This window comes from Coregonus lavaretus (assembly GCF_964263955.1).
Source record: "Coregonus lavaretus genome assembly, contig: HAP1_SCAFFOLD_694, whole genome shotgun sequence".
Taxonomy (NCBI): Eukaryota; Metazoa; Chordata; class Actinopteri; order Salmoniformes; family Salmonidae; genus Coregonus; species Coregonus lavaretus.
In genome coordinates, this window is record NW_028160776.1 from 42501 (window position 1) to 161716 (window position 119216).

Consider the following 119216-nt stretch of genomic DNA (forward strand, 5'->3'; position numbering starts at 1 on the left):
GGAACAAAACATCAACATTTTGGGTCCATGGCCAGGAAACTCCCCAGACCTTAATCCCATTGAGAACTTGTGGTCAATCCTCAAAAGGCGGGTGGACAAACAAAAACCCACAAATTCTGAAAACTCCAAGCATTGATTATGCAAGAATGGGCTGCCATCAGTCAGGATGTGGCCCAGAAGTTAATTGACAGCATGCCAGGGCGGATTGCAGAGGTCTTGAAAAAGAAGGGTCAACACTGCAAAATATTGACTCTTTGCATAAACTAAATGTAATTGTCAATAAAAGCCTTTGACACTTATGGAATGCTTGTAATTATACTTCAGTATACCATAGTAACATCTGACAAAAATATCTAAAAACACTGAAGCAGCAAACTTTGTAAAGACCAATACTTGTGTCATTCACAAAACTTTTGACCACGACTGTCACCCTTTTATGGTATTCTGAATTTAATATTTTTCCAGATTATGGTTGGGGGCCATCTAAAGAGCAACTTATTCAAAGAGCATCTTTCTCTGACATTGTCGGGGCAAGATATTGACATCCAGAGAGGTCCTAGGACAAGGCCCAAAATGAAGCCTGACCTAAATTTAAGGTGCTTTTGGGTGACAGCGGCAGAACCGTTGAAGCTAGAACCACAATCCAACCACAGGAACGTTCCTATGGTCCTCCCGATCTGTGCAAGCCTACCCTTGACCATGTGGAATTAACCATTTACAGTGAAAACAGGGTGTAATTCTTCTAACAGTTGACCTTGACCTCTCTCCCCATAGGAATACATTGCCTGTTGCCCTAAATTCAACCTAATGCCAATGTGGGTTGTGATTGGCATATCAAACTGTCTTCAATGACAACCCATCAGGCCACTACAAGGACTACCTGTGTTGATTTTAAGCTTCCTGGAGCAACCGGAAGTGGTTAAATTGACCCTAAACGTGGTTTTGATTTCACTCCCTGCAGTTAGTGAAAAACACTGCATTCAACACTTTGTATATCAGTCAGTTCTTAACGTAAAGACTTGAAACTCAGGATTCTGTAAAAGCGTGTCCCAAGGAGGATATATGTTTACTTTCAGCTTCCTGTAATAACAGGAAGTGCCTTCAATTGGGGTCATAGTGGCTGTTACGAAGGGTTAAAAATGTCACATCTTTCCATAATTTCATATATGTGATTAGGCAACCCTCATGAACCGGTACACATTAGAAAACCAGGTTTTTCTGAGGTTCAAGCTAAGTACAGTGGCTTGCGAAAGTATTCACCCCCCTTGGCATTTTTCCTATTTTGTTGCCTTACAACCTGGAATTAATATGGATTTTTGGGGGGTTTGTATTATTTGATTTACACAACATGCCTACCACTTTGAAGATGCAGAATATTTTTTGTGTGAGCCACCTTTTGCAGCAATTACAGCTGTAAGTCTCTTGGGGTATGTCTCTATAAGCTTGGCACATCTAGCCACTGGGATTTTTGCCCATTCTTCAAGGCAAAACTGCTCCAGCTCCTTCAAGTTGGATGGTGTACAGCAATCTTTCAGTCATACCACAGATTCTCAATTGGATTGAGGTCTGGGCTTTGACTAGGCCATTCCAAGACATTTAAATGTTTCCCCTTAAACCACTCAAGTGTTCCTTTAGCAGTATGCTTAGGGTCATTGTCCTATTTGAAGGTGAACCTCCGTCCCAGTCTCAAATCTCTGGAAGACTGAAACAGGTTTCCCTAAAAAATTTCCCTCTATTTAGCGCCATCCATCATGCCTTCAATTCTGACCAGTTTCCCAGTCCCTACCGATGAAAAACATCCTCACAGCATGATGCTGCCACCACCATGCTTAACTGTGGGGATGGTGTTCTCGGGGTGGTGAGAGGTGTTGGGTTTGCACCAGACATAGCGTTTTCCTTGATGGCCAAAAAGCTCAATTTTAGTCTCATCTGACCAGAGTACCTTCTTCCATTTGTTTGGGGAGTCTCCCACATGCCTTTTGGCAAACACCAAACATGTTTGCTTATTTTTTTCTTTAAGCAATGGATTTTTTTCTGGCCAGTCTTCCGTAAAGCCCAGCTCTGTGGAGTGTACGGCTTAAAGTGGTCCTATGGACAGATACTCCAATCTCCGCTGTGGAGCTTTGCAGCTCCTTCAGGGTTATATTTGGTCTCTTTGTTGCCTCTCTGATTAATGCCCTCCTTGCCTGGTCCGTGAGTTTTGGCTTGTCAGGTTTGTTGTGGTGCCAGATTCTTTCAATTTAAAAAAAATGGATTTAATGGTGCTCCGTGGGATGTTCAAAGTTTGAGATATTTTTTTATAGCCCAACCCTGATCTGTACTTCTCCACAACTTTGTCTCTGACCTGTTTGGAGAGCTCCTTGGTCTTCATGGTGCCGCTTGCATGGTGGTGCCACTTGCTTAGTGGTGTTGCAGACTCTGGGGCCTTTCAGAACAGGTGTATATATACTGAGATCATGTGACAGATCATGTGACACTTAGATTGCATACAGGTGGACTTTATTTAACTAATTATGTGACTCCTGACGGTAATTGGTTGCACCAGATCTTATTTAGGGGCTTCATAGCAAAGGGGGTGAATAGATATGCACGCACCACTTTTTTTTTTCACCAATTTGGACAATTTAGTGTTTTTTGTTTTAGATTCCGTCTCTCACAGTTGAAGTGTACCTATGATAAAAATTACAGACCTCTACATGCTTTGTAAGTAGGAAAACCTGCAAAATCGGCAGTGTATCAAATACTTGTTCTCCCCACTGTATTTATACTGAGATCATGTGACAGATCATGTGATACTTAGATTTCACACAGGTGGACTTTATTTAACTAATTATGTGACTTCTGAAGGTAATTGGTTGCACCAGATCTTATTTAGGGGCTTCATAGCAAAGGGGGTGAATACATATGCACACACCACTTTTCCATTATTTATTTTTTAGAATTCTTTGAAACAAGTAATTTTTTTCATTTCACTTCACCAATTTGGACTATTTTGTGTATGTCCATTCCATGCAATCCAAATAAAAATCTATTTAAATGACAGGTTGTAATGCAACAAAATAGGAAAAACGCCAAGGGCGATGAATACTTTTGCAAGGCACTGCAAGGATATTCATCAATTTCTAGTCTTTCAAGCTATTGAGGGGATTTGTCTAGCTTAAACATGTCTATGACGATGAGGGGAGATGCATATGTGAGTCTCGAGCTAATCGGACCATGGATATAAGAAGGCTTGCCCCTGAACACTTGTAACTTAACTGCACTCCTGACATCATACTTGAGTATTGAGCCAATAGCAGCATCTATATACACTGCTCAAAAAAATAAAGGGAACACTAAAATAACACATCCTAGATCTGAATGAATGAAATAATCTTATTAAATACTTTTTTCTTTATAGTTGAATGTGCTGACAACAAAATCACACAAAAAGTATCAATGGAAATCAAATGTATCAACCAATGGAGGTCTAGATTTGGAGTCACACTCAAAATTAAAGTGGAAAACCACACTACAGGCTGATCCAACTTTGATGTAATGTCCTTAAAACAAGTCAAAATGAGGCTCAGTAGTGTGTGTGGCCTCCACATGCCTGTATGACCTCCCTACAACGCCTGGGCATGATCCTGATGAAGTGGCGGATGGTCTCCTGAGGGATCTCCTCCCAGACCTGGACTAAAGCATCCGCCAACTCCTGGACAGTCTGTGGTGCAACGTGGCGTTGGTGGATGGAGCAAGACATGATTTCCCAGATGTGCTCAATTGGATTCAGGTCTGGGGAACGGGCGGGCCAGTCCATAGCATCAATGCCTTCCTCTTGCAGGAACTGCTGACATACTCCAGCCACATGAGGTCTAGCATTGTCTTGCATTAGGAGGAACCCAGGGCCAACCGCACCAGCATATGGTCTCACAAGGGGTCTGAGGATCTCATCTCTGTACCTAATGGCAGTCAGGCTACCTCTGGCGAGCACATGGAGGGCTGTGCGGCCCCCCAAAGAAATGCCACCCCACACCATGACTGACCCACCGCCAAACCGGTCATGCTGGAGGATGTTGCAGGCAGCAGAACGTTCTCCACGGCGTCTCCAGACTCTGTCACGTCTGTCACATGTGCTCAGTGTGAACCTGCTTTCATCTGTGAAGAGCACAGGGCGCCAGTGGCGAATTTGCCAATCTTGGTGTTCTCTGGCAAATGCCAAACGTCCTGCACGGTGTTGGGCTGTAAGCACAACCCCCACCTGTGGACGTCGGGCCCTCATACCACCCTCATGGAGTCTGTTTCTGACCGTTTGAGCAGACACATGCACATTTGTGGCCTGCTGGAGGTCATTTTGTAGGGCTCTGGCAGTGCTCCTCCTGCTCCTCCTTGCACAAAGGCGGAGGTAGCGGTCCTGCTGCTGGGTTGTTGCCCTCCTACGGCCTCCTCCACGTCTCCTGATGTACTGGCCTGTCTCCTGGTAGCGCCTCCATGCTCTGGACACTACGCTGACAGACACAGCAAACCTTCTTGCCACAGCTCGCATTGATGTGCCATCCTGGATGAGCTGCACTACCTGAGCCACTTGTATGGGTTGTAGACTCCGTCTCATGCTACCACTAGAGTGAAAGCACCGCCAGCATTCAAAAGTGACCAAAACATCAGCCAGGAAGCATAGGAACTGAGAAGTGGTCTGTGGTCACCACCTGCAAAACCAGTCCTTTATTGGGGGTGTCTTGCTAATTGCCTATCATTTCCACCTGTTGTCTATTCCATTTGCACAACAGCATGTGATATTTATTGTCAATCAGTGTTGCTTCCTAAGTGGACAGTTTGATTTCACAGAAGTGTGATTGACTTGGAGTTACATTGTGTTGTTTAAGTGTTCCCTTTATTTTTTTGAGCAGTGTATATACAGTGAGGGAAAAAAGTATTTGATCCCCTGCTGATTTTGTACGTTTGCCCACTGACAAAGACATGATCAGTCTATAATTTATTTTAATGGTAGGTTTATTTGAACAGTGAGAGACAGATTAACAACAAAAAAATCCAGAAAAGCATGTCAAAAATGTTATAAATTGATTTTCATTTTAATGAGGGAAATAAGTATTTGACCCCTCTGCAAAACATGACTTAGTACTTGGTGGCAAAACCCTTGTTGGCAATCACAGAGGTCAGACGTTTCTTGTAGTTGGCCACCAGGTTTTCACACATCTCAGGAGGGATTTTGTCCCACTCCTCTTTGCAGATCTTCTCCATGTCATTAAGGTTTCGAGCCTGACGTTTGGCAACTCGATCCTTCAGCTCCCTCCACAGATTTTCTATGGGATTAAGGTCTGGAGACTGGCTAGGCCAATCCAGGACCTTAATGTGCTTCTTCTTGAGCCACTCCTTTGTTGCGTTGGCCGTGTGTTTTGGGTCATTGTCATAGTGAAATACACGACCCATTTTCAATGCCCTGGCTGAGGGAAGGAGGTTCTCACCCAAGATTTGACGGTACATGGCGCCGTCCATCGTCCCTTTGATGCGGTGAAGTTGTCCTGTCCCCTTAGCAGAAAAACACCCCCAAAGCATAATGTTTCGACCTCCATGTTTGACGGTGGGGATGGTGTTCTTGGGGTCATAGGCAGCATTCCTCCTCCTCCAAACACGGCGAGTTGAGTTGATGCCAAATAACTCGATTTTGGTCTCATCTGACCACAACACTTTCACCCAGTTCTCCTCTGAATCATTCAGATGTTCATTGGCAAACTTCAGATGGGCCTGTATATGTGCTTTCTTGAGCAGGGGGACCTTGCGGGCGCTGCAGGATTTCAGTCCTTCATGGCGTATTTTGTTACCAATTGTTTTCTTGGTAACTATGGTCCCAGCTGCCTTGAGATCATTGACAAGATCCTCCCGTGTAGTTCTGTGCAGATTCCTCACCGTTCTCATGATTATTTCAACTCCACGTGGTGAGATCTTGCATGGAGCCCCAGGCCGAGGGAGGTTGACAGTTATTTTGTGTTTCTTCCATTTGCGAATAATCGCACCAACTGTTGTCATCTTCTCACCAAGCTGCTTGGCGATGGTCTTGTAGCCCATTTCAGCCTTGTGTAGGTCTACAATCTTGTCCCTGACATCCTTGGAGAGCTCTTTGGTCTTGGCCATGGTGGAGAGTTTGGAATCTGATTGATTGATTGCTTCTGTGGACAGGTGTCTTTTATACAGGTAACAAACTGAGATTAGGAGCACTCCCTTTAAGAGTGTGCTCCTAATCTCAATTTGTTACCTGTATAAAAGACACCTGGGAGCCAGAAATCTTTCTGATTGAGAGGGGGTCAAATACTTATTTCCCTAATTAAAATGCAAATAAATTTATAACATTTTTGACATGCGTTTTTCTGGATTATTTTGTTGTTATTCTGTCTCTCACTGTTCAAATAAACCTACCATTAAAATTATAGACTGAGCATTTCTTTGTCAGTGGGCAAACGTACAAAATCAGCAGGGGATCAACTACTTTTTCCCCTCACTGTATATTTTCCTTTATTATTTTCCCCTAACCCTACCACCCCTCCCCTAATTGGAGTAAACTAATGGACAACAACACTTAGGCCTCTACTTCCAGCTTATACATACTATATACATTTTACGGACACAATCTATTTTACAATAATTATATTTTATATTTTTTTGTTTTTAGTCCTGTCCTTCCTCTACTCTCAACCTCTCCCCTCTATTTCTGATGTCCATCCATTCTATTTGCCATATGTTTTTAACTGTGCTGTTTCACAAATGTTCTGAACCTATATACATTTTATGGACACAGTATATTTTACATTAGTTATATATATTTTTTTGCTAAAAGTATTATTATATTATTAATCGATTGACTATGACTTTTCAGATCACCCAGTAATGCTATCTGCAGGGTTAGCTCCAGGTAAATGTTGCAATTCTTCAGCCATTCCTGCCATTCCTGGACCTATGACCAAAAACAAGCTACATATGGACAGTACCAAAATAAATGATCTAATGACTCTGTCTCTTCGCAGCAAAATCTGCAGAGCTGGGAAGGTTGTATCCCCCATATATATATATAATATGCCATTTCGCAGACGCTTTTATCCAAAGCGACTTACAGTCACATGTGCATACATTTTTATGTATGGGTGGTCCCGGGGATCGAACCCACTACCCTGGCGTCACAAGCGCCATGCTCTACCAATTGAGCTACAGAAGACCACTATATAACATTCTATTGGTTGCAAAAATGTTGTATAACAATTGAAATTGAAAACATTTCAAGTTTTGAATCCGGCTTCGTTTTGCGTATCAGTTCATAAACCATGTGCCATGGAATTGAAAATCTCTTCCCAACTATTTTGCAATATATATGGCACAGCTGTCCATTTGTTGGTCCTTAAATGAAACTGATATACTTTTTTATCTATCACAATTTTCTTTAACCAATTATATGGTCTTTAATGCAAGGCCGACAGACAAGTTCCTTACTTTTTCCCCCTTCCACTTTCCTCTTCCATTTTTTGCTGTAATGTTCCAGAACATTCTAGTAATGACTGACATGTTCATGCGCTATGTATGGTCTGGCCCTGCAAGCTTTGTATGTTATGAATGATGCTTGGCTTAGTTCAATACTCAATTCCAGATAACCAACAGCACTGCAGCTGATTTTGTGCATAATAATAGTGTAAAACATAAGCGTCATTGTAGCGATTATTGTGACCAACATGTCTGCTGCCGTAGAAGAGGCCGTAAGTTCAGAGTTAGATATTGGGTACATGTGTGTAAATGCATGAAGACACCATATTCAAAAACACTGATGTTATTTTCGTCAAAGTGTATTGTGAATGTAACCAACAAGTCAACCTGTATTTTGTCTGATTACGAAGAACATATTTCCTGACAGTTATCACTTTGTTATTGTATGTATGACTTTCTTCAGTCAGACATAGGCATTTAGAGTTACAATGAACTCCATTAACACTTAGCCACAATGACTTGTTTTGGAGGGGAGGAAAAAAACAGTTTTTCAACATTGTGTTGGGTGTAATTACATTGATATTATATCTAGTGAACAATGGATAAGCAACAATGGGCGTGACGGAATCAGTCACTACAGGTGTGATCAAGCCTTACATCAAAGTTGCCTGAAGCTGAATGGAACGTGCTATTCCCTGACCAGTTATTCAGAAGAAAATAATAATAATATTATTATTATTATTATTATTATTATTATTATTAAAATCCTCTGTGACTGTTTTACACTCATTTACATACCAGTTAACTTACCAGTGTGGACCCAAAACAAATACATTCTACACATTTATAAACGACCTGTTTAAAGTGTTAGTACAACCATGGTGTTATTTTGATACTGAAGCTTACAAATCAAATAACCTGACACTGATCCACATCATATGGGTGGACAAAACACAACTATCCTTTTTATTAGGATGCAAACCAGTAATATGAATCACTGTTGATCCAGCCTGTTCTGATCTAATGAGATGGATGTAGGATTTTCTACGGCCTCGAATCGAGGCCTTTCCCAGTCATGAAGGATCAAGCACGAAACTAGGCCCCTCTTGGTTCTCATTGGCAAAGACTGAACTCAAATGAGGGTTAGGGCAGCCTCTCCTATAACAGCCCAGAGGTTGTAAATAAACCATTTTTAAGCTGATATAACTTGTATCATGATTGTAGGGCAGTGAAAACCGTAGCCGAATGGCTTCAGACTGAGCATTTCTCACCATTTATTTACGGAGAGCAATTTCCTTTTTATAACACGTAGTGTCATAAAGAGACACCACAACACTACATGAAGAGAGACACCACAACACTACATAAAGAGAGACACCACAACACTACATAAAGAGAGACACCACAACACTACATAAAGAGAGAGACCACAACACTACATAAAGAGAGACGCCACAACACTACATAAAGAGAGACACCACAACACTACATAAAGAGAGACACCACAACACTACATAAAGAGACACCACAACACTACATAAAGAGAGACACCACAACACTACATAAAGAGAGACACCACAACACTACATAAAGAGAGACGCCACAACACTACATAAAGAGAGACACCACAACACTACATAAAGAGAGACACCACAACACTACATAAAGAGAGACACCACAACACTACATAAAGAGAGACACCACAACACTACATAAAGAGAGACACCACAACACTACATAAAGAGACACCACAACACTACATAAAGAGAGACGCCACAACACTACATAACGAGAGACACCACAACACTACATAAAGAGAGACACCACAACACTACATAAAGAGACACCACAACACTACATAAAGAGAGACACCACAACACTACACAAAGAGAGACACCACAACACTACATAAAGAGAGACACCACAACACTACATAAAGAGAGACACCACAACACTACATAAAGAGAGACACCACAACACTACATAAAGAGAGACACCACAACACTACATAAAGAGAGACACCACAACACTACATAAAGAGAGACACCACAACACTACATAAAGAGAGACACCACAACACTACATAAAGAGACACCACAACACTACATAAAGAGAGACGCCACAACACTACATAAAGAGAGACACCACAACACTACATAAAGAGACACCACAACACTACATAAAGAGACACCACAACACTACATAAAGAGAGACACCACAACACTACATAAAGAGAGACGCCACAACACTACATAAAGAGAGACACCACAACACTACATACCAGAGAGACACCACAACACTACATAAAGAGGGACACCACAACACTACATAAAGAGAGACACCACAACACTACATAAAGAGAGACGCCACAACACTACATAGAGACACCACAACACTACATAAAGAGAGACACCACAACACTACATAAAGAGACACCACAACACTACATAAAGAGAGACGCCACAACACTACATAAAGAGAGACACCACAACACTACATAAAGAGACACCACAACACTACATAAAGAGACACCACAACACTACATAAAGAGAGACACCACAACACTACATAAAGAGAGACGCCACAACACTACATAAAGAGAGACACCACAACACTACATACCAGAGAGACACCACAACACTACATAAAGAGGGACACCACAACACTACATAAAGAGAGACACCACAACACTACATAAAGAGAGACGCCACAACACTACATAAAGAGAGACACCACAACACTACATAAAGAGAGACACCACAACACTACATAAAGAGAGACACCACAACACTACATAAAGAGACACCACAACACTACATAAAGAGAGACGCCACAACACTACATAAAGAGAGACACCACAACACTACATAAAGAGAGACACCACAACACTACATAAAGAGACACCACAACACTACATAAAGAGAGACACCACAACACTACATAAAGAGAGACGCCACAACACTACATAAAGAGAGACACCACAACACTACATAAAGAGAGACGCCACAACACTACATAAAGAGAGACACCACAACACTACATAAAGAGAGACGCCACAACACTACATAAAGAGACACCACAACACTACATAAAGAGAGACACCACAACACTACATAAAGAGAGACACCACAACACTACATAAAGAGAGACACCACAACACTACATAAAGAGACACCACAACACTACATAAAGAGAGACACCACAACACTACATAAAGAGAGAGAGACACCACAACACTACATAAAGAGAGACACCACAACACTACATAAAGAGAGACGCCACAACACTACATAAAGAGAGACGCCACAACACTACATAAAGAGAGACACCACAACACTACATAAAGAGAGACGCCACAACACTACATAAAGAGAGACACCACAACACTACATAAAGAGAGACGCCACAACACCTCATAAAGAGAGGCACCACACCACTACATAAAGAGAGACACCATAAACTACATACCAGAGAGAATCCTATAGACATCAAGAAAGCCAGTCAGTTGATTATTGACAAGTTTTTCCAACACTTTTGATAAACAGGGCAAAACAGAAATTGGCCTATAACAGTTAGGATCAGCTTGATCTCCCCCTTTAAATAAAGGACGCACCGTGGCTGCCTTCCAAGCAATGGGAACCTCCCCAGAGAGGAGAGACAGGTTAAAGGTCAGAGACTTGGCGATGATAGGGGCTGCAACCTTACAGAAGAAAGGGTCTAAACCTTCTGACCCAGATGGTTTTTTGGGGTCAAGTTTAAGGAGCTCCTTTAGCACCTCAGACTCAGTGACCGCCTGCAGGGAGAAACTTTGTAGCGGGGCAGGAGAAAAAGAGGGAGGAGCATCGGGGCTAGTCGCATTCGAAGGGCTGGGAGATGAGGAAATGGAGGCGTGGCTGAGTCAAATAGGAATCCTGACTTAATGAAGTGGTGATTAAAGAGCTCAGCCATGTGCTCCTTGTCAGTAACAACCACATCATCAACATTAAGGGACATGGGCAGCTGTGAGGAGGAGGGTTTATTCTCCAGGTCTTTCACCGTTTTCCAGAACTTCTTGGGGTTAGACCCACAGAGAGAGAACTGCTCCTTAAAGTAACTAACTTTGGCCTTCCGGATAGCCTGAGTGCACTTATTTCTAATTTGCCTGAACGAGAGCCAGCATATTGAATTCAGAATGGCGCCGGAGAAGATGGCTGCCGTTTTACAGCCCTCTAACCAATTGTACTACTATGTGTGTTTTTCCGCGTTATTTGTAATTTATTTTGCACATAATGTTTCTGCCATCGTCTCTTATAACCAAAAATAACTTCTGGATATCAGGACAGCGATTACTCACCTCGTATTGGACGAAGATTTTTTCTTCAACGAGGCGGCCGCGAAGGATATCCTACAGACACCCGACAAGGCCCAAATCCCCGTCATTCGCATGAGGAAGAGACAGAGATATCGTGGACGTAGGTCGGGGTGCCTTGTAAGGATCCGACTGCGAGCGAGTAAACTGCCGCTCCCATCAATCCTATTAGTCAATCTTCAATCATTGGAAAATAAATTGGATGACCTAAGATTACGGTTATCCTACCAACGGGACATTCAAAACTGTAATATCTTATGTTTCACCGAGTCGTGGCTGAACGACGACATGGATAACATACAGCTAGCGGGCTATACGCTACATCGGCAGGATAGAACGGCTGACTCCGGTAAGACAAGGGGTGGCGGTCTGTGTATATTTGTAAACAACAGCTGGTGCACAAAATCAAATACTAAGGAAGTCTCAAGGTTTTGCTCGCCTGAGGTAGAGTATCTTATGATAAGCTGTAGACCACACTATTTACCAAGAGAGTTTTCATCTATATTTTTCATAGCTGTCTATTTACCACCACAAACCAATGCTGACATTAAGATTGCACTGAATGAGCTGTATAAGGCCATAAGTCAACAGGAAAACGCTCATCCAGAGGCAGCGCTCCTAGTGGCCGGGGATTTTAATGCAGGGAAACTTAAATCCGTTCTACCTAATTTCTACCAGCATGTTTAATGTGCAACCAGAGGAAAAAAAACTCTAGACCACCTTTACTCCACACACAGAGACACGTACAAAGCTCTCCCTCGCCCTCCATTTGGCAAATCTGACCATAACTCTATCCTCCTGATTCCTGCTTATAAGCAAAAACTAAACCAGGAAGCACCAGTGACTCGGTTAATAAAAAAGTGGTCAGATGACGCAGATGCTAAGCTACAGGACTGTTTTGCTAGCACAGACTGGAACATGTTCCAGGATTCTTCAGATAGCATTGAGGAGTACACCACATCAGTCACTGGCTTCATCAATAAGTGCATCGATGATGTCATCCCCACAGTGACCGTACGTACATAACCCAACCAGAAGTCATGGATTACAGGAAACATCCGCACTGAGCAAAAGGGTAGAGCTGCCGCTTTCAAGGAGCAGGACTCTAACCCGGACGCTTATAAGAATTCCCGCTATGCCCTCCGACGAACCATCAAACAGGCAAAGAGTCAATACAGGACTAAGATTGAATCATACTACACCGGCTCTGACGCTCGTCGGATGTGGCAGGGCTTGAAAACTATTAGAGACTACAAAGGGAAGCACAGCCGCGAGCTGCCCAGTGACACAAGACTTCCAGACGAGCTAAACCACTTCTATGCTCGCTTCGAGGCAAGCAACACTGAAGCATGCACGAGAGCACCAGCTGTTCTGGATGACTATGTGATCACGCTCTCCGTAGCCGATGTGAGTAAGACTTTTAAGCAGGTCAACATTCACAAGGCCGCAGGGCCAGACGGATTACCAGGACGTGTACTCTGAGCATGTGCTGACCAACTGGCAAGTGTCTTCACTGAGATTTTCAACATGTCCCTGACTGAGTCTGTAATACCAACATGTTTCAAGCAGACCACCATAGTCCCCGTGCCCAAGGACTCTAAGATAACCTGCCTAAATGACTACCGACCCGTAGCACTGACGTCTGTAGCCATGAAGTGCTTTGAAAGGCTGGTCATGGCTCACATCAACACCATTATCCCAGAAACCCTAGACCCACTCCAATTTGCATACCGCCCCAACAGATCCACAGATGATGCAATCTCTATTGCACTACACACTGCCCTTTCCCACCTGGACAAGAGGAACATCTATGTGAGAATGCTATTCATTGACTACAGCTCAGCATTCAACACCATAGTGCCCTCAAAGCTCATCACTAAGCTAAGGATCCTGGGACTTAACACCTCCCTCTGCAACTGGATCCTGGACTTCCTGACGGGCCGCCCCCAGGTAGTAAGGGTAGGTAACAACACATCTGCCACACTGATCCTCAACACGGGGGCCCCTCAGGGGTGCGTGCTCAGTCCCCTCCTGTACTCCCTGTTCACCCATGACTGCATGGCCAGGCACGACTCCAACACCATCATTAAGTTTGCCGACGACACAACAGTGGTAGGCCTGATCAGACAGCCTATAGGGAGGAGGTCAGAGACCTGGCCGTGTGGTGCCAGGATAACAACCTCTCCCTCAACGTGTCCAAGACAAAGGAGATGATTGTGGACTACAGGAAAAAAAAGAGGACTGAGCACATCCCCTATTCTCATCGACGGGGCTGTAGTGGAACAGGTTGAGAGCTTCAAGTTCCTTGGTGTCCACATCACCAACGAACTATCATGGTCCAAACACACCAAGACAGTCGTGAAGAGGGCACGACAAAGCCTATTCCCCCTCAGGAGACTGAAAAGATTTGGCATGGGTCCTCAGATCCTCAAAAAATTCTACAGCTGCACCATCGAGAGCATCCTGACTGGTTGCATCACCGCCTGGTATGGCCCAGTACATCACTGGGGCCAAGCTTCCTGCCATCCAGGACCTCTATACCAGGCGGTGTCAGAGGAAGGCCCTCAAAATTGTCAAAGACTCCAGCCACCTTAGTCATAGACTGTTCTCTCTGCTACCGCACGGCAAGCGGTACCGGAGTGCCAAGTCTAGGTCCAAAAGACTTCTCAACAGCTTCTACCCCCAAGCCATAAGACTCCTGAATAGCTAATCATGGCTACCCGGACTATTTTCACTGCCCCCCCACCCCATATTTTTACGCTGCTGCTACTCTGTTAATTATTTATGCATAATCACTTTAACTCTACCCACATGTACATATTACTTCAACTACCTCAACTAGCCGGTGCCCCCGCACATTGACTCTGCACCGGTACCCCCCCGTATATAGCCTCCCTACTGTTATTTTATTTTACTTCTGCTCTTTTTTTCTCAACACTTTTTTTGTTGTTTTATTCTACTTTTTTATTAAAAATAAATGCACTGTTGGTTAAGGGCTGTAAGTAAGCATTTCACTGTAATAATAATAATAATATAATATGCATTTTAGCAGACGCTTTTATCCAAAGCGACTTACAGTCGTGCGTGCATACATTTTTTGTGTATGGGTGGTCCCAGGGATCGAACCCACTACCTTGGCGTTACAAGCGCCGTGCTCTACCAGCTGAGCTACAGAGGACCACAATGTCTGCACCTGTTGTATTCGGCGCATGTGGCCAATACAATTTGATTTGATTTGATATAAGTACAGTAGAGTCGGGAGGTAGAATCAGGGTTCATCTATTCAACAGTTTTATGGTTTACCCTTATGAAAAATTCCCATTAGATTCCCATAGGATTATCTTTGGAAAACTCCCATAGGATTCTCAGTGGAAATAACCCATAGGATTCTCATTGGAAATATCCCATAGGATTCTCATTGGAAATATCCCATAGGATTCTCATTGGAAATATACCATTGGATTCTCATTGGAAAAATCCCATAGGATTCTCATTGGAAAAATCCCATAGGATTCTCATTGGAAATATCCCATTGGATTCTCATTGGAAAAATCCCATTGGATTCTCATTGGAAATATCCCATTGGATTCTCATTGGAAAAATCCCATTGGATTCTCATTGGAAATATCCCATTGGATTCTCATTGGAAATATCCCATAGGATTCTCATTGGAAACATCCCATTGGATTCTCATTGGAAATATCCCATAGGATTCTCATTGGAAATATCCCATAGGATTCTCATTGGAAAAATCCCATAGGATTCTCATTGGAAATATCCCATTGGATTCTCATTGGAAAAATCCCATTGGATTCTCATTGGAAATATCCCATTGGATTCCCATAGGATTATCTTTGGAAAACTCCCATAGGATTCTCAGTGGAAATAACCCATAGGATTCTCATTGGAAATATCCCATAGGATTCTCATTGGAAATATCCCATAGGATTCTCATTGGAAATATCCCATAGGATTCTCATTGGAAATATACCATTGGATTCTCATTGGAAAAATCCCATAGGATTCTCATTGGAAAAATCCCATAGGATTCTCATTGGAAATATCCCATTGGATTCTCATTGGAAAAATCCCATTGGATTCTCATTGGAAATATCCCATTGGATTCTCATTGGAAAAATCCCATTGGATTCTCATTGGAAATATCCCATTGGATTCTCATTGGAAATATCCCATAGGATTCTCATTGGAAACATCCCATTGGATTCTCATTGGAAATATCCCATAGGATTCTCATTGGAAATATCCCATAGGATTCTCATTGGAAAAATCCCATAGGATTCTCATTGGAAATATCCCATTGGATTCTCATTGGAAAAATCCCATTGGATTCTCATTGGAAATATCCCATTGGATTCCCATAGGATTATCTTTGGAAAACTCCCATAGGATTCTCAGTGGAAATAACCCATAGGATTCTCATTGGAAATATCCCATAGGATTCTCATTGGAAATATCCCATAGGATTCTCATTGGAAATATCCCATAGGATTCTCATTGGAAATATACCATTGGATTCTCATTGGAAAAATCCCATAGGATTCTCATTGGAAAAATCCCATAGGATTCTCATTGGAAATATCCCATTGGATTCTCATTGGAAAAATCCCATTGGATTCTCATTGGAAATATCCCATTGGATTCTCATTGGAAAAATCCCATTGGATTCTCATTGGAAATATCCCATTGGATTCTCATTGGAAATATCCCATTGGATTCTCATTGGAAATATCCCATTAGATTCCCATAGGATTATCTTTGGAAAACTCCCATAGGATTCTCAGTGGAAATAACCCATAGGATTCTCATTGGAAATATCCCATAGGATTCTCATTGGAAATATCCCATAGGATTCTCATTGGAAATATCCCATAGGATTCTCATTGGAAATATACCATTGGATTCTCATTGGAAAAATCCCATAGGATTCTCATTGGAAAAATCCCATAGGATTCTCATTGGAAATATCCCATTGGATTCTCATTGGAAAAATCCCATTGGATTCTCATTGGAAATATCCCATTGGATTCTCATTGGAAAAATCCCATTGGATTCTCATTGGAAATATCCCATTGGATTCTCATTGGAAATATCCCATAGGATTCTCATTGGAAACATCCCATTGGATTCTCATTGGAAATATCCCATAGGATTCTCATTGGAAATATCCCATAGGATTCTCATTGGAAAAATCCCATAGGATTCTCATTGGAAATATCCCATTGGATTCTCATTGGAAAAATCCCATTGGATTCTCATTGGAAATATCCCATTGGATTCTCATTGGAAAAATCCCATAAGATTCTCATTGGAAATATCCCATTGGATTCTCATTGGAAAAATCCCATTGGATTCTCATTGGAAATATCCCATTGGATTCTCATTGGAAATATCCCATAGGATTCTCATTGGAAATATACCATTGGATTCTCATTGGAAAAATCCCATAGGATTCTCATTGGAAAAATCCCATAGGATTCTCATTGGAAATATCCCATTGGATTCTCATTGGAAAAATCCCATTGGATTCTCATTGGAAATATCCCATTGGATTCTCATTGGAAAAATCCCATTGGATTCTCATTGGAAATATCCCATTGGATTCTCATTGGAAATATCCCATAGGATTCTCATTGGAAACATCCCATTGGATTCTCATTGGAAATATCCCATAGGATTCTCATTGGAAATATCCCATAGGATTCTCATTGGAAAAATCCCATAGGATTCTCATTGGAAATATCCCATTGGATTCTCATTGGAAAAATCCCATTGGATTCTCATTGGAAATATCCCATTGGATTCTCATTGGAAAAATCCCATAAGATTCTCATTGGAAATATCCCATTGGATTCTCATTGGAAAAATCCCATTGGATTCTCATTGGAAATATCCCATTGGATTCTCATTGGAAATATCCCATTGGATTCTCATTGGAAATATCCCATTGGATTCTCATTGGAAATATCCCATTGGATTCTCATTGGAAATATCCCATTGGATTCTCATTGGAAATATCCCATTGGATTCTCATTGGAAATATCCCATTGGATTCTCAAAACATCTCTGGACATGACTTCAGTTGGGTGACAACGTCCTTTAGCTTGTAGGCCATAGGAGTCCTTATTGAGTTCCTTGTCCACCCCCTCAAAACATCTCTGGACGAGCTGAAAGTAAAATTAAACACTAACATTAATAATGACATCATTTGAATCTAGGGGTCTCCATCAAAACTGGAATAAAAAACGTATGTAACAATGTTAAGACATGCTAACAACAGCGAGCACTTTGTTGCTTGACAAAGCTGGCTTTGACACAGAATCTTGAACGATGTTTGATTTCCTGCCCGACGCGGAGGACACGCCATCTCCTCCCTGGTGAAGAGCGCCTCCATCAGGGCTCGAAGAGCGCCTCCATCAGGGCTCGAAGAGCGCCTCCATCAGGGCTCGTGTCATCCTTTTGAAGCTTGTTTTGTTGATCAGTGACATGTTCTCCTTGGCCACCTGAACACAGAAGCCCAGATCAACCTAGAATTGAAGGGACAGATCACAGGTTGTTATTTTCTTCCCATAAACTCATGAGCTCTATAGTGATCTGTTATGTTAGTAACAGGACAGCTCTGAAGTAGCTCTGGAAAAATGTTTGCATTGTTGCATTTAAAAAAAAATTGGGTTCAGTTAAGTTTCACATTGCCAATTTAGAAACGAGCCATACTCTCTGAACAAATGTGATCGAACAAGTGAAATGATTAGACTTACCAAGTCCTCTCTCTTTGAAACCTCTGGCACACACCAGCTGCTCTGGTTTTTTGTTTTTAACTGATGTGCTTGCTTTGATGAAAAAAATTAACAAGATAAACATTTTGATTATTAATTGGACTATCAATATGTTTAGGGATCATTAATACAGGTTGCAAAGGTTTCTAAACACACCTCTTGGTTGGTCTCCCACAAGCAGCCTTCTGTCTACACTATACTACACTATACTACACTATACTACACTATACTACACTATACTACACTATACTACACTATACTACACTATACTACACTATACTACACTATACTTGGCATCATTTAATTTCAGGCAGAATTTGCAGATACGGACCCTGATGAATACCCCATATGAAAAACCATTATTTGCCAGATCAAGCCTTTCTATTGGTGGTGCTATTGTTCTCATCATATGTTTTTTGTTTTACGATTCTATCTGTCATGGCTCTGCAAGGGCTGCTTACGTTGCTCTGTGCATTGATGCCAAACTCTAACCTGCCTACCACAAAGTACCTGTTCACAATTTTTTTCAAAGTACAGTGCATTTGGAAAGTATTCAGACCCAGAGCTAGGTGGTGAGCATCAGTCAGCTAGGTGGTGAGCAGCAGTCAGCTGAGTCAGCTAGGTTGGGAGCAGCAGTCAGCTAGGTGGTGAGCAGCAGTCAGCTAGGTGGTGAGCAGCAGGCAGCTAGGTGGCGAGCAGCAGTCAGCTAGGTGGTGAGCAGCAGGCAGCTAGGTGGCGAGCAGCAGTCAGCTAGGTGGTGAGCAGCAGGCAGCTAGGTGGCGAGCAGCAGTCAGCTAGGTGGTGAGCAGCAGGAAGCTAGGTGGCGAGCAGCAGTCAGCTAGGTGGTGAGCAGCAGTCAGCTAGGTGGTGAGCAGCAGTCAGCTAGGTGGTGAGCAGCAGTCAGCTAGGTGGCGAGCAACAGTCAGCTAGGTGGCGAGCAGCAGTCAGCTAGGTGGGGAGCAGCAGTCAGCTAGGTGGTGAGCAGCAGTCAGCTAGGTGGTGAGCAGCAGTCAGCTAGGTGGTGAGCAGCAGGCAGCTAGGTGGTTAGCAGCAGTCAGCTGAGTCAGCTAGGTGGTGAGCAGCAGTCAGCTAGGTGGGGAGCAGCAGTCAGCTAGGTGGCGAGCAGCAGGCAACTAGGTGGTGAGCAGCAGTCAGCTAGGTGGTGAGCAGCAGTCAGCTAGGTGGGGAGCAGCAGTCAGCTAGGTGGGGAGCAGCAGGCAGCTAGGTGGTGAGCAGCATTCAGCTAGGTGGTGAGCAGCAGGCAGCTAGGTGGGGAGCAGCAGGCAGCTAGGTGGTGAGCAACAGTCAGCTAGGTGGTGAGCAGCAGTCAGCTGAGTCAGCTAGGTGGGGAGCAGCAGTCAGCTAGGTGGTGAGCAGCAGTCAGCTAGGTGGTGAGCAGCAGTCAGCTAGGTGGTGAGCAGCAGTCAGCTGAGTCAGCTAGGTGGTTAGCAGCAGTCAGCTGAGTCAGCTAGGTGGGGAGCAGCAGGCAGCTAGGTGGTGAGCAGCAGTCAGCTAGGTGGTGAGCAGCAGTCAGCTGAGTCAGCTAGGTGGTTAGCAGCAGTCAGCTGAGTCAGCTAGGTGGTGAGCAGCAGGCAGCTAGGTGGTGAGCAGCAGGCAGCTAGGTGGTGAGCAGCAGGCAGCTAGGTGGCGAGCAGCAGTCAGCTGAGTCAGCTAGGTGGTTAGCAGCAGTCAGCTGAGTCAGCTAGGTGGTGAGCAGCAGGCAGCTAGGTGGTGAGCAGCAGGCAGCTAGGTGGTGAGCAGCAGGCAGCTAGGTGGTGAGCAGCAGTCAGCTAGGTGGTGAGCAGCAGTCAGCTAGGTGGGGAGCAGCAGGCAGCTAGGTGGGGAGCAGCAGTCAGCTAGGTGGGGAGAAGCAGTCAGCTAGGTGGTGAGCAGCAGTCAGCTAGGTGGTGAGCAGCAGTCAGCTAGGTGGTGAGCAGCAGGCAGCTAGGTGGCGAGCAGCAGTCAGCTAGGTGGTGAGCAGCAGGCAGCTAGGTGGCGAGCAGCAGTCAGCTAGGTGGTGAGCAGCAGGCAGCTAGGTGGCGAGCAGCAGGCAGCTAGGTGGCGAGCAGCAGGCAGCTAGGTGGTGTGCAGCAGTCAGCTTAGTCAGCTAGGTGGGGAGCAGCAGTCAGCTAGGTGGGGAGCAGCAGTCAGCTAGGTGGTGAGCAGCAGTCAGCTAGGTGGTGAGCAGCAGTCAGCTAGGTGGTGAGCAGCAGGCAGCTAGGTGGCGAGCAGCAGTCAGCTAGGTGGTGAACAGCAGGCAGCTAGGTGGCGAGCAGCAGTCAGCTAGGTGGTGAGCAGCAGGCAGCTAGGTGGCGAGCAGCAGTCAGCTAGGTGGAGAGCAGCAGGCAGCTAGGTGGCGAGCAGCAGTCAGCTAGGTGGTGAGCAGCAGGCAGCTAGGTGGCGAGCAGCAGTCAGCTAGGTGGTGAGCAGCAGGCAGCTAGGTGGCGAGCAGCAGTCAGCTAGGTGGTGAGCAGCAGTCAGCTAGGTGGCGAGCAGCAGGCAGCTAGGTGATGAGCAGCAGTCAGCTAGGTGGGGAGCAGCAGTCGGCTAGGTGGTGAGCAGCAGTCAGCTAGGTGGTGAGCAGCAGTCAGCTAGGTGGTGAGCAGCAGGCAGCTAGGTGGGGAGCAGCAGTCAGCTAGGTGGTGAGCAGCAGTCAGCTAGGTGGTGAGCAGCAGGCAGCTAGGTGGCGAGCAGCAGTCAGCTAGGTGGCGAGCAGCAGTCATCTGAGTCAGCTAGGTGGTGAGCAGCAGTCAGCTAGGTGGTGAGCAGCAGGCAGCTAGGTGGTGAGCAGCAGTCAGCTAGGTGGTGAGCAGCAGTCAGCTGAGTCAGCTAGGTGGTTAGCAGCAGTCAGCTGAGTCAGCTAGGTGGTGAGCAGCAGGCAGCTAGGTGGTGAGCAGCAGGCAGCTAGGTGGTGAGCAGCAGGTAGCTAGGTGGCGAGCAGCAGTCAGCTGAGTCAGCTAGGTGGTGAGCAGCAGGCAGCTAGGTGGTGAGCAGCAGGCAGCTAGGTGGTGAGCAGCAGGCAGCTAGGTGGTGAGCAGCAGTCAGCTAGGTGGTGAGCAGCAGTCAGCTAGGTGGGGAGCAGCAGGCAGCTAGGTGGTGTGCAGCAGTCAGCTTAGTCAGCTAGGTGGGGAGCAGCAGTCAGCTAGGTGGGGAGCAGCAGTCAGCTAGGTGGTGAGCAGCAGTCAGCTAGGTGGTGAGCAGCAGTCAGCTAGGTGGTGAGCAGCAGGCAGCTAGGTGGCGAGCAGCAGTCAGCTAGGTGGTGAACAGCAGGCAGCTAGGTGGCGAGCAGCAGTCAGCTAGGTGGTGAGCAGCAGGCAGCTAGGTGGCGAGCAGCAGTCAGCTAGGTGGAGAGCAGCAGGCAGCTAGGTGGCGAGCAGCAGTCAGCTAGGTGGTGAGCAGCAGGCAGCTAGGTGGCGAGCAGCAGTCAGCTAGGTGGTGAGCAGCAGGCAGCTAGGTGGCGAGCAGCAGTCAGCTAGGTGGTGAGCAGCAGGCAGCTAGGTGGCGAGCAGCAGTCAGCTAGGTGGTGAGCAGCAGGCAGCTAGGTGGCGAGCAGCAGTCAGCTAGGTGGTGAGCAGCAGGCAGCTAGGTGGCGAGCAGCAGTCAGCTAGGTGGTGAGCAGCAGGCAGCTAGGTGATGAGCAGCAGTCAGCTAGGTGGGGAGCAGCAGGCAGCTAGGTGGTGAGCAGCAGTCAGCTAGGTGGTGAGCAGCAGTCAGCTAGGTGGTGAGCAGCAGGCAGCTAGGTGGGGAGCAGCAGTCAGCTAGGTGGTGAGCAGCAGTCAGCTAGGTGGTGAAAAGCAGGCAGCTAGGTGGCGAGCAGCAGTCAGCTAGGTGGCGAGCAGCAGTCAGCTGAGTCAGCTAGGTGGTGAGCAGCAGTCAGCTAGGTGGTGAGCAGCAGGCAGCTAGGTGGTGAGCAGCAGTCAGCTAGGTGGTGAGCAGCAGTCAGCTGAATCAGCTAGGTGGTTAGCAGCAGTCAGCTGAGTCAGCTAGGTGGTGAGCAGCAGTCAGCTGAGTCAGCTAGGTGGTTAGCAGCAGTCAGCTGAGTCAGCTAGGTGGTGAGCATCAGGCAGCTAGGTGGTGAGCAGCAGGCAGCTAGGTGGTGAGCAGCAGGTAGCTAGGTGGCGAGCATTAGTCAGCTGAGTCAGCTAGGTGGTTAGCAGCAGTCAGCTGAGTCAGCTAGGTGGTGAGCAGCAGGCAGCTAGGTGGTGAGCAGCAGGCAGCTAGGTGGTGAGCAGCAGGCAGCTAGGTGGTGAGCAGCAGGCAGCTAGGTGGTGAGCAGCAGTCAGCTAGGTGGTGAGCAGCAGTCAGCTAGGTGGGGAGCAGCAGGCAGCTAGGTGGTGTGCAGCAGTCAGCTTAGTCAGCTAGGTGGGGAGCAGCAGGCAGCTAGGTGGCGAGCAGCAGTCAGCTAGGTGGTGAGCAGCAGGCAGCTAGGTGGCGAGCAGCAGTCAGCTAGGTGGTGAGCAGCAGGCAGCTAGGTGGCGAGCAGCAGTCAGCTAGGTGGTGAGCAGCAGGCAGCTAGGTGATGAGCAGCAGTCAGCTAGGTGGGGAGCAGCAGGCAGCTAGGTGGTGAGCAGCAGTCAGCTAGGTGGTGAGCAGCAGTCAGCTAGGTGGTGAGCAGCAGGCAGCTAGGTGGGGAGCAGCAGTCAGCTAGGTGGTGAGCAGCAGTCAGCTAGGTGGTGAGCAGCAGGCAGCTAGGTGGCGAGCAGCAGTCAGCTAGGTGGCGAGCAGCAGTCAGCTGAGTCAGCTAGGTGGTGAGCAGCAGTCAGCTAGGTGGTGAGCAGCAGGCAGCTAGGTGGTGAGCAGCAGTCAGCTAGGTGGTGAGCAGCAGTCAGCTGAGTCAGCTAGGTGGTTAGCAGCAGTCAGCTGAGTCAGCTAGGTGGTGAGCAGCAGTCAGCTGAGTCAGCTAGGTGGTTAGCAGCAGTCAGCTGAGTCAGCTAGGTGGTGAGCATCAGGCAGCTAGGTGGTGAGCAGCAGGCAGCTAGGTGGTGAGCAGCAGGTAGCTAGGTGGCGAGCAGCAGTCAGCTGAGTCAGCTAGGTGGTTAGCAGCAGTCAGCTGAGTCAGCTAGGTGGTGAGCAGCAGGCAGCTAGGTGGTGAGCAGCAGGCAGCTAGGTGGTGAGCAGCAGGCAGCTAGGTGGTGAGCAGCAGTCAGCTAGGTGGTGAGCAGCAGTCAGCTAGGTGGGGAGCAGCAGGCAGCTAGGTGGTGTGCAGCAGTCAGCTTAGTCAGCTAGGTGGGGAGCAGCAGTCAGCTAGGTGGGGAGCAGCAGTCAGCTAGGTGGTGAGCAGCAGTCAGCTAGGTGGTGAGCAGCAGTCAGCTAGGTGGTGAGCAGCAGGCAGCTAGGTGGCGAGCAGCAGTCAGCTAGGTGGTGAGCAGCAGGCAGCTAGGTGGCGAGCAGCAGTCAGCTAGGTGGTGAGCAGCAGGCAGCTAGGTGGCGAGCAGCAGTCAGCTAGGTGGCGAGCAGCAGGCAGCTAGGTGGCGAGCAGCAGTCAGCTAGGTGGTGAGCAGCAGGCAGCTAGGTGATGAGCAGCAGTCAGCTAGGTGGGGAGCAGCAGTCAGCTAGGTGGTGAGCAGCAGTCAGCTAGGTGGTGAGCAGCAGTCAGCTAGGTGGTGAGCAGCAGGCAGCTAGGTGGGGAGCAGCAGTCAGCTAGGTGGTGAGCAGCAGTCAGCTAGGTGGTGAGCAGCAGGCAGCTAGGTGGCGAGCAGCAGTCAGCTAGGTGGCGAGCAGCAGTCAGCTGAGTCAGCTAGGTGGTGAGCAGCAGTCAGCTAGGTGGTGAGCAGCAGGCAACTAGGTGGTGAGCAGCAGTCAGCTAGGTGGTGAGCAGCAGTCAGCTAGGTGTTGAGCAGCAGTCAGCTAGGTGATGAGCAGCAGTCGGCTGAGTCAGCTAGGTGGTGAGCAGCAGTCAGCTAGGTGGTGAGCAGCAGGCAGCTAGGTGGTGAGCAGCAGTCAGCTAGGTGGTGAGCAGCAGTCAGCTAGGTGGTGAACAGCAGTCAGCTAGGTGGCGAGCAGCAGTCAGCTAGGTGGGGAGCAGCAGTCAGCTAGGTGGTGAGCAGCAGTCAGCTAGGTGGGGAGCAGCAGTCCGCTAGGTGGTGATCAGCAGTCCGCTAGGTGGTGAGCAGCAGTCAGCTAGGTGGTGAGCAGCAGGCAGCTAGGTGGCGAGCAGCAGTCAGCTGAGTCAGCTAGGTGGTTAGCAGCAGTCAGCTGAGTCAGCTAGGTGGTGAGCAGCAGGCAGCTAGGTGGTGAGCAGCAGGCAGCTAAGTGGTGAGCAGCAGGCAGCTAGGTGGTGAGCAGCAGTCAGCTAGGTGGGGAGCAGCAGGCAGCTAGGTGGTGAGCAGCAGTCAGCTGAGTCAGCTAGGTTGAGAGCAGCAGTCAGCTAGGTGGGGAGAAGCAGTCAGCTAGGTGGTGAGCAGCAGTCAGCTAGGTGGTGAGCAGCAGTCAGCTAGGTGGTGAGCAGCAGGTAGCTAGGTGGCGAGCAGCAGTCAGCTAGGTGGTGAGCAGAAGGCAGCTAGGTGGCGAGCAGCAGTCAGCTAGGTGGTGAGCAGCAGGCAGCTAGGTGGCGAGCAGCAGTCAGCTAGGTGGTTAGCATTAGGCAGCTAGGTGGTGAGCAGCAGTCAGCTAGGTGGTGAGCAGCAGGCAGCTAGGTGATGAGCAGCATTCAGCTAGGTGGGGAGCAGCAGTCAGCTAGGTGGTGAGCAGCAGTCAGCTAGGTGGTGAGCAGCAGTCAGCTAGGTGGTGAGCAGCAGGCAGCTAGGTGGGGAGTAGCAGTCAGCTAGGTGGTGAGCAGCAGTCAGCTAGGTGGTGAGCAGCAGGCAGCTAGGTGGCGAGCAGCAGTCAGCTAGGTGGCGAGCAGCAGTCAGCTGAGTCAGCTAGGTGGTGAGCAGCAGTCAGCTAGGTGGTGAGCAGCAGGCAGCTAGGTGGTGAGCAGCAGTCAGTTAGGTGGTGAGCAGCAGTCAGCTAGGTGGTGAGCAGCAGTCAGCTAGGTGGTGAGCAGCAGTCAGCTGAGTCAGCTAGGTGGTTAGCAGCAGTCAGCTGAGTCAGCTAGGTGGTGAGCAGCAGGCAGCTAGGTGGTGAGCAGCAGGCAGCTAGGTGGTGAGCAGCAGGTAGCTAGGTGGCGAGCAGCAGTCAGCTGAGTCAGCTAGGTGGTGAGCAGCAGGCAGCTAGGTGGTGAGCAGCAGGCAGCTAGGTGGTGAGCAGCAGGCAGCTAGGTGGTGAGCAGCAGTCAGCTAGGTGGTGAGCAGCAGTCAGCTAGGTGGGGAGCAGCAGGCAGCTAGGTGGTGTGCAGCAGTCAGCTTAGTCAGCTAGGTGGGGAGCAGCAGTCAGCTAGGTGGGGAGCAATAGTCAGCTAGGTGGTGAGCAGCAGTCAGCTAGGTGGTGAGCAGCAGTCAGCTAGGTGGTGAGCAGCAGGCAGCTAGGTGGTGAGCAGCAGTCAGCTAGGTGGTGAGCAGCAGGCAGCTAGGTGCCGAGCAGCAGTCAGCTAGGTGGTGAGCAGCAGGCAGCTAGGTGGCGAGCAGCAGTCAGCTAGGTGGAGAGCAGCAGGCAGCTAGGTGGCGAGCAGCAGTCAGCTAGGTGGTGAGCAGCAGGCAGCTAGGTGATGAGCAGCAGTCAGCTAGGTGGGGAGTAGCAGTCAGCTAGGTGGTGAGCAGCAGTCAGCTAGTTTGTGAGCAGCAGTCAGCTAGGTGGTGAGCAGCAGGCAGCTAGGTGGGGAGCAGCAGTCAGCTAGGTGGTGAGCAGCAGTCAGCTAGGTGGTGAGCAGCAGGCAGCTAGGTGGCGAGCAGCAGTCAGCTAGGTGGCGAGCAGCAGTCAGCTGAGTCAGCTAGGTGGTGATTAGCAGTCAGCTAGGTGGTGAGCAGCAGGCAACTAGGTGGTGAGCAGCAGTCAGCTAAGTGGTGAGCAGCAGTCAGCTAGGTGGTGAGCAGCAGGCAGCTAGGTGGTTAGCAGCAGTCAGCTGAGTCAGCTAGGTGGTGATCAGCAGTCAGCTAGGTGGGGAGCAGCAGTCAGCTAGGTGGCGAGCAGCAGGCAGCTAGGTGGTGAGCAGCAGTCAGCTAGGTGGTGAGCAGCAGTCAGCTAGGTGATGAGCAGCAGTCAGCTAGGTGGTGAGCAGCAGGCAGCTAGGTGGTTAGCAGCAGTCAGCTGAGTCAGCTAGGTGGTGAGCAGCAGTCAGCTAGGTGGGGAGCAGCAGGCAGCTAGGTGGTGAGCAGCAGGCAGCTAGGTGGTGAGCAGCAGTCAGCTAGGTGGTGAGCAGCAGTCAGCTAGGTGGGGAGCAGCAGGCAGCTAGGTGGTGAGCAGCAGACAGCTGAGTCAGCTAGGTGGGTAGCAGCAGTCAGCTAGGTGGGGAGCAGCAGTCAGCTAGGTGGTGAGCAGCAGTCAGCTAGGTGGTGAGCAGCAGTCAGCTAGGTGGTGAGCAGCAGGCAGCTAGGTGGCGAGCAGCAGTCAGCTAGGTGGCGAGCAGCAGTCAGCTAGGTGGTGAGCAGCAGGCAGCTAGGTGGTGAGCAGCAGGCAGCTAGGTGGTGAGCAGCAGGCAGCTAGGTGGTGAGCAGCAGTTAGCTAGGTGGTGAGCAGCAGTCAGCTGAGTCAGCTAGGTGGGGAGCAGCAGTCAGCTAGGTGGGGAGAAGCAGTCAGCTAGGTGGTGAGCAGCAGTCAGCTAGGTGGTGAGCAGCAGTCAGCTAGGTGGTGAGCAGCAGGCAGCTAGGTGGCGAGCAGCAGTCAGCTAGGTGGTGAGCAGCAGGCAGCTAGGTGGCGAGCAGCAGTCAGCTAGGTGGTGAGCAGCAGGCAGCTAGGTGGCGAGCAGCAGGCAGCTAGGTGGCGAGCAGCAGGCAGCTAGGTGGTGTGCAGCAGTCAGCTTAGTCAGCTAGGTGGGGAGCAGCAGTCAGCTAGGTGGGGAGCAGCAGTCAGCTAGGTGGTGAGCAGCAGTCAGCTAGGTGGTGAGCAGCAGTCAGCTAGGTGGTGAGCAGCAGGCAGCTAGGTGGCGAGCAGCAGTCAGCTAGGTGGTGAACAGCAGGCAGCTAGGTGGCGAGCAGCAGTCAGCTAGGTGGTGAGCAGCAGGCAGCTAGGTGGCGAGCAGCAGTCAGCTAGGTGGAGAGCAGCAGGCAGCTAGGTGGCGAGCAGCAGTCAGCTAGGTGGTGAGCAGCAGGCAGCTAGGTGGCGAGCAGCAGTCAGCTAGGTGGTGAGCAGCAGGCAGCTAGGTGGCGAGCAGCAGTCAGCTAGGTGGTGAGCAGCAGTCAGCTAGGTGGCGAGCAGCAGGCAGCTAGGTGATGAGCAGCAGTCAGCTAGGTGGGGAGCAGCAGTCGGCTAGGTGGTGAGCAGCAGTCAGCTAGGTGGTGAGCAGCAGTCAGCTAGGTGGTGAGCAGCAGGCAGCTAGGTGGGGAGCAGCAGTCAGCTAGGTGGTGAGCAGCAGTCAGCTAGGTGGTGAGCAGCAGGCAGCTAGGTGGCGAGCAGCAGTCAGCTAGGTGGCGAGCAGCAGTCAGCTGAGTCAGCTAGGTGGTGAGCAGCAGTCAGCTAGGTGGTGAGCAGCAGGCAGCTAGGTGGTGAGCAGCAGTCAGCTAGGTGGTGAGCAGCAGTCAGCTAGGTGGTGAGCAGCAGTCAGCTAGGTGGTGAGCAGCAGTCAGCTGAGTCAGCTAGGTGGTTAGCAGCAGTCAGCTGAGTCAGCTAGGTGGTGAGCAGCAGGCAGCTAGGTGGTGAGCAGCAGGCAGCTAGGTGGTGAGCAGCAGGTAGCTAGGTGGCGAGCAGCAGTCAGCTGAGTCAGCTAGGTGGTGAGCAGCAGGCAGCTAGGTGGTGAGCAGCAGGCAGCTAGGTGGTGAGCAGCAGGCAGCTAGGTGGTGAGCAGCAGTCAGCTAGGTGGTGAGCAGCAGTCAGCTAGGTGGGGAGCAGCAGGCAGCTAGGTGGTGTGCAGCAGTCAGCTTAGTCAGCTAGGTGGGGAGCAGCAGTCAGCTAGGTGGGGAGCAGCAGTCAGCTAGGTGGTGAGCAGCAGTCAGCTAGGTGGTGAGCAGCAGTCAGCTAGGTGGTGAGCAGCAGGCAGCTAGGTGGGGAGCAGCAGTCAGCTAGGTGGTGAGCAGCAGTCAGCTAGGTGGTGAGCAGCAGGCAGCTAGGTGGCGAGCAGCAGTCAGCTAGGTGGCGAGCAGCAGTCAGCTGAGTCAGCTAGGTGGTGAGCAGCAGTCAGCTAGGTGGTGAACAGCAGGCAGCTAGGTGGTGAGCAGTAGTCAGCTAGGTGGTGAGCAGCAGTCAGCTGAGTCAGCTAGGTGGTTAGCAGCAGTCAGCTGAGTCAGCTAGGTGGTGAGCAGCAGTCAGCTGAGTCAGCTAGGTGGTTAGCAGCAGTCAGCTGAGTCAGCTAGGTGGTGAGCATCAGGCAGCTAGGTGGTGAGCAGCAGGCAGCTAGGTGGTGAGCAGCAGGTAGCTAGGTGGCGAGCAGCAGTCAGCTGAGTCAGCTAGGTGGTTAGCAGCAGTCAGCTGAGTCAGCTAGGTGGGGAGCAGCAGTCAGCTAGGTGGTGAGCAGCAGGCAGCTAGGTGGTGAGCAGCAGGCAGCTAGGTGGTGAGCAGCAGTCAGCTAGGTGGTGAGCAGCAGTCAGCTGAGTCAGCTAGGTGGTTAGCAGCAGTCAGCTGAGTCAGCTAGGTGGTGAGCAGCAGGCAGCTAGGTGGTGAGCAGCAGGCAGCTAGGTGGTGAGCAGCAGGCAGCTAGGTGGTGAGCAGCAGTCAGCTAGGTGGTGAGCAGCAGTCAGCTGAGTCAGCTAGGTGGTTAGCAGCAGTCAGCTGAGTCAGCTAGGTGGTGAGCAGCAGTCAGCTAGGTGGTGAGCAGCAGGCAGCTAGGTGGGGAGCAGCAGTCAGCTAGGTGGTGAGCAGCAGTCAGCTAGGTGGTGAGCAGCAGGCAGCTAGGTGGCGAGCAGCAGGCAGCTAGGTGGTGAGCAGCAGTCAGCTAGGTGGTGAGCAGCAGTCAGCTAGGTGGGGAGCAGCAGGCAGCTAGGTGGTGTGCAGCAGTCAGCTTAGTCAGCTAGGTGGGGAGCAGCAGTCAGCTAGGTGGGGAGCAGCAGTCAGCTAGGTGGTGAGCAGCAGTCAGCTAGGTGGTGAGCAGCAGTCAGCTAGGTGGTGAGCAGCAGGCAGCTAGGTGGGGAGCAGCAGTCAGCTAGGTGGTGAGCAGCAGTCAGCTAGGTGGTGAGCAGCAGGCAGCTAGGTGGCGAGCAGCAGTCAGCTAGGTGGCGAGCAGCAGTCAGCTGAGTCAGCTAGGTGGTGAGCAGCAGTCAGCTAGGTGGTGAACAGCAGGCAGCTAGGTGGTGAGCAGCAGTCAGCTAGGTGGTGAGCAGCAGTCAGCTGAGTCAGCTAGGTGGTTAGCAGCAGTCAGCTGAGTCAGCTAGGTGGTGAGCAGCAGTCAGCTGAGTCAGCTAGGTGGTTAGCAGCAGTCAGCTGAGTCAGCTAGGTGGTGAGCATCAGGCAGCTAGGTGGTGAGCAGCAGGCAGCTAGGTGGTGAGCAGCAGGTAGCTAGGTGGCGAGCAGCAGTCAGCTGAGTCAGCTAGGTGGTTAGCAGCAGTCAGCTGAGTCAGCTAGGTGGGGAGCAGCAGTCAGCTAGGTGGTGAGCAGCAGGCAGCTAGGTGGTGAGCAGCAGGCAGCTAGGTGGTGAGCAGCAGTCAGCTAGGTGGTGAGCAGCAGTCAGCTAGGTGGGGAGCAGCAGGCAGCTAGGTGGTGTGCAGCAGTCAGCTTAGTCAGCTAGGTGGGGAGCAGCAGTCAGCTAGGTGGGGAGCAGCAGTCAGCTAGGTGGTGAGCAGCAGTCAGCTAGGTGGTGAGCAGCAGTCAGCTAGGTGGTGAGCAGCAGGCAGCTAGGTGGCGAGCAGCAGTCAGCTAGGTGGTGAGCAGCAGGCAGCTAGGTGGCGAGCAGCAGTCAGCTAGGTGGTGAGCAGCAGGCAGCTAGGTGGCGAGCAGCAGTCAGCTAGGTGGCGAGCAGCAGGCAGCTAGGTGGCGAGCAGCAGTCAGCTAGGTGGTGAGCAGCAGGCAGCTAGGTGATGAGCAGCAGTCAGCTAGGTGGGGAGCAGCAGTCAGCTAGGTGGTGAGCAGCAGGCAGCTAGGTGGGGAGCAGCAGTCAGCTAGGTGGTGAGCAGCAGTCAGCTAGGTGGTGAGCAGCAGGCAGCTAGGAGGCGAGCAGCAGTCAGCTAGGTGGCGAGCAGCAGTCAGCTGAGTCAGCTAGGTGGTGAGCAGCAGTCAGCTAGGTGGTGAGCAGCAGGCAACTAGGTGGTGAGCAGCAGTCAGCTAGGTGGTGAGCAGCAGTCAGCTAGGTGTTGAGCAGCAGTCAGCTAGGTGGTGAGCAGCAGTCAGCTGAGTCAGCTAGGTGGTGAGCAGCAGTCAGCTAGGTGGTGAGCAGCAGGCAGCTAGGTGGTGAGCAGCAGTCAGCTAGGTGGTGAGCAGCAGTCAGCTAGGTGGTGAACAGCAGTCAGCTAGGTGGCGAGCAGCAGTCAGCTAGGTGGTGAGCAGCAGTCAGCTGAGTCAGCTAGGTGGGGAGCAGCAGTCAGCTAGGTGGTTAGCAGCAGTCAGCTGAGTCAGCTAGGTGGTGAGCAGCAGGCAGCTAGGTGGTGAGCAGCAGAGAGCTAGGTGGTGAGCAGCAGGCAGCTAGGTGGTGAGCAGCAGTCAGCTAGGTGGGGAGCAGCAGGCAGCTAGGTGGTGAGCAGCAGTCAGCTGAGTCAGCTAGGTTGAGAGCAGCAGTCAGCTAGGTGGGGAGAAGCAGTCAGCTAGGTGGTGAGCAGCAGTCAGCTAGGTGGTGAGCAGCAGTCAGCTAGGTGGTGAGCAGCAGGTAGCTAGGTGGCGAGCAGCAGTCAGCTAGGTGGTGAGCAGAAGGCAGCTAGGTGGCGAGCAGCAGTCAGCTAGGTGGTGAGCAGCAGGCAGCTAGGTGGCGAGCAGCAGTCAGCTAGGTGGTGAGCATTAGGCAGCTAGGTGGTGAGCAGCAGTCAGCTAGGTGGTGAGCAGCAGGCAGCTAGGTGATGAGCAGCATTCAGCTAGGTGGTGAGCAGCAGGCAGCTAGGTGGGGAGCAGCAGTCAGCTAGGTGGTGAGCAGCAGTCAGCTAGGTGGTGAGCAGCAGGCAGCTAGGTGGCGAGCAGCAGTCAGCTAGGTGGCGAGCAGCAGTCAGCTGAGTCAGCTAGGTGGTGAGCAGCAGTCAGCTAGGTGGTGAGCAGCAGGCAGCTAGGTGGTGAGCAGCAGTCAGTTAGGTGGTGAGCAGCAGTCAGCTAGGTGGTGAGCAGCAGTCAGCTAGGTGGTGAGCAGCAGTCAGCTGAGTCAGCTAGGTGGTTAGCAGCAGTCAGCTGAGTCAGCTAGGTGGTGAGCAGCAGGCAGCTAGGTGGTGAGCAGCAGGCAGCTGAGTCAGCTAGGTGGTTAGCAGCAGTCAGCTGAGTCAGCTAGGTGGTGAGCAGCAGGCAGCTAGGTGGTGAGCAGCAGGCAGCTAGGTGGTGAGCAGCAGGCAGCTAGGTGGTGAGCAGCAGTCAGCTAGGTGGTGAGCAGCAGTCAGCTAGGTGGTGAGCAGCAGTCAGCTAGGTGGTGTGCAGCAGTCAGCTTAGTCAGCTAGGTGGGGAGCAGCAGTCAGCTAGGTGGGGAGCAGCAGTCAGCTAGGTGGTGAGCAGCAGTCAGCTAGGTGGTGAGCAGCAGTCAGCTAGGTGGTGAGCAGCAGGCAGCTAGGTGGTGAGCAGCAGTCAGCTAGGTGGTGAGCAGCAGGCAGCTAGGTGGCGAGCAGCAGTCAGCTAGGTGGTGAGCAGCAGTCAGCTAGGTGGTGAGCAGCAGTCAGCTAGGTGGTGAGCAGCAGGCAGCTAGGTGGTGAGCAGCAGTCAGCTAGGTGGTGAGCAGCAGTCAGCTAGGTGCTGAGCAGCAGGCAGCTAGGTGGTGAGCAGCAGTCAGCTAGGTGGTGAGCAGCAGTCAGCTAGGTGGTGAGCAGCAGTCAGCTGAGTCAGCTAGGTGGTGAGAAGCAGCCAGCTAGGTGGTGAGCAGCAGGCAGCTAGGTGGTGAGCAGCAGTCAGCTAGGTGGTGAGCAGCAGTCAGCTAGGTGGTGAGCAGCAGGCAGCTAGGTGGGGAGCAGCAGTCAGCTAGGTGGTGAGCAGCAGTCAGCTAGGTGGTGAGCAGCAGGCAGCTAGGTGGCGAGCAGCAGTCAGCTAGGTGGCGAGCAGCAGTCAGCTAGGTGGCGAGCAGCAGTCAGCTGAGTCAGCTAGGTGGGGAGCAGCAGTCAGCTAGGTGGGGAGCAGCAGTCAGCTAGGTGGGGAGCAGCAGTCAGCTAGGTGGTGAGCAGCAGTGAGCTAGGTGGGGAGCAGCAGTCAGCTAGGTGGTGAGCAGCAGTCAGCTAGGTGGTGAGCAGCAGTCAGCTGAGTCAGCTAGGTGGTGAGAAGCAGCCAGCTAGGTGGTGAGCAGCAGGCAGCTAGGTGGTGAGCAGCAGTCAGCTAGGTGGTGAGCAGCAGTCAGCTAGGTGGTGAGCAGCAGGCAGCTAGGTGGGGAGCAGCAGTCAGCTAGGTGGTGAGCAGCAGTCAGCTAGGTGGTGAGCAGCAGGCAGCTAGGTGGCGAGCAGCAGTCAGCTAGGTGGCGAGCAGCAGTCAGCTAGGTGGCGAGCAGCAGTCAGCTGAGTCAGCTAGGTGGGGAGCAGCAGTCAGCTAGGTGGGGAGCAGCAGTCAGCTAGGTGGGGAGCAGCAGTCAGCTAGGTGGTGAGCAGCAGTGAGCTAGGTGGGGAGCAGCAGTCCGCTAGGTGGTGAGCAGCAGTCCGCTAGGTGGTGAGCAGCAGTCAGCTAGGTGGGGAGCAGCAGTCAGCTAGGTGGGGAGCAGCAGTCAGCTAGGTGGTGAGCAGCAGTCAGCTAGGTGGGGAGCAGCAGTCCGCTAGGTGGTGAGCAGCAGTCCGCTAGTTGGTGAGCAGCAGTCAGCTAGGTGGGGAGCAGCAGTCCGCTAGGTGGTGAGCAGCAGTCCGCTAGGTGGTGAGCAGCAGTCAGCTAGGTGGTGAGCAGCAGTCAGCTAGGTGGCGAGCAGCAGTCAGCTAGGTGGTGAGCAGCAGGCAGCTAGGTGGCGAGCAGCAGTCAGCTAGGTGCTGAGCAGCAGGCAGCTAGGTGGCGAGCAGCAGTCAGCTAGGTGGTGAGCAGCAGGCAGCTAGGTGGCGAGCAGCAGTCAGCTAGGTGGTGAGCAGCAGGCAGCTAGGTGGCGAGCAGCAGTCAGCTAGGTGGTGAGCAGCAGGCAGCTAGGTGATGAGCAGCAGTCAGCTAGGTGGGGAGCAGCAGTCAGCTAGGTGGTGAGCAGCAGTCAGCTAGGTGGTGAGCAGCAGTCAGCTAGGTGTTGAGCAGCAGGCAGCTAGGTGGGGAGCAGCAGTCAGCTAGGTGGTGAGCAGCAGTCAGCTAGGTGGTGAGCAGCAGGCAGCTAGGTGGCGAGCAGCAGTCAGCTAGGTGGCGAGCAGCAGTCAGCTGAGTCAGCTAGGTGGTGAGCAGCAGTCAGCTAGGTGGTGAGCAGCAGGCAACTAGGTGGTGAGCAGCAGTCAGCTAGGTGGTGAGCAGCAGTCAGCTAGGTGGTGAGCAGCAGTCAGCTAGGTGGTGAGCAGCAGTCAGCTGAGTCAGCTAGGTGGTGAGCAGCAGTCAGCTAGGTGGTGAGCAGCAGGCAGCTAGGTGGTGAGCAGCAGTCAGCTAGGTGGTGAGCAGCAGTCAGCTAGGTGGTGAGCAGCAGTCAGCTAGGTGGCGAGCAGCAGTCAGCTAGGTGGCGAGCAGCAGTCAGCTGAGTCAGCTAGGTGGGGAGCAGCAGTCAGCTAGGTGGGGAGCAGCAGTCAGCTAGGTGGTGAGCAGCAGTCAGCTAGGTGGGGAGCAGCAGTCCGCTAGGTGGTGATCAGCAGTCCGCTAGGTGGTGAGCACCAGTCAGCTAGGTGGTGAGCAGCAGTCAGCTAGGTGGTGAGCAGCAGTCAGCTAGGTGGTGAGCAGCAGGCAGCTAGGTGGTGAGCAGCAGTCAGCTAGGTGGTGAGCAGCAGGCAGCTAGGTGGCGAGCAGCAGTCAGCTAGGTGGTGAGCAGCAGGCAGCTAGGTGGTGAGCAGCAGTCAGCTAGGTGGTGAGCAGCAGGCAGCTAGGTGGCGAGCAGCAGTCAGCTAGGTTGTGAGCAGCAGGCAGCTAGGTGATGAGCAACAGTCAGCTAGGTGGGGAGCAGCAGTCAGCTAGGTGGTGAGCAGCAGTCAGCTAGGTGGTGAGCAGCAGTCAGCTAGGTGGTGAGCAGCAGGCAGCTAGGTGGGGAGCAGCAGTCAGCTAGGTGGTGAGCAGCAGTCAGCTAGGTGGTGAGCAGCAGCCAGCTAGGTGGCGAGCAGCAGTCAGCTAGGTGGCGAGCAGCAGTCAGCTGAGTCAGCTAGGTGGTGAGCAGCAGTCAGCTAGGTGGTGAGCAGCAGGCAGCTAGGTGGTGAGCAGCAGTCAGCTAGGTGGTGAGCAGCAGTCAGCTAGGTGGTGAGCAGCAGTCAGCTGAGTCAGCTAGGTGGTTAGCAGCAGTCAGCTGAGTCAGCTAGGTGGTGAGCAGCAGGCAGCTAGGTGGTGAGCAGCAGGCAGCTAGGTGGTGAGCAGCAGGCAGCTAGGTGGCGAGCAGCAGTCAGCTGAGTCAGCTAGGTAGTTAGCAGCAGTCAGCTGAGTCAGCTAGGTGGTGAGCAGCAGGCAGCTAGGTGGTGAGCAGCAGGCAGCTAGGTGGTGAGCAGCAGGCAGCTAGGTGGTGAGCAGCAGTCAGCTAGGTGGTGAGCAGCAGTCAGCTAGGTGGGGAGCAGCAGGCAGCTAGGTGGTGAGCAGCAGTCAGCTGAGTCAGCTAGGTGGGGAGCAGCAGTCAGCTAGGTGGGGAGCAGCAGTCAGCTAGGTGGTGAGCAGCAGTCAGCTAGGTGGTGAGCAGCAGTCAGCTAGGTGGTGAGCAGCAGGCAGCTAGGTGGCGAGCAGCAGTCAGCTAGGTGGTGAGCAGCAGGCAGCTAGGTGGCGAGCAGCAGTCAGCTAGGTGGCGAGCAGCAGTCAGCTAGGTGGCGAGCAGCAGTCAGCTAGGTGGTGAGCAGCAGGCAGCTAGGTGGCGAGCAGCAGTCAGCTAGGTGGTGAGCAGCAGGCAGCTAGGTGATGAGCAGCAGTCAGCTAGTTGGGGAGCAGCAGTCAGCTAGGTGGTGAGCAGCAGTCAGCTAGGTGGTGAGCAGCAGTCAGCTAGGTGGTGAGCAGCAGGCAGCTAGGTGGGGAGCAGCAGTCAGCTAGGTGGTGAGCAGCAGTCAGCTAGGTGGTGAGCAGCAGGCAGCTAGGTGGCGAGCAGCAGTCAGCTAGGTGGCGAGCAGCAGTCAGCTGAGTCAGCTAGGTGGTGAGCAGCAGTCAGCTAGGTGGTGAGCAGCAGACAGCTAGGTGGTGAGCAGCAGTCAGCTAGGTGGTGAGCAGCAGTCAGCTAGGTGGTGAGCAGCAGTCAGCTAGGTGGTGAGCAGCAGTCAGCTGAGTCAGCTAGGTGGTGAGCAGCAGTCAGCTAGGTGGTGAGCAGAAGACAGCTAGGTGGTGAGCAGCAGTCAGCTAGGTGGTGAGCAGCAGTCAGCTAGGTGGTGAGCAGCAGTCAGCTAGGTGGCGAGCAGCAGTCAGCTAGGTGGCGAGCAGCAGTCAGCTGAGTCAGCTAGGTGGGGAGCAGCAGTCAGCTAGGTGGGGAGCAGCAGTCAGCTAGGTGGGGAGCAGCAGTCAGCTAGGTGGTGAGCAGCAGTCAGCTAGGTGGGGAGCAGCAGTCCGCTAGGTGGTGAGCAGCAGTCCGCTAGGTGGTGAGCAGCAGTCAGCTAGGTGGGGAGCAGCAGTCAGCTAGTTGGGGAGCAGCAGTCAGCTAGGTGGTGAGCAGCAGTCAGCTAGGTGGGGAGCAGCAGTTCGCTAGGTGGTGAGCAGCAGTCCGCTAGGTGGTGAGCAGCAGTCAGCTAGGTGGGGAGCAGCAGTCCGCTAGGTGGTGAGCAGCAGTCCGCTAGGTGGTGAGCAGCAGTCAGCTAGGTGGTGAGCAGCAGTCAGCTATGTGGCGAGCAGCAGTCAGCTAGGTGGCGAGCAGCAGTCAGCTGAGTCAGCTAGGTGGGGAGCAGCAGTCAGCTAGGTGGGGAGCAGCAGTCAGCTAGGTGGTGAGCAGCAGTCAGCTAGGTGGGGAGCAGCAGTCAGCTAGGTGGCGAGCAGCAGTCAGCTAGGTGGGGAGCAGCAGGCAGCTAGGTGGGGAGCAGCAGGCAGCTAGGTGGTTAGCAGCAGTCAGCTGAGTCAGCTAGGTGGTGAGCAGCAGTCAGCTAGGTGGTGAGCAGCAGTCAGCTAGGTGGCGAGCAGCAGGATACCATATGTGAATTGATTGCCCCCCATTTATCCTCAGAGTTCGTACTGCTTGGTGACCTAAATTGGGATATGCTTAACACCCCGGCCATCCTACAATCCAAACTAGATGCCCCCAATCTCACACAAATTATCAAGGAACCTACCAGGTACAACCCTAAATCCATTAACATGGGCACCCTCATAGATATCATTCTGACTAACTTACCCTCTAAATACACCTCCGCTGTCTTCAACCAGGATCTCAGCGATCACTGCCTCATTGCCTGCGTCCGTAATGGGTCCGCGGTCAAACGACCACCCCTCATTACTGTCAAACGCTCCCTAAAACACTTCAGTGAGCAGGCCTTTCTAATTGACCTGGCCTAGGTATCCTGGATGGATATTATAATAATAATAATATAATATGCCATTTCGCAGACGCTTTTATCCAAAGCGACTTACAGTCATGTGTGCATAAATTTTTATGTATGGGTGGTCCCGGGGATCGAACCCACTACCCTGGCGTTACAAGCGCCATGCTCTACCAATTGAGCTACAGAGGACCACATATTGATCTCATTCCGTCAGTAGAGGATGCCTGGTTGTTCTTTAAAAGCGCTTTCCTCTCCATCTTAAATAAACATGCCCCATTCAAAAAATTCAGAACTAAGAACAGATATAGCCCCTGGTTCACCCCTGACTTGACTGCCCTTGACCAGCACAAAAACATCCTGTGGCGTACTGCATTAGCATCGAACAGCCCCCGCGATATGCAACTTTTCAGGGAAGTCAGGAACCAATATACACAATCAGTTAGGAAAGCGAAGGCTAACTTTTTCAAACAGAAATTTGCATCCTGTAGCACTAACTCCAAAATGTTTTGGGACACTTTAAAGTCCATGGAGAATAAGAGCACCTCCTCCCAACTGCCCACTGCACTGAGGCTAGGAAACACTGTCACTACTGATAAATCTACGATAATCGAACATTTCAACAAGCATTTTGCTACGGCTGGCCATGCTTTCCACCTGGCTATCCCTACCCCAGCCACCAGCTCTGCACCCTCCGCTGCAACTTGCCCATGCCCCCCCTCCCCACCCCCCGCTTCTCCTTCATCCAAATTTAGATAGCTGATGTTCTGAAAGAGCTGCAAAATCTGGACCCCTACAAATCAGCTGGGCTAGACAATTTGGACCCTTTCTTTCTAAAATTAGCCGCCGAAATTGTCACAACCCCTATCACCAGCCTGTTCAACCTCTCTTTCGTATCGTCTGAGATCCCCAGAGATTGGAAAGCTGCCGCGGTCATCCCCCTCTTCAAAGGGGGTGACACTCTAGATCCAAACTGTTACAGACCTATATCCATCCTGCCCTGCCTTTCGAAAGTATTTGAAAGACAAGTTAACAAGCAGATCACCGACCATTTCGAATCCCACCGTACCTTCTCCGCTATGCAATCTGGTTTCCGAGCTGGTCATGGGTGCACCTCAGCCACGATCAAGGTCCTAAACAATATAATAACCGCGATCGATAAAAGACAGTACTGTGCAGCCGTCTTCATCGACTTGGCCAAGGCTTTTGACTCTGTCAATCACCGCATTCTTATTGGCAGACTAAATAGCCTTGGTTTCTCAAATGACTGCCTTGCCTGGTTCACCAACTACTTCTCAGATAGAGTTCAATGTGTCAAATCGGAGGGCCTGTTGTCTGGACCTCTGGCAGTCTCTATGGGGGTGCCACAGGGTTCAATTCTCGGGCCGACTCTATTCTCTGTGTATATCAATGATGTCGCTCTTGCTGCTGGTGACTCTCAGATCCACCTCTACGCAGACGACAACATTTTGTATACATCTTGCCCTTCATTGGACACTGTGTTAACAAACCTCCAAACAAGCTTCAATGCCATACAACACTCCTTCAGTGGCCTCCAACCGCTCTTAAACGCTAGTAAAACAAAATGCATGCTCTTCAATCGAATGCTGCTGGCACCCGCCCACCCGACTAGAATCACCACTCTCGACGGGTCTGACCTAGAGTATGTGGACAACTACAAATACCTAGGTGTCTGGTTAGACTGTAAACTCTCCTTCCAGACTCACATTAAGAATCTTCAATCCAAAGTTAAATCTAGAATCGGCTTCCTATTTCGCAACAAAGCCTCCTTCACTCATGCTGCCAAACATGCCCTCGTAAAACTGACTATCCTACCGATCCTTGACTTCGGCGATGTCATTTACAAAATAGCTTCCAACACTCTACTCAGCAAATTGGATGTAGTCTATCACAGTGCCATCCGTTTTGTCACCAAAGCCCGATATACTACCCACCATTGTGACCTGTACGCTCTCGTTGGCTGGCCCTCACTACATATTTGTCGCCAAACCTACTGGCTCCAGGTCATCTATAAATCCCTTCTAGGCAAATCCCTGCCTTATCTTAGCTCATTGGTCACCATAGCAACACCCACCCGTAGTATGCGCTCCAGCAGGTATATCTCACTGGTCATCCCCAAAGCCAACACCTCCTTTGGCCGCCATTCCTTCCAGTTCTCTGCTGCAAATGACTGGAACGAACTGCAAAAATCTCTGAAGCTGGAGATACTTATCTCCCTCACTATCTTTAAGCATCAGTTGTCAGAGCAGCTTACCGATCACTGCACCTGTACACAGCCCATCTGTAATTAGCCCACCCAACTACCTCATCCCCATATTGTTATTTATTTTGCTCATTTGCACCCCAGTATCTCTATTTACACATCATCTTCTGCACATCTATCATTCCAGTGTTAATACTAAATTATAATTGTAATTATTTTGCACTATGGCCTATTTATTGCCTTACCTCCATAACTTACTACATTTGCACACACTGTACAGTGGGGGAAAAAAGTATTTAGTCAGCCACCAATTGTGCAAGTTCTCCCACTTAAAAAGATGAGAGAGGCCTGTAATTTTCATCATAGGTACACGTCAACTATGACAGACAAAATTAGAAAGAAAATCCAGAAAATCACATTGTAGGATTTTTAATGAATTTATTTGCAAATTATGGTGGAAAATAAGTATTTGGTCAATAACAAAAGTTTCTCAATACTTTGTTATATACCCTTTGTTGGCAATGACACAGGTCAAACGTTTTCTGTAAGTCTTCACAAGGTTTTCACACACTGTTGCTGGTATTTTGGCCCATTCCTCCATGCAGATCTCCTCTAGAGCAGTGATGTTTTGGTGCTGTCGCTGGGCAACACGGACTTTCAACTCCCTCCAAAGATTTTCTATGGGGTTGAGATCTGGAGACTGGCTAGGGCACTCCAGGACCTTGAAATGCTTCTTACGAAGCCACTCCTTCGTTGCCCGGGCGGTGTGTTTGGGATCATTGTCATGCTGAAAGACCCAGCCACGTTTCATCTTCAATGCCCTTGCTGATGGAAGGAGGTTTTCACTCAAAATCTCACGATACATGGCCCCATTCATTCTTTCCTTTACACGGATCAGTCGTCCTGGTCCCTTTGCAGAAAAACAGCCCCAAAGCATGATGTTTCCACCCCCATGCCATACAGTAGGTATGGTGTTTTTGGATGCAACTCAGCATTCTTTGTCCTCCAAACACGACGAGTTGAGTTTTTACCAAAAAGTTCTGTTTTGGTTTCATCTGACCATATGACATTCTCCCAATCCTCTTCTGGATCATCCAAATGCACTCTAGCAAACTTCAGACGGGCCTGGACATGTACTGGCTTAAGCAGGGGGACACGTCTGGCACTGCAGGATTTGAGTTCCTGGCGGCGTAGTGTGTTACTGATGGTAGGCTTTGTTACTTTGGTCCCAGCTCTTTGCAGGTCATTCACTAGGTCCCCCCGTGTGGTTCTGGGATTTTTGCTCACCGTTCTTGTGATCATTTTGACCCCACAGGGTGAGATCTTGCGTGGAGCCCCAGATCGAGGGAGATTATCAGTGGTCTTGTATGTCTTCCATTTCCTAATAATTGCTCCCACAGTTGATTTCTTCAAACCAAGCTGCTTACCTATTGCAGATTCAGTCTTCCCAGCCTGGTGCAGGTCTACAATTTTGTTTCTGGTGTCCTTTGACAGCTCTTTGGTCTTGGCCATAGTGGAGTTTGGAGTGTGATTGTTTGAGGTTGTGGACAGGTGTCTTTTATACTGATAACAAGTTCAAACAGGTGCCATTAATACAGGTAACGAGTGGAGGACAGAGGACAGGTCTGTGAGAGCCAGAAATCTTGCTTGTTTGTAGGTGACCAAATACTTATTTTCCACCATAATTTGCAAATAAATTCATAACAAATCCTACAATGTGATTTTCTGGAAAAAAAAATCTCAATTTGTCTGTCATAGTTGACGTGTACCTATGATGAAAATTACAGGCCTCTCTCATCTTTTTAAGTGGGAGAACTTGCACAATTGGTGGCTGACTAAATACTTTTTCCCCCCACTGTATATAGATTTTCTATTGTGTTATTGACTGTACGTTTTGTTTTACCCGATATGTAACTCTGTGTTGTTGTTTTAATCGCACTGCTTTGCTTTATCTTGGCCAGGTCGCAGTTGTAAATGAGAACTTGTTCTCAACTGGCTTACCTGGTTAAATAAAGGTGAAATAAAATAAAATAAAATGCTTCCACAAAAACTCCAGATCTAACTGGGTGATCAATAAATCATGGGATTTATGTCAGTTGCTAAATCTTAGCAGGAGAATGATTCCTTTTCTAATGTTATCTAGCTATGGCTCCATACAGAAGAATCAAGCTAGCTAGCTTAGTAGCCGGCTAACTTATAAAATAGCAAAATAACATTGGATTTCGTCAAACTACAACGTTTGAGTTACAAACTCTTAATAACAGTGACTTGGACAATAGCTTCCAAAAACATATTACAAAGATGAAAAAAAAGCTTGCTACCGTTTTAACTCACCCACCGCCATGACAGCTGGCGCTAATAGAACATGCCCAAGCAGATTGTGCTTCGCTGAACCAATAAGATCTAAGCCGGGGGGGGGGGGGTTCTACCAAGCTATATAGAATTGTTTTAAGAAGGTCATACCAAGGACCATTTTGCTATTTGATTTGGAATTTTAAGACACATTGAAAAAACATTATAGAAAAATTATTTGATACAAAAAGATGTTTGGCCTTACTGCTATTAGACCATACAAATAAATAATAACATATTATTTATAACGAATAACAGATTCTCTACATGGAACAACAACAAAAACATCAAAAATAAGTTTGTTCTGAAGTGTCTGTCCTAAATCTGAGAGATATAAGAAAGATCAGGAAATATATTTTGTACTTAACCCCTTATTTTTTTCACTAAACAGTCTCCACATACTGTGTACTTCCATTAATTTTTTCCGACTGGTACCGGGGGACCTTCAGATGATGTCACGGTTCACTACGACAGAACCCAGAAGCAGACCAGGACTGGTACCGGGGGACCTTCAGACGAGGCCTGTGGACGTCCTAGAGCAAAACAACTGACATGTACAGTACCAGTCAAAAGTTTGGACACACCTACTCATCCCAAACCATCTCAATTGGGTTGAGGTCGGGGGATTGTGGAGGCCAGGTCATCTGATGCAGCACTCCATCACTCTCCTTCTTGGTCAAATAGCCCTTACACAGCCTGGAGGGGTGTTGGGTCATTGTCCTGTTGAAAAACCAGATGGGATGGCATATCGCTGCAGAATGCTGTGGTAACCATGCTGGTTAAGTGTGCCTTGAAGCACAGCACCCACACACCATGACACCTCCTCCTCCATGCTTTACGGTGGGAACTACACATGCGGAGATCATCCGTTCACCCACACTTGAACTCTGTGAAGCATTTATTTGGGCTGCAATTTCTGAGGCTGGTAACTCTAATGAACTTATCCTCTGCAGCAGAGTTAACTCTGGGTCTTCCTTTCCTGTGGCGGTCCTCATGAGAGCCAGTTTCATCATAGCGCTTGATGGTTTTTCCGACTGCACTTGAAGAAACTTTCAAAGTTCTTGAAATGTTCCGTATTGACTGACCTTCATGTCTTAAAGTAATGATGGACTGTAATTTCTCTTTGCTTATTTGAGCTGTTCTTGCCATAATATGGACTTGGTATTTTACCAAATAGGGCTATCTTTCTGCAGGGAGGTTAACAGGTTGTGCCAGGTTATACCAAAGATTATTGGTTATACCAAAGATTATGTATATAGTGGCAAGATACATGTCTCTCCATTCTAACAATGGGAGTCGTTGTCCACAATGCAGCATGGCGGGCTGTCTAGCTCCTGCCTATCCTTTCTTTGGATTGGTGGATACATCTCATTATTGTAATCCTTTTTTTGAATATTCGATGATGGTTGTTGACGTATTCAATGGATAGAGATGCTATGCTACTAGCCTCATGTCATGAATATGCATAGCCATCTCGAGACAACTCTGATATAAAGTGTTTTTTCTCAAAGTTGACCAGGATGTAACATGTCCTAATTACACTCATAACTTAAGCATTACCAAACTTCTATTAGATCAAATAAACCTCACGTAGCAAGTAAGACATTCATTTTTTATTGACCAAATTCCACACTCTCTCATTGACCTCCATGAAAAACTCCTTACTTGGTGGGCGAAACAATGAAAAAACACCACCTGCTGGAGGGAGACAGAACAACAACAAAACACCACCTGCTGGAGGGAGACAGAACAACAACAAAACACCACCTGCTGGAGGGAGACAGAACAACAACAAAACACCACCTGCTGGAGGGAGACAGAACAACAACAAAACACCACCTGCTGGAGGTAGACAGAACAACAACAAAACACCACCTGCTGGAGGGAGACAGAACAACAACAAAACACCACCTCCTGGAGGGAGACAGAACAACAACAAAACACCACCTGCTGGAGGGGGACAGAACAACAACAAAACACCACCTGCTGGAGGGGGACAGATTTTCCGCCGAGTTGGATCTCGCTCTCTTCTTCTTTAGGATTTGGTGGGCGGAGTGCATCCAACTTTTAGGTGCGTACACCGCCACCTACTGTACTGGTGTGTGAGGCCATTCACGGCCTACCTACATTAAATTATTGATAAGGTAATACAAATTGGGGAAAAGGAAAATTGCCCTGCCAACTATTAGCCCTTTCTAAAAAAAAAATTAAAAACGCTCAACACCCCCTGCAGTAAATCTTCACAATCCCAAGTACTTTTCTGCCGCTGCCACCACAACCTCTATTTTCTGTGACTTCCGAGCCATTTCTGCAGTACAATTGGATTTGTCCAACTTATCACCTCTAAAATGTAAATAAAACACTATAAAGAATTTATATAATGTCTCATTACATACCTATTTGAAGGTTTGTGTTGAATTTGAATAGGGTTTTTAGGGCGGCGCTAAATTTATCTTCACAATTAAACTGTGGGTGTCACGGTTTTTGAGAGTCATGTGGCTCGCAGTGATTACTCTGAAAATTAACAGTTGATTTAATTAACTATTGATGAACTCACAAGTAATTAACTTTACACTCACCATTACACACACCATTGATCATTTCTTGTTTTTAATCTGCGAGAGAAGCGCTCCACCTAGTGGAAAGAGGCTGTACGGCACAGAATGAGTTGAATGATGCGTGCCGTACGTTACGTCGTGACATGTCACGCTTTAACGTACAGCGTCAGCGGGGTCAGTTTTTTCAACTTTTCTCCAATACTATTGCTCCATTACCATGTCAATCAACGCTGAATCGAAACTTAGTTCACACCCCGGATTGTGATGCCAACACAATCGCTACAGTCCCATTAGTTTTCATTGCAGCCTCGTTTGAATGCCGCGGTTGCCCACATATGTACGGAACGGAGTTAGCTTCCGTTAACACATTAGTAAGCCCGCTACAGTCGTGCAGTAAGCAGTTTCACCGACGGGCCCTGGTGGCAATAAATCAGTAATACCAAAAGCTTACCTTGACTTGGAAGTTGTGTTGGATAGTCATCGCCAGCTAGCTAAGATCGCATCCCTCTGTTTGAGCAGGGTGTTTCAGTAGGCTAAACTAGCTAGCTGCATTTGCTAGCTAAGTAAGTGAAACTGAAAGTGAAAAAAAGGACGAAATCTCTCTCTCTCTCTCTCTCTTGCTTCACCTTCATTTTGGAAGAAATTAATTTGTTCAAAACTGTTCAACTATTGTCTTTCTCTCTCTCTGAGTCAACTACTCACTACATTTTATGCACTGCAGTGCGAGCTAGCTGTAGCTTATGCTTTCAGTACTAGATTCATTCTCTGATCCTTTGATTGGGTGGACAACATGTCAGTTCATGCTGCAAGAGCTCTGATAGGCTGGAGGACGGCCTCCGGAAGTTGTCATAATTACTGTGTAAGTCTTTGTATTGGTCAATGTACCCAGGGGAGGACGGAAGCTAGCTGTCCTCCGGCTACACGATGGTGCTACCCTACAGAGTGCTGTTGAGGCTACTGTACACCTTCTTTGCAAAATAGTGTGTTTTAATCAATTATTTGGTGACGTGATTATATTTAGTATAGTTTTATCTAAAAAGGATAACTTTTTAAATGATTAAAACATGTTATTTTTATGAAATTCACTGAGGAGGATGGTCCTCCCCTTCCTCCTCTGAGGAGCCTCCACTGATCAAAACTCAGCAGGACAGACAATGGCTTCTCCATTTCCCTACGCCCTCCACCGGATCAATGCAAATAGTCTGGGTAGCCATGATTAACTTTTCAGGAGTCTTATGGCTTGGGTGTAGAAGCTGTTAAGAAGCCTTTTGGACCTAGACTTGGCGCTCCGGTACCGCTTGCCGTGTGGTAGCAGAGAGAACAGTCTATGACTTGGGTGGCTGGAGTCTTTGACAATTTTGAGGGCCTTCCTCTGACACCGCCTGGTATAGAGGTCCTGGATGGCAGGAAGCTTGGCCCCAGTGATGTACTGGGCCGTACGCACTACCCTCTGTAGTGCCTTGCGGTCGGAGGCCGAGCAGTTGCCATACCAGGCTGTGATGCAACCAGTCAGGATGCTCTCGATGGTGCAGCTGTAGAACTTTTTGAGGATAATATGCCATTTAGCAGACGCTTTTATCCAAAGCGACTTACAGTCATGCGTGCATACATTATTTATTTTTTGTGTATGGGATCTGAGGACCCATGCCAAATCTTTTCAGTCTCCTGAGGGGGAATAGGCTTTGTCGTGCCCTCTTCACAACTGTCTTGGTGTGTTTGGACCATGATAGTTTGTTGGTGATGTGGACACCAAGGAACTTGAAGCTCTCAACCTGTTCCACTACAGCCCCGTCGATGAGAATGGGGACGTGCTCAGTCCTCTTTTTTTTTCCTGTAGTCCACAATCATCTCCTTTGTCTTGGTCACGTTGAGGGAGAGGTTGTTATCCTGGCACCACACGGCCAGGTCTCTGACCTCCTCCCTATAGGCTGTCTCATCGTTGTCGGTGATCAGGCCTACCACTGTTGTGTCGTCGGCAAACTTAATGATGGTGTTGGAGTCGTGCTTGGCCACGCAGTCATGGGTGAACAGGGAGTACAGGAGGGGACTGAGCACGCACCCCTGAGGGGCCCCTGTGTTGAGGATCAGCGTGGCAGATGTGTTGTTATCTACCCTTACCACCTGGGGGCGGCCCGTCAGGAAGTCCAGGATCCAGTTGCAGAGGGAGGTGTTTAGTCCCAGGGTCCTTAGCTTAGTGATGAGCTTTGAGGGCACTATGTTGTTGAACGCTGAGCTGTAGTCAAATCAAATCAAATCAAATTTTATTTGTCACATACACGTGTTTAGCAGATGTTATAGCGGGTGTAGCGAAATGCTTGTGCTTCTAGCTCCGACAGTGCAGTAATATCTAACAAGTAATATCTAACAATTTCACAACATATACCTAATACACACAAAACTAGTAAGGAATGGATTTTAAGAAAATATACATACTGTATATGGACAAGAAATGACAGAGCGGCATGGACTAAGATACAGTAGAATATTATAGAATAGAATGCAGTATATACATATGAGATGAGTAGTCCAAGATATGTAAACATTATTAAAGTGACTAGTGTTCCATTTCTTAAAGTGGCCAGTGATTTCAATAGGCAGCAGCAGCCTCTAATGTGCTAGTGATGGCTATTTAACAGTCTGATGGCCTTGAGATAGAAGCTGTTTTTCAGTCTCTCGGTCCCAGCTTTGATGCACCTGTACTGACCTCGCCTTCTGGATGATAGCGGGGTGAACAGGCAGTGGCTCGGGTGGCTGATGTCCTTGATGATCTTTTTGGCCTTCCTGTGACATCAATGAATTGCATTCTCACCTAGGTGTTCCTCTGCCACCACAATGAATTCACCCTCACTCTTGTCAAATTCAATTTCCTTCTCTAGCTCTTCCAAAAGTTCTGTGCGATCCTCCATTCCACATTCCATGTCTCTCCTTTTCTCCTTCTCAGAAGTCTTCTTCACCAGATCTTCCAGAAGGCTTCTGCAATCCCATAATCCCCCACTCCCATATTTATTCATTATATGTTCTTTTTATTTTAACCCCTTTTTCGTGATATCCAATTGGTAGTTACAGTCTTGTCCCATCGCCTGCGCCCGGCCCGCCACAAGGAGTCGCTAGAGTGCGATGGGACAAGGACATTCCAGCCGGCCAAACCTCCCCTAACCCAGAAGACTCTGGGCCAATTGTGCGCCGCCTCATGGGTCTCCCGGTCGCGGCGGGCTGTAACACCGCCTGGGATCGAACCCGGGTCTGTGGTGACGCCTCCAGCGGTCAGGATGATATATCATAATATGTTCTAATTTCTTCCTTTTTTTCCCTTGTCTTTCGTGACCCCGTGACCCTGTGACCCCACCAGCAACCACCGCCCTGGTGATCATTCACACTTAACTACCTGGATATCATTCACCGTTTAGGTCCACTTTTATCCATTAATTAGCTAAATGTTCCTTCTCATTCCGAACAAGTCATATGACATTACTTGCATGAACTTCCATCTCTCTTCCTCTACCTCTCTGACTATACCTGACATCTAGTCACAGACATTTTTGCAGGAACACCACAATGCTGGCACAGTACAGTCACAAATAGAACAATGAGACAGATATTTCACCGGATGTATAAATGTGAAGCATCCGCTGGGCGTTTCCGAGAGGAAGCCCACTCTGGCCGGCATTGGGAGAAGATGGAAGGGGATGGATTTTGAATGACATTCCGCACATTTTCTCATCGATTAAACATTTGACCTCAATACAGTTTTCCCAAAACTAGAATATGTTATGAACAGAGTGGACTAAGTTTTGTAGACTTTACTCTTCGCAAAAGTTTTTAAAAATCACATTGTTTAGAAGGAGTGCAAAGAAGTTATTGCACACGCGCACTTCACATAGTAGGCGTTCCTTAACGGAAATATGCAGATCTATGCTAGAACGCGCCAATAGGATCTCGTGCTTGGCTCCGCCCACCTCCTTGCTTGTTCTGTCCACTATGACTCATTTGTTTCCATTGGAAACGAGAGGCTGTGGTCTATCTTGGTTTAGTTATAACAATCTTTGGTAGTTTATTTGGTGCTGGTGATGGGCACTCCCGAGTGGCGCAGTGGTCTAAGGCACTGCATCGCAGTGCTAACTGTGCCACTAGAGATCCTGGTTCGAATACAGGCTAGGGGAGGGAATGGCCAGCAGGGATGTGGCGCAGTGGTTGGTAGAGCATGGCGTTTGCAACGCCAGGGTTGTGGGTTCGATTCCCACGGGGGGCCAGTATGAAAATATTAAAAAATTATGTCACTGTAAATCGCTCTGGATAAGGGCGTCTGCTAAATGACAAAAAAAAAAAATTTGACTCCCAAACGGTTCTTCGTTCAAAATGATTAAAAATCGACATAGAACCATGAAAACATCTCCGATGTAAAGGCCAAAAGGTAAACGACCATTATGTCAGATCGTGAAGTGCGCGCCAAATTATTACATGGCCTGCAAAAAAAATTACGTTTTTATTATGCACTGAAAAAGATCAGAGTGGACCAGATTGACACGCTCTCGCCACTGTTTATTGTTTCTGCAGTGAGGATTCACCCACTTTAGATAACTATGTTGTAATTTATCTGCAGGAAGAAAAAAAAAAATGTAGCTCAAAAAGCAGTAGTTTGCAAATCAAGGAGTCGAATGAACGGCTCTTTCACCAATGCTATTCGGTTCTTGATGTTCACCAAAAAGTTCCGTTCAAAAAAAGAACCGTTCGTTGGCGAACAACCCACACGCGCTGAAGTTTGAAGGGAGCTTTGGGTGAGTTGTTGTGGCCAAGGCCAAACCGACATCTGCCGTCCGTTACTTTCATACATCTAGCTACAGTAGTTAGCAAGCTAAAAAGGCAGGAGACAACGACCATGATTCTTTCAAAACGGATACACTATGAACATTTCGAGACTCAGTAAGTAACGTTAGCCGGCTACGGTACTGTTTTGAAGCCGCTAGCTAACATAAACACAACGGGAAAAGTTAGCTAACAAACGACGTAGCTAGCTACTGTATAGCTTTGAGGTTTATAGTTGCATTGTACCCGGCCCAGGCAGAGAATTAGGTGTGGCTCGGGCATTTGTTGTAGCTAGCTGGTCAGATTTGAGTACAGTCATTTGCCTTAGCTAACTAGCAGCATGTTAGCTACAACAGACAGAAGTAACGTTAGTGGGGCTAGCTAGCTAGCTAGGCAGCTAACTGCTGGTCCTTTTATTCACAGGTCTCAGTATTCGACAGACCAAGGAAGTCAAGGAGATGAGACAGGTGGTTACATCAGGGTAGGCAGCTAAAGGCACATCATTAAAGTGACACTCCAGTCTCCTTTTCACCTCATTTAACACCCGATTTACTTAACAAAAGGCACATCTGAATAGGTGGTCCAGGTAAGTCATGACAGCTCAAGTATCAAATTGAATTTGTCAAATGCGACGAATACAACAGGTGTAGACATTACAGTAAAATGCTTACTTACAAGCCCTTAACCAACAATGCAGTTAAGAAAATAAAAAAAGTGTTAAGTAAAAAATAAAGCAAATAATTAAAGAGCAGCTGTAAAATAAAATAACAGTAGGGAGGTTATATACAGTGGGTACCGGTACAGAGTCAATGTGCAGGGGCACCGGTTAGTCGAGGTAATTGAGGTAATATGTACATGTGGGTACAGTACCTCTTCATTGATCCTCAACACCTTGAAAGCCTTACTGCTTGAAGTTTGCACATGTCTAAAAAACACTATTTTACTCAACAAATTTGTTTTACCCTTTAGTGTGTGTACTTTACAGTATTTATACCTGGGATGTCACTTTTCAACAGGAAAAGTTCAAAAATAGGTAATATTTCATAGAAATCTGGAAACACTGGACAGTTACCTTAAGAACACCACCCTTCCAATCTGCTAGTTACCCACTGATATATATAAAGGGGTACACCTGCAAGACAGTGGTAAATAAGGGTCTGTTTGAAAGGGGCTCATAGAAACATTGCCTTATATTTTATACAGGTAATATACCACATATTCTGTCTGAAATGGGTACTAGCTATCTAGCTACTTCTCCTTCAGACCTTGTTGTTCTGGTCCAGAGCAAGGGGGTGTGATCTCCCTGTGTTGCAGGTGAATCTGCAGGGTTTGTGTGTGTAATGCTCTCCCTGTGTTGCAGGTGAATCTGCAGTATTGTGTGAGGTGGGGAAGCTCCATGGGTCCATCCAGACTGAGTCGCTCAGCCTCCAACAAGGCCTCTGAAGCCTGGGCCCCCAGTGATCCTGCTGCCCAGCCGGGGATGAGGAGTAGTGGGCGGCAAGGGAAGGGTGAGGGGGCAGGGCCGGGATGGGACTCTTCTGACTCCAGCATCGTGATCTCAGACGAGGCCACGGATCATGACCTGATTGACCATTACCATGGAAACCGCAGTGTCTCAGGATGTGGGTCATCACCGCTAGAGCTGTCAGTCAGCCAGGGGAAGGCTGTGATTGGTGGAAAGGTGACAGGGCAGACGGAAAGGGGCGTAGAGTCAGACGCTGAATCCTGCTGCTCAGTGGACAGCATTGCCTCTGGCCCCTCCTTCATGGTTCAGGCCACTCCACTAACTCCTCCCCCTGGTCTGTGTTTGACCTGTCAGAGACTTCACAGAGAAGCCAAGAGGAGAGGACACACTCCGCTGGACACACTAACAGACGACGGTGAACACACACACACACACACACCCTGTCAGAGAAGTGTTGCCTAGCAAAACAAACCTACTGACTCACTGAGCAGGTGCAGATCTCTGATTCTAACAGCCCTTCTCTCTGATTGGTCTATCAGATCCCACTTCCTTGTCATGTGACCAATGGGTTCTCATGAAGAAGTGGACACCTAGAAGACCACAGAACGTTAAAGGGTAAGAGAGAGAGATATAATAGTGTGTGTGTGTGTATGTGTGTAACCCACAGTACTGTTGTTGTCAGGAGGCTGTGGATCCATCTGGGCCGGATCAGACACAGAGAGCAGACTGGAGGAGAACAGCCAGCCTGCTCCAGACCACACATCTTCCTACAGAGGTAACATACTCACACACTGGGGTAACACACACACACACACTCACTCACACACTGAGGTAACACACACACTCACTCACACACTGGGGTAACACACACACACTCACTCACACACTGAGGTAACACACACACACACACTCACACACTGAGGTAACACACACACACACACTCACACACTGAGGTAACACACACACACACACTCACACACTGAGGTAACACACACACACTCACTCACACACTGAGGTAACACACACACACACACTCACACACTGAGGTAACACACTCACTCACACACTGAGGTAACACACACACACACACTCACACACTGAGGTAACACACACACACACACTCACACACTGAGGTAACACACACACTCACACACTGAGGTAACACACACACACACACTCACACACTGAGGTAACACACTCACTCACACACTGAGGTAACACACACACACACACTCACACACTGAGGTAACACACACACACACACTCACACACTGAGGTAACACACACACTCACACACTGAGGTAACACACACACACACACTCACACACTGAGGTAACACACACACACTCACTCACACACTGAAGTAACAAACACATTGTGTGTAGGAACCTGAGGAGATATGAGAGGCAGGCTGTGAGCAGAGGGAGGAAGAGAAAGAAGAGGTCCAGAGGTCGTCGTCAGAGGGCGGGAACATGCGTCCAAAGCAACAGTCTCAATCGCAGTGGTCTCAATCGCAGTGGTCTCCATAGCAGTGGTCTCCATAGCAGTGGTCTCCATAGCAGCGGTCTCCATAGCAGCGGTCTCCATAGCAGCGGTCTCCATAGCAGCGGTCCTGATGGAGAGGTGGTAGGTAGCCCAGATTTGCGTTATTCCACAAAGTTCTGTCTTGCGCTGCTGTGAAAAAATCAAATGTATAGGCCTTTTTAACGCTGGCTTTTTCTAAATTAAATTATAATATCCATGTGACATTGTTGCATACAGGGATATACAATGACATTTCAAATTATTAAGTTAATAAAACCACAAACTTTTCAATGTAGTTATGAGGTGCACCCCATAAAAAGACCGGTAGCCTTCACCAAGTAGCTTGTTGTTTACAGTGAGGGAAAAAAGTATTTGAGCCCCTGCTGATTTTGTACAGAAAAACGCATGTAAAAAATGTTATAAATTGATTTGCATTTTAATGAGGGAAGTAAGTATTTGACGCCTCTGCAAAACATGACTTAGTACTTGGTGGCAAAACCCTTGTTGGCAATCACAGAGGTCAGACGTTTCTTGTAGTTGACCACCAGGTTTGCACACATCTCAGGAGGGATTTTGTCCCACTCCTCTTTGCAGATCTTCTCATTAAGGTTTTGAGGCTGACGTTTGGCAACTCAAACCTTCAGCGCCACAGATTTTCTATGGGATTAAGGTCTGGAGACTGGCTAGGCCACTCCAGGACCTTAATGTGCTTCTTCTTGAGCCACTCCTTTGTTGCCTTGGTCATGTGTTTTGGGTCATTGTCATAGTGGAATACCCATCCACGACCCATTTTCAATGCCCTGGCTGAGGGAAGGAGGTTCTCACCCAAGATTTGACGGTACATGGCCCCGTCCATCGTCCCTTTGATGCAGTGAAGTTGTCCTGTCCCCTCAGCAGAAAAACACACCCAAAGCATAATGTTTCCACCTCCATGTTTGACGGTGGGGATGGTGTTCTTGGGGTCATAGGCAGCATTCCTCCTCCTCCAAACACGGCGAGTTGAGTTGATGCCAAAGAGCTCGATTTTGGTCTCATCTGACCACAACACATTTTCACCCAGTTCTCCTCTGAATCAGTCAGATGTTCATTGGCAAACTTCAGACGGGCTTGCATACAGTGGGGGAAAAAAGTATTTAGTCAGCCACCAATTGTGCAAGTTCTCCCACTTAAAAAGATGAGAGAGGCCTGTAATTTTCATCATAGGTACACGTCAACTATGACAGACAAAATGAGAAAAATAATCCAGAAAATCACATTGTAGGATTTTTAATGAATTTATTTGCAAATTATGGTGGAAAATAAGTATTTGGTCAATAACAAAAGTTTCTCAATACTTTGTTATATACCCTTTGTTGGCAATGACACAGGTCAAACGTTTTCTGTAAGTCTTCACAAGGTTTTCACACACTGTTGCTGGTATTTTGGCCCATTCCTCCATGCAGATCTCCTCTAGAGCAGTGATGTTTTGGGGCTGTCGCTGGGCAACACGGACTTTCAACTCCCTCCAAAGATTTTCTATTGGGTTGAGATCTGGAGACTGGCTAGGCCACTCCAGGACCTTGAAATGCTTCTTACGAAGCCACTCCTTCGTTGCCTGGGCGGTGTGTTTGGGATCATTGTCATGCTGAAAGACCCAGCCACGTTTCATCTTCAATGCCCTTGCTGATGGAAGGAGGTTTTCACTCAAAATCTCACGATACATGGCCCCATTCATTCTTTCCTTTACACGGATCAGTCGTCCTGGTCCCTTTGCAGAAAAACAGCCCCAAAGCATGATGTTTCCACCCCCAGGCTTCACAGTAGGTATGGTGTTCTTTGGATGCAACTCAGCATTCTTTGTCCTCCAAACACGACGAGTTGAGTTTTTACCAAAAAGTTCTATTTTGGTTTCATCTGACCATATGACATTCTCCCAATCCTCTTCTGGATCATCCAAATGCACTCTAGCAAACTTCAGACGGGCCTGGACATGTACTGGCTTAAGCAGGGGGACACGTCTGGCACTGCAGGATTTGAGTCCCTGGCGGCGTAGTGTGTTACTGATGGTAGGCTTTGTTACTTTGGTCCCAGCTCTCTGCAGGTCATTCACTAGGTCCCCCTGTGTGGTTCTGGGATTTTTGCTCACCGTTCTCATGATCATTGCAACTCCACGAGGTGAGATCTTGCATGGAGCCCCAGGCCAAGGGAGATTGACAGTTCTTTTGTGTTTCTTCCATTTGCGAATAATCGCACCAACTGTTGTCACCTTCTCACCAAGCTGCTTGGCGATGGTCTTGTAGCCCATTCCAGCCTTGTGTAGGTCTACAATCTTGTCCCTGACATCCTTGGAGAGCTCTTTGGTCTTGGCCATGGTGGAGAGTTTGGAATCTGATTGATTGATTGCTTCTTTGGACAGGTGTCTTTTATACAGATAACAGGCTGAGATTAGGAGCACTACCTTTAAGAGTGTGCTCCTAATCTCAGCTCTTTACCTGTATAAAAGACACCTGGGAGCCAGAAGTCTTTCTGATTGAGAGGGGGTCAAATACTTATTTCCCTCATTAAAATGCAAATCAATTTATAACATTTTTGACATACGTTTTTCTGAATTTTTTTGTTGTTATTCTGTCTCTCACTGTTCAAATAAACCTACTATTAAAATTATAGACTGATCATTTCTTTGTCAGTGGGCAAACTTACAAAATCAGCAGGGGATCAAATACTTTTTTCCCCTCACTGTATGTTGGCCAATCAAAGCAGCAAAGAGGCTCTAGTGGAGTGACCGTTCACTAAGGCAACGCAAGATGGAATTAAATGAAGTTATCGAAATGAGAAGTAGGCTACAACGAGCGCCAACAGGTAGGCTGCTGTGTTACCTGAATGGTTTTGTGGAGAAAGCACAATGTGGCCTCAATTAGCCTAGCTAGCTATATAGCTGACTAGCCTAGCTAGCTTCTCTAGGCTATATAGCTGACTAGCCTAGCTAGCTTCTCTAGTCTCTAGGCTATATAGCTGACTAGCTAGCTTCTCTAGGCTATATAGCTGACTAGCCTAGATAGCTTCTCTACTCTAGGCTATATAGCTGACTAGCCTAGCTAGCTTCTCTAGGCTATATAGCTGACTAGCCTAGCTAGCTTCTCTAGTCTCTAGGCTATATAGCTGACTAGCCTAGCTAGCTTCTCTAGGCTATATAGCTGACTAGCCTAGCTAGCTTCTCTAGGCTATATGGCTGACTAGCCTAGATAGCTTCTCTAGTCTCTAGGCTATATAGCTGACTAGCCTAGCTAGCTTCTCTAGGCTATATAGCTGACTAGCCTAGCTAGCTTCTCTAGGCTATATGGCTGACTAGCCTAGATAGCTTCTCTAGTCTCTAGGCTATATAGCTGACTAGCCTAGCTAGCTTCTCTAGGCTATATGGCTGACTAGCCTAGCTAGCTTCTCTAGTCTCTAGGCTATATAGCTGACTAGCCTAGCTTCTCTACTCTAGGCTATATAGCTGACTAGCCTAGATAGCTTCTCTAGTCTCTAGGCTATATGGCTGACTAGTCTAGCTTCTCTACTCTAGGCTATATAGCTGACTAGTCTAGCTAGCTTCTCTAGGCTATATGGCTGACTAGTCTAGCTAGCTTCTCTAGTCTCTAGGCTATATGGCTGACTAGTCTAGCTAGCTTCTCTAGGCTATATGGCTGACTAGTCTAGCTAGCTTCTCTAGTCTCTAGGCTATATAGCTGACTAGCCTAGCTAGCTTCTCTAGGCTATATAGCTGACTAGCTAGCTTCTCTAGTCTCTAAGATATATAGCTGACTAGCTAGCTTCTCTAGTCTCTAGGCTATATAGCTGACTAGCTAGCTTCTCTACTCTAGGCTACTCCAGCCCATTGTGGCTGCTACAAGGTAGTCTTGGCTGTAGCCGAGTAGCTTCTCTCTGCCTCCATCTACTCGCTCCCATCTCACCGTCACCTCCGCAGCAGTAGAGCACCAGCCTTTCCTCGCGCAGCAGTGCTCAGGTTAAAAATGTATTCTGGATATCTGACTCAAATTCATGATACTATTCGGATAGTGAAATGATTTCAAACCCCCATCCCTAGTGGTTAGAGTTAAATCTCTGTTGTGTATGTTGTGACCAGCAGGAGAACGGTGATGACAGCGGGCTGGCGCGTACACGCAGGGTCCTCACCTTCCAGGTGTCCCCCTCCTCTGTTACCATGGAAACCCTGGCCCAGGAGGAGGCCACGCCCCCACAGGAGGAGGAGCCCAGGAAGAGGAGCGGCGGCTTCAGAACCCTGCTGGCTCAGCTCCACGGCAACCGCAGCCGCGTCGTCAGGGAAACACACACATGACTGATGACATCACTGTCAGATTCCAAATATGTTCTTTATTGTCATCTTTGTCAATTCTCTACCTGCCTCTACTCGTTTTGTTCTCGTTCAACCCAACTAAACAACTTAAAGCATTGGCTGGAGGGAGTTATCGTCATATCTCTTACATTAGAGGGGAAGTGAATGGAGTTACTATCATTATTATACTCTTACACTCGTTGAATCTAGTTTTGAATGTAAATAATAATCAGCCTCATTGTCATGTTTCTGTTGAAGTTAGTTTCTTATCTGTATCAGATCTTCCCTGTTTGTTTCACACTGAAGAATAAATTGTATTTAATTTAATCTCTTCTGTCCAAAGATTACATCTCTACCACCAGACACAGCTGGCCCCATATTCATAAACCTACTGATCTAGGACCAGATCATAATGAATGGACAGGGCCCTCTCTACCGAGCTGGCCCCGTATTCATAAACCTGCTGATCTAGGACCAGATCATAATGAATGGACAGGGCCCTCTCTACCGAGCTGGCCCCATATTCATAAACCTGCTGATCTAGGACCAGATCATAATGAATGGACAGGGCCCTCTCTACCGAGCTGGCCCCATATTCATAAACCTGCTGATCTAGGACCAGATCATAATGAATGGACAGGGCCCTCTACCGAGCTGGCCCCATATTCATAAACCTGCTGATCTAGGACCAGATCATAATGAATGGACAGGGGGTCCTGATCCTAGATCAGCACTTCAATTCTGAGATGCTCATCGACATTCAGATGAAGTCGCCAGTGGCACACCGGGCTAGTGCCAACTGAAAGCTACTGGCCCGATTGGAAAATAATACAGGCCCCGGTCAAGATCTGACTTAGGTTTTATATAGGCCTATCCAATGGCATTGTGCCTTGACATTCAAATGATTTGTGCATTCTGAAATAATGTGAACATTGCCTGAATAAATAGATTGGATGCTCCCGATACAAACGCACTAATGACGTCTGTCCATGTGGTAGCTAGTCAGTCTCTCTATTTGAGATGTTGAAGAGTTGTCGAGGGGTTATTGTATCATGTTTTAAAATGAGAAAGCGACCAAAAACTGGGTTCACTTTGTAATGGAACGCTTTGTATGGATTAACCAGGTTGAAGACGACAACATTTCGATGTTGTCTCGCTCGTAGCTGCACATGCAACAGACCCTTCAATTGAAAACGTCGGGAAGCAAACCAAAGCGGCTACATCTCATGGAAACTGATCAGCAATTAAATCACAGAATAATTATATTGGAGCAGTAGAACTTCTAAATCGGCTACCATAATGTCAAGGGCTTTTCAAGCACCAAAGAGCCTAGAGGAAATGTCAGATTTTCAAGGTTGGCTATTCAACGATGACTGAATTGCACATCACAAATATTCAACCAAGACTTTGAACTTTTTTATTTGGTTTGCAAACCCATTCTTGGCTTTGCATTTACTGGTAGACATAACTTGGAACATCTTTCCTACCGCTGTCGGTCTTTGGTGAGCTGCTCCACATAACAACCAAATAATATACCTACCTAGGGCGGCAGGTAGCTTAGTGGTTAAGAGCGTTGTGCCAGTACCCGAAAGGTCGCTGGTTCTAATCCCAGAGGCGACTAGGTGAAAAATCTGCCGTTGTGCCCTTGAGCAAGGCACTTAACCCTAATTGCTCCTGTAAGTCGCTCTGGATAAGAGCTTCTGCTAAATAACTAAAATGTAAAACATTCTATTAGTCACGTCCCAAATACAACAGGTGTAGACTTACATTTTTAGTCATTTAGCAGACGCTCTTATCCAGAGCGACTTACAGTTAGTGAGTGCATACATAATTTTTATTTTATATATATATTTTTTCATACTGGCCCCCCGTGGGAAACGAACCCACAACCCTGGCGTTGCAAACGCCATGCTCTACCAACTGAGCTACATCCCTGCCGGCCATTCCCTCCCATACCCTGGATGACGCTGGGCCAATTGTGCGCCGCCCCATGGGTCTCCCAGTCGCGGCCAGCTATGACAGAGCCTGGATTCGAACCAGGATCTCTAGTGGCACAGCGATGCAGTGCCTTAGACCACTGCGCCACTCGGGAGACCTAATCGTTAAATGCTCATTTACTAGCCCTTTCCCAACAATGCAGAGTTCAAAAGTAAGAAAATAAATGCTAAAAATAAAAGGAAATATTAACACAACGATGCTACACTGAACACAAATATAAACGCAACGTGCAACAATTTCAAAGATTTTACTGAGTTGCAGTTCATATAAGGAATTCAGTCAATTGAAATAAATTCATTAGGCCCTAATCTATGGATTTCACATGACTGGGAATACAGATATGCATCTGTTGGTCACAGATACCTTTTTTAAAAAAGGTAGGGGCGTGGATCAGAAAACCAGTCAGTATCTGGTGTGACCAACATTTGCCTCAAGCAATGCGACATCTCCTTTGCATAGAGTTGATCAGGCTGTTGATTGTGGCGTGTGGAATGTTGTCCTACTCCTCTTCAATGGCTGTGCGAAGTTGCTGGATATTGGGGGGAACTGGAACACGCTGTCGTACACGTAAATCCAGAGCATCCCAAACATGCTGGGTGGTCCTCTGTAGCTCAATTGGTAGAGCATGGCGCTTGTAACGCCAGGGTAGTGGGTTCGATCCCCGGGACCACCCATACGTAAAAATGTATGCACACATGACTGTAATGGGTGACATGTCTGGTGAGTATGCAGGCCATGGAAGAACTGGGACATTTTCAGCTTCCAGGAATTGTGTACATATCCTTGCGACATGTTCTGTGCATTATCATGCTGAAACATGAGGTGATGGCGGCGGATGAATGGCACGACAATGGGCCTCAGGATCTCGTCACGGTATCTTACATTTACATTTTACATTTTAGTCATTTAGCAGACGCTCTTATCCAGAGCGACTTACAGTTAGTGAGTGCATACATCATTTTTTTTTTATACTGGCCCCCCATGGGAATCGAACCCACAACCCTGGCGTTGCAAACGCCATGCTCTACCAACTGAGCTACATCCCTGCCAACCATTCCCTCCCTTACCCTGGACGACGCTGGGCCAATTGTGCGCCGCCCCATGCGTCTCCCGGTCGCGGTTGGCTACGACAGAGCCTGGATTCGAACCAGGATCTCTAGTGGCACAGCTAGCACTGCGACGCAGTGCCTTAGACCACTGCGCCACTCGGGAGTATCTCTGTGCATTCAAATTTAAATCGATAAAATGCAATTGTGTTCGTTGTCCGTAGCTTATGCATGCCCATACCATATCCCCACCGCCACCATGGGGCACTCTGTTCACAACATTGACATCAGCCCCGTTGCCCCTCTTCTCAACAGTAGGGCTCCCATTCTTCTCCCGATAGTTGAAGATGCCATGCCCAGTTGAAAATTACCCTGATAATTGCCTCGAAAGTGAACCTAAATTATACTGGAACTAATTCCACATATATAATAACAGATTAAATAAATGAAGTAGGCTAAAATATGGGGGAGCATTGATGAACGAGGTGAAGCGAACAATGCATAATTATAATAATCACCCATTGTGAATGAAGAACAGGGCGGACCATTCTATTGTATTGATTTATTCTAATTATAACCACAAACTGTTATGTCCTCTATCAGTCTACTCTGGCCTACTGGGAACTTAAAGTACACCGTGAGAGCGTGCGTATCTTACAGTGGCAAGAAGACGGTGGCGACCCGTCATTCAGAGCCCCACCTTTTAGCAAAAAATAAAAAATATGGGTAGGGGGTGCCTGTTTTGCAAACAATGTAAAAAAAAATATTTACAAAATCATTGAGTTAATAAAGCTGCATACAAACTTGGTCTCTTTTTTGCTTTCTTGAGTAAGGCAGCTCCAAAATGCAGGTGTTTCAGCCTAGCTCAGTGCTTTCTGTGGTGGTGGGGCAGCCAGCGGAAAATACGGAGCGTAAGGTTGGTAATGTTCTCTAGTTGCGCCGTGATTGGGTAATGTTCTCTAGTTGCACCGTGATTGGCTCAGTGTTCTGTCACTCATGGGGACACTACATCACCGCCAAATCTAAGGGTAGAGCTCGAAAATTCAAGCCCCTTGGGTGCTGCCATAGAGTTACATTAGAAGTGCCCATCCAAGAAGGCTCAAGGTCATTGGCCACAGATAAAATGACGTAAAATCACATATCTACAGTAGCTTTGATTGGACTGATCATGTCAACGTCATACTTTCAAAATCTTAGCTAGCAGTCATCATGAATCAAGTCGACTATCTACTGGCAAATCCTTTTTAATCCTTGTCATATGAAGAGAAATTATAGATAAAACGTATTGGTGCTCATCGGCCATTGGACATAAACATTACACAACAAGTTGGAAATCGCAAATTCATCAATGAATGGTTTGGAAGGAATCAGTGGCTAACTGCAAGCATTGCAAAGCAGTCACTAGCCTGCTGTTCAGTGGAGTGGATGTGTGGTCCCAAGTCTGGGTTTAAGGGTTTCTTTTCCAAGCTTAACAGGATAAACATTCAACATTGGCCATCCTGTCAATCCAGCATGACTTCTGCCGCACTCAAAACAACTGGAAACTCGGAACTGGGAAATCTGACTTCAGTGAGTTCAAGAAAACCAGCTCAGATTGGGAAAATACATTTTGAACAGTCACCCAACTCGGAATTGCAAGTCGGAAACTCTGGCCTCTTTCTAGAGCGCCGACCTGAAGATCACTGACGTCATCATGATTCAACCTTGTTTTTTTCCCCGAGTTCCCAGTTGTTTTGAAAGCACCATAAATCCAGAGAATGCCAGACTGATGACAAAGTTTGATGACAAAATTTGCCCACGAAGGACCGCTGCGCCACCTTCCTGTTCAAGTGAGCACATCAGAACAAAAATGTATTGTATGCTGCTGCATAAATGATGTAATATGCCAGGGAGATATGTATACTGTAGCTAAGAAAGTAATACTAAGTTAGTAGCCCATGTGCCTCCCCTAATAATTTGGTCAATTTTCCCCTCGTAATTTAGCCTACTGTTCTGACTTGGTGGTGCACATGTACAGTGGGGAAAATAAGTATTTAGTCAGCCACCAATTGTGCAAGTTCTCCCACTTAAAAAGATGAGAGAGGCCTGTAATTTTCATCATAGGTACACGTCAACTATGAAAGACAAAATGAGGGGGAAAAATCCAGAAAATCACATTGTAGGATTTTTAATGAATTTATTTGCAAATTATGGTGGAAAATAAGTATTTGGTCAATAACAAAAGTTTCTCAATACTTTGTTATATACCCTTTGTTGGCAATGACACAGGTCAAACGTTTTCTGTAAGTCTTCACAAGGTTTTCACACACTGTTTCTGGTATTTTGGCCCATTCCTCCATGCAGATCTCCTCTAGAGCAGTGATGTTTTGGGGCTGTCGCTGGGCAACACAGACTTTCAACTCCCTCCAAAGATTTTCTATGGGGTTGAGATCTGGAGACTGGCTAGGCCATTCCAGGACCTTGAAATGCTTCTTACAAAGCCACTCCTTCGTTGCCCGGGCGGTGTGTTTGGGATCATTGTCATGCTGAAAGACCCAGCCACGTTTCATCTTCAATGCCCTTGCTGATGGAAGGAGGTTTTCACTCAAAATCTCACGATACATGGCCCCATTCATTCTTTCCTTTACACGGATCAGTCGTCCTGGTCCCTTTGCAGAAAAACAGCCCCAAAGCATGATGTTTCCACCCCCATGCTTCACAGTAGGTATGGTGTTCTTTGGATGCAACTCAGCATTCTTTGTCCTCCAAACACGACGAGTTGAGTTTTACCAAAAAGTTCTATTTTGGTTTCATCTGACCATATGACATTCTCCCAATCCTCTTCTGGATCATGCAAATGCACTCTAGCAAACTTCAGACGGGCCTGGACATGTACTGGCTTAAGCAGGGGGACACGTCTGGCACTGCAGGATTTGAGTCCCTGGCGGCGTAGTGTGTTACTGATGGTAGGCTTTGTTACTTTGGTCCCAGCTCTCTGCAGGTCATTCACTAGGTCCCCCCGTGTGGTTCTGGGATTTTTGCTCACCGTTCTTGTGATCATTTTGACCCCACGGGGTGAGATCTTGCGTGGAGCCCCAGATCGAGGGAGATTATCAGTGGTCTTGTATGTCTTCCATTTCCTAATAATTGCTCCCACAGTTGATTTCTTCAAACCAAGCTGCTTACCTATTGCAGATTCAGTCTTCCCAGCCTGGTGCAGGTCTACAATTTTGTTTCTGGTGTCCTTTGACAGCTCTTTGGTCTTGGCCATAGTGGAGTTTGGAGTATGACTGTTTGCGGTTGTGGACAGGTGTCTTTTATACTGATAACAAGTTCAAACAGGTGCCATTAATACAGGTAACGAGTGGAGGGCAGAGGAGACTCTTAAAGAAGAAGTTACAGGTCTGTGAGAGCCAGAAATCTTGCTTGTTTGTAGGTGACCAAATACTTATTTTCCACCATAATTTGCAAATAAATTCATTAAAAATCCTACAATGTGATTTTCTGGAGGAAAAAAATGCTCATTTTGTCTGTCATAGTTGACGTGTACCTATGATGAAAATTACAGGCCTCTCATCTTTTTAAGTGGGAGAACTTGGACCATTGGTGGCTGACTAAATACTCCCCCACTGTAGTCTATAGCCTGTTTTAGAGAAATGTAATCATCTAATATTGAAAGAGCTTTCATTGTCTGCTTATATGCCCCCTTTATTTATCCTACGGTTCTGACTTGATGTACAGGGAGAACACTGTAAGAACGGCCCATGTTCTGAATTCTGTCGCTGTACCTTTCAAAAGGGCTGAACAAATAGTTATATTGACTACGTCCGTCCTAGCTCGCTCATTAATGTCTTAATCTAAATTACGGATTGCCTCTTATCCGCTCGTCGTCTCCTTATGCCATAGTTTGTACATCTCAATTGTCAGTAGAAACCACATTTGATTAAGCAAGTCAGCCATATCAGCTATGTTTTTTAAAGGCAGTAAATGAGGCTGAATGAACTGTTTCGCTGCCAGACAAGGCTCCACTGATAGCCAGGTGTAGCGGTGGTAAGGTGTTGGGACTCTGCTGTTGGGACTCTGCTGTTGGGACTCTGCTGTTGGGACAGCTTTATGGAGGCCCTAACAGTTTGTGGTCACCGTTTGTCACCGTTATAGTGCAATTAATGTATTGTTTAGAGTTGTGTTGTGGCTTTGCTGGCATGCATATAAATGTAAACTCAGCAAAAAAAAGAAACGTCCTCTCACTGTCAACTGCGTTTATTTTCAGCAAACTTAACATGTGTAAATATTTGTATGAACATAAGATACATAAACTGAACAAGTTCCACAGACGTGAAATTTTATAATGTGTCCCTGAACAAAGGGGGGGTCAAAATCAAAAGTAACAGTCAGTATCTGGTGTGGCCACCAGCTGCATTAAGTACTGCAGTGCATCTCCTCCTCATGGACTGCACCAGATTTGCCAGTTCTTGCTGTGAGATGTTACCCCACTCTTCCACCAAGGCACCTGCAAGTTCCCTGACATTTCTGGGGGGAATGGCCCTAGCCCTCACCCTCTGTTCCAACAGGTCCCAGACGAGCTCAATGGGATTGATATCCGGGCTCTTCGCTGAACATGGCAGATCACTGACATTCCTGTCTTGCAGGAAATTACGCACAGAACGAGCAGTATGGCTGGTGGCATTGTCATGCTGGAGGGTCATGTCAGGATGAGCCTGCAGGAAGGGTACCGCATGAGGGAGGATGTCTTCCCTGTAACGCACAGCGTTGAGATTGCCTGCAATGACAACAAGCTCAGTCCGATGATGCTGTGACACACCGCCCCAGACCATGACGGACCCTCCACCTCCAAATCGATCCCGCTCCAGAGTACAGGCCTCTGTGTAACGCTCATTCCTTCAACGATAAACGCGAATCCGACCATCACCCCTGGTGAGACAAAACCGCGACTCGTCAGTGAAGAGCACTTTTTGCCAGTCCTGTCTGGTCCAGCGACGGTGGGTTTGTGCCCATAGGCGACGTTGTTGCCAGTGATGTCTGGTGAGGACCTGCCTTACAACAGGTCTACAAGCCCTCAGTCCAGCCTCTCTCAGCCTATTGTGGACAGTCAGCACTGATGGGGGGATTGTGCGTTCCTGGTGTAACTCGGGCAGTTGTTGTTGCCATCCTGTACCTGTCCCGCAGGTGTGATGTTTGGACGTACCGATCCTGTGCAGGTGTTGTTACACGTGGTCTACCACTGCGAGGACGATCAACTGTCCGTCCTGTCTCCCTGTAGCGCTGTCTTAGGTGTCTCACAGTACGGACATTGCAATTTATTGCCCTGGCCACATCTGCAGTCCTCATGCCTCCTTGCAGCATGCCTAAGGCACGTTCACGCAGTTGAGCAGGGACCCTGGGCATCTTTCTTTTGGTGTTTTTCAGTCAGTAGAAAGGCCTCTTTAGTGTCCTAAGTTTTCATAACTGTGACCTTAATTGCCTACCGTCTGTAAGCTGTTAGTGTCTTAACGACCGTTCCACAGGTGCATGTTCATTAATTGTTTATGGTTCATTTAACAAGCATGGGAAACAGTGTTTAAACCCTTTACAATGAAGATCTGTGAAGTTATTTGGATTTTTACAAATTATCTTTCAAAGACAGGGTCCTGAAAAAGGGACATTTCTGATGTACTGAGACCGGTTGAAAGTACTGCCAAATTCTCTAAAACGATGTTGATGGCGGCTTATGGTAGAAAAATGAACATTAAATTCTCTGGCAACAGCTCTGGTGGACATTCCTGCAGTCAGCATGCCAAATGCACGCTCCCTCAAAACTTGAGACATCTGTAGCATTGTGTTGTGGGACAAAACTGCACATTTTAGTGGCCTTTTATTGTCCCCAGCACAAGGTGCACCTGTGTAATGATCATGCTTTTTAATCAGTTTCTTGATATGCCACACCTGTCAGGTAGATGGATTATCTTGGCAAAGGAGAAATGCTCACTAGCAGGGATGTAAACAAATTTATGCACAACATTTGAGAGAAATAATTTTATTGCATATGGACATTTTTTATTTCAGCTCATGAAACATGGGACTAACACTTTACATGTTGCGTTTATATATATATTTTTGTTCAGTGTATGTAAACTGTTGTATGTATTATGTCAACTCTTCAATAAATAAATAAAAATACATTTACATCATTTCAGTGTTTCTCTTTATTTACAAAAAGCAGTTAGCAAAAACACTAATTCACTCTGATTAAGAAAAGGCAGACAGAATACAAGCTGGTAGAGAAATAGATAGCAACGTGCTAGCAGAGAATAGATAGCAACGTGCTAGCAGAGAATAGATAGCAACGTGCTAGCAGACAATAGATAGCAACGTGCTAGCAGAGAATAGATAGCAACATGCTAGCAGAGAAATAGATAGCAACGTGCTAGCAGAGAAATAGATAGCAACGTGCTAGCAGAGAATAGATAGCAACGTGCTAGCAGAGAAATAGATAGCAACGTGCTAGCAGAGAATAGATAGCAACGTGCTAGCAGAGAATAGATAGCAACGTGCTAGCAGAGAATAGATAGCAACGTGCTAGCAGAGAATAGATAGCAACGTGCTAGCAGAGAATAGATAGCAACGTGCTAGCAGAGAATAGATAGCAACGTGCTAGCAGAGAATAGATAGCAACGTGCTAGCAGAGAATAGATAGCAACGTGCTAGCAGAGAATAGATAGCAACGTGCTAGCAGAGAATAGATAGCAACGTGCTAGCAGAGAATAGATAGCAACGTGCTAGCAGAGAATAGATAGCAACGTGCTAGCAGAGAAATAGATAGCAACGTGCTAGCAGAGAAATAGATAGCAACGTGCTAGCAGAGAATGATAGCAACATGCTAGCAGAGAATAGATAGCAACGTGCTAGCAGAGAATAGATAGCAACGTGCTAGCAGAGAATAGATAGCAACGTGCTAGCAGAGAATAGATAGCAACGTGCTAGCAGAGAATAGATAGCAACGTGCTAGCAGAGAAATAGATAGCAACGTGCTAGCAGAGAAATAGATAGCAACGTGCTAGCAGAGAAATAGATAGCAACGTGCTAGCAGAGAATAGATAGCAACGTGCTAGCAGAGAATAGATAGCAACGTGCTAGCAGAGAAATAGATAGCAACGTGCTAGCAGAGAAATAGATAGCAACGTGCTAGCAGAGAATAGATAGCAACATGCTAGCAGAGAATAGATAGCAACAAAGATTAGCTGCAACTTCTCCCTTCAGGCTCCTTGGGCTGTCCCAACAATACTGAAGCGTGTGTGTACTAAGGTTGGGTGTGTGTGTGTGTGTGTGTGTGTGTGTGTGTGTGTGGTGAGCCCGGAGTAGGGTGAAGACCCTAGACGCTGACCTTCGGTCTGTTTTGCATTTCCCCCAGTAATGGTTAGGGTTGGGATTGGGGAAGGGGAAGCTGGATCTGTCCCTAGGGGGAGCATGTCTCCCTCTGGTCGCTGACCACAAACGTGACTTGTGTGTCTACCTCAGTGTTGTGTGATTGTGTGTTAGTGTTAAGTCGATAGGTGTGTGTGTGTGTGTGTCAGCCCTCGACGTCGGGCGTTCTCTCCCTGCAGATTGTCAGTGTGTGTGTGTCGATGGTTCTATCTCCCTGCAGTGTGTGTGTGTCAGTGGTTGTCTCTCCCTGTAGTGTGTGTGTAAGCTCAGGTTGTGTGTGTGTAAGCTTGAGGTGTGTGTGTGCTCGGAGCTGTCTGTTTTGGGTTGCCGTGTGAACGATGCGTAGCTCCTCCTCCTCCAGATCTTCCAACAGCATCAGCACTGCCTCCAGAGTGTGGGACTGGAAACACACACGAAGCCACAGACCAATCACCACACAGTATGGATGGATGGAAGACCCAATCACCACATAGTATGGATGGAAGACCCAATCACCACATAGTATGAATGGAAGACCCAATCACCACACAGTATGGATGGAAGACCCAATCACCACACAGTATGGATGGAAGACCCAATCACCACACAGTATGGATGGAAGACCCAATCACCACATAGTATGAATGGAAGACCCAATCACCACATAGTATGGATGGAAGACCCAATCACCACACAGTATGGATGGAAGACCCAATCACCACACAGTATGGATGGAAGACCCAATCACCACATAGTATGGATGGAAGACCCAATCACCACACAGTTAGTGTCTGGATGGTAGAGGAGTGTCTGGATGGTAGAGGAGTGTCTGGATGGTAGAGCAGTGTCTGGATGGTAGAGGAGTGTCTGGATGGTAGAGGAGTGTCTGGATGGTAGAGCAGTGTCTGGATGGTAGAGCAGTGTCTGGATGGTAGAGGAGTGTCTGGATGGTAGAGGAGTGTCTGGATGGTAGAGGAGTGTAGTAGAGGAGTGTCTGGATGGTAGAGCAGTGTCTGGATAGTAGAGGAGTGTCTGGATGGTAGAGCAGTGTCTGGATAGTAGAGGAGTGTCTGGATGGTAGAGGAGTGTCTGGATAGTAGAGTCTGGATGGTAGAGGAGTGTCTGGATGGTAGAGCAGTGTCTGGATGGTAGAGGAGTGTCTGGATAGTAGAGGAGTGTAGTAGAGGAGTGTCTGGATGGTAGAGGAGTGTCTGGATGGTAGAGCAGTGTCTGGATAGTAGAGGAGTGTAGTAGAGGAGTGTCTGGATGGTAGAGGAGTGTCTGGATGGTAGAGCAGTGTCTGGATAGTAGAGGAGTGTAGTAGAGGAGTGTCTGGATGGTAGAGGAGTGTCTGGATGGTAGAGGAGTGTCTGGATGGTAGAGGAGTGTCTGGATGGTAGAGGAGTGTCTGGATGGTAGAGGAGTGTCTGGATGGTAGAGGAGTGTCTGGATAGTAGAGGAGTGTCTGGATGGTAGAGGAGTGTCTGGATGGTAGAGGAGTGTCTGGATAGTAGAGGAGTGTAGTAGAGGAGTGTCTGGATGGTAGAGGAGTGTCTGGATGGTAGAGGAGTGTCTGGATAGTAGAGGAGTGTAGTAGAGGAGTGTCTGGATGGTAGAGGAGTGTCTGGATGGTAGAGCAGTGTCTGGATGGTAGAGGAGTGTCTGGATAGTAGAGGAGTGTCTGGATGGTAGAGGAGTGTCTGGATGGTAGAGGAGTGTCTGGATGGTAGAGCAGTGTCTGGATGGTAGAGCAGTGTCTGGATAGTAGAGGAGTGTCTGGATGGTAGAGGAGTGTCTGGATAGTAGAGGAGTGTAGTAGAGGAGTGTCTGGATGGTAGAGGAGTGTCTGGATGGTAGAGGAGTGTCTGGATGGTAGAGGAGTGTAGTAGAGGAGTGTCTGGATAGTAGAGGAGTGTCTGGATAGTAGAGGAGTGTCTGGATGGTAGAGGAGTGTCTGGATAGTAGAGGAGTGTCTGGATAGTAGAGGAGTGTCTGGACGGTAGTGGAGTGTCTTGATGGTAGAGGAGTGTCTGGATGGTAGAGGAGTGTCTGGATGGTAGAGGAGTGTAGTAGAGGAGTGTCTGGATGGTAGAGGAGTGTCTGGATGGTAGAGGAGTGTCTGGATGGTAGAGGAGTGTCTGGATGGTAGAGGAGTGTCTGGATGGTAGAGGAGTGTAGTAGAGGAGTGTCTGGATAGTAGAGGAGTGTCTGGATAGTAGAGGAGTGTCTGGATGGTAGAGGAGTGTCTGGATAGTAGAGCAGTGTCTGGATGGTAGAGGAGTGTCTGGATGGTAGAGGAGTGGCTGGATGGTAGAGGAGTGTCTGGATGGTAGAGGAGTGTAGTAGAGGAGTGTCTGGATTGTAGAGGAGTGTCTGGATGGTAGAGGAGTGTCTGGATGGTAGAGGAGTGTCTGGATAGTAGAGGAGTGTCTGGATAGTAGAGGAGTGTCTGGATGGTAGAGGAGTGTAGTAGAGGAGTGTCTGGATGGTAGAGGAGTGTCTGGATAGTAGAGGAGTGTCTGGATAGTAGAGGAGTGTCTGGACGGTAGTGGAGTGTCTTGATGGTAGAGGAGTGTCTGGATGGTAGAGGAGTGTCTGGATGGTAGAGGAGTGTAGTAGAGGAGTGTCTGGATGGTAGAGGAGTGTCTGGATGGTAGAGGAGTGTCTGGATGGTAGAGGAGTGTCTGGATGGTAGAGGAGTGTCTGGATGGTAGAGGAGTGTCTGGATGGTAGAGGAGTGTCTGGATGGTAGAGGAGTGTCTGGATGGTAGAGGAGTGTAGTAGAGGAGTGTCTGGATGGTAGAGGAGTGTCTGGATAGTAGAGGAGTGTCTGGATAGTAGAGGAGTGTCTGGACGGTAGTGGAGTGTCTTGATGGTAGAGGAGTGTCTGGATGGTAGAGGAGTGTCTGGATGGTAGAGGAGTGTAGTAGAGGAGTGTCTGGATGGTAGAGGAGTGTCTGGATGGTAGAGGAGTGTCTGGATGGTAGAGGAGTGTCTGGATGGTAGAGGAGTGTCTGGATGGTAGAGGAGTGTCTGGATGGTAGAGGAGTGTAGTAGAGGAGTGTCTGGATAGTAGAGGAGTGTCTGGATGGTAGAGGAGTGTCTGGATGGTAGAGGAGTGTCTGGATAATAGAGCAGTGTCTGGATGGTAGAGGAGTGTCTGGATGGTAGAGGAGTGGCTGGATGGTAGAGGAGTGGCTGGATAGTAGAGGAGTGTTTGGATGGTAGAGGAGTGTCTGGATAGTAGAGGAGTGTCTGGATGGTAGAGGAGTGTCTGGATGGTAGAGGAGTGTCTGGATGGTAGAGGAGTGTAGTAGAGGAGTGTCTGGATGGTAGAGGAGTGTAGTAGAGGAGTGTCTGGATGGTAGAGGAGTGTCTGGATGGTAGAGGAGTGTAGTAGAGGAGTGTCTGGATGGTAGAGGAGTGTCTGGATAGTAGAGGAGTGTCTGGATGGTAGAGGAGTGTCTGGATAGTAGAGGAGTGTCTGGATGGTAGAGGAGTGTAGTAGAGGAGTGTCTGGATGGTAGAGGAGTGTCTGGATGGTAGAGGAGTGTCTGGATGGTAGAGGAGTGTCTGGTTGGTAGAGGAGTGTCTGGATGGTAGAGGAGTGTAGTAGAGGAGTGTCTGGATGGTAGAGGAGTGTCTGGATAGTAGAGGAGTGTCTGGTTAGTAGAGGAGTGTCTGGATGGTAGAGGAGTGTCTGGATGGTAGAGGAGTGTCTGGATGGTAGAGGAGTGTAGTAGAGGAGTGTCTGGATGGTAGAGGAGTGTCTGGATGGTAGAGGAGTGTCTGGATGGTAGAGGAGTGTCTGGATGGTAGAGGAGTGTCTGGATGGTAGAGGAGTGTCTGGATGGTAGAGGAGTGTCTGGATGGTAGAGGAGTGTCTGGATGGTAGAGGAGTGTCTGGATGGTAGAGGAGTGTCTGGATGGTAGAGGAGTGTCTGGATGGTAGAGGAGTGTCTGGATAGTAGAGGAGTGTCTGGATAGTAGAGGCGTGTCTGGATGGTAGAGGAGTGTATGGATGGTAGAGGAGTGTAGTAGAGGAGTATCTGGATAGTAGAGGAGTGTCTGGATAGTAGAGGAGTGTCTGGATTGTAGAGGAGTGTCTGGATTGTAGAGGAGTGTCTGGATTGTAGAGGAGTGTCTGGATGGTAGAGGAGTGTCTGGATGGTAGAGGAGTGTCTGGATGGTAGAGGAGTGTCTGGATAGTAGAGGAGTGTCTGGATGGTAGAGGAGTGTAGTAGAGGAGTGTCTGGATGGTAGAGGAGTGTCTGGATAGTAGAGGAGTGTCTGGACGGTAGTGGAGTGTCTGGATGGTAGAGGAGTGTCTGGATGGTAGAGGAGTGTCTGGATGGTAGAGGAGTGTAGTAGAGGAGTGTCTGGATAGTTGGTAGAGGAGTGTCTGGATGGTAGAGGAGTGTCTGGATGGTAGAGGAGTGTCTGGATGGTAGAGGAGTGTCTGGATGGTAGAGGAGTGTCTGGATGGTAGAGGAGTGTCTGGATGGTAGAGGAGTGTAGTAGAGGAGTGTCTGGATGGTAGAGGAGTGTCTGGATAGTAGAGGAGTGTCTGGATGGTAGAGGAGTGTCTGGATGGTAGAGGAGTGTAGTAGAGGAGTGTCTGGATAGTAGAGGAGTGTATGGATGGTAGAGGAGTGTCTGGATGGTAGAGGAGTGTCTGGATGGTAGAGGAGTGTCTGGATGGTAGAGGAGTGTCTGGATGGTAGAGGAGTGTCTGGATAGTAGAGGAGTGTCTGGATGGTAGAGGAGTGTCTGGATGGTAGAGGAGTGTCTGGATAGTAGAGGAGTGTAGTAGAGGAGTGTCTGGAAGGTAGAGGAGTGTAGTAGAGGAGTGTCTGGATGGTAGAGGAGTGTCTGGATAGTAGAGGAGTGTCTGGACGGTAGTGGAGTGTCTGGATGGTAGAGGAGTGTCTGGATGGTAGAGGAGTGTCTGGATGGTAGAGGAGTGTAGTAGAGGAGTGTCTGGATAGTTGGTAGAGGAGTGTCTGGATGGTAGAGGAGTGTCTGGATGGTAGAGGAGTGTCTGGATGGTAGAGGAGTGTCTGGATGGTAGAGGAGTGTCTGGATGGTAGAGGAGTGTCTGGATGGTAGAGGAGTGTAGTAGAGGAGTGTCTGGATGGTAGAGGAGTGTCTGGATAGTAGAGGAGTGTCTGGATGGTAGAGGAGTGTCTGGATGGTAGAGGAGTGTAGTAGAGGAGTGTCTGGATAGTAGAGGAGTGTATGGATGGTAGAGGAGTGTCTGGATGGTAGAGGAGTGTCTGGATGGTAGAGGAGTGTCTGGATGGTAGAGGAGTGTCTGGATGGTAGAGGAGTGTCTGGATAGTAGAGGAGTGTCTGGATGGTAGAGGAGTGTCTGGATGGTAGAGGAGTGTCTGGATAGTAGAGGAGTGTAGTAGAGGAGTGTCTGGAAGGTAGAGGAGTGTAGTAGAGGAGTGTCTGGATGGTAGAGGAGTGTCTGGATAGTAGAGGAGTGTTTGGATGGTAGAGGAGTGTCTGGATAGTAGAGGAGTGTCTGGATGGTAGAGGAGTGTCTGGATGGTAGAGGAGTGTCTGGATGGTAGAGGAGTGTAGTAGAGGAGTGTCTGGATGGTAGAGGAGTGTAGTAGAGGAGTGTCTGGATGGTAGAGGAGTGTCTGGATGGTAGAGGAGTGTAGTAGAGGAGTGTCTGGATGGTAGAGGAGTGTCTGGATAGTAGAGGAGTGTCTGGATGGTAGAGGAGTGTCTGGATAGTAGAGGAGTGTCTGGATGGTAGAGGAGTGTAGTAGAGGAGTGTCTGGATGGTAGAGGAGTGTCTGGATGGTAGAGGAGTGTCTGGATGGTAGAGGAGTGTCTGGTTGGTAGAGGAGTGTCTGGATGGTAGAGGAGTGTAGTAGAGGAGTGTCTGGATGGTAGAGGAGTGTCTGGATAGTAGAGGAGTGTCTGGATAGTAGAGGAGTGTCTGGATGGTAGAGGAGTGTCTGGATGGTAGAGGAGTGTCTGGATAGTAGAGGAGTGTCTGGATGGTAGAGGAGTGTCTGGATAGTAGAGGAGTGTCTGGATGGTAGAGGAGTGTCTGGATGGTAGAGGAGTGTCTGGTTGGTAGAGGAGTGTCTGGATAGTAGAGGAGTGTCTGGATGGTAGAGGAGTGTCTGGATGGTAGAGGAGTGTCTGGATGGTAGAGGAGTGTCTGGATGGTAGAGGAGTGTCTGGATGGTAGAGGAGTGTCTGGATGGTAGAGGAGTGTCTGGTTGGTAGAGGAGTGTCTGGATGGTAGAGGAGTGTCTGGTTGGTAGAGGAGTGTCTGGATAGTAGAGGAGTGTCTGGATGGTAGAGGAGTGTCTGGATGGTAGAGGAGTGTCTGGATAGTAGAGGAGTGTCTGTTACCTTCCTAGCTGCAGGTCGAGGTGATTGGGAGGAGAGGGAGGGGAACTTGTCCCTAGGAATAGGCTTCATCCCCAACTGCTCCCGGATCTTACTGTAGATGGTTAGGAGACAGGGTTAGGGTTAATGGGGTGTGTGTGTGTGTTTGTACGTTTAAAGGGAGCGGGTCTTACTTGGTCTCCTCCATACTGTAGTTGAGGGGGTCGTTCTCTGACTCCGCCTCTGTCTGTCCATTGGTGGAGCTGATGTTCTCTGGCTGGCCACTGGTCGAGAACTGGTTCTGGGCGGCGGCAGGGGGTGTGGTTATCTCCTCTCCCTCCTTTCGAGCGAGAGCAAGCTCCTCCTCTGTCACCACTGGACACACACACACACACACACACACGTCACTTCACACACAGTAGCAACGGCCCAAAACACCAAATGGAGCCCTATGGTTATGCTGTAGGATATAAGTCCTAGCAGCATCCTTCCCCAAAACACAAACATCATTGTCCCAGCTGAAGATCACTGACCCTGGTTGTCCAGTTTGTGTAGGTGTGGCAGGCTTCGCAGCACGTTGAGACGGTATTGGCTGGGGTCTGTTCCGCAGCAGGGGTTCTCAGCCAACCAGAGCACTCGTAGGCGTGTGAGGGGGCGGAGATGGGAGAGCTCTGAGAGAGAAGGGATGAGGTTCCGTCTGAGGTACAACTCACTCAGACACACACACCCCGACAGAGATGACAGGGACAAGATGGAGTTCACACTGGAGAGAGAGAGGACCTGGTTAATGCAGGTCAAAGTTGATTTATCATATGCACAGCATACAACGTAGTGTACACAGTACAACTAAACCTGCTCTCCTCTCAAACAGCGCACAGTGTGTGTGTGTAGGGCCGTGGCGGTCATGACATTCTGTCAGCCGGTGATTGGTCAAGCAAATAACTGGTGGTCTCATGGTAATTGACCGTTAATTAGTCTAAATGAGAAGAGCAGAATAGCATCCTCTGAGTTGTCCTTATGTTAGGTCCTGATCTGGCTATGCCTTATGGCTGTGGGCTACACTAGTTCATTTAGCAGACAAGATTAGCTTAGAATTCCGTGGCTTTATTTTATATTATTTTATAGTATGAAGAATACAATTGAACAAAGCTGAATAAAATAGAAAGGATATTTTCTCCAAATGATTTGAGGAAGTGCGCACATGCGGCTATTCTGTGTTGAGCGGTTAACAAAGAAACAGGTCCTCCTATATGCTTAATTTAGTTATTTATGTAACTTTAGTTGTTCTATATGTTTCGATTTTTAATACATTATATGGCTGCATGATGCGACTAATGATGATTTGAAAAAAGTTGCATGAAAGGCATGAGCTCTGCTAAGTTTTTTGCGCAGGCTGCACACACTTCATCAGTCTCTCATTCACAATTTGACAAGCACTTGATAATGCCTCCAATTTCCCGGCGGCATCCCCTTTGTGTGGCCGTAATGCCCCCTAAAAATATCCATGCCTTTTGCGGCCAGTGGCTGTTGTGCCCTTGGGCTGAATATAATAATTATAATTCCCTTCTCCCGGCTGCATGCCGAAGCACCTCTCACTCACATGGCTCTCCATCACGTGATCGGGTCTTTCTCACACGCTACAAGTGAACACAGACACAACTGCGTGCGTCCTTATCCAATTCCGAGGCAGATATTGAAGATATTGGAAGAACTGTCCACATTTACTTTTCGTCAGCCAACAAGCTGAGTCGGCCTAACGAACAGCAAAAGCACTAGCCAATGTCAATCTACTATCCCCATAGTACAAAAGTCGACCTGTTCTATTCTGTGAGAGAAATAAATATTCCAAACATAGTCTGGGACAGTTGTGGGATGCAATAGAGCCCAAATTAATACAACCACTAGCATCAAAAAAACATTTTTTACGCAATGTGGCTGACCCAACAAATCAGAACGTTTAGTTTAAAATGTTTATAAACTATTAGGCAATTTCTTCACATTATAAGCTCAGCAATGCGCACACGGCAGTAGGCTATAAGCGGGAATGTTCCATTAGCGGGAAAAACACCATTATCAAAAGTGACCGCAAATGCAATTATGCATGTAATGCTTTTATTATAAATGTGCATTTTTATGGTGAAAATTATCTTCCCCAAACTTTAAACTCACGCGCTGTGTATGTATGCCAGTTAGGCTCTAAACCCCTTGTAAAGCAGATTAATGTGCTTCATTTTAAGAAGTTATTTGGCCACTTTAGTTGTAAAACAAACCTTATCAAAACATATAGGACTATGGGCTAGGCTACATGAGGTGTGCGACTATGATTCTAAAAAGTTGGCAAAAAAAGGCTTTGTTTCTTGCCTTAAGCTGGGTATCATTCACAAGTGATAATATATAATTCACAAGCGACAGGCTAATATTGTCACCCATCAGACTATTCTTGATTTAATCTTTACATATACTAAATAATACATGTGTGACATTTGTTTTGATTTAGAATGGACCATTATCATGCACCTGTCTCGAAACAGGGGCAGGGGAAAGAAATACATGAAAGAAATACATCTATGCACTTAAATAGCGAATGGAGGACGCTTTTCCCATGATTCATTTTCATGCCAGCCGGGTAGGCTATACTCCTGTTGTAAAGAGAAGCAATGTGCTTAATATTAGGAAAGTTGAGAAATAAATATAGTATGCCTAGCCAATAGAAAGCTGATGGGATCCTCCTCTTTTTAATAGAGGCCATCACTCTGTTTCCTCCCGCTACTCCATAGCCTATAGAAAGCTGATGGGATCCTCCTCTTTTTAAGAGGCCATCACTCTGTTTCCTCCCGCTACTCCATAGCCAATAGAAAGCTGATGGGATCCTCCTCTTTTTAATAGAGGCCATCACTCTGTTTCCTCCCGCTACTCCATAGCCTATAGAAAGCTGATGGGATCCTCCTCTTTTTAATAGAGGCCATCACTCTGTTTCCTCCCGCTACTCCATAGCCTCCAATTCTACAGCTGCACCATCGATCGAGAGCATCCTGACTGGTTGCATCACCGCCTGGTATGGCAACTGCTTGGCCTCTGACCGCAAGGCACTACAGAGGATAGTGCGTACGGCCCAGTACATCACTGGGGCAAAGCTCCCTGCCATCCAGGACCTCTATACCAGGCGGTGTCAGAGGAAGGCCCTCAAAATTGTCAAAGACTCCAGTCACCCTAGTCATAGACTGTTCTCTCTGCTACCGCACGGCAAGCGGTACCGGAGTGCCAAGTCTAGGTCCAAAAGACTTCTCAACAGCTTCTACCCCCAAGCCATAAGACTCCTGAACAGCTAATCATGGCTACCCGGACTATTTGCACTGCCCCCCCACCCCATCCTTTTTACGCTGCTGCTACTCTGTTAAGTATTTATGCATAGTCACTTTAACTCTACCCACATGTACATATTGCCTCAACTGCCTCAACTGGCCGGTGCCCCCGCACATTGACTATGCAACGGTACCCCCCTGTATATATAGCCTCCCTACTGTCACTTTATTCTATTGTATATATAGCCTCCCTACTGTCACTTTATTTTTTACTTCTGCTCTTTTTTTTTTTCTCAACACTTTTTTGTTGTTGTTTTATTCTTACTTTTTTGTTTAAAATAAATGCACTGTTGGTTAAGGGCTGTAAGTAAGCATTTCACTGTAATGTCTGCACCTGTTGTATTCGGCGCATGTGACCAATAAAATTTGATTTGATTTGATTTGATTTGATTATAGAAAGCTGATGGGATCCTCCTCTTTTTAATAGAGGCCATCACTCTGTTTCCTCCCGCTACTCCATAGCCTATAGAAATATTGCACACCATGAGCTCATGGGCTCTCATGAAGTGTTTGAGTAGATTTTCGATTACATTTGCATTGATGTCAGTGATTAGAGGGACAATAGAGTGCTGAGTACCAGGCAGTTAGCAAGTTTGGTAGGCTACTAATGACCAGCAGCAGCATCAGTAATAATAATAATAATATGCCATTTAGCAGACGCTTTTATCCAAAGCGACTTACAGTCATGCGTGCATACATTTTTGTGTATGGGTGGTCCCGGGGATCGAACCCACTACCTTGGCGTTACAAGCGCCGTGCTCTACCAGCTGAGCTACAGAGAAGCCTAATTACCGTGACTAAACGGTCACATGGAAAAACTATTTTTTTACATTTTAGTCATTTAGCAGATGCTCTTATCCAGAGCGACTTACAGTTAGTGAGTGCACACATTTTTCATACTGTCATCATGACTCATGACCGCTGGTGTGGCGGTAATACGGTCACCATAACAGCCCTGTGTGTGTGTGGGTGTGTAGATAGCGAACCTGAGAGTCAGGACCTCAATGTGGGGTATCTGGGTAAAGATGGAGATCTAGAGAGAGAGAGAGAGAGGAGGGAGGAGAGAGAGAAGGGAGGGAGAAGGGAGGAAGAGAAGAGAAGGGAGGAAGGGAGGGACGTAGGGAAGAGAAGGGAGGGCAGAGAAGAGAAGGGAGGGAGGAAGGGAAGAGGAGGGAGGGAGGGAGGGAGGGAGGGAGGGAAGAGGAGGGAGGGAGGGAAGAGAAGGGAGGGAGGAAGGGAAGAGAAGGGAGGGAGGAAGGGAAGAGAAGGGAGGGAAGAGAAGGGAGGGAAGAGAAGGGAGGGAGGGAGGGAAGAGAAGGGAGGGAGGGAGGGAAGAGAAGGGAGGGAGGGAGGGAAGGAAGGGAGGGAGGGAGGGAAGAGAAGGAAGGGAGGGAGGGAGGGAAGAGAAGGAAGGGAGGGAGGGAAGAGAAGGAAGGGAGGGAGGGAAAAGAAGGGAGGGAGGGAGGGAAAAGAAGGGAGGGAGGGAGGGAAAAGAAGGGAGGGAGGGAGGGAAAAGAAGGGAGGGAGGGAGGGAGGGAAGAGGAGGGAGGGAGGGAGGGAAGAGAAGGGAGGGAGGGAAGAGAAGGGAGGGAGGGAGGGAAGAGAAGGGAGGGAGGGAGGGAGGGAGGGAAGAGAAGGGAGGGAGGGAGGGAGGGAAGAGAAGGGAGGGAGGGAAGAGAAGGGAGGGAGGGAGGGAGGGAAGAGAAGGGAGGGAGGGAGGGAGGGAAGAGAAGGGAGGGAGGGAGGGAGGGAAGAGAAGGGAGGGAGGGAGGGAGGGAAGAGAAGGGAGGGAGGGAAGAGAAGGGAGGGAGGGAGGAAGGGAGGGAGGGAGGGAGGGAGGGAAGAGAAGGGAGGGAGGGAGGGAGGGAGGGAGGGAGGGAAGAGAAGGGAGGGAGGGAGGGAGGGAAGAGAAGGGAGGGAGGGAGGGAGGGAAGAGAAGGGAGGGAGGGAGGGAGGGAAGAGAAGGGAGGGAGGGAGGGAGGGAGGGAAGAGAAGGGAGGGAGGGAGGGAAGAGAAGGGAGGGAGGGAGGGAAGAGAAGGGAGGGAGGGAAGAGAAGGGAGGGAGGGAGGGAGGGAAGAGAAGAGAGGGAAGAGAACTTTAGAGTTGAGACAAAGCTAATGAGTTAGCTAGCTAGCTAACCACTTAAACTGGGAATTTTTTATTATTTTCTGTCAACCCAGAACAGCAAAAAACAAACATAGAAATTGAGAATACACAATCATACTCACGTCTGTCAAGTTGCAGCCCCTGAAAGAGAAAACATTGGACACATTAGAGAAATGGGGACTGTCAGCTAGCTAGCATCCAATAGTTGCATATCGGCTAGTTAGCTAACCCATCTGTCCTCCCACCTACCAGCAGTTGAGTTTCTTGACACTGTCCAGATCCGAGGCCTTGGCTTTGGCCAGGACCAACTTCCGTGTTAGCTTCATACTGCAGACGTGTTGTGGGTGATTTGTACTAGTCTCTAATATCCAATTATCGATCAAAACTAAAGTATCGTGGCAATGCAGCTCCCATCAGATCATGTATAGCTACATAGCTAGCTTAGCACACCTGCAGGACCAGCAACGCCTATGTTTATGTACCCTGGGCGGGCTCCCGTGGCGTCTGTAGTTACCGAGTTACCCGCTGTTACCATCCGGTTAACCATTTCCATGCACACTCACACAACAGATGGATAGGTGTCAATTATAACAGACACTTTGGAGGAGATGGGAAACGCCGTTGAACTCGTCAATGCGTCGTCAGTGGCCGCGCGGTGCATTCTGGGCGATTCTCGGACAAGCTCAAAAACCCAACAGTAGTATGAATTCCGTCAACAAGAAGTACAACATTACAAATATTTTCCGAGATGTGAGATAATTAATTTGTTTTTCTGTAAAATCGTATAGCTTTGGAATCGTGACATTACGTGTTTTCGAGGAAAATAGGCAGGTTTCTCGACTAATGACGCGTTCACGTGCTAGTCGGAACTAGGCGACTCGGACATTTCTGATTTGCTAATGGTTGTAGTTATACTTGTGCCGCGTTCAACCAGTTAGCATGTCGGGAAAAATGTGAGTTTCCTGGTTCTGACCAGCACGTCAACGCGGCATCATACCCTGACTTTGAGAAGGAATTGCATAACGATTAGCTTAGCAACCGCGTGACGCCGCATGACAACATGAACGCAAATAGTCGACAGTCTGCTGGGTGGTGCATTATAATATGTTTAGAAACTCTGTGGTTATTAGTGATGGGTCATGCGCACAAGCATCGGCTCTGAGAGCCGGCTCTTTGTAGTGAATCAGAAGAGCCGGCTCGCATCGAGTGAGAGCCGGCTCCCAGTTTTTTGCCCATTCGCTGCTTAGGTTTCACTTTCACAGAGGTCTGTTATGATTGGCCAGCATGGCGACCAGCATGCGGCATTCACGTGAGAATTAAGGATGTGTAAACAGAGAGGGGGCGGGGCAGACACACCACTTGACTCCACTGCAAGTGAAGAGAGAGACAGAGCGGACTGAGGAGCGTGTGTGCGTCTTGCATTGTCGTGTCGTTTAACTATGAGTGACACTAGAAAGCGAAGCAGCATCTGGCTGCAGTTTAAAGATATTGGGAACAAGAAAGCAGAGTGCCTTCACTGCAAAACGAAGGTCACTATAAGAGCAGGTTCCACCACAAACCTGCATAGACATACAAGAACTGTCCATCCTACAGTGCAGTTAGAGGAGAGAGGGCAAGCCAGCTCACCATCTACTGATCCTGGTGTGTCTCATACCAGAACAACAGCTGCTGTAACGTCTACTGCCATCCCCATGCGTGCAAGTATAACCTCTCCTACTGCAACTCAAAGCAAAATAAGTCAGTTTTTACCTAAACTGATGACCCCAGCCAAACAGCACAGTAATAAGAAGATACCTAAACATGATACTCGATCCCCATCCCCCTCATCCATTGTGAGGACAAATGATGATAATGAAAGATGAAAACTTGCCAAAGCCCTAAATCCCACATACACTCTACCCAGTAGAAAACACTTTCCCACAATGATCCCAAAACTATATGACACAGAACGTGCATTATGGCAAGAAAGGGTGACAAAAGCTCCATCAGTTTGCCTGACAACTGACTGCTGGACCTCCAGAACAACCTGCTCTTTCATGTCTGTCACTTGCCACTTTATTGAAGATTACAAGATGACATCTTGCCTTCTGGACTGCTTCGAGTTCACCGACAGACACACTGCAGAAAACTTGGCAGTGGAGCTACTAAGAGTGGCAAAAGAGTGGCAAGTAGAGGACAAAGTGGTGTGCTGTGTGAGTGATAATGCTGCAAACATCACCAAAGCCATAAAAGTTTTGAAGTGGACCCATCACCCATGTCTGGCGCATACACTAAACCTGGTGGTTAGAGATGCTCTGAAGGTGATCAAAACAACCGTGGATAAGGTGAAGGCTGTTGTGGAGTTTTTCCACAAAAGCACAGTAGCAGCACAGAAGCTAAAGTCCACACAGCGCCAAATGGGGATTCCTGAACTGAGGCCCAAACAAGAGTGTGCCACCAGGTGGAACTCAACATTTGATATGTTGAAACGAATGCTTGAAATAAAAGATGCCATCATCTCCACCCTGGCCCTCATCAACGCATCTATTGAGCCATTAAGCCAAGAGGAATGGGAGCTGGTGAAAGAGGTCTGCGCCGTCCTGCAACCATTCCAGGAGGTGACTGTGGAGATAAGTGCAGACAGGTACCTAGAACCATTGAAGCATTGTTTTCTCTACTACTATTCAGTCACTATTATACATTGCAAACACAACACATACAGTATAATGCATCACGTATAATATGCCACATACTTTTAAAAAACTAAATTCTAAAAGTTGCTGTTTTCTCTCCTTCAGCTATGTCACAGCCTCGAAAATGCTCCTGCTTTGCAAAGGTCTGCAGCTGGTGACAGCCGAGAACCAATGGACAGTAACTGTGCAGAAAGTGAAGGAATTAGTTGCAGCTCTTTGTTCAGCCATGGACCGCAAATTTCTGCGGATGGAGTACAACACTGTCCTTTCAGAAACTACCTTATTGGATCCAAGGTTTAAAAAACTTGCCTTCAGTGATCGTAGAGCTGTTGATGAAGCTCTTCAGAGGATTAGTGCAGCAGCAGCAGCAAAATGCACCCCCAGCAGCCAGCCAGCTCCACCATTACAGGGCCAAGTGGAGGAGGAGCAGCAAACCTCTGCTGTTTGGAGGCTTTTTGATGACAGAGCTACAGGAGATGCTTCAAGGAGAAATCCGACAGCTGATGCTATAATGGAGGTGAGGAGCTACCTTGAGGAGCCCCTCATCCAGAGAGCAGAAGACCCACTGAGCTGGTGGCAGGCCAAGGCCTCAGTCTTTCCACTCCTGGTGAAGGTGATGGAGGGGAGACTATGTATTGTTGCCACATCAGTTCCTTCTGAGAGAATCTTCTCCAAAACAGGGCAGATACTCACGGAGAGGCGAAATCGTATCAGGCCTATCAGCCCATCCAAGCTGAGGCATCTGATCTTCCTGAATGCCAACCTGCCCTGAGGACTAATGCTGTTTGCTGGAGTTTGGTTCTGGTTTTGATTCTGTTCTGTGGATTTGTTTGAAGTTTATTGTTAATTTGTGCAATAAAAAAGTTTAATTGAAATAAACAAATGTAAGAGTGGTTTTGTCACAGAATAAATGCACAGAATTAGGCATTATAAGGTCTCTCATAAAAACACTGAAAGCAAAAGGGTTTTCAACACATAAACCATGATTTTTTTTCAAAGTTAAGGTAAAATATAGGCTACAAAAGATCCTAAATAAAGAGCCGTTCGGGAGTCGAAAGAGCCGGCTCTTCTTTGGGAGCCGAGTCAAAAGAGCCGGCTCTCAGAAAAGAGCCGAACTTCCCATCATTAGTGGTTATACCAAAGATAGGGCTGTCGTTTCAAATGGGAACAAATGAGTCATAGTGGGCAGAACAATCAAGGAGGTGGACAGAGCCAATCAAGGAGGTGGACAGAGCCAATCAAGGAGGTGGACAGAGCCAATCAAAGGAGGTGGACAGAGCCAATCAAAGGAGGTGGACAGAGCCAATCAAAGGAGGTGGACAGAGCCAATCAAGGAGGTGGACAGAGCCAATCAAAGGAGGTGGACAGAGCCAAGCACGGGATCCTATTGGCGTGTTCTAGCAATTATTTGCATATTTCCGTTAGGGAACGCCTACTCTGAAGTGCGCGTGTGCAATAACTACGTTTGCCTTTGCACTCCTTCTAAACAACGCAATTTTTAAAAACTTTGGCAAAGGGTAAAGTCTACAAAACTTAGTCCACTCTGTTTGTAACAGATTTTAGTTTTGGGAACAGAACACTGTATGGAGATGAAATGTTTCATCAATGAGAAAATTAGCAGAATGTCGGCCAAAATCTATCTTCTCCTACTGCCGGCCACTGGGCTTCCTCTCATCACCATATTTGGTAGTGAGTGGAAACGCGAAGCAGATGCTTCACATTTATACATCCGGTGAAATATCTGAGTCATTGTTCTATCTGTGGTTCCGGGTTGCGAACCTCAACCTCTAGGAGGGAGGTGTTGCGAGCGTCGGAAAGCTAGACTCGATAACCTTTTCTAAATAGAGATAAATAGTAACGACGTCTTTTCGTAGGCACTAACTCTGCCATGCTTCTTTGGACAAAGCATATGGAGAAAATGAATGGCGTTTTTAGAGGGTTTTTGGATAAACACAGGCTTAGGAGATCTTATACGTTTTGTTCAATGAGATAATCTTCATTAGCTAATGTCACTTTTTGTGAATTTTGAAGAATTTATGTAATTTAAAAAAAAAACAAAGCACATAAAGGCTTGATAATTCATAAAGGTCATGTTAGCTGACTAATATTATCTCAGAGAACAAAACATAAAGGCTTCATAATTCATAAAGATTATGTGTCCCCCAGGGCTCAGTTCTAGGCCCTCTCCTATTCTCGCTATACACCAAGTCACTTGGCTCTGTCATATCCTCACATGGCCTCTCCTATCATTGCTACGCAGACGACACACAACTAATCTTCTCCTTTCCCCCTTCTGATAACCAGGTGGCGAATCGCATCTCTGCATGTCTGGCAGACATATCAGTATGGATGACGGATCACCACCTCAAGCTGAACCTTGGCAAGACGGAGCTGCTCTTCCTCCCGGGGAAGGACTGCCTGTTCCATGATCTCGCCATCACGGTTGACAACTCCGTTGTGTCCTCTTCCCAGAGTGCGAAGAGCCTTGGCGTGACCCTGGACAATACCCTGTCGTTCTCCGCTAACATCAAGGCGGTGACCCGATCCTGTAGGTTCATGCTCTACAACATTCGGAGAGTACGACCCTGCCTTACACAGGAAGCGGCACAGGTCCTAATCCAGGCACTTGTCATCTCCCGTCTGGATTACTGCAACTCGCTGTTGGCTGGGCTCCCTGCCTGTGCCATTAAACCCCTACAACTCATCCAGAATGCTGCAGCCCGTCTGGTGTTCAACCTTCCCAAGTTCTCTCACGTCACCCCGCTCCTCCGCACACTCCACTGGCTTCCAGTTGAAGCTCGCATCTGCTACAAGACCATGGTGCTTGCCTACGGAGCTGTGAGGGGAACGGCACCTCCGTACCTTCAGGCTCTGATCAGTCCCTACACCCAAACGAGGGCATTGCGTTCATCCACCTCTGGCCTGCTGGCTCCCCTACCTCTGCGGAAGCACAGTTCCCGCTCAGCCCAGTCAAAACTGTTCGCTGCTCTGGCACCCCAATGGTGGAACAAGCTCCCTCACGACGCCAGGACAGCGGAGTCACTCACCACCTTCCGGAGACATTTGAAACCCCACCTCTTTAAGGAATACCTGGGATAGGATAAAGTAATCCGATTAATGTAATCTAGTCTTCAGGTTAGGGTGTAGGAGCAGATTAATGTCATCTAGTCTTCAGGAGGTTAGGGTGTAGGAGCAGATTAATGTAATCTAGTCTTCAGGAGGTTAGGGTGTAGGGGCAGATTAATGTAATCTAGTCTTCAGGAGGTTAGGGTGTAGGAGCAGATTAATGTCATCTAGTCTTCAGGAGGTTAGGGTGTAGGAGCAGATTAATGTCATCTAGTCTTCAGGAGGTTAGGGTGTAGGAGCAGATTAATGTAATCTAGTCTTCAGGAGGTTAGGGTGTAGGGGCAGATTAATGTCATCTAGTCTTCAGGAGGTTAGGGTGTAGGAGCAGATTAATGTAATCTAGTCTTCAGGAGGTTAGGGTGTAGGGGCAGATTAATGTCATCTAGTCTTCAGGAGGTTAGGGTGTAGGAGCAGATTAATGTAATCTAGTCTTCAGGAGGTTAGGGTGTAGGGGCAGATTAATGTCATCTAGTCTTCAGGAGGTTAGGGTGTAGGAGCAGATTAATGTCATCTAGTCTTCAGGAGGTTAGGGTGTAGGAGCAGATTAATGTAATCTAGTCTTCAGGAGGTTAGGGTGTAGGAGCAGATTAATGTAATCTAGTCTTCAGGAGGTTAGGGTGTAGGGGCAGATTAATGTAATCTAGTCTTCAGGAGGTTAGGGTGTAGGGGCAGATTAATGTAATCTATTCTTCAGGAGGTTAGGGTGTAGGGCAGATTAATGTAATCTAGTCTTCAGGAGGTTAGGGTGTAGGGGCAGATTAATGTCATCTAGTCTTCAGGAGGTTAGGGTGTAGGGCAGATTAATGTAATCTAGTCTTCAGGAGGTTAGGGTGTAGGGGCAGATTAATGTAATATAGTCTTCAGGAGGTTAGGGTGTAGGGCAGATTGTCATCTAGTCTCCATGAGGTTAGGGTGTAGGGCAGATTAATGTAATCTAGTCTTCAGGAGGTTAGGGTGTAGGGCAGATTAATGTCATCTAGTCTTCAGGAGGTTAGGGTGTAGGAGCAGATTAATGTAATCTAGTCTTCAGGAGGTTAGGGTGTAGGGCAGATTAATGTAATCTAGTCTTCAGGAGGTTAGGGTGTAGGAGCAGATTAATGTAATCTAGTCTTCAGGAGGTTAGGGTGTAGGAGCAGATTAATGTCATCTAGTCTTCAGGAGGTTAGGGTGTAGGAGCAGATTAATGTAATCTAGTCTTCAGGAGGTTAGGGTGTAGGAGCAGATTAATGTAATCTAGTCTTCAGGAGGTTAGGGTGTAGGAGCAGATTAATGTAATCTAGTCTTCAGGAGGTTAGGGTGTAGGAGCAGATTAATGTAATCTAGTCTTCAGGAGGTTAGGGTGTAGGAGCAGATTAATGTAATCTAGTCTTCAGGAGGTTAGGGTGTAGGGGCAGATTAATGTAATCTAGTCTTCAGGAGGTTAGGGTGTAGGGGCAGATTAATGTCATCTAGTCTTCAGGAGGTTAGGGTGTAGGGGCAGATTAATGTCATCTAGTCTTCAGGAGGTTAGGGTGTAGGAGCAGATTAATGTAATCTAGTCTTCAGGAGGTTAGGGTGTAGGGGCAGATTAATGTAATCTAGTCTTCAGGAGGTTAGGGTGTAGGAGCAGATTAATGTCATCTAGTCTTCAGGAGGTTAGGGTGTAGGGCAGATTAATGTCATCTAGTCTTCAGGAGGTTAGGGTGTAGTGGCAGATTAATGTCATCTAGTCTTCAGGAGGTTAGGGTGTAGGAGCAGATTAATGTCATCTAGTCTTCAGGAGGTTAGGGTGTAGGGGCAGATTAATGTCATCTAGTCTTCAGGAGGTTAGGGTGTAGGGGCAGATTAATGTCATCTAGTCTTCAGGAGGTTAGGGTGTAGTGGCAGATTAATGTCATCTAGTCTTCAGGAGGTTAGGGTGTAGGAGCAGATTAATGTCATCTAGTCTTCAGGAGGTTAGGGTGTAGGGGCAGATTAATGTAATCTAGTCTTCAGAAGGTTAGGGTGTAGGGGCAGATTAATGTCATCTAGTCTTCAGGAGGTTAGGGTGTAGGGGCAGATTAATGTCATCTAGTCTTCAGGAGGTTAGGGTGTAGGGGCAGATTAATGTAATCTAGTCTTCAGGAGGTTAGGGTGTAGGGGCAGATTAATGTAATCTAGTCTTCAGGAGGTTAGGGTGTAGGAGCAGATTAATGTCATCTAGTCTTCAGGAGGTTAGGGTGTAGGGGCAGATTAATGTAATCTAGTCTTCAGGAGGTTAGGGTGTAGGGGCAGATTAATGTAATCTAGTCTTCAGGAAAGGGCAGATTAATGTAATCTAGTCTTCAGGAAAGGGCAGATTAATGTAATCTAGTCTTCAGGAGGTTAGGGTGAAGGAGCAGATTAATGTCATCTAGTCTTCAGGAAAGGGCAGATTAATGTAATCTAGTCTTCAGGAAAGGGCAGATTAATGTAATCTAGTCTTCAGGAGGTTAGGGTGAAGGAGCAGATTAATGTCATCTAGTCTTCAGGAAAGGGCAGATTAATGTAATCTAGTCTTCAGGAGGTTAGGGTGAAGGAGCAGATTAATGTCATCTAGTCTTCAGGAGGTTAGGGTGTAGGAGCAGATTAATGTAATCTAGTCTTCAGGACGTTAGGGTGTAGGGGCAGATTAATGTAATCTAGTCTTCAGGAGGTTAGGGTGTAGGAGCAGATTAATGTCATCTAGTCTTCAGGAGGTTAGGGTGTAGGAGCAGATTAATGTAATCTAGTCTTCAGGAGGTTAGGGTGAAGGAGCAGATTAATGTAATCTAGTCTGCAGGAGGTTAGGGTGAAGGAGCAGATTAATGTCATCTAGTCTTCAGGAAAGGGCAGATTAATGTAATCTAGTCTTCAGGAAAGGGCAGATTAATGTAATCTAGTCTTCAGGAGGTTAGGGTGAAGGAGCAGATTAATGTCATCTAGTCTTCAGGAGGTTAGGGTGTAGGAGCAGATTAATGTAATCTAGTCTTCAGGAGGTTAGGGTGTAGGGGCAGATTAATGTAATCTAGTCTTCAGGAGGTTAGGGTGTAGGAGCAGATTAATGTCATCTAGTCTTCAGGAGGTTAGGGTGTAGGAGCAGATTAATGTAATCTAGTCTTCAGGAGGTTAGGGTGAAGGAGCAGATTAATGTAATCTAGTCTTCAGGAGGTTAGGGTGTTGGAGCAGATTTAATGTAATCTAGTCTTCAGGAGGTTAGGGTGTAGGAGCAGATTAATGTCATCTAGTCTTCAGGAGGTTAGGGTGTAGGGGCAGATTAATGTAATCTAGTCTTCAGGAGGTTAGGGTGTAGGGGCAGATTAATGTAATCTAGTCTTCAGGAGGTTAGGGTGTAGGAGCAGATTAATGTAATCTAGTCTTCAGGAGGTTAGGGTGTAGGGGCAGATTAATGTAATCTAGTCTTCAGGAGGTTAGGGTGTAGGAGCAGATTAATGTAATCTAGTCTTCAGGAGGTTAGGGTGAAGGGGCAGATTAATGTCATCTAATCTTTTTACATTTTTTTCTAATTTTCCTTTTATGATTTTTTTTTAGTCATTTAGCAGACGCTCTTATCCAGAGCGACTTACTGTTAAGTGAGTGCATACAATATTTTATTTTTTATTTTTCATACTGGCCCCCCGTGGGAATCGAACCCACAACCCTGGCATTGCAAACACCATGCTCTACCAACTGAGCTACATCCCTGCCGGCCATTCCCTCCCCTACCCTGGACGACGCTGGGCCAATTGTGCGCCGCCCCATGGGTCTCCCGGTCGCGGCCGGCTACGACCAGGATCTCTAGTGGCACAGCTAGCACTGCGATGCAGTGCCTTAGACCACTGCGCCACTCGGGAGACCTTCATTAGACACTGTGTTAACAAACCTCCAAACGAGCTTCAATGCCATACAACACTCCTTCCGTAGCCTCCAACTGCTCTTAAACGCTATTAAAACTAAATGCATGCTCTTCAATTGAACGCTGCTTATGCCCGCCCGACTAGAATCACTACTCTCGGCGGGTCTGACTTAGAATATGTGGACAACTACAAATACCTAGGTGTCTGGTTAGACCGTAAACTCTCCTTCCAGACTCACATTAAGCATCTCCAATCCAAAGTTAAATCTAGAATCGGCTTCCTATTTCGCAACAAAGCCTCCTTCACTCATGCTGCCAAACATGCCCTCGTAAAACTGACTATCCTACCGATCCTTGACTTCGGCGATGTTATTTACAAAATAGCCTCCAACACTCTACTCAGCAAATTGGATGTAGTCTATCACAGTGCCATCCATTTTGTCACCAAAGCCCCATATACTACCCACCATTGTGACCTGTACGCTCTCGTTGGCTGGTCCTCACTACATATTCGTCGCCAAACCCACTGGCTCCAGGCCATCTATAAATCACTGCTAGGCAAATCCCCGCCTTATCTTAGCTCATTGGTCACCATAGCAACACCCACCTGTAGTATGCGCTCCAGCAGGTATATCTCACTGGTCATCCCCAAAGCCAACACCTCCTTTGGCCGCCATCTGTAATTAGCCCATCCAACTACCTCATCCCCATATTGTTATTTATTTTGCTCATTTGCACCCCAGTATCTCTATTTGCACATCATCTTCTGCACATCTATCATTCCAGTGTTAATACTAATTGTAACTATTTTGCACTATAGCCTATTTATTGCCTTACCTCCATAACTTACTACATTTGCACACACTGTATATATATTTTCTGTTGTATTTTTGACTGTACGTTTTGTTTACCCCATATGTAACTCTGTGTTGTTGTTTTTATCGCACTGCTTTGCTTTATCTTGGCCAGGTCGCAGTTGTAAATGAGAACTTGTTCTCAACTGGCTTACCTGGTTAAATAAAGGGGAAAAAATAATAAAAATAATAATGAGTAGGTGTGTCCAAACTTTTTTGACTGGTAGGGTACTGTATACAAACATACATACATACATACATACATGCATACATATACATATATATATATATATATATACACACACATATATATACAGCTTTTATGACATTACAAACATTCCAATCCTGTGTGTAGCATGGGGATAATGTCCATGGACAGTTTGGTTATTTTATTCATTTATTTTCATTTGGTTGAAGATAAACTGTATCTGGCTGTTTTTGTCTAATTATAGGAAAACAAACAACATTTACTAGATCTATATCCCTCTAGTGATTTATCACTTGTAGACCCAAAACTAAATATGAACATATTTGAAGGTTTTATTTTGTAACCACTTTTCCCTCTCAGCTGGGCTGAAAAGGCCCCGAGCAGCGCCGACATCCCACAATGCAACACCGAGCAGCGCCGACATCCCACAATGCAACACATTCCACAGGGGTAAACTGCGCCTGCGTCTTTTTGTCTTCCTCTTTGGACCAACGTCTCCTCAGCTACAATGGTGAGCCGAAGATGTTCTCGTCCTAATCCACACCAATCTAAATAATCCAAGGCGAATAATGGTATAACAATTAATCTGATGCCCTGTATATATAATTCGCCATTAGATCCACAAGTTATTACATATATTTTAGTGAACAAAATACCTAAATGAATTATTTTTAGTGTTTGCATACCTGGGAGTCGTAGCAATGGCCGCCTAGTACGTGCATGGCTTTCGGCTAAGCGGCAGAGTGTACTGTTAGCAAGCTACAGCGGAGCTGTGTGTTTTGTAGTATTGTCTGCAGCAGTCACCAGACCCAAAGCATGGTCGTGTCAATAACTAGGTTAGCGAGCTAGTTATCTGTAAAGGCTAGTTGCTTGCAAGCAGTCCCAGTCCGTCGAGGCGGCGTGGCTAAATGCTAGCTAACTAATGTTCAGAGAAATGCCGGTAACAGTGAGTCTGTAACGTTATTCTGGAGTGTGGTTGTCAGACGTTGGCTATTCATCTTCAAGAAATCAAATGCACCGCTAGTTGAGTGCATGGGTTTTTGTGTACGACTTGGCTAATAGCTAACTTTTATGGTTCTGCAATGTTGCTTAGGAAAATACTGTCATTGCCTTGGCCAGTAAAGTTCGCCGAATGTTTTAGCATTGCCTCTGTTTAGATATCTGTAGCTGTGTTTGGGAGGGCTATTTCCTATCACAGTAACGTTAGTGGGGGTTTACTAACTTGAGGGAGTGTTGTGTATGGATAAGTGTATTTAATGATTGTCTTCCTCAGGCTAAGCGCACCAAGAAGGTGGGGATCGTGGGTAAATATGGCACGCGTTACGGCGCGTCGCTCAGGAAGATGGTGAAGAAGATTGAGATCAGCCAGCACGCAAAGTACACCTGCTCCTTCTGTGGCAAGGTACAGTCCTGCACAACTGTTACTGACGTGTTAATAACAGCACGGAACGGATGTTAATAACTAACAGCACGGAACGGATGTTAATAACAGTACTTGTTTGTTTTTAATCGTCAGACTAAGATGAAGAGGAGGGCTGTTGGTATCTGGCACTGTGGGTCCTGCATGAAGACTGTTGCTGGAGGTGCCTGGACATACAAGTAAGTAGCTCCGTGTGAGGGTCTGGACTGTGGGTGGGTGTGCGTTCTCCATCCCCTGGTTGACTCTCCCTCTCAGATATGAGATGTTTGCTTGGTGAATTTTTTTTCTCCCCTCAAGCCTTCCAGACTGTAACTAGCCGGTAACATTTTCATTTTAGTCATTTAGCAGACGCTCTTATCCAGAGCGACTTCCAGTTAGTGCGTTCATCTTCTAATGGCTAGGTGAGAACCACGTCAGTCATAGCAAGTCCAGTCAGTAAGGGGGAACTGTCAGGTGCTGCGGGTGTTAACTCACAAACGGCTTTCTGGGGAGGGGGGGGGGGTTCTTTAAGATGGTGTGTAAAGAGGTAGGGTTTCAGGTGCTTTCGGAAGATGGGCAGGGACTCTGCTGTCCTAGCTTCAGGGGGACGCTGGTTCCACCATTGGGGTGCCAGGACAGAGAAGAGCTTGGACTGGGCTGAGCGGGAGCTGCCCTCAGGTAGGGATGGGAGGGCCAAGAGACCAGAGGTGGCAGAACGGAGTGCTCGGGTTGGGGTGTAGAGTTTGACCATAGCCTGAAGGTAGGGAGGGGCAGTTCCTCTTGCTGCTCCGTATACTCTCCTGTCCTGAGGGGGAATCGGAAGGCTACGTGTCAATAGGTCAGTGGCTTCCTCTCCGTCGTCTGCGCCGATCTGGAAACATTGTTACAGCAGGGCTGGAACTAAAGCATGCACCGTCAATAGTCCATCCTTGGTCTAACGCTGCTTTCACATGTCCCTCTCTCTTGGAGATGGTCAGAGAACAATCACATCAGCTGGAATGGTGGTGGGGCAGCGTCTGTTCAGAGGGTTGGAATGTTGCATTTTCTGAGACTGTTCTAATAATAATAATAATAATAATATGCCATTTAGCAGACGCTTTTATCCAAAGCGACTTAGTCATGCGTGCATACATTTTTTTGTGTATGGGTGGTCCCGGGGATCGAACCCACTACCTTGGCGTTACAAGCGCCGTGCTCTACCAGCTGAGCTACAGCTACCTGATGAATTCCTCTGAACGTTTGGTAACGTTTCAACCTTCTACGCTGAACAAAAATATAAACACAAAATGTGAAGTGTTGGTTTCATGTTTCATGAGCTGAAATAAAATATCCCAGAAATGTTCCATACGCACAAAAAGCTTATTTCGCTCAAATTTTGTGCACACATTTGTTAACATCCCTGTTAGTGAGCATTTGTTCATTGCCAAGATAATCCATCCACCTGACGGGCACGCTGAAGAAGTGTGCTCTTCATGGATGAATCCCGGATTCAACTGTACCGGGCAGGTGGCAGACAGCGTGTATGGCCACTTGTGGGTGAGTGGTTTGCGGATGTCTACGTTGTGAACAGAGTGCCCTGTGGTGGTGGGATTATGGTATGGGCAGGCATAAACTACCGACAACTAACACAATTGCATTTCATCGATGGCAATTTGAATGCACAGAGACACCGTGACGAGATCCTGAGGCCCATTGTCGTGCCATTCATCGGCCACCATCACCTCATGTTTCAGCATGATAATGCACGGCCCCATGTCGCAAGGATTTGTACACAATTCCTGAAAGCTGAAAATGTCTGTTCTTCCATGGCCTGCATACTCACCAGACATGTCACCCATTAAGCATGTTTGGAATGCTCTGGATTGACGTGTACCACAGCATGTTCCAGCAACTTCGCACAGCCATTTAGTCAGTTAAGAACAAATTCTTATTTACAATAACGACTAAACCCGGACGACGTTGGGCCAATTGTGCGCCGCCCTATGGGGCTCCCGAGTGGCGCAGCGGTCTAAGGCACTGCAGCTCACTGCTTGAGGCGTCACTACAGACCCCCTGGTTCGATTCCAGGCTGTATCACAACCGGCCGTGATTGGGAGTCCCATAGGGCGGACGTAAGGACCATCCCACCTGCGAAAGACTATGATCATAAATGCTAATTTTGATCCAATGTCTGGATTTCTTTTGCCCCAGCTCATGAAACATGGGACCAACACTTTACATGTTGCGCTTTTATATTTTTGCTTAGTGTAAATTGTTCCCCTCTGTTTTCTAAATCATTGTTCCCCTCTGTTCTAAATCATCGTTCCCCTCTGTGTTCTAAATCATTGTTCCCCTCTGTTCTAAATCATCGTTCCCCTCTGTGTTCTAAATCATCGTTCCCCTCTGTGTTCTAAATCATCGTTCCCCTCTGTGTTCTAAATCATCGTTCCCCTCTGTGTTCTAAATCATCGTTCCCCTCTGTGTTCTAAATCATCGTTCCCCTCTGTGTTCTAAATCATCGTTCCCCTCTGTGTTCTAAATCATCGTTCCCCTCTGTGTTCTAAATCATCGTTCCCCTCTGTGTTCTAAATCATCGTTCCCCTCTGTGTTCTAAATCATCGTTCCCCTCTGTGTTCTAAATCATCGTTCCCCTCTGTGTTCTAAATCATCGTTCCCCTCTGTGTTCTAAATCATCGTTCCCCTCTGTGTTCTAAATCATCGTTCCCCTCTGTGTTCTAAATCATCGTTCCCCTCTGTGTTCTAAATAATCGTTCCCCTCTGTGTTCTAAATCATCGTTCCCCTCTGTGTTCTAAATCATCGTTCCCCTCTGTGTTCTAAATCATCGTTCCCCTCTGTGTTCTAAATCATCGTTCCCCTCTGTGTTCTAAATCATCGTTCCCCTCTGTGTTCTAAATCATCGTTCCCCTCTGTGTTCTAAATCATCGTTCCCCTCTGTGTTCTAAATCATCGTTCCCCTCTGTGTTCTAAATCATCGTTCCCCTCTGTGTTCTAAATCATCGTTCCCCTCTGTGTTCTAAATCATCGTTCCCCTCTGTGTTCTAAATCATTGTTCCCCTCTGTGTTCTAAATCATCGTTCCCCTCTGTGTTCTAAATCATCGTTCCCCTCTGTGTTCTAAATCATCGTTCCCCTCTGTGTTCTAAATCATCGTTCCCCTCTGTGTTCTAAATCATCGTTCCCCTCTGTGTTCTAAATCATCGTTCCCCTCTGTGTTCCAGCACGACGTCTGCAGTCACAGTGAAGTCGGCCATCAGGAGACTGAAGGAGCTGAAAGACCAGTAGAAGGTTACTGGAGGATCAGACCGTCACCTGTTGGGAACCGTTTCTATCCGAGCTAGACGCTGCCTCATGTCAAACATCCACCACAATAAAAAGCAGTCAAGAGGAACGCCTGAGTCTGTTACTTTTACTATAGTTGTGTTGCTGATTTATTTCTACATTTTAGTCATTTAGCAGACGCTCTTATCCAGTCACTACAGTAGTGAGTCATTTAGCAGACGCTCTTATCCAGAGTCACTACAGTAGTGAGTCATTTAGCAGACGCTCTTATCCAGAGCCACTACAGTAGTGAGTCATTTAGCAGACACTCTTATCCAGAGAGACTACAGTAGTGAGTCATTTAGCAGACGCTCTTATCCAGAGTCACTACAGTAGTGAGTCATTTAGCAGACTCTCTTATCCAGAGAGACTACAGTAGTGAGTCATTTAGCAGACGCTCTTATTCAGAGAGACTACAGTAGTGAGTCATTTAGCAGACGCTCTTATCCAGAGCCACTACAGTAGAGTCATTTAGCAGACACTCTTATCCAGAGCCACTACAGTAGTGAGTCATTTAGCAGACGCTCTTATCCAGAGCCACTACAGTAGTGAGTCATTTAGCAGACACTCTTATCCAGAGCCACTACAGTAGTGAGTCATTTAGCAGACACTCTTATCCAGAGCCACTACAGTAGTGAGTCATTTAGCAGACGCTCTTATCCAGAGTCACTACAGTAGTGAGTCATTTAGCAGACTCTCTTATCCAGAGCCACTACAGTAGTGAGTCATTTAGCAGACACTCTTATCCAGAGCCACTACAGTAGTGAGTCATTTAGCAGACACTCTTATCCAGAGCCACTACAGTAGTGAGTCATTTAGCAGACGCTCTTATCCAGAGAGACTACAGTAAGTGCATTCATCTTAAGGTGGCTAGGTGAGAGAACCACATCAGTCGTAAGTACATTTTCCCTCAAAGTAGTTATCCACAAAGTCGTCGGGGTTTATTTAAGATACAGCAATGGTTTCAGAATATTTTGGAGGTGGTCAGGGAGGGACTCTGCTGTCGTGACGTTAGGGGGAAGCTTGTTCCAGCCAATGATTTTATATACAGTGGCGGCTGCTGAGGGGAGGATGGCTCATAATAATGGTTGGTATGGAGCTCATGGAATGGCATCTCAAACATGGAAACAATATGTTTGTATTTGATACCATTCCACTGATTCTGCTCTGGCCATTGTTGTCCTCAAGGTGCCACCAACCTCCTGTTGACTTATTCCACATTTTGTTATAGCATGAATTGAAAATGGATTTAAAAAAAAAAAAAACGTTTTCTAACCCACCTACACACAATATCCCATAATGACAAAAGTGAACGTGTTTTTAGACATTTTGCCTAATTTGTTCAAATGAAATAGATACCTCATTTACATAAGTATTCACACCCGTGAGTCAGCACATGTAAGAACCACCTTTGGCACCGATTACAGCAGTGAGTCTTTCTGGGTAAGTCTAAGAGCTTTGCACACCTGGTTTGTACAATATCTGCACATTTCATGTTTTTTTTTTTGTGTTAAATTCTTCATGCGATGTCAAGTTGGTTGATCATTGCTAGACAGCCATTTAAGTATTTCCATAGATTTTCAAGCTAATTTTAAGTTGACTAACTAGGCCACGTAAACATTAAATGTCTTCTTGGTAAGCAACTCCAGTGTATATTTGGCCTTGTGTTTTAGGTTATTGTCCTGCTGAAAGGTGAATTTGTCTCCAGTGTCTGTTGGAAAGCAGACTGAACCAGGTTTTCCTCTAGGATTTTGCCTCTGCTTAGCTCTATTCCGTTTCTTTTTATAAAAATATGAACTCCCTAGTTCTTTCCGATGACAAGATGCAGCCACCACCATGCTTGGAATATGAAGTGGTACTCTGTTGTGTTGGATTTGCCCCAAACATAACGCTTTGTATTCAGGACAAAAATAAGATGTATTTTCCACATTTTTTGCAGTTTTACTTTACTGCCTTATTGCAAACAGAATGCATGTTTTTGGAATATTTTTATTCTGTACAGTGTTCATTTAGGTTAGAATTGTGGAGTAACTACAATGTTGATCAATCAGTTTTCTATCACAGCCATTAAACTGTTTTAAAGTCACCATTGCCCTCATGGTGAAATCCCTGAGCGATGTCCTTCCTCCAGCAACTAAGTTAGGAAGGACGCCTGTATCTTTGTAGTTAGGAAGGACGCCTGTATCTTTGTAGTTAGCAAGGACGCCTGTATCTTTGTAGTTAGCAAGGACGCCTGTATCTTTGTAGTTAGCAAGGACGCCTGTATCTTTGTAGTTAGGAAGGACGCCTGTATCTTTGTAGTTAGGAAGGACGCCTGTATCTTTGTAGTTAGCAAGGACGCCTGTATCTTTGTAGTTAGCAAGGACGCCTGTATCTTTGTAGTTAGGAAGGACGCCTGTATCTTTGTAGTTAGGAAGGACGCCTGTATCTTTGTAGTTAGCAAGGACGCCTGTATCTTTGTAGTTAGGAAGGACGCCTGTATCTTTGTAGTTAGGAAGGACGCCTGTATCTTTGTAGTTAGGAAGGACGCCTGTATCTTTGTAGTTAGGAAGGACGCCTGTATCTTTGTAGTTAGGAAGGACGCCTGTATCTTTGTAGTTAGGAAGGACGCCTGTATCTTTGTAGTTAGGAAGGACGCCTGTATCTTTGTAGTTAGCAAGGACGCCTGTATCTTTGTAGTGACTGGGTGTATTGATCATCCAATGTGTAATTAATAACTTCACCTCAAAGGGATATTCATTATCGGCTTGTTTTATTTCTACCAATAGTTGCCCTTTGTGAGGCATTGGAAAACATTTACATTATATTTTTGTCATTTAGCAGGAGCAATTAGGGTTAAGTACCTTGCTCAAGCGCACATCGACAGATTTTTCACCTAGTCGGCTCGGGGATTAGAACCAGCGACCTTTATCTTACTGGCACAATGCTCTTAACCACTAAGCTACCTCCCTGGTCTTTGGTTGAATCTACGTTTGAAATTCACTGCTCGACTGAGGGACCTTACAATGATTTGTATGTGACTTGTTAAGCAAATGTTTACTCCTGAACGTATTTAGGCTTATCACAAGTTGAATACCTATTGACTCAAGACATTTCAGCTTTTCATTTTTTAATTAATTTGTACAAATGTCTAAACATAATTCCACGTTGACATTATGGGGTGTTGTGTGTAGGCCAGTGACACAATCTCAATTGAATGAATTTCAAATTCGGGATGTAACAACAAAATGTGGAAAAAGTAGTGGTGTGAAGCTCAGTGGGTAGAGCATGGCGCTTGCAACGCCAGGGTTGTGGGTTCGTTTCCCACGGGGGGCCAGTATGAAAATGTATGCACTCACTAACTGTAAATCGCTCTGGATAAGAGCGTCTGCTAAATGACTAAAATGTAAATGTGAAACTTTCTGAAGGCTTTGTATACACTAGATTACTGATAGGGGGCGCTGTGTTGAAGCCACCGTGCCTTAATCTTGGCACTCACCAGTGGGGAAAAAATATTTTGGAAGCTATAGAAATGCATTTGTCTACATTCGTTTTTGACATTTATTCTATTACAGACATCTTAATGTATACTTTTAAATTATTATGTGAATATAATGTAAAAAAAAAAAAAGAACTAACATTTTCCTTCAAGTATAATTTTTGGAGATTACTAATATTACTGTCAACAACAGATCCGCAAGGTAGATGGATTATTTTAAATATGTTATTGGACCATAAACATATATGGCTCATTAACCTTTACGGACCAAATAATGATGATCCACACTTTGACAATATATATAATAAATGATCAACCCTGCAATCAATTCAAGACTCTATTATTATGGTGGGAGATTATAATACTGTTTTAAATACCTCAATGGACCGTAAAGGAAATCACACTACAAACAATCACCCTCATGCTCTTAAGGAAATCATGAATGTCATGGATACATTAGAACTAGTAGATATATGGAGGCTTAAATATCCTGATCTAGTGAGATATACATGGCGGAGACTCAATCAAGCTAGTCGTCTTGACTTCTTTCTTATGTCATTCTCGTTGGCACCAAGTGTTGTTAGGGGGCCGAATGCGGTGGGACCATCATTTAATTGCCATATACATTACTCTTACTGAATTTCCACGTGGGCGAGGATATTGGAAATTTAATCAAAGCCTATTGGATGATAACTTGTTTTTAACTAGGACAGAGGAATTTATAACTGATTTTTTCCGACATAACAATAATAATATAGGTACAGCAAATCCCCTTATTGTATGGGACACCGTTAAATGTGCCTTTAGAGGCCATGCAATTCAATACTCATCTCGAAAACAAAAGCAATTTAGGTCAAAAGAGTCCACACTAACAAAGGAAATAGAAGGTCTAACAGAACAGATAGATGGCAATAAAAACTGTAACATAGAGGCTCAGAATAAGTTAGAGGAAAAACTAAAAGAAATGGAAAAACTTATTCAAGAAAGATCAAGTGTAATATATTATCAAAATAAAGCAAACTGGATGGAATATGGGGAAAAATGCACCAAATTATTTTTAAATCTTCAACATAGAAATGCTACCAAAAAGAATTTACTGAAACTGGTTACAAATGACGGAGTCACCCATGATTCACCAAATTATATTTTGAAGGAGGAACCAAAGTACTTTAAGCATATGTTTTTGTTTCAGTCGCCTCCATCTCCTCTAACTGAAGCTAACTCAAGCACTCCTCCAGCATCTTTTCATTTGGTCTGCATCTCTCAAATGTTCTTCTTTGTGATCTAAACACCTCAAACTTCGATTCGTCTGTCCATAACACTTTTTTCCAATCTTCCTCTGTCCACTGTCTGTGTTCTTTTGCCCATCTTAATCTTTTCTTTTTATTGGCCAGTCTGAGATATGGCTTTTTCTTTGCAACTCTGCCTAGAAGGTCAGCATCCCGGAGTCGCCTCTTCACTGTTGACGTTGAGACTGGTGTTTTGTGGGTACTATTTAATGAAGCTGCCAGTTGAGGACCTGTGAGGCGCCTGTTTCTCAAACTAGACATTCTAATGTATTTGTCCTCTTGCTCAGTTGTGCACCGGGGCCTCCCACTCCTCTTTCTATTCTGGTTAGAGACAGTTTGCGCTGTTCTGTGAAGGGTGTAGTACACAGCGTTGTACGAGATCTTCAGTTTCTTGGCAATTTCTCGCATGGAATAGCCTTCATTTCTCAGAACAAGAATAGACTGAGGAGTTTCAGAAGAAAGTTATTTGTTTCTGGCCATTTTGAGCCTGTAATCGAACCCACAATTGCTGATGCTCCAGATACTCAACTAGTCTCAAGAAGGCCAGTTTCATTGCTTCTTTAATCAGCACAACAGTTTTCAGCTGTGCTAACATAATTGCAAAATGGTTTTCTAATGATCAATTTGCCTTTTAAAAATGATAAACTTGGATTAGCAAACACAACATGCCATTGGAACACAGGACTGACGGTTGCTGATAATGGGCCTCTGTACGCCTATGTAGATATTCCATAAAAAATCAGCCGTTTCCAGATACAGTGGGGAAAAAAAGTATTTAGTCAGCCACTAATTGTGCAAGTTCTCCCACTTAAAAAGATGAGAGAGTCCTGTAATTTTCATCATAGGTACATGTCAACTATGACAGACAAAATGAGAAAAAAAAATCAAGAAAATCACATTGTAGGATTTTTAATGAATTTATTTGCAAATTATGGTGGAAAATAAGTATTTGGTCAATAACAAAAGTTTCTCAATACTTTGTTATATACGCTTTGTTGGCAATGACACAGGTCAAACGTTTTCTGTAAGTCTTCACAAGGTTTTCACACACTGTTGCTGGTATTTTGGCCCATTCCTCCATGCAGATCTCCTCTAGAGCAGTGATGTTTTGGGGCTGTCGCTGGGCAACACAGACTTTCAACTCCCTCCAAAGATTTTCTATGGTGTTGAGATCTGGAGACTGGCTAGGCCACTCCAGGACCTTGAAATGCTTCTTACGAAGCCACTCCTTCGTTGCCCCGGCGGTGTGTTTGGGATCATTGTCATGCTGAAAGACCCAGCCACGTTTCATCTTCAATGCCCTTGCTGATGAAAGGAGGTTTTCACTCAAAATCTCACGATACATGGCCCCATTCATTCTTTCCTTTACACGGATCAGTCGTCCTGGTCCCTTTGCAGAAAAACAGCCCCAAAGCATGATGTTTCCACCCCCATGCTTCACAGTAGGTATGGTGTTCTTTGGATGCAACTCAGCATTCTTTGTCCTCCAAACACGACGAGTTGAGTTTTTACCAAAAAGTTATATTTTGGTTTCATCTGACCATATGACATTCTCCCAATCCTCTTCTGGATCATCCAAATGCACTCTAGCAAACTTCAGACGGGCCTGGACATGTACTGGCTTAAGCAGGGGGACACGTCTGGCACTGCAGGATTTGAGTCCCTGGCGGCGTAGTGTGTTACTGATGGTAGGCTTTGTTACTTTGGTCCCAGCTCTCTGCAGGTCATTCACTAGGTCCCCTTCCGTGTGGTTCTGGGATTTTTGCTCACCGTTCTTGTGATCATTTTGACCCCACAGGGTGAGATCTTGCGTGGAGCCCCAGATCGAGGGAGATTATCAGTGGTCTTGTATGTCTTCCATTTCCTAATAATTGCTCCCACAGTTGATTTCTTCAAACCAAGCTGCTTACCTATTGCAGATTCAGTCTTCCCAGCCTGGTGCAGGTCTACAATTTTGTTTCTGGTGTCCTTAGACAGCTCTTTGGTCTTGGCCATAGTGGAGTTTGGAGTGTGACTGTTTGAGGTTGTGAACAGGTGTCTTTTATACTGATAACAAGTTCAAACAGGTGCCATTAATACAGGTAACGAGTGGAGGACAGAGGAGCCTCTTAAAGAAGAAGTTACAGGTCTGTGAGAGCCAGAAATATTGCTTGTTTGTAGGTGACCGAATACTTATTTTCCACCATAATTTGCAAATAAATTCATTAAAAATCCTACAATGTGATTTTCTGGATTTTTTTTCTCAATTTGTCTGTCATAGTTGACGTGTACCTATGATGAAAATTACAGGCCTCGCTCATCTTTTTAAGTGGGAGAACTTGCACAATTGGTGGCTGACTAAATACTTTTTTCCCCCACTGTACAATAGCCATTTACAACATTAACAATGTCTACACTGTATTTCTGATCAATTTGATGTTATTTTAATGGGCAAAAAATTGCTTTTCTTTCGAAAACAAAGACATTTCTAAGTGACCCCAAACTTTTGAACGGTAGTGTATATATACAGTGGGGAAAAAAAGTATTTAGTCAGCCACCAATTGTGCAAGTTCTCCCACTTAAAAAGATGAGAGAGGCCTGTAATTTTCATCATAGGTACACGTCAACTATGACAGACAAAATTAGAAAAAAAATCCAGAAAATCACATTTCTGGATTTTTTTATTCTCAATTTGTTTGTCATAGTTGACGTGTACCGATGATGAAAATTACAGGCCTCTCTCATCTTTTTAAGTGGGAGAACTTGCACAATTGATAGGCTACAGCGCCGGAGAAGATGGCTGCCGTTTTACAGCCCTCTAACCAATTGTACTATTATGTGTGTTTTTCCGCGTAATTTGTAATTTATTTTGTACATAATGTTTCTGCCATCGTCTCTTATAACCAAAGAGAGCTTCTGGATATCAGGACAGCGATTACTCACCTCGCATTGGACGAAGATTTTTTCTTCAACGAGGCGTTCGCGAAGGATTTCCTACGGACACCCGACAAGGCCCAGATCCCCGTCATTCGCGTGAGGAAGAGACGGAGATATCGTGGACGCAGATCCGGGTGCCTTGTAAGGATCCGACGGCGAGCGAGTAAACTGCCTCTCCCATCAATCCTATTAGCCAACGTTCAATCTTTTGAGAATAAAATTGACGATTTAAGATTACGGTTATCCTACCAACGGGACATTAAAAACTGTAATATCTTATGTTTCACGGAGTCGTGGCTGAACGACAACAATGATAACATTCAGCTAGCAGGCTATACGCTACATCGACAGGACAGAACGGCAGACTCCGGTAAGACAAGGGGCGGCGGTCTCTGTATATTTGTAAACAACAGCTGGTGCACAAAATCAAATACTAAGGAAGTCTCGAGGTTTTGCTCGCCTGAGGTAGAGTATCTTATGATAAGCTGTAGACCACACTATTTACCAAGAGAGTTTTCATCTATATTTTTCATAGCTGTCTATTTACCACCACAAACCAATGCTGGCATTAAGATTGCACTGAATGAGTTGTACAAGGCCATTAATCAACAGGAAAACGCTCATCCAGATGCAGCGCTCCTAGTAGCCGGGGACTTTAATGCAGGGAAACTTAAATCCGTTCTACCTAATTTCTACCAGCATGTTAAATGTGCAACCAGAGGGAAAAAAACTCTAGACCACCTTTACTCCACACACAGAGACGCATACAAAGCTCTCCCTCGCCCTCCATTTGGCAAATCTGACCATAACTCTATCCTCCTGATTCCTGCTTATAAGCAAAAACTGAAGCAGGAAGCACCAGTGATTCGGTTAATAAAAAAGTGGTCAGATGACGCAGATGCTAAGCTACAGGACTGTTTTGCTAGCACAGACTGGAACATGTTCCGGGATTCTTCAGACAGCATTGAGGAGTACACCACATCAGTCACTGGCTTCATCAATAAGTGCATCGATGATGTCGTCCCCACAGTGACCGTACGTACATACCCCAACCAGAAGCCATGGATTACAGGAAACATCCGCACTGAGCTAAAGGGTAGAGCTGCCGCTTTCAAGGAACGGGACTCTAACCCGGACGCTTATAAGAAATCCCGCTATGACCTCCGACGAACCATCAAACAGGCAAAGAGTCAATACAGGTCTAAGATTGAATCATACTACACTGGCTCTGACGCTCGTCAGATGTGGCAGGGCTTGAAAACTATTACAGACTACAAAGGGAAGCACAGCCGCGAGCTGCCCAGTGACACAAGCCTACCAGACGAGCTAAACCACTTCTATGCTCGCTTCGAGGCAAGCAACACTGAAGCATGCATGAGAGCACCAGCTGTTCCGGACGACTATGTGATCACGCTCTCCGTAGCCGATGTGAGTAAGACTTTTAAGCAGGTCAACATTCACAAGGCCGCAGGGCCAGACGGATTACCAGGACGTGTACTCCGAGCATGTGCTGACCAACTGGCAAGTGTCTTCACTGACATTTTCAACATGTCCCTGACTGAGTCTGTAATACCAACATGTTTCAAGCAGACCACCATAGTCCCCGTGCCCAAGAACTCTAAGATAACCTGCCTAAATGACTACCGACCCGTAGCACTGACGTCTGTAGCCATGAAGTGCTTTGAAAGACTGGTCATGGCTCACATCAACAGCATAATCCCAGAAACCCTAGACCCACTCCAATTTGCATACCGCCCCAACAGATCCACAGATGATGCAATCTCTATCGCACTCCACACTGCCCTTTCCCACCTGGACAAGAGGAACACCTACGTGAGAATGCTGTTCATTGACTACAGCTCAGCATTCAACACCATAGTGCCCTCTAAGCTCATCACTAAGCTAAGGATCCTGGGACTAAACACCTCCCTCTGCAACTGGATCCTGGACTTCCTGACGGGCCGCCCCCAGGTGGTAAGGGTAGGTAACAACACATCTGCCACACTGATCCTCAACACGGGGGCCCCTCAGGGGTGCGTGCTCAGTCCCCTCCTGTAGTCTCTGTTCACCCATGACTGCATGGCCAGGCACGACTCCAACACCATCATTAAGTTTGCCGACGACACAACAGTGGTAGGCCTGATCACCGACAACGATGAGACAGCCTATAGGGAGGAGGTCAGAGATCTGGCCGTGTGGTGCCAGGACAACAACCTCTCCCTCAACGTGACCAAGACAAAGGAGATGATTGTGGACTACAGGAAAAAAAAGAGGACTGAGCACGCCCCCATTCTCATCGACGGGGCTGTAGTGGAACAGGTTGAGAGCTTCAAGTTCCTTGGTGTCCACATCACCAACGAACTATCATGGTCCAAACACACCAAGACAGTCGTGAAGAGGGCACGACAAAGCCTATTCCCCCTCAGGAGACTAAAAAGATTTGGCATGGGTCCTCAGATCCTCAAAAAATTCTACAGCTGCACCATCGAGAGCATCCTGACTGGTTGCATCACCGCCTGGTATGGCAACTGCTTGGCCTCTGACCGCAAGGCACTACAGAGGGTAGTGCGTACGGCCCAGTACATCACTGGGGCAAAGCTCCCTGCCATCCAGGACCTCTATACCAGGCGGTGTCAGAGGAAGGCCCTCAAAATTGTCAAAGACTCCAGCCACCCTAGTCATAGACTGTTCTCTCTGCTACCGCACGGCAAGCGGTACCGGAGTGCCAAGTCTAGGTCCAAAAGACTTCTCAACAGCTTCTACCCCCAAGCCATAAGACTCCTGAACAGCTAATCATGGCTACCCAGACTATTTGCACTGCCCCCCCACCCCATCCTTTTTACGCTGCTGCTACTCTGTTAAGTAAGTACTTATGCATAGTCACTTTAACTCTACCCACATGTACATATTACCTCAACTACCTCAACTAGCCGGTGCCCCCGCACATTGACTCTGCAACGGTACCCCCCTGTATATATAGCCTCCCTACTGTCACTTTATTTTACTTCTGCTCTTTTTTTCTCAACACTTTTTTTGTTGTTGTTTTATTCTTACTTTTTTTGTTTAAAATAAATGCACTGTTGGTTAAGGGCTGTAAGTAAGCATTTCACTGTAATGTCTGCACCTGTTGTATTCGGCGCATGTGACCAATAAAATTTGATTTGACTAAATACTTTTTTTCCCCACTGTATGACAGACAAAATGAGAAAAAGAAATCCAGAAAATCACATTGTACGATTTTTAATGAATGTATTTGCAAATTATGGTGTAAAATAAGTATACGACAGCTGTTTGAACTTGTTATCAGTATAAAAGACACCTGTCCACAACCTCAAACAGTCACACTCCAAACTCCACTATGGCCAAGACCAAATAGCTGTCAAAGGACACCAGAAACAAAATTGTAGACCTGCACCAGGCTGCACCAGTTTACATACACTCAATTAGTATTTGGTAGCATTGCCTTTAAATTGTTTAACTTGGGTCAACATTTCGGGTAGCCTTCCTCAAGCTTCCCACAATAAGTTGGGTGAATTATGGCCCATTCCTCCTGACAGAGCTGGTGTAACTGAGTCAGGTTTGTAGGCCTCCTTGCTCGCACACGCTTTTTCAGTTCTGCCCACAAATGTTCTATAGGATTGAGGTCAGGACTTTGTGATGGCCACTCCAATACCTTGACTTTGTTGTCCTTAAGCCATTTTGCCACAACTTTGGAAGTATGCTTGGGGTCATTGTCCATTTGGAAGACACATTTGCGACCAAGCTTTAACTTCCTGACTGATGTCTTGAGATGTTGCTTCAATATATCCACATAATTTTCCTTCCTCATGATGCCATCTATTTTGTGAAGTGCACCAGTCCCTCCTGCAGCAAAGCACCCCCACAGCATGATGCTGCCACCCCCGTGCTTCACGGTTTGGATGGTGTTCTTCGGCTTGCAAGCAACCCCCTTTTTCCTCCAAACATAACGATGGTCATTATGGCCAAACAGTTCTATTTTTGTTTCATCAGACCAGAGGACATTTCCCCAAAAAGTAAGATCTTTGTCCCCATGTGCAGTTGCAAACCATAGTCTGGCTTTTTTATGGCGGTTTTGGAGCAGTGGCTTCTTCCTTGCTGAGCGGCCTTTCAGGTTATGTCGATATATGACTTGTTTTACTGTGGATATAGATACTTTTGTACTTGTTTCCTCCAGCATCTTCACAAGGTCCTTTGCTGTTGTTCTGGGATTTATTTGCACTTTTCGCACCAAAGTACGTTCATCTCTAGGAGACAGAACACGTCTCCTTCCTGAGCGGTATGACAGCTGCGTGATCCCATGGTGTTTATACTTGCATACTATTGTTTGTACAGATGAACGTGGTACCTTCAGGCGTTTAGAAATTGCTCCCAAGGATGAACCAGGTCTACAATTTTTTTCTGAGGTCTTGGCTGATTTCTTTTGATTTTCCCATGATTTCAAGCAAAGAGGCACTGAGTTTGAAGGTAGGCCTTGAAATACATCCACAGGTACACCTCTAATTGACTCAAATGATGTCAATTAGCCTATCAGAAGCTTCTAAAGCCATTACATAATTTTCTGGAATTTTCCAACCTGTTTAAAGGCACAGTCAACTTAGTGTATGTAAACTTCTGACCCACTGAAATTGTGATACAGTGAAAAAATCTGTCTGTAAACAATTGTTGGAAAAATTACTTGTATCATGCACAAAGTAGATGTCCTAACCAACTTGCCAAAACTATAGTTTGTTAATAAGAAATTTGTGGAGTGGTTGAAAAGGAGTTTTAATGACTCCAATCTAAATGTAAACTTCCGACTTCAACTGTATGTCTTCACCAGTGGATCCAGGTGACCAGGACTGGCCCTCGTTATCTGATATATTTTGTACATAATCACAGTAATTTACAGAACTTTCTCGATTTGGTAAAACGTGCATTTTATAAATATCCTTGCTTCGCCATTGTTTACAGATGGCTCGCTGCACTCCCCCCTCCCTCTCCCCTCCCTCTCCCCCCTCCTCTCCCCCCTCCCTCTCCCCTCCCCCCTCCCTCTCCCCCCCTCCCCCCCTCCCTCTCCCCCCTCCCTCTCCCCCCCTCCCCCCCTCCCTCCCTCTCCCCCCCTCCCTCTCCCCCCTCCCTCTCCCTCCCTCTCCCCCCCTCCCTCTCCCCCCTCCCCTCCCTCTCCCCCCCTCCCTCTCCCCCCCTCCCTCTCCCCCCTCCCCCCTCCCTCCCTCTCCCCCCCTCCCTCTCCCTCCCTCCCTCTCCCTCCCTCTCCCCCCCTCCCTCTCCCTCCCTCTCCCCCCCTCCCTCTCCCTCTCCCCCCCTCCCTCTCCCTCCCTCTCTCTCCCCCCCCTCCCTCCCTCCCTCCCTCTCCCTCCCTCTCCCCCCCTCCCTCTCCCCCCTCCCTCTCCCTCCCTCTCCCCCCCTCCCTCCCTCTCCCTCCCTCTCCCTCCCTCCCTCTCCCCCCCTCCCTCTCCCTCCCTCCCCCCCCCCCCCTCTCCCTCTCCCTCCCTCTCCCCCCTCCCTTTCCGCTTGGTTGGTTCCCTTATCCTCAGATGGAGAGAATCTGTTGCCGTTTCAGTTTTACTGGTGGTGGAACAGAACAGGTGGGATGGCTGGGCGTCTTCCAGGCGTTTATTAGGAAAAGCTGGTATACACAATTCTAATACCCAACATTTTAGGAAAATTTGAAAATAAATGTGGATATATGTTGTTGCCTCTTGGCTCCGCCCCTACTGGTCAGTCCTGCTTCGTCTTCCTGGTTGTGAACCTCCGCACGCACAGCGACAAGCACTTCAACGTCACCATGACAACGGCCATTGCCACAACGATCAACAGGCCAATCACATCCAGGCTGTGGTACTGGAACCAGTTGAGGTCTTGGGCGGCGGCTCTCAAGTGGCCCGCCCCTTTGTGGCGCATCACAAACTCTGTCCAATAGACAGAGAGCTCCAGGGGGTCCACTGGGTGGTCCTTGTGAATGGCTGAGAGCTTCAGCACACTGGACTTATACCTGCAGAGAGACACACCATGACCCGATTACCAACCGGGCCCCCAGGAGCCCCGACCTCCAGAGGGCTCCCAGGAGCCCCGACCTCCAGAGGGCTCCCAGGAGCCCCGACCTCCAGAGGGCCCCCAGGAGCCCCGACCTCCAGAGGGCTCCCAGGAGCCCCGACCGCACAGCTAGCCACTGCGCCAACTTGGGAGGTTACATATTTTGCAGGTGCAGCGAAATGTTTGTGTTTCTAGCTCCTACAGTGCAGTAATACCTAACAATACACAGAAATCCAAAACATTTAAATAAAGGAATTAAGAAATTAAGGACGAGCAATGTCAGAGTCCGGAATATAAATATATATGTATATGAGGGTGTGTATAGACAGGACGGACACTATATGAATAGAAAAGGTGTGTACAGCAGTAGTTATATAGGATGAACCATGACTAGAATACAGTATATACATATGAAGTGGACAGCAGTAGTTATATAGGATGAACCATGACTAGAATACAGTATATACATATGAAGTGGACAGCAGTAGTTATATAGGATGAACCATGACTAGAATACAGTATATACATATGAAGAGGACAGCAGTAGTTATATAGGATGAACCATGACTAGAATACAGTATATACATTGAACAACAATATAAACACAACATGTAAAGTGTTGGTCCCATGTTTCATGAGCTGAAATAAAAGATCTCAGAAATGTTCCATTCGCACAAAAAGCTTATTTCCATTCGCACAAAAAGCTTATTACTTTTGGCGCACACATTTGTTTACATCCCTGTCAGTGAGCATTTCTCCTTTGCCAAGATAATCCATCCAACTGACAAGTGTAGCATATCAAGAAACTGATTACCATGATCATTACACAGGTGCACCTTGTGCTGGGGACAATAAAAGGCCACTCTAAAATGTGCAGTTTTGTCACACAACACGCCACAGATGTCTCACGTTTTGAGGGAACGTGCAATTGGCATGCTGACTGCAGGAATGTCCACCAGAGCTGTTGCCAGAGAATTTAATGTTAATTTCTCTACCGTAAGCCGCCTCCAATGTCATTTTAGAAAATTTGGCAGTACATCCAGCCAGCCTCACAACCGCTGACCACGTGTATGGCGTCGTGTGGGAGAGCGGTTTGCTGATGTCAACATTGTGAACAGAGTGCCCCATGGTGGCGGTGGGGTTATAGTATTGGCAGGCATAAGCTACGGACAACGAAAACAATTGCATTTTATCGATGGCAATTTGAATGCACAGAGATACCGTGACGAGATCCTGAGGTCCATTGTCGTGCCATTCATCCGCCACCATCACCTCATGTTTCAGCATGATAATGCACGGCCCCATGTCGCAAGGATCTTTTCACAATTCCTGGAAGCTGAAAATGTCCAAGTTCTTCCATGGCCTGCATACTCACCAGATATGTCACCCATTGAGCATGTTTGGGATGCTCTGGATCGATGTGTACGACAGCGTGTTCCCGCCAATATCCAGCAACTTCACACAGCCATTGAAGAGGAGTGGGAAAACATTCGACACGCCACAACTGCCTGATCAACTCTATGTGAAGGTGATGTGTCGCGCTGCAAGAGGCAAATGGTGGCCACACCAGATACTGACTGGTTTTCTGATCCACGCCCCTACCTTTTTTAAAAAAGGTATCTGTGACCAACGGATGCATATCTGTATTCCCAGTCATGTGAAATCTATAGATTAGGGCTTAATGGATTTATTTCAATTGACTGATTTCCTTATATGAACTGTAACTCTTTGATTGTTGTATGTTGCGTTTATATTTTGGTTCAGTATAGACATATGAAGTGGGTGAACATTATTAAAGTGACCAGTGTTCCATGTCTGTGTACATAGGGGAGCAGCTTCTAAGGTGCAGGGTTGTGTAACCGGGTGGTAGCCGGGTGGTAGCCGGGTGGTAGCCGGGTGGTAGCTGGGTGGTAGCTGGGTGGTAGCCGGGTGGTAGCTGGGTGGTAGCTGGGTGGTAGCTGGGTGGTAGCCGGGTGGTAGCCGGGTGGTAGCCGGGTGGTAGCTGGGTGGTAGCCGGGTGGTAGCCGGGTGGTAGCCGGGTGGTAGCCGGGTGGTAGCCGGGTGGTAGCTGGGTGGTAGCCGGGTGGTAGCTGGGTGGTAGCCGGGTGGTAGCTGGGTAGTAGCCGGGTGGTAGCTGGGTGGTAGCTGGGTGGTAGCCGGGTGGTAGCCGGCTAGTGACAGTGACTAAGTTCTGGGCAGGGTACTGGGTGGAGGCCAGCTAGTGATGGCTGTTTAACAGTCGGATGGCCTGGAGATAGAAGCTGTTTTTCAGTCTCTTGGTCCCAGCTTTGATGCACCTGTACTGTCTCCTCCTTCAAGATGGTAGCGGGGTGAACAGGCCATGGCTCGGGTGGTTGATGTCCTTGATGATCTTTTTTGGCCTTCCTGTGACATTGGGTGCTGTATGTGTCCTGGAGGGCTGGTAGTTTGCCCCCGGTGATGCGTTGGGCAGACCACACCACCCTCTGGAGAGCCCTGCGTTTGCGGACGGTGCAGTTGCCGTACCAGGCGGTGATACAGCCCGACAGGATGCTCTCAATGGTGCATCTGTAGAGGTTTGTGAGGGTCTTAGGGGACAAGCTGAATTTCTTCAGCCCCCCTGAGGTTGAAGAGGCGCAGTTTGCCTTCTTCACCACACTGTCTGTATGGATGGACTATAGAACATGGCAAAATTGCAGGAGATTTGCTTTAAAACTGAAACATTCTTAGCTGGAATTGAACCCACACTGGGCTGGTGTAGCAAGCACCATGCACTACCAACTGAGCCACACAGGACCACACTGACCGTCTCACCTGGGGTTGTTGACAACATTGTCCAGCGCCTGTAGCAGTGTTTCCACGGTGACATGCTTAATATCCAGGACCACGCCCACTCCCTTACTAGCCAATCGCTGAGCGTTGTCAGGCTGGTCGCCGAACAGCGGCAGCATCACCATGGGAACGGCGTGACACACCCCCTCGTACAGACCATGGGTCCCGCTGTGGGTCAGGAAGGCGCGTGCACCACGGTGAGCTAACACACACAGACACGATCAGACAGATTAGACAGACAGATTAGACAGACAGATTAGACAGACAGATTAGACAGACAGATTAGACAGACAGATTAGACAGACAGATTAGACAGACAGATTAGACAGACAGATTAGACAGATCAGACACACAAACAGATTAAACAGACACATAGACATAGATATCCTTGTCTGTACATAATGCCCTGAATCTTTTATACAACGCCCGGAAATCTGCCCCTTTTATTCTCTGTACCCAACGCACTAGAAGACCAGTTCTTAAAGCCTTTAGCCGTATCCTTATTCTAGTCCTCCTCTGTTCCTCTGGTAATGTAGAGGCTAACACAGGCCCTGCAGGCCCCAGTATCACTCCTACTCCCCAGGAGCTATCATTTGTTGACTTCTGTAACCGTAAAAGCCTTGGTTTTCTGCACGTTAACATCAGAAGTCTACTTCCTAAGTTTGAGTTATTCACTGCGTTAGCACACTCCGCCAACCCTGATGTTCTAGCAGTGTCTGAATCTTGGCTTAGGAAGACCACCAAAAACTCTGACATTTCCATCCCCAACAACAACATTTTCCATCTCGATAGAACTGCCAAAGGGGGTGGGGTTGCAATCTACTGTAGAGATAGCCTGCAGAGCTCTATCGTACTATCCAGGTCTGTGCCCAAACAGTTTGAGCTTCTACTTCTAAAAATCCACCTTTCCAGAAATAAGTCTCTCACTGTTGCCGCTTGCTACAGACCCCCCTCAGCCCCCATCTGTGCCCTGGACACCATATGTGTATTGATTGCCCCCCATTTATCCTCAGAGTTCGTACTGCTTGGTGACCTAAATTGGGATATGCTTAACACCCCGGCCATCCTACAATCCAAACTAGATGCCCTCAATCTCACACAAATTATCAACGAACCTACCAGGTACAACCCTAAATCCGTAAACATGGGTACCCTCATAGATATCATCCTGACTAACTTACCCTCTAAATACACCTCCACTGTCTTCAACCAGGATCTCAGCGATCACTGCCTTATTGCCTGCGTCCGTAACGGGTCCGCGGTCAAACGACCACCCCTCATCACTGTCAAACGCTCCCTAAAACACTTCAGTGAGCAGGCCTTTCTAATTGACCTGGCCCGGGTATCCTGGATGGATATAGATCTCATTCCGTCAGTAGAGGATGCCTGGTTGTTCATTAAAAGTAATTTCCACTCAATCTTAAATAAACATGCCCCATTCAAAAAATACAGAACTAAGAACAGATATAGCCCCTGGTTCTCCTCAGACTTGACTGCCCTTGACCAGCACAAAAACATCCTGTGGCATACTGCATTAGCATCAAATAGCCCCCGCGATATGCAACTTTTTAGGGAAGTCAGGAACCAATATACACAAGCAGTTAGGAAAGCAAAGGCTAGCTTTTTCAAACAGAAATTTGCATCCTGTAGCACTAACTCCAAAAAGTTTTGGGACACTGTAAAGTCCATGGAGAATAAGAGCACCTCCTCCCAGCTGCCCACTGCACTGAGGCTAGGAAACACTGTCACCACCGATAAATCTACAATAATCGAGAATTTCAACAAGCATTTTGCTACGGCTATCCATGCTTTCCACCTGGCTACCACTACCCCGGCCACCAGCTCTGCACCCTCCGCTGCAACTTGCCCATGCCCCCCCCGCTTCTCCTTCACACAAATTCAGACAGCTGATGGTTCTGAAAGAGCTGCAAAATCTGGACCCCTACAAATCAGCTGGGCTAGACAATCTGGACCTTTTCTTTCTAAAACTAGCCGCCGAAATTGTCGCAACCCCTATTACTAGCCTGTTCAACCTCTCTTTTGTAACGTCTGAGATCCCCAGAGATTGGAAAGCTGCCGCGGTCATCCCCCTCTTCAAAGGGGGTGACACTCTAGATCCAAACTGTTACAGACCTATATCCATCCTGCCCTGCCTTTCGAACGTTTTTGAAAGCCAAGTTAACAAACAGATCACCGACCATTTCGAATCCCACCGTACCTTCTCCGCTATGCAATCCGGTTTCCGAGCTGGTCATGGGTGCACCTCACGCTCAAGGTCCTAAACGATATTATAACCGCGATTGATAATAGACAGTACTGTGCAGCCGTCTTCATCGACTTGGCCAAGGCTTTCGACTCTGTCAACCACCGCATTCTTATTGGCAGACTAAATAGCCTTGGTTTCTCAAATGACTGCCTCGCCTGGTTCACCAACTACTTCTCAGATAGAGTTCAATGTGTGAAATCGGAGGGCCTGTTGTCTGGACCTATGGCAGTCTCTATGGGGGTGCCACAGGGTTCAAAACTCGGGCCAACTCTTTTCTCTGTGTATATCAATGATGTCGCTCTTGCTGCTGGTGACTCTCAGATCCACCTCTACGCAGACGACACCATTTTGTATACATCTGGCCCTTCATTGGACACTGTGTTAACAAACCTCCAAACGAGCTTCAATGCCATACAACACTCCTTCAGTAGCCTCCAACTGCTCTTAAACACTAGTAAAACTAAATGCATGCTCTTCAATCGAACGCTGCTGGCACCCGCCCACCCGACTAGAATCACTACTCTCGACGGGTCTGACCTAGAGTATGTGGACAACTACAAATATCTAGGTGTCTGGTTAGACTGTAAACTCTCCTTCCAGACTCACATTAAGAATCTCCAATCCAAAGTTAAATCTAGAATCGGCTTCCTATTTCGCAACAAAGCCTCCTTCACTCATGCTGCCAAACATGCCCTCGTAAAACTGACTATCCTACCGATCCTTGACTTCGGCGATGTCATTTACAAAATAGCCTCCAACACTCTACTCAGCAAATTGGATGTAGTCTATCACAGTGCCATCCGTTTTGTCACCAAAGCCCCATATACTACCCACCACTGTGACCTGTACGCTCTTGTTGGCTGGTCCTCACTACATATTCGTCGCCAAACCCACTGGCTCCAGGTCATTTATAAATCACTGCTAGGCAAATCCCCTCCTTATCTTAGCTCATTGGTCACCATAGCAACACCCACCCGTAGTATGCGCTCCAGCAGGTATATCTCACTGGTCATCCCCAAAGCCAACACCTCCTTTGGCCGCCATTCCTTCCAGTTCTCTGCTGCCAATGACTGGAACAAATTGCAAAAATCTCTGAAGCTGGAGACTCTTATCTCCCTCACTAACTTTAAGCATCAGTTGTCAGAGCAGCTTACCGATCACTGCACCTGTACACAGCCCATCTGAAATTAGCCCATCCAACTACCTCATCCCCATATTGTTATTTATTTTGCTCTTTTGCACCCCAGTATCTCTATTTGCACATCATCTTTTGCACATCTATCATTCCAGTGTTAATACTAATTGTAATTATTTTGCACTATGGCCTATTTATTGCCTTACCTCCATAACTTTCTACATTTGAACACACTGTATATATCTTTTATATTTTCTGTTGTATTTTTGACTGTACGTTTTGTTTACCCCATATGTAACTCTGTGTTGTTGTTGTTTTTATCGCACTGCTTTGCTTTATCTTGGCCAGGTCGCAGTTGTAAATGAGAACTTGTTCTCAACTGGCTTACCTGGTTAAATAAAGGTGAAATAAAAAAATAAAAAGACAGACCAGACATATCAGACTGACAGTACTGTACTCAGTTTTGGATAAAAGCATCTGGGTCGTTCTACCAATTCGGTTGCTTTTGAGAAGTGTATCTTTGATTTAATCTCATTTTAACATTCTGTGATAAAGAGCACATGTCCAAGTTCATGAAAAACGAGTTTTCCATCTCAAGGTTAAATAAAAAAAAGTGACTATAGTAAGTGCCAAAGAAAGCTTTTTATTTTGTGATTTCCAGTTGGTAGTTACAGTCTTGGACAAGGACATCCCAACCGGCCAAACTCTCCCCTAACCTGGTCGAATTGTGCACTGCCTCATGGGTCTCCCGGTCGCGGCCGGCTGCGACACAGCTTGGGATCGAACCCGGGTCTGTAGTGACGTCTCAAGCACTGTGATGCAGTGCCTTAGACCGCTGCGCCACTTGGGAGGCCCAAGTGCCAAATAAAGTTACAGGGTTGACGATTTCATCTTAAATCAGCCATAAATCCCCTTGTGCCAGGGGGAATAGAAGCAACCACGCCAGCCCAGGACCTCCACATCCAGCTTCTTCACCTGCGGGATCATCTGATCCCAGCCACACGGACTGCTGATGAAACTGAGTATTTCTGTCTGTAATAAAGCCCTTTGGTGGGGAAAAACCTCATTCTGATTGGCTGGGCCTGGCTCCCCAGTGAGTGGACCTATGCCCTCCCAGGCCCACCCATGGCTGAGCCCCTGCCCAGTCATGTGAAATCCATAGATTATTGCCTAATTAATTTATTTCAATTCACTGATTTCCTTATATGAACTGTAACTCAGTAAAATCTTTGAAATTGTTGAATGTTGCGTTTATATTTTTGTTCAGTACAGATCTACGTACCCAGCAGGTCATTCTGAGGAAGCCACTTCATCATCTTCACGTTGTCTGGGACATTACCAGGAACAGGTCCAGTGTACCGCCACAGGACCTACACACACACGCGCACGCGCACACAAACACACAAACACACACACGCGCGCACACAAACACACACACACACACACACGCGCGCACACACACACACACACGCGCGCACACAAACACACACACACGCGCGCACACACAAACACACAAACACACACACGCGCACGCGCACACGCGCACACAAACACACAAACACACACACGCGCGCACACAAACACACACACACGCGCGCGCACACACACACACACACGCGCGCACACAAACACACACACACACACACGCGCGCGCGCACACGCACGCACACAAACACACACACACACACGCGCACACAAACACACGCACACACGCACGCGCACACACGCACACGTTAGTTCATGGTAGCTTTGTGTGTGGGTCTGTCTAATAGTGTCTGTCTGCGTTTACCTTCTGTGGTATGAGGGTGAAGGCCCGTAGGAAGACTTGAGTGATGTCTTCTGGTAGAGACGACACCATGGAGCCCAGAGAGAACACTATGAAGCCATGATCCCCTGAAACCCACTGCTCCAGCTCCTACACACACAAAAGCACGCACAGTTAATAGTGCAGATTGAATTAGGCGACACCAAGAGCATTACAATAGCATTTAGGACAAAAACACAGAGTGCTGAAGAACGGTTAGAAGGTGGGTGTTACGATCGGTGGCGATCCAACATGTAGAATCATCAGGAAATACCAACGTTCTGGTCAATGGCTTTTAACCCTTCGTCAGCGCGGTATTTTTGACCAACCAACCAACCAACACACACAAACACACCCACCTGTGCCAGCGGGTTCCTGATGTGGCAGTTGATCCCTCCCACCAGCACCATATTAGGCATGAGGGGGCGGGGAAACTCCAACGTAAAGTCATACCTTACATTAACAACAAAATGTAATGTTAGAGAGTGTGTGTGTGTGAGTGTGTGTGTGTGTGTCTGTGTGTGTGTGTGTGAGTGTGTGTGCAGGGGGAACTGCAGTCGTACCTTAGCAACCAGAGGGCGGTGTCTGCCAGCACCTCAGCCACACCCACATCCTCTCCCAGGAAGCGATTGGCCAGCTGGTCGAAGCGCCAGTACAGCAGTCGGCATAGCAACGGCTCCACCAGACTCACCTACAGAACCAGAGGAAGAAGGCGTGTGGTTTGATTATCAGTTATCCTTTATACAGTCTGGTTTATACACCAGAAGTGAATGGTTATCTGTAGGAGGAATGTATATCGTGGAGGTAATTAAGCTTGGACTGTACTGAGTAAAGGAAAGGTTGCAGTCACTGATAAGGGGTGGAAAGCTGTGGATTAGTGAGGAATGGAGGGCCGAGGTCAGGTCAGTTCACAGTAAGGGAGAAGGAACAGTTTATTGCCTGCATCACTTAACTTCCTGCCTAGCAATAAACATGTCATGTTTAGAGGGAAGTTGGAGGACATACATCTGTGCTGGTTGGAACATGTCTTTTGTCTGTGCAGCTGTCTGACTCAGTGGTTTGAGCTTTAATAAGTGTCCGTTTCACCCTGTTATTTGGAACCTAACAGTGTGAATGAGTGTGGGTACATGAGTCCATGTATGTGTTTATACAGTGGGGAAAAAAAGTATTTAGTCAGCCACCAATTGTGCAAGTTCTCCCACTTAAAAAGATGAGAGAGGCCTGTAATTTTCATCATAGGTACACGTCAACTATGACAGACAAATTGAGAAAGAAAAATCCAGAAAATCCCATTGTAGGATTTTTAATGAATTTATTTGCAAATTATGGTGGAAAATAAGTATTTGGTCACCTACAAACAAGCAAGATTTCTGGCTCTCACAGACCTGTAACTTCTTCTTTAAGAGGCTCCTCTGTCCTCCACTCGTTACCTGTATTAATGGCACCTGTTTGAACTTGTTATCAGTATAAAAGACACCTGTCCACAACCTCAAACAGTCACACTCCAAACTCCACAATGGCCAAGACCAAAGAGCTGTCAAAGGACACCAAAAACAAAATTGTAGACCTGCACCAGGCTGGGAAGACTGAATCTGCAATAGGTAAGCAGCTTGGTTTGAAGAAATCAACTGTGGGAGCAATTATTAGGAAATGGAAGACATACAAGACCACTGATAATCTCCCTCGATCTGGGGCTCCACGCAAGATCTCACCCTGTGGGGTCAAAATGATCACAAGAACGGTGAGCAAAAATCCCAGAACCACACGGGGGGACCTAGTGAATGACCTGCAGAGAGCTGGGACCAAAGTAACAAAGCCTACCATCAGTAACACACTACGCTGCCAGGGACTCAAATCCTGCAGTGCCAGACGTGTCCCCCTGCTTAAGCCAGTACATGTCCAGGCCCGTCTGAAGTGCATTTGGATGATCCAGAAGAGGATTGGGAGAATGTCATATGGTCAGATGAAACCAAAATATAACTTTTTGGTAAAAACTCAACTCGTCATGTTTGGAGGACAAAGAATGCTGAGTTGCATCCAAAGAACACCATACCTACTGTGAAGCATGGGGTTGGAAACATCATGCTTTGGGGCTGTTTTTCTGCAAAGGGACCAGGACGACTGATCCGTGTAAAGGAAAGAATGAATGGGGCCATGTATCGTGAGATTTTGAGTGAAACCCTCCTTCCATCAGCAAGGGCATTGAAGATGAAACGTGGCTGGGTCTTTCAGCATGACAATGATCCCAAACACACCGCCCGGGCAACGAAGGAGTGGCTTCGTAAGAAGCATTTCAAGGTCCTGGAGTGGCCTACCCAGTCTCCAGATCTCAACCCCATAGAAAATCTTTGGAGGGAGTTGAAAGTCTGTGTTGCCCAGCGACAGCCCCAAAACATCACTGCTCTAGAGGAGATCTGCATGGAGGAATGGGCCAAAATACCAGCAACAGTGTGTGAAAACCTTTTGAAGACTTACAGAAAACGTTTGACCTGTGTCATTGCCAACAAAGGGTATATAACAAAGTATTGAGAAACTTTTGTTATTGACCAAATACTTATTTTCCACCATCATATGCCAATAAATTCATTAAAAATCCTACAATGTGATTTTCTGGAATTTTTTTTCTCATTTTGTCTGTCATAGTTGACGTGTACCTATGATGAAAATTACAGGCCTCTCTCATCTTTTTAAGTGGGAGAACTTGCACAATTGGTGGCTGACTAAATACTTTTTTTCCCCACTGTACGTGTGTGTACGGTTGTGTCGTGTGTGTGTGTGTGTGTGTGCATGCATGTGCAGTGTGTGTATGCGGTTACGTGTGTGTTCTCACCAGTACATTGCCCACTCTCTGTGGAAAGCTCATGCTGTGTGTGTATCGAGTGAAGAAGCGTGGAACGTAAGATGGAGGAGAGGGGCAGGCGGCTGCGGCCAGGTCCAGACCACAGGGGATCCCTCTGAGCAGACACACAGACGGGACGCCCAAACGCCTGGCTATCAGACTGCCTGTAGGGACCAGAGGGTCGGTCAACACCGCATCAAAACCCTGGAGAGGAGGGATGGATGGAGAGAGGGGGGAGAGGAGAGAGGGATTAGAGAGGGGGGAGAGAGGAGAGAGGGGGGAGGTGAGAGAGAGGACAGAGGAGAGAGGAAAGAGAGGAGAGAGAGAGGAGAGAGGGGGAGAGAGGAGAGCGGGGGAGAGGAGAGAGAGAGGAGAGAGGGGGGAGAGAGGAGAGCGGGGGAGAGGAGAGAGGGATTAGAGAGGGGGGAGAGAGGAGAGAGGGGGGAGAGATGAGAGAGGGGAGAGAGAGGAGAGAGGGGGAGAGATGAGAGGGGATAGAGAGGAGAGAGGGGGAGAGATGAGAGAGGGGAG

General features: G+C 47.4%; 4 protein-coding genes across 13 annotated transcripts; 2 read left to right on the forward strand and 2 right to left on the reverse strand.

Moving 5' to 3' along the window:
• The first annotated feature begins 49030 nt into the window (after window positions 1-49030).
• Window positions 49031-56759, forward strand: LOC311121445 (uncharacterized protein). 9 transcript variants are annotated; one of them, XM_084195936.1, is made up of 7 exons: window positions 49059-49102; window positions 49554-49716; window positions 50491-51010; window positions 51135-51210; window positions 51278-51370; window positions 51981-52221; window positions 56225-56759. In XM_084195936.1, exons 3-7 carry the CDS (start codon window positions 50527-50529, stop codon window positions 56435-56437), a joined length of 1107 nt encoding a protein of 368 aa, XP_084052062.1. In that variant the 5' UTR covers window positions 49059-49102; window positions 49554-49716; window positions 50491-50526; the 3' UTR covers window positions 56438-56759. The 9 variants fall into 9 exon arrangements, with proteins under 9 accessions (XP_084052060.1, XP_084052062.1, XP_084052061.1 ...); XM_084195935.1 differs by having other exon boundaries at window positions 49073-49247; XM_084195931.1 differs by having other exon boundaries at window positions 49073-49247; window positions 49554-49611.
• Window positions 56760-64729: 7970 nt separating this feature from the next.
• Window positions 64730-79336, reverse strand: LOC311121455 (cilia- and flagella-associated protein 410-like). Its single transcript, XM_084195949.1, has 7 exons — window positions 78934-79336; window positions 78807-78825; window positions 77564-77610; window positions 73749-73978; window positions 73410-73590; window positions 73240-73330; window positions 64730-67279 (listed from the first exon to the last, which is right to left on the reverse strand). The coding sequence occupies exons 1-7, from the start codon at window positions 79008-79010 to the stop codon at window positions 67025-67027; spliced, it is 900 nt and encodes a 299-aa protein (XP_084052075.1). The 5' UTR covers window positions 79011-79336; the 3' UTR covers window positions 64730-67024.
• A 10484-nt stretch (window positions 79337-89820) lies between these two features.
• LOC311121453 (large ribosomal subunit protein eL43) lies at window positions 89821-94163 on the forward strand. 2 transcript variants are annotated; one of them, XM_084195946.1, is made up of 4 exons: window positions 89821-89887; window positions 90650-90778; window positions 90893-90975; window positions 93994-94163. In XM_084195946.1, exons 1-4 carry the CDS (start codon window positions 89885-89887, stop codon window positions 94055-94057), a joined length of 279 nt encoding a protein of 92 aa, XP_084052072.1. In that variant the 5' UTR covers window positions 89821-89884; the 3' UTR covers window positions 94058-94163. The 2 variants fall into 2 exon arrangements, with proteins under 2 accessions (XP_084052072.1, XP_084052073.1); XM_084195947.1 differs by having other exon boundaries at window positions 89856-89948.
• A 13233-nt stretch (window positions 94164-107396) lies between these two features.
• On the reverse strand, window positions 107397-118895 carry LOC311121448 (UDP-glucuronosyltransferase 1A6-like; the record flags this gene model as incomplete). Its single annotated transcript, XM_084195940.1, has 7 exons — window positions 107397-107789; window positions 110624-110843; window positions 115325-115412; window positions 115832-115957; window positions 116206-116299; window positions 116410-116537; window positions 118677-118895. Coding segments are annotated over 7 exons (1149 nt in total), but the record flags the coding sequence as incomplete, so codon positions are not given.
• Between the last annotated feature and the right edge of the window lie 321 nt (window positions 118896-119216).

Excerpts from the sequence above, each read along its gene's own strand:
- LOC311121445 (XM_084195931.1), top strand. The coding sequence starts at position 49,204 with ATGATTCTTTCAAAACGGATACACTATGAACATTTCGAGACTCA. Across the intron at positions 49,248-49,553 it reads TATGAACATTTCGAGACTCA|GTCTCAGTATTCGACAGACC; the intron begins GTAAGTAACGTT and ends TTTTATTCACAG. Across the intron at positions 49,612-50,490 it reads AGACAGGTGGTTACATCAGG|GTGAATCTGCAGTATTGTGT; the intron begins GTAGGCAGCTAA and ends CCTGTGTTGCAG.
- LOC311121455 (XM_084195949.1), bottom strand. The coding sequence starts at position 79,010 with ATGAAGCTAACACGGAAGTTGGTCCTGGCCAAAGCCAAGGCCTCGGAT. Across the intron at positions 73,979-77,563 it reads ATTGAGGTCCTGACTCTCAG|TGTGAACTCCATCTTGTCCC; the intron begins GTTCGCTATCTA and ends CTCTCTCTCCAG. Across the intron at positions 73,331-73,409 it reads TACAGTATGGAGGAGACCAA|TAAGATCCGGGAGCAGTTGG; the intron begins GTAAGACCCGCT and ends AACCATCTACAG.
- LOC311121453 (XM_084195946.1), top strand. Across the intron at positions 90,779-90,892 it reads CCTGCTCCTTCTGTGGCAAG|ACTAAGATGAAGAGGAGGGC; the intron begins GTACAGTCCTGC and ends TTTAATCGTCAG. Across the intron at positions 90,976-93,993 it reads GGAGGTGCCTGGACATACAA|CACGACGTCTGCAGTCACAG; the intron begins GTAAGTAGCTCC and ends TCTGTGTTCCAG.